The sequence below is a fragment of the Xyrauchen texanus genome, chromosome 2 (genome assembly GCF_025860055.1).
Source record: "Xyrauchen texanus isolate HMW12.3.18 chromosome 2, RBS_HiC_50CHRs, whole genome shotgun sequence".
NCBI lineage: Eukaryota > Metazoa > Chordata > Actinopteri > Cypriniformes > Catostomidae > Xyrauchen > Xyrauchen texanus.
Genome location: NC_068277.1, coordinates 44,766,128 through 44,910,306, shown reverse-complemented (window position 1 = coordinate 44,910,306; position 144,179 = coordinate 44,766,128).

The following is a 144,179-nucleotide window of genomic DNA, read 5'->3' as shown; positions in this document are numbered from 1 at the left end:
AGATCGCTCAGTGCTGCGAGTGGCTGAATCTGCAGGTGTGGGCCTTTCATAAAAGCTGAAAAAACGGTTACGGAGCCATGGATGCATAGACGCTTGGCCTGAAAAAAATGCCGCGGTTGAAGCACGTGTACGGTGTGTTGCGCTGCTTCGGAGATGTATTGAGCCAATAGCAGGGGTGCCGCAGTTGCAGTGTCACCAAGCTTGAGTGTACTGCCCGTGGAGAGGATTTGTGGTAAGGTACTGGGGTGGTATGTATGAGTTAGAGGAGAAAGGGACTTGCAGTTGCAAAGTCGGGGCTTGTTACGCTGCAGAGAGTCATAGATGAAAGGGGCATTGGCGGAAGCATAGTAAAATGCTGAGGCTGCAGTTGATTGGTGAATGTGACCAAAGGAACCTGAAGCGGTCAGAGATAGATCGCATCAGTCCGCAGCGAACGTTGCGGCTAGCCAGGGCTAAAGGTTAAGCAGGCATCTGTGTTATGCTGAGATAACGGCCTAGCCCAGCACTCTGATAGTGGGTGTACATTGTTGGAGACATTGGAAACAGGGCTACCACTACTTGCTGCTTCCTAGAGGGCTTGGTTTATGGATAATATAACATTTACAGATAATGTAAACAGTAATGTGTAAAAAATGCATTTGCAGGAACATCTAGCATTAAATGCCACTGGCGATTGGGGTAACAGACTAAAAGTTGAGCCAGGATCGTAAAAGGGGATCCCCTGTAAAAGCACATCTAGGAAGATTTTCGAGCTATAATGTTTTTGTTTTTTTTATTGCGAACATGCTTGTACATATGCTTGTTGAGGGAGACATAATTAAACGTAGAATCTACGGACACCTTAAATGTAATTATTTGCTAGATTAAATATCTGGAACATTTGTGAAGCAATGTCAGGATACATGCTTGCATTTTCACATGTACAATTTTATTTAAAATTGTGATTTGTCATTAAATTAGAAGGCACCTGAAACTAATTACCATGATGAATACCATGGTCTGAATTTTATTTAACTTAAGCATATGGTTTGGAGCTTTGTAGATTGTTCTCCATCATAATGTGAGTAATTAAATTAACTTGTATTATTTGCACGGGGTGACTAGTCTCGTTTTGAGTGCTAGGGGTCGCTCTTGGGAGACCCAAAACACCTTCAAATCTTTGAGAAAAGGCCAATTGGAATTGCCGAGTGGAATTTGCATGCCACTTCCCCAGACATTCTGGTATAAAAGGAGAAGGAATGCCCACTCTCATTTAGATTTTTTCTTTGGAGCAGAGCAGTTGGGTATCAGTGAGTTGAATACTACTGCTGTTACATTCAACTCTGAATGAAGCATATGCTGTTGGATATATGGCGCATTCCAGTGGCTTTCTCTCCTTCTGCACGATTAGTGCAGATTACGCCCCTGCGTGCTTCGACAGTGCTACAAAAAGAGTATATATTTTTGAAAAGAGTATATTTTCCTCTATTAGAGCAACACATTGACATTTACATATTTTTAAATATGCGTCTTTTTAAAGATGCCTTTCCGTCTTTGTGTGATTCCTGGATGTGGTCGTTATCTCTCTGCCTCCAACGGCCATGGGCGCCGCCTCACATGTCTGGGCCGCAAACACACTGAGACAGTGTTCGTAGATGGTTCGTGTTCTCATTGCGATGACATGTCCATGGCAACGTTGTGATTGTGGCTTTCCTTCCGGGGGGTTCCTGGACAGGACCATGGTTTTTGGCTCACCAACTGCCTAGAGTTGCTGACTGTACTGCTCTCCCTGCGGAGGCTATTGCCGTTGATCCGGGGCACACATGTTTTGTTCTGGTCCGACAACACTGCGACAGTGGCGTACATTCACCTCCCATGTCGCAACTTGCCTGCCAAATCCTCCTCTGAAATCAGCAGCAGCTGAGTTCACTGCGGGCCACTCACATCCTGGGCAGCCTCAACGCCACAGCTCAGCGGAGAGTGGAGACTCCACCCCCAGGTGGTCTAGCTGATTTGGAGTCAATTTGGCAAAGCACAGGTAGCCCTGTTTGCTTCCCGGGAATCCTCCCATTGTCCACTCTGGTATGCAATAATGGGAGCCCCCCTCAGCACAGATGTGCTAGCACACAGCTGGCCCTGGTGGCTGCACAAATACGCATTCCCCCAGTGAGCCTACTTGTACAGACCAACGTCAGGGAGGACGAGGAACAAGTCGTATTGGACCATTCAGGCTTGGTTCTCGGACCTCATGCTCCTCGCGACAGCACCTCCCTGACAAATTCCTCTGAGGAAGGACCTTCTCTCTCGGGGATGGGGCACCATCTAGCACCCATGCCCAGACCTCTGGAACCTCCATGACTCCAAGACTTAAGTGGTCTACTGCCCACAGTGGTAAACACGATCACTCAGGCCAGGGCTCTTTCTAAAAGGCAGCTGCATTCTCTGAAGTGGCGTGTGTTCGCTAAGTGTTCACTAACATGGCCTGTTTCCATGCTAGTTACGTCGCTTCCCCGCCTCAGGGATGTGGGGAACTACATGACGTCTTTTGGGGCATTGGGGGAGGTTACGTGCAGTCTGATGCTCCTATTATTACGCACGCAGCAGCTTGCTTGTAACACAGTTCAGCTTTTGTGCTGTTTTTCTATAGGGACCCCTAGTGTCACTATTCCGAAACAACGTTGAGTGAGTGACAGAAGGGGAATGTCTCAGTTACTGTCGTAACCTCCGTTCCCTGAAGGAGGGAATGAGATGTTGTGTCCCTCCTGCCACAACGCTGTACTAACCGCTGAAATGGCCGGGACCTTGTCTCGGCTCCTTAGCACAAAACCTGAACGAGAGTGGGCATTCCATTTATACCGTATGTCTGGGAGAGTGGCATGCAAATTCCACTCGCCAATTCCCATTAGCCTTTTCTCAAAGATTTGAAGGTGTTTTGGGGCTCCCAAGAGTGACCCCTAGTGTCACTACATCGACACAAAATCTTGTTCCCTCCATCAGGGAACGGAGGTTACAAAAGTAAACGAGATGTTCTACGGTCACGTTTGTTAAGAGTTTATAATCCAATGATTTGGGTGAAAGTAGAGAAGACTTGTCTGTAAAATGAAAACAATGGACGGATTTCACCTGCGTGAAACATTTGTCCTGAGCGGGAGGAGAGAAAGTAATGTCATAGTCTAGAGATTGGTTGAAGCTTATACTGCTGAACATTGGGTAGCCTATACCAGACAAACCTTTCCTGTTATTTTTAATATTCTGATGCTTTGCTAGACATTTATGAGGCACAGCTTTGCGGTTTAAGAGACGCAGGCAAGGGAGACAAGCAGGCATACTGGTCAAGCTCTGTCAGCGTGGCTTTCTAACAGCGCTGCCGAGCATTAATCTAGCTAATCCCCGCTCTCTTCCTAACAAAATTGACAAACTACATCTCCTCACCCATACAAACAAGTACTTTTCAACCTCTGCTGCCTTGTGCTGCACAGAAACCTGGCTGAGTGAAGCCATTCCGGACAGCATGTTACATCTGCCGGGCTTTCAGCTGTTCAGAGCGGATCGCATCGCGGATTTAACAAGAAAAACGAGGAGCGGTGGAACATGCTTTTACATCAATGAAAGTTGGTGTACAGATGTAACCATGTTAAAAGAGACCGGTCCTAATTTGGAAACGCTCTATTAACTGTAAGCCTTTCTACACGCCGTGGGAGTTTTCTTCGTTTATCAGTCTTTGTGACGTCACGCATAGTAAACACATGTGACTGACAGAGGCGCCATTTTGAAGGTATCGGCTCTACAGAGAAGTGAAGACATTGCATTACCTGCCAGAGAAGGCAGTTGGATCTGTTCTCATTGTTCCACCTAAGCCCAAGCAGCTGCCTAGCATGTTAGATGTTTCCATTCTAGTAATAACTATTGTTATTTTAACTTGTTGATTCTGCTCATGTTACACAAACATGTATCAGCTTATCTTATGGCCTTATGTGCCCACACAGCCTGAGGGCAAGAATTGCACATTGTTTTCTGTTGTCCAAGTTGTACATTTGTAATGTTTACTTTTGTCCAATTTGTACATTTCATAAACATGTTTGTTCTAAAACATGGGATGTGATGTTATTGTCTCTACTTTGTTCTTTGTCAGTATTTACTTACATGTACAAATACTTGACAAATACTTATAGTTACAAGTACTATAAGTAAATTACTAACATTTACTTATAGTACTTGATTACATGTTCTGTTTTTGTCTACCACTGATTATTATTATTAAATGTATTATTACACATATTAATATTATAAATATTATATAATAATTATTATTGCAGTTATTATTATTATTATGACTTATGTAGATGTCAACATGTCTAGCATTAAACTATCCTGTGTGTACAACATTTGGTTTCCATAATTAATTTGGCTATCAAAGTGTTGATAACAAGGAGACAATCAAGAACACCATTTTTGAAAAATGCCATAGTACACACTTAATTGTGCATGTAAGACTGGGTGAAAAAAACAGCTTTAAAATGTGGCACGCAGGATAAAGCATCAGCACAAAATGCATTCTTAAACTGTAGGTGTAGGCAGTGGAAGTAGTAGAAACTATATAAATTGAAAACCATTTTTATACATCAGATAGATCAAAATACATCCAAAAATTTGATGTCCTCACATTCACATTCAAGTATCATGTTGATGGGTATGGTTCCTGTTAAGATTTTATACTTCTGACAAAAATTTCCAATGAGCTTTTCAACATGAATTCTTAGAGGTGTTATTTTTCTGGTCTCCTCTACATCTTTTGCAGCTAGCTGACACCTGCCTTTTATAAAGGCTGGGAGTTTGACCTCTGCACACAACATGCCAACACTTTCCTGTATGTCAAAACCTCTATCAGCCAAGACAATGTCCCCTGGCAACAAACTGTCAAGAAAACCGCTGTTCTGTGTTATATGTTTGTCACTTGTACGGCCACCCCACACTTTGATATGAAACAGATAGATCCCTTGGGTGTAATACCGATCAAATACTTCATAGCATGATTGTGCTTGCAGCTGGAAAACATTTTGGCATGCACTTTCAGATTGGATGGTTTCACTGTGATAATCTCAAAATAATCAATAATCACAGATACTCTGTGTCCAAAGGACTCCACAAACTGGTGAGGCATAATTTTGTGCAAAGTGTCTCTGTCTGGCCATACAATCGAACGCCTGTTTGCATATAAAAATGACACTATTTCATAAAAAGTACTGTACACTGTCTTTGGGGAAACACGAAAGAGATGGGCCAGGTGTTGTGCAGGCAGATCCAATCTGAGGAACATAAAGGTTAACAGAAGCATTTGAAATGGAGTGAGCATTTTCTTTTGGTCTGACATGAGAGGCACCAATAAGGCCATAAATGTTCCCAGATTTGGCAGACACGTATAGTACTTTATCATAATCATCTCCAAAAAGACATGCTGTACTAATCAAGTTCACGCCACAGCTGTCTGTTTTCTTCAAACAGGCGGTTTACTTCTGCACATCTGCGCATACACAAGTTACATTCAGTCTGTGCCACTGCCACCTCCTGAGTGGTATCGTGTGTCCCCTTATCAGTGTGTAGCTGCCCATCTCCTCCAGCCTGGTGAGCCATTGTATCTGCTGATTGTAGTGTGTGTTTCCTTAATTGTTTCTGCTTTCTTCGTCTGGCAGAGCATAGAGTGTCTGTGTGTGTAATGTTTGTGTGGCCCAGATGTAGGGATGATGCCCAGTATGGGTCAATCTCCATCATCTCGTATGCAGGTTGACCTGCAATGACATGAAATGCTTTTTTGTTCACATGGATATAACTTTAGAAAATAGAAAACAAGCACATCTGTAAATGTTACTTAAAAAAATAAAAATAAATTTTACTTACATTTATGAATGCTATGTTTTTGCATCTCACCGCTGCAACACAGGCCATCCAACGCCTCATTGTTATCTGCGCTACCTGCCTTCCATAGCCCTTTTTCCAGGAAGGAAACTTAAAACATCTTGCCTCGTTTTCAAGTTTTCAAGTTTTTTACCTTTTCTATTGTGTGACTTATTAGTGCAGCTTTTCACACAACATGAGCATACTATTTCAGCAATGAAAGAAAAGACAATGCTCCAACCACAGAATACCTCCAAATGGCGATTATCGCAAGTTTGACGTCATCTGTCAAAGACCAATTCTGGCCAAACACGTGCGTGAGTGCTGCGCTGCAACAGCTGGCTGATCAGATCACAGACACGTAACAACAATACTCGGACTCCCTACACCATCATCCCAGCTATACACCAGACTAAAATACACCAGCTCTCTGTTACCATGTCTATCTGTCAATGGATTACCAGCTTTCTGACAGACAGGCAAAGCTTGTGAGAAAGGAGAAATTAACTTCCAGCACCTGTACAATCAGCACTTGTGTCCCCAGGGATGTGTGCCCTCCCCACTGCTCTTCTACCTGTACACAAATGACTGCATCGCCAAGAACCCCTCTGTTAAGCTTCTGAAATTTGCAGACGACACCACTGTCATCGGCCTCATCCGAGATGATGATGAGTCTGCATAAAAGGGAGGTTATACAGCTGGCTGTCTGGTGCAGTCAAAACAACCTGGAGCTGAACATGCATGGAGATGATTGTGGACTTTAGGAGGAACACCCCAACACTGCCCCCCACCCATTCTAAACAGCACTGTGGCAACAGTGGAGGCATTTAGGTTCCTGGGCACTACCATCTCACAGGACCTGAAGTGGGAGACCCACATTGACTCCATTGTGACAAAGGCCCAGCAGAGGTTGTACTTGCTTCACCAGTTAAGGAAGTTCAGCCTGCCACAGGTGCTGCTGATACAGTTCTACTCAGCATTTATTGAGTCTGTCCTCTGTATTTCAATAACTGTCTGATTTGGTTCAGTTATGAAATCGGATATCAGACTACAAAGGACAGTTCAGACTGATGAGATGATTATTGGTTACCTGGCAATAAAGCTGATTCTGATTCTTATTATGCTTAATAGGTCCTACCTCAAGTCTGTATGAGAAGTAATGATTCTTTTTAGCCTGAATATTTTGCCTATATGAGACTGAGAGCTTGAGAGCTGGCTCATACATAAATCCAGCGATGGAAACAGTTCAGCACAGTGTTACAAAGAGATAACATGTAAGATAGGATTTCAATTTTACATTACGTTCTTACTCTTTTTCTCTTTAATTAGGCATGGACAATTATAAAACATTTGCTTTACCACCAAACACAAGATATAACATCTCTAGGCTTGCAGAACCACTATAGGTAGAGTGTTTATGTTTGGAGTTGTGAGGCAATGAAGCACTCTAAGTTACAAGTAAAGCTTGCATATGCAACCAAATTTTGCGCAATGTGACTACATTGTACATAGTCACTGGCTAATAAATGTTCACATTTCACTCAACAGTGATTGAGTTGTAGTGGTGAAGAACTTCAGAACCAAGATGCTTATCATGTTGTGTCACATTAGCGTGCGCTCTGAAGGAAATTTACCTTATTTAGCTGCAGGTCCTGAGTTCTCGTGGATTGTGGTGACACCATTGTTTAAACTGAACCATGATATGCCATAGTTACATAAACACTGCATTTAACGAAGTAAACAGCATGGCTATAGACCAGTATCACGTGCCTGTTGGATGGTTGTTGTAAGGTAAAACTCGACAGCTTGTAGATTTGAATTTGAGAACTTGTACAATGAATATTTGTATATGGAGGTCGATACACATTGAGGAATAATTTGGTTTGACTTGTTCCGTGTAATGTGTGTCCAAAAATGAAACCCACACACTACCTTTTAATTTTATAATGTCTTTTTTAATATTCTTTCTGCTCTTTACAATCAGTTGTTGATCAAAAAGTTAAAAGATACTTTAACTCTTATCACACATTGGGCCTCATTCATGACAAGCAGTACAAATTATTTAAGTAAAAATTTTCGGATTCATGAAAGTTTTCATATTTTCAAAACACTCCCAACCATGTGTAAATTGTGCGTCAGACATCCAAACATGTTGGGTTCTTTCAGACATGACTACATTTTGATAGAAGTAAAATGAAATAATTAATGAAAATAATAATAATAATAATAATAATAACTGAATGACTAAAATTCATCATAAAAATAATAATAATAATAAATAAATAAAAAAGCTTTTATTTAGAAACGTTTCTTTGCTGCTTGCATAATTTTTTAACATAAGTTTTTTTCTCCGAACACTTGCTTATTTCCAGCAAAAGTGCTTGACATGGTGTGGCTGATCTTCCACATCACTGGGCCACATTGACTCGGGTATTACTGATGCTGAAGAGATATACTAAGATGAGTGTCAGCATGTTTTCAATTTAAAAAGTATTCAAAAGCGTGGAGTGCTGATATGGCTGATATCAAACACAACAGAAAGAAAGAACAAACGGGTCATGAGGTATTTTGCAATTACTCAAAGCTTTTCAAGTCATCCCAAGCTGGTATCAAACCAAAAACCTTTTTTCTACACACGAACCATACCATTTGACCACATTGCCACAGGTTTTGCAGTTGCTGGAGGAAAATACCAAGCTGAGAGTCAGCAAGTTTTGAATAAAAAAAAAAGTGTTAAAAATTGTGGAGAACAAATACGGCTGATATAAAGTAATCAAGAGTAATCAAGAATCAAGAATAATCAGACAAAAAAAAAAGAATTGTGTCTCTAGGTGAAACAGTTCAAAAGATACACAAAAAAGAAAAGTTAATTTTTGTCATTACGGTGGTACTGTAGAATACATTATATCCTAGAGACCCCAAATTTGTTATGGAGGCTACTCATGACCACCCCTATCAGTTCTATGGGCTACCACAGACTCCCATTGGGGAGGAATAATAATAATAATTATACTAACGAAAACAATATAGTTTATAGTATATAAACAATATAGTATAATAATAAAAAAATAAGTACACCATGACCACCTCTAGAAAGTTTAACACAATATCATCATTTTTGTTTCAAAAATGGCTTCAACAGCGATTGAAGGGATATCATTTTATGTTCTGTACTTTCAGAATTTGGACGTGAACTTTATAACATCATGCTGGTGAAATATCCAAACTGCAAATGCAGGAACTTAATTTGGACTTTGCGCCGAGTTAAGAAGTGGTATTGAAATGTCTTAGCACAACAACCAAATTCGAAGGAAAATAGCTCATTTCACTTTGCGGCACTTCATTTACATAAAATACACCCAAAGTTTGCATGGCTACACCAACAGTATCGCAAAAACTCCCACCTACGCCCATTTGAGCTTTTTGCTCAAAAAATTGCATTTAGAATTAGCGCTCTCACGATGTTGCTCGCGGCCATAGCACGTTGTGCACTCATGAAAATATAGCCCTTAATGTTAAAGTTGCAACTTATTGAAACAGTTACCAGCTATGTTTTTTCAGCCTTACAAATTGCTTCAAAGAAGGGATCATTGAAGCTCAAACACCAGGCTCTTTCTTTTCTGATTGTTGCAGATTGTCTCCTTACAGAGTCATCTGTTCCCACTGATATTTCCCTTCATTTCCCCTCATTAAGGTGTCGGCGCCATGGGTCTTTCACCATCTGCTGAAGCTAGACTCTAAAGCCCATGGCGGATGGTAGCCACATACCATGTCCCTTTGGAGGCCAGAAAACATTGGACATGTCTGCCCTTTGAGCTGCTCTATGACACAAATATCAAATTTGCCTTAAGATAAATTAAATGAAAAATTCTACCAACACCACTAGAATTTTAAAGTTGCAGTATGATTATAATGCATCCCTCTATCCCCCCCAAAAAAGGGTTACTGTGATATATTAAAACATTTTGAGGATCCCAACCAGCCCAGCATAACAATGTTGGCTTAACATATTGCATCTTTGAGTTTAGGGTGGGACTATCTTTTTGTCTAACCAATGAAAACAGGGAATGTTCTGAAAACTTGCTTGAGAAAAGTCACTATTTTGCTATGCTTTTTGTTTGTACTAGTGGCACAGAAATTACACACTTCATCTACAACTTCTTGGTCAGACTTTTAACATGCTTACCCTTGACTGATCTCCTTTAGTCACATTCGGACCCATATTGTGCTTTATAAAGGGGAAATCCTGAAGTATATTTAATTTTGTCATATAGGCAACCAATGCATTTTTATAGCTTTGCCTGGTATGTGTGTGCAAGCTGTGTGTGTTTGTGTTAGTGAGTACATTTACGTGGGCAGTTATAATCTAACTAACGTGGGTTTTTGCATTGTCGAGCTACAGTCTTCATCTCTCTGCGCAACATGACACCATGCACAATCGAATAGGTGAAGAAAGGATGTCCACTCGGAAAGTGAGGCAGACGTTTTCCAGTAGACTGTTTGTATCATTCAGATCAGTTTCAGTTTATTTATCCCTTAGCAAATTACATTTACACAGGTGACATGAAACTCCATAACAACAGATCACACAAACAGTACCATACAAGTCCAGAGCATCAGAGTATCAGGTCAAAGCATAAAAAATGACTTTTTATACACGTTAAAATACCATTGTTACAAATGTTTCAGATACAAATATTAAAAAGGGTGTAATGTTTAACGTTTCTCTAATTAATACAACATGCCTACAGCTCCGGGGATAAATTAGTTCCTGTATATCCTAGTTCTACCACCAGGCACTCTTTATCTGAGGGAAGGAGTTCACATTTTCTGTTCAAAGGATGCTCAAGACAACTAAGTATTGAATAGGCTTTCTTTAAAACACAGTCCTCCACCACAGGACCGTGAGATACCTCATCATAAGCTAAAAGACATACAATGACTGTATCATTGGCAAACTTAAAAACATACCTGTTTTCAAACCTACTCCTGCAATCATTGGTATATAAAATAAAAAGTAAGGGAGAGAGAACACACCCCTGAGGATAGCCTGTAGATGAGTATAACTGGGAAGAAAGCACCCCATCAGCTCTCACAGACTGGATCCAATTTGATAAAAAGTTAACTATCCACCCAACCATGTTGGAATTTAGGTTAAAAAGATTGACAAGCTTCTCAGCTAACACATTTGGCTGTATTGTATTGAATGCAGACGAAAAATCAATAAAAGCAAGCCTTGCATGTGATTTTGTGGCCTCAAGATGTTGAACAACAAGATTCAAAAGTGTGATTATGGCATCTTCAACACCCCTCCCTGCTCTGTATGCAAACTGAAGTAACATATTTTCTACATGCTTCAGTATCTCTTGTCTAACTAGTTTCTCAAAAGTTTTCATTACCAGAGAGGTAAGGGCTACTAGCCTAATCTCATTTAAAACTTTAGGATTCCTGCATTTAGCCACTAGAACAATTGTAGCATGTTTCCAGATTTGTGGGACAGTTTATATCTGAAGTGAAATGTTGAAAATATAACTACATATATCACTACATTGACACAACATCTCGTTCCCTCCATCAGGGAACGGAGGTTACAAAAGTAACCATTTACCTTTAATCCAAGGCTTGTTATTCAAATGACAGATGACCACCTTAGTAGCAATTACATTATCAGCACAAAGAAATATAACTACACACAACTTCAGTAAGTTCATCTAAATTGTCAGAGGACTCCTGAAAAACAGAACAATTGGTGGAACACTGTAAGGTCATTATATTGTCCTCATTCCACTCCTGGAACTTTTGTATCTCTGCACCTCTTCTGTGCAATACAGTCTTGTAGGTTAGCAGCGAGTGCACAACACTGTGATCAGAGTAAACCAGCAGAGGGTCAGCAACAGGTCTATAGGCCCCATTGATAGACCTGTAATAGATCAAGAGTTTTATTCCACCATCTATGACAAGTAATGTACTGATGAAAGTAACTTTGTGCTTTTTTTTAAATAAAATTTGCCGATTAAAAGGCATGGAGCATCAGGTGGAATGGACTGGAGTCTCTGCAACATGGAAAAAATCACTTAATTTGCAGTTTTGCCTTGGGATGAATGTACAGAACCGTCAGGAAAACCTGGGCAAGTAAAACTGTCTCACCGATACCGAAAGTAATTCAGTATCCGGTAGGGAAATCCTCTCCAGTACAGTCACATTATTGCACCACTGAGGGTTAATATAAAAAACATACTCCACCTCCATGTTGCTTTCCAGTCATTTCTGGATCATGGTCCAAACGTACTGGTAAACCAAATCCATCAATATTGAGGATAGAATTTGTATTGTTGTCCATCAGCCAAGTCTCCACGAAAGCCATCACACACACGTCCCTAAACTCTTGAGTATGAGAAACATGGGCCTTAAGTTCACCATTCTTGTTTTTAAGAGATTGGACATTAGCGAGACTATAGAAGGCAGAGGCGGGCATTTTTTCCCATTCAGCTTTCTCATGCGCTGTCTCACACCGCCCTTCTTACCCTGTTTTCTAGTTTTGCTTCCTAACATGCAGTTTCTTCCAGAGATGTTATCAGAAAACTGACTGTTGTTAGAGGGACTGATATCACATGAAGGAGAGTTTATAAGATGGCCCAATACCTGATTATTCCTGTTAAGTCCCAGGAGAAACTCTTAAGTATACTGGATCCTGTTCGATAATGTTCTAGCCACAATGTTAAATCATAGTAGTGCATCAAAGAAATCAGCTACAGCAAGACCCAAATAACAGTCACAACCACATGGAAAACTTTACAGCCATGTGCATTTCTTACAATCTTAACAGTTTGATTTTGGTGCATATCAGATGAATATTATCCGTTATGTTTGTGGTGATGTCTGAAGATGATGTAATTAGCTTCTGGATTGTTCTAACTATACAAACTGTGTTTTGTTGAACTTTTTATCCATATAAGCTCATTGTAAAGTGTTATAATAACATTTAGTCTAAGGAGAGATGTCGTGAATAAATAGAAGATTAAGAAAATATATGGCTTGTCTATATTTTCCTAGTGGTTGCTGGTATTTATTGTCTCTTTATCCTTAAACAGTTCTGTATCTGTAACTGTTATTTGCTTCAGGCTGCATGTTCAATAAATATCAGGCTTTCTACCTCATTCTATGAATGGAATCCACGTGACATAAGTATAAGAAGCTGTTATAACAACTCAATGATAATTTAAAGTAACATATATGCAGTAGACAATGTGTGTAATGTTTAAGGTGTGTGTTCATGTATTTCATGTCTTTTGTTTTGGAAAGTCTAGTTCCTGTTTCATGTCATGTGTTTCCCTTGTAATGTGATTTCATGTTTCCCTCCATGTTCATGTGTCTTGTTTTCATTGGTTTATTGATTTATTATGTTGTTATCAGTTCTAATTTGGCATTGGTTTTAGTTTATTAGTCTTGTTATCTTGTTTATAGTTCTGTCTGTTCATTGGTTTACTTGTTATTGTTTTACCCAATGTCTGTGTATTTAAGCACTCATGTTTGCCATTGTCTCTTGTCATTATTGTATGTGAATGTTTTTATGTGACTTTGTTTTGCCAAGCCATGCTCATGTTTTGTTTTGTTTTGTTTTGTTTTGTTTTGTTTAATTCTCAAGTCTAGTTTGTTTTTATGTTATTGGTTTCACATGCACTTGGATTTATCACGTTTCAAAATAAACTGCACTTGGGTTCATCTTCACGTCTTTGTCATTGTCCTCGCCAGCATAACATTACAATGTGTGATTTGTTATGTTTACTTCCTGTATTCATGGCGCTAATGCTAGCATGCTAACTTTGGCAATAGTTTGCCTTTGTTACCCTATTTAATTTAATTTTATTATAAATGGTGTGAAAATCGTCCACGTAAGATCATCACATAAGATAATACTTGTTTTATTAAAGAAACACATTTATTGCTACTGCAAAAATGGATGTTGGGTGATATACTTTTAAATGTATGAAATAACTGTTACTGTTGCAGACAGATAGGAGGGTTAGCCAATGGACAAAAGAATAGTTATTAGAGCCACATCAATGTATCACACGTGTAAATGGTTTAAAGACTGCTGATCTGTCCAAAAATGACAATTTCTTATGTTTAAATTTGTACCTGATTAACTTATTAGATAACTCTACGGAAGAGGATTAGGGCCAAGCAATAATAAAAAATAAAACCATCTCGAGATTAAAGTCATTATAATGCGAGATTAAACTCGATTAAATTTCGAGAAAAAGTTGAAATACAATCTTGAGAATAAACTCATTAAATATCGAGATTAAAGTCATTATAATGCGAGATTAAACTCGTTAAATTTCGAGAAAAAGTTGAAATACAATCTTGAGAATAAACTCATTAAATATCGAGATTAAAGTCATTATAATGCGAGATTAAACTCGTTAAATTTCGAGAAAAAAGTCGAAATACAATCTTGAGAATAAACTCATTAAATATCGAGAATAAAGTCATTATGATGCGAGATTAAACTTAACGAGTTTTTTCTCGAAACACAACGACTTTTTTTTATTATTGCTTGGCCGTAATCCTCTTCCGTATAAATCAGCCTCCGAAGGACATTTTGAAGGGAAAACAATAATAATAGCAATGCTGTAATATTGCTTCAAACTGAATTTCCAATAAAAATTAATTAAAAGAGAAATTGTAATCAAAAATTATTTTGAGCCCCACACCTGGATGGTAAAGTCTTAAATAGAGTTGATCACTTCTGAATGAAACACACCCTGTTGATGTTGTTGTAGTTACTCTTATTCTTCTCTGCTTTGTGTTGTGTTTGACCTCTGGATTAAATACACTTGACAAGGTACCTCTGTTTATCGCAGCATGCGCATAACACTGAGGCATATTGCGGTCTGATTGACGTGTATACATGCTGGATGGAATCAATCTGCAATTGCTATATCTAGGTATGTTAATTTGATTTTGCAAAAACCAGACTAACATGTTTACATGACTTTTTAGAAAGACAAAGTATTGCTTCAGTCCAGTCAGGCTGAAATCAGACTTTTAAAGTGCTTGAAAACACACTCATTGTCAGTGCATTGTAGGGCAAGATGTTTTTTCTGGGCATGGAACAGTGTCGTGCTACAGTAGAACTGTCCTGCAACCAGTCAAGAGAGAGGATAGAGAAACATGTAGGAGTAATGTAAGCAGTACTAAAATACTCAGTTTGCCAGCTTCTTCTGAAAGATTCTTTTAATTGTAATTTGTAAGTTGATACAAATTCTACACTCAAATAAATCTGTAGCTTGTTCAAATAATTAATTAGAATGAGCTAATGCAACACAATTCTTGAACATTTTGTCAAAACATAATTTAACTGTGTACGCACATGGTATTGGTTTATCAATTCCACTTATCTCTTCGGTCCTCAGTGTATCTATGATAGACATCTAAAATTATTTGACAGCTTATTAAAAGTGGAAGTGCAAACACTGTGCTGAGAAGCTAGAATGTGTGTGCCTACATTAATTAGCATTTCAGTGTGGCAACCAGCCCTCTGCTAACCTTCATTGTGGTCTTAACCAAGTCCACTCTCTCCTTATCTTGAGCCAGAGTATGCTGAGTGGAATGAACACAGGTCTGACACTTTGAAAAACGAGACATAATCATCATTATGGACATGTGGTTACCTCTTCAGATATGTGTATCTGCCAATAAAGAGACCTCTTCTGGCATGTGCAGTCTCTGCCATTAGAAATGTCAAGCATCAGGTGTTCCACACAGTGACACTACAATGCTCCTTCTACTACATTTTTGCTTGTTCCAAATGTTTCCGTGCTGCTGGCTAACTGTGCCAATGTCCTTTAATTCAGGTCAGAAATGTAAAAACAGGTTGGGGGGCTTTGCTGTGGCAGTTGTATTGTCCATGTATGACAAACTTCTTGTGACAGGTCTAATAATAAACAGAGAGATGTCAGATAGATCAGTGGTTCTCAAAGTTCTTGACTCCAAGGACCCCATTGTCCTAGACAATATTTAAAGGCCCCTGTTACAACATAAACTAGGAATGTCAAAATTACATTAAAATAATTCAAACAATAAATGTAAGTTAAATTGTGATTCCAGAAGTTTCAAGAACTGTATGTTCTTCAATGAAAATAGTTGTTGAAGGGAGTTGTTGAATTAAGATAAGAAATATGATGTCAGTTTACATGTTCATCTCGATTTTAGTAACACTTTACAATAAGGTTCCTGTAACAAGTTCGAGGTGAAGGTGTAAGGAGAAAGCGGGAGACAGCAAAATCTAACTCAAAAAGGTACAAAAAGGTAAAAAAAAAAGAAAAAAAAAAAAAACTCGCTTTTCAGCTTCATAAACACACGCAGTCAGCTTTGTGTCTCTCTCTCCCCACTGGCATCTAGCTCAATCTTAAATCTGTCTCCAACTCTCACTACAATGTTAGAGACAAACATTGACAGATGATGATCCTTACCATTCTCATCTCATCCGGCCTGCCCAGTACCCCCCCATTTCTGGAGAGGAAGTCCACAACAGCCATCTGCGCTGTTGCATGTGGAACACCTCAAACTTAAATGGCTGAAGAGCCAGATACCAACGGGTGATCCAGGCATTGGGATCCTTCATGCGATGGAGACACTGGAGCGGGAATGGTCCAAACAGAGGGTGAAAGCCATCCCAGGAGGTAGTGCTGAAGGGTGAAGACTGCCCACTTGTTGGTCAGACACTCCTTCTCAATGGTGCTTCTTCTCAACTGGGATCTGCCAACAATCCTCTGTCAAATCCAGTGTCAATTAAAAGCAAGCCATGCCCAACCAATCGAGCAGTTCATCAATACTAGGCACTGGATATGTGTCAAATTTAGACACCGCTTTGACTTTCCTATAATCCACACAGAACCGGACCGAGCCATCTCTCTTTGGCACTAGAACGGCCGGGCTGGCCCAATCACTGTGGGATAATTCTATTACTCCCATATCGAGCGTGGCCATTAATTCTTCCTGTACAACCAGTTTTTTGTGTTCTGGTAAGTGGTAGGGATGACTGTGAATCACTACCCCTGGGTGAGAGGTGGTCTCCACAAGTGAACAGGGCAATTTTATTGACCTCCGGTCTAAGCTTCTCCCTCTCTGGAGCCACCATCGCCAATATCATGGGGACTGCCTCTCTCCATCAGTTTTGGGAGGTTGAGGTGGTATATCTGATATAGAAGTAGTTTCACTGGTTGGCATTAAATGATTTTGGTCACCAACAAAGTAATGAGGGAGGATAAGACACACTAAGGCAACAAAGGGTCTTCCGGTAATTGATTGATCAAATTTGAGAAAAAATTAAAACATGCATTATAACATTATATGTAATGTAACAAAAATACAATCTGAAGTTACCTCCAAGTTTAGAAGCTAAAGTTCAGCTAAATGTTTAATTCTCCTTCCAACTTGGAATTATTAAAAATGAATTAAATTAAATTAATTAAAGGGATAGTTCACACAAAAAATGAAAATTCTGTCATCATTCAATCACCCTCATGTTGTTCCAAACCCATATGACTTTGTTGCTTCTGTGGAACTCAAATCGAGGTGTGTAGAAGAATGTATAGCCTCAGTCACCATTCGCTTTCATTGTATGGGAAAAAAGGAGCAATGTAAGTGAATGGTGACTAAGGCCAAAATTCTGCCAAATATCTCTTGCGTTCACGGATGTCATACATATTTGGAACAACATGATGGTTAGTGAATGATGACAGAATCTTCATTTTAGGGTGAACTATCCTTTAAGTAAAAGTAAAATGTAATGTGCTAGTACTGAACATCTGTCAGGGATCAATCAGGCTCATTTCAACCCACCACTCAAAGATCACTCTCCCCAGAATACTAAACACACACACCTGATCATCATTAATTACTCCATCAACCAGCTCATAAAAACACTCACCGCGATTCCAGTCGTTGTCAAGCCTCCAACAGGAACAGACCGTTTCCTCCCGTATCCTGTGAACCCTGTGAAACCTGAACACCTGAGTATTCCGCTTCCTTACCTGACTCAATACTAACCCTTTGCATTGTTGTTCTGCCATCTCCAGATCTCCCGTCCGATTCCTGAAAGCCCATGTTTGATATCTGTCCAAGTTGCTCCGACCAGTCCTAGAAGAAAGAATGGACTAACGAACTGAGACTGAGTATTATGCCACGATTGAAGTTATCTGGATTACCTGTTGTTCTCCGTTCATCCAGCGATCTTCACCAAACCTGCACCTGAAAACTCACCTTATACCCACCTTGCACGAGTGACACTTTAATAAAACAGTATTTGAATCACTTACCTCCGATCTCCTGGTCTCTATCCTGACAACATCACTGTACATCAGTAATTATTACTTTAAAGGCTTTGCCATGTAACCAACTTTACAATGTAAAAACATCAGTATGGTACAACAGTAACACACAATTTATTATAGGCCAGGCTTAAAATGCAACACTTACTCTCTATCCACCAAAGGAGTTTTTGGCCCGAAATACGTTGCACTAAGGTTCTTTTGTGGTAAATGCAACACTCCTTGCCTCAGAGATATGGGGGACGATCTGAATTGGTCTCTGTACATCTATCCTCCGAGTGCTAAACCATGTGCGTCTGCAGCCCAAACAAACTGGTGCTGGGGCACAGTTTATAACAACAACATTCTTCCTTTTCTCTCTGCCTCTCTCTTTCCCGCATTCTCTCTCTCTCCCCCTCTCTCTCTCTCTAACTGAAGCTCAGGGAGCCTGCGGTGGTGTTTGCCATTTGATGTGGCTCCTCTGTTGTGGTGGTAGAGAGGAGAAATCTCTTTCCCTGCAGGATCATCAGGCTCTCTATGCATGGAGGAAAGCTCCAACTGAGATGCCAGCTCTTTGTAAAGAAAGTTGGGGAAGAAACATTTGCAAGAGGAATAAGAGGAGAGAGAGAGGTTTTAGTTTCAGAGAGGGATGCAAATGCAGACAGAGTGTTTGTGTTGGAGAGAGTGAAATGGACTTTTGAAGGAAGTATGAAATATAGTATCATTCTTTTAATCAACATAAATGCCATTCTGAAGTAACAAAGAAATATGTTTAGAAATGGTCATGGCACTCCAAAACAGCTGGATAGTGGAAGCATGAGAGTGAAAGCCATTATCCAATCCTTCCACTTTAATTTACCTAAAAAATAACATAAACACTTTTGCTTGTAGTTAAAATAGCAGATGGCTAAGAGCAAGCTGATTTAAAACAGAAACAGCCCATTCTCTTTCCCTCCATTATCTTGTTAACCAAGACAACAAAAATAGATGTTATTGCCTCTTTTGTAGCAGCAGGAGGCTACAATAATTTAATTCAGATCAGCTCCTTAAATCATGATCATGTACAGATTTTTTGGCTAAAACTGAAATGGTGAGAGATTTGTCTGTAAGTATGGTTGTGGAAAAGATTCTTATTACTGCAAAATAGTGATTGACTGATAGTGGATTTTGCTGATACCGATTTGTAGAATGTTTAAAAAATCTCTAAAAAGTCTTTCTTTACTATGAAGGGAACAGACATGGGAGCTACAAGTGTCCAAAATGAAAAGAATTCCAGATGCAGTTTATTGTTCAAATAAAATCCCAATAATAACTAGAAGAGGATTTGGTGCATATCTCAAATTTTAACTACAAACTAGCCCAAAATACACTGGGGACTCGTCACTCTGTTACAATATACAAGTTTCTACAAAAATAATTTTTTTGTAGGCCATTCATTCACCATATAGAGGATTTTGTATTTACACTGTTGAGCCACAACATTATGACCACTCACAGGTGAAGTGAATAACATTGATCATCTCCTAACAAGGCCACATCAAGGTCTGGGTAGATTAGATCACGAACAATCGAACAATCACTTGTCATTTTCAACATGTTGAATGCAGGAGAAATGGGCAGGAGCAAACACCTGAGCGACTTTGACAAGGGCCAAATTGTTATGGCCAGATGGCTGGGTCAGAGCATCTCTGAAATGACAAGGCTTGTGGGGGACTCCCGGTCAGCAGTGGTGAGTACCTACCGACAGTGGTCCGTGGAGGGACAAACCATGATCCGACGACAGGGTTGATGCGTGAGGGCAACGGTCAGGTCTGAACCGACTGAAGATCTACTGTGGCTCAAGTCACAGAAAATGTTAATGATGGTTAAAGGAGGAATGTGTCACAACATACAGTGCATCACACCCTGCTGCGTATTGGGGCTGCATAGCTGCAGACAGTTCAGATTGTCCATGAAGACCCCTGTGCACCATCAATAATGCCTACAAGTGTTAGACTGGGACCCTGGAGCAGTGGAAGAAGGTCGTCTGGTCCGATGAGTCCAGTTTTATTTTACATCACTAGGGCGGCCATGCACGTGTGCGCCATTTACCTGGGGAAGTGATGGCACCAGGATGCACTGTGGGAAGACAACAAGCGTGTGGAGGTAGTGTGATGCTCTTGGCAATGTTTTGCTGGGAAACACTGGGTCCGACCATTCATGTGGACATCAATTTGACAATTGCCACCTACCTAAACATCGTTGCAGACCAGGTACGTGGCAGTGACCTCATTCAGCAGGACAACGCGCCCTGCCATACTGCACACATTGATCAGGAATTGTTTGAGGAACATGATGAAGAGTTCAAGGTGTTGCCCTGGCCCTAAATTCCCCAGATCTCAATCTGATTGAGCATCTGTGGAATGTGCTTGACCAACAAGTCTGATCCACGGTGGCTCCATCTCGCAACTTACAGGACTTGAAGGATCTGCTGCAAAAGTCTTGGTGCCAGATACCACAGGACACCTTCAGCAGGTCTTGTTGAGTTCATGCCTCAGTGGGTCAGTGATGTTTTGGTGGCACACGGTGGACCAACAGCATCATAATGTTGGTCATAATGTTTTGGCTCATCGATGTATATTATTATTCACAAAATATGAAGTTGAAGGCACAATGCATGTGCTGTCGTGGCAAGTTTCCATATAATCACATTTTTCTTTGTATGCTCTTGCTTCAATTTAGAACACTTGATTATCTAATCAAAATATGCATTTAGAAGATAAAGCTATGGATGAATATTGTCAATGAATAAAGATTTAGATACAACAAATACCCACGAGGTGTCAGTGATTGTTTTTATTTCACCTCTAGAGGACACTGTTATACCTTAGCACCAATGCATTATAACAATACAATCATGCAGCACTGGCCACAGAGGAACTCATTGGAATAAAATAATAATAACAATAAAACTGAAGGGGTGGGTTCACCCCTGTCTCTTCTGCCTATTGATGAGTTAAATACATTCACTAACAATCATTATAATGAAAAATTATTTAAAGCATTTTTAATCATGTGCATTTATTCAGGTTGTGTTATAATTTATCAGTGGTACAGGTAATTTGTGTATTTGTCCCCTGAGGTGTGACTGAAGGTTTGAGTTATATCATGAATGAAGGAAATTTTGTTTACTAATTTAGGCCGGCTCCCAGAGAACAGATATAAATGTGAGTTGTAATGAATTCAATTGATCATTGATCATATTTAAGCATTTATTATGTTTAATGTAGCACTTATATAGAGGTTATAATGTTAATCTGTGGACCAGCGTCTCAGAAGAATAGATTTGCTGCTGAGAAAGATACCACAACAACAGTGAACTGATTCAAAGAACATTTGTTTGAACACTCAACATGTACTGTATTTATAATATAACACTATTTACAATATAAGTTGCATCACTTACTATGAAACACTTTTTTCACAACTGAAATTATCATTTCCAAATCTTGTTATCACTTTTGTTTTTAGTAGGTCTCATGAAACTTTTCCCTTGGTTTTCAACAAGGTAAGTTCTCTTTGTTCGTTTACTTTATCTCAGTGTTTGATTCACTCTAATGAAGTTAAAAATGCACACTTACATCGCCTTTGATAACTTTTTTTTCTTTAAATCAATCAGTGTTCAAGTATCAAAAACACAATAAATATATCCCAATGGTAAACAAAACAGAAAATTAACACTGACAATCAAATTAGAAAACCATACATTTTTCAGTCTCTCTCAAAAAAAAATATATTCTTTGAATAGTCCGTAAAGATGTTTAAATGCCCTTTATTGGTTGACGAGGGGGAAAAAATATCTCCATCCAAGAGAAAAAAAAGAGAAAAGTTATTCGATTTCCTACCATTCGCAGAGTTCAGAAAACTTGTTTTTTCAAACAGAAAATCCAAGAACAGTCTCAAGGGGGCTCGCCAGTCCAAACCCGCCTCAGAATCACTGAAAGGCTGGGACAGATCCAGAATAGAAGCACCAGAACATCGTCACATCAGACAGAGGACAACAATCGAACTTGGAAAGGGACAAAACAACAACAATAAAAAAACCTGACCTTGAACAGACAACGTCACAAAAATATCATGAATATCTTCATTGTAACAACATACAATAAAGTTTTTCACTCAGGAAAGTATCAATCATCATACATCATACATTTGACATAGAACTTGAATATCTTGAATATATGTACATGCATTTTTTCAAATAAAGAATATTTCCTTTATATAAGCAATGTTTGTGATTATGTTTCAAAAATAACACACTCGTTAATATACGACTGACCAATTCTCGTCACATAAATGATCACATAGTTAGCTGTTATTTACCAAATACAGCATTACACTCTTTTATACATAAATCACTCTCAAAGATTTAATTTTTCTTGCTTTTCCTCTTATACAATAATAGTTTCATTTTTAACAACAAATCAACATTGGTCACATTTATACCCACGTGAAAATATACGTTTTTATAAAAGTAGTATTTCCTTTCATAAATGTACTTCTTTTAAATAGTTTTCACATTATTATATTATTATAATAATAACAATATTTTTTTCCATGTTACTCCCTGGTAACCTTGGTTACATTAAGTTTTTGGAAAAGAATAAACCTCTTGTACCCTTTCACCTTGAAATTCTCAGGCCCTAAAAGTGTGTAAGTGCAAGCTGTGAGTCTTATCAATGATTTGTTCTAGAAGAAAAAGAAAACCTTCAGGATTCTGATGAGTTTAATCATACAGATATTTTCAGAAACTATCCAAACATGATAAACTGCTGATCTAAACAAAAGTTGTTATTTAGAAACATAACACTGATTAGGTGGAACCAAGTAGTCTCTGTTGATACACAGGTGAGGATCACTGGTAATCGTAAACCTGGGGCCAGAGGGTGACTGATCAATTCACCCGGTCAACAATCCAACAATTCCTGTAATCGATTTAGATAAAACTAGAGGAGAGAATATACTATAGGGGAGATTGAGAAATTCCAAGAAGCAAAAAAGAAAATACTGCACATTAACCCTTTCATATGTACCATCACACATATGTGATGGTTAATAACTAGGCCCTGCAGAGTAGCATCACACATATGTGTATCTGCAAAAACCAGTGACGTTACAAGATGCCAGATTCAAATCGGCTTTTGCGCCAACACAGGCTGCGCTAGTCAAGAGTCTGTAATTTATATTTGCTTGAACAGTTACTCAAACTGTCTTTTAAACCACAGAATAAGTTTATTTTATATACATACATCCAACTCGTCACCAAAGTACCATGATAAAAAGTTTACAGCTCTTATAACCACAGTCAATACATAAACATGATCTTCCTCTGATGCGTGCTGCCAATTGTTTACATTAGTAGCGGTTGTCATTCATAAAAAAAATAAACACATTCTAAGAAACAAACTAATTGTCACCAAAGTACCACAATAAAAGTTCACAGCTTGTACTGTATATGCACAGCCATCATATCTAAATGTGATCTTCCAATGCACGCAGCCACGTCTTCTTATTAGGCGCAGATGTGGTTTTCATTCACACACATAGCAACTCTAAACAGTCTATTCAGACAGCCAAACTATCACAAAAGCACAACAATATCAGTTTACATTTACATTTACATTTACTCATTTGGCAGACGCTTTTATCCAAATCTACTTAGAGTGCACTTATTACAGACACAATCCCCATGGAGCAACCTGGAATTAAGTGTCTTGCTCAAGGACACAATGGTGTTAGCTGTGGGGATTGAACCAGCGACATTCTGATAAACGGTTGTGCTTTAGTCCACTACACCTCCACCACTCCTTACAAGTGAAATATTGTGAGTATACAAGTTTAAAACTTGTATACTCACAATGAAAACATGTTGATCTAGCTGAGAAGTCAAACAGTGCATATAGGCAAACCTGACTGCTGATATCAAATCAAATCAATCAAATCAAATCAAAGTGCAACAGTAGGTGAAAGTCGTGTGTGCAGTTCGGAATAACATAGCAGTACCAATTACAATAAACAACATATTTACACAACACAATTTACATAACAAATGTACACATACTTATACAACACAATATACAATGTACAGTAAACAATACACACAATATAGAATACACATACAATAAAAATAAAAAATATGGGTAAGGGTATATAAAAATAAATATACAGTCAGTCGTTGAATTGGGGAGAATATATTTGACAGTCCATTGTGTGGTTCAAGATGATGATTAATAAAGTGCAGTGCTGATTGTTGATCGTGAGAGATCAAGTGTTCAAAAGTCTGATTGCTTGGGGGAAGAAACTGTCATTTAGTCGGCTGGTGCGGGTCCTGATGCTGCGATACCGCCTGAATGATGGTAGCAGTGAGAGCAGCCCATGACTCGGGTGGCTGGAGTCTCTGATGATCCTCCGAGCTTTTTTCACACACCGCCTGTTATAGATGTCCTGGAGGGAGGGAAGCTCACCTCCGATGATGTTTCTGGCAGTTATTTGTTCATTGTTTTTTACATTGTCGTGGGGTTGAGAATGAGGCACAGACAACTGTGGATTTGTAGGGTGCCTGGAGGGGCACTTTTTAAAGTGAAGTGGTAGATAACGAAACCGAGATGTGAGGTGCTCGTAGGGTTCCCGTATTCCGCTGTATGTGTGCTTGAGCCATCGTGGGTGACTGCGGGAAGTGGAGTTTATTGATCTGCTGCACGGTGGCTTTTAGTCCGATTCTGAAAGGGGAGACATAGAGAAATATTAGTAGAAGAATTATCGTCGTTGTCACCATATGTGTTCTGTGAGAGGTTATATGGTGCTCCACTGATGTGGATGATGGGCGTCAGCTGTTTCTTCCCCTGTTGTTTCATCCATTTCCAGGTGCATTTGATTGAGGTTGCCAGAGGAGATGCTGACTTTGGCATGGGAGGCTTCCCACACTCAACCCCCTAAGAGTTGTGTTGGTCCTGTAGTGTGTATGAGAAAGCAGGGAGAATGAAGAAGGAGGTTGGGGAGGAGGTTACTCACCACAACTGACCCACCATGGAACATTCTTGAGAGACCATCGGCAATGCCATTCTTCAGGCCGTTCCGATGTTTTATGTTGAAGTGGTAGTCCTGGAGGGCTAGAAACCACAGTGCCACAATGTCATTGGTTCCCTTTGCTTTCGCCATCCATTGAAGAGGGGCATATTCAGTAATCAAGGTGAACAAACGTCCGAGGAGGTAATAGCGCAGCTCCGGTACCATCCACTTGATGACCAAGGCCTCTCGTTCCATGGCTGCATATCGAGTTTCCGTCGGTGAGAGTTTTCAGCTTAAGAACAGAATGGGGTGTTTCTTGCCAGCCCCAAGACCAGATTCCGATGTGTCCATCTGTAACACAAAAGGTAGAAAGAAATCTGGTGCGTGAAGAATGGGTTTGGAACTTGTGGCTTTCTACAAGCACCCAAATGCTTGTTTTGCAACTGACGTCCATTCTACCTTCTCGGGCTGTCCCTTCCTGGTCAGGTCTTTGAGGGGACAGGCTAGAGAGAAGTGAGGTATAAAGCAGTGGTAATATCCAGCCAATCCCAGGAAAACACATACCTGGGTCTTGGTGGTCAGTTGGGGGTAGTAGCGCACCACTGTTACCTTTTCTTCTTGGGGCTTAATGAGTCACCTTCGAATTTGATAGCCCAGGTACCGTGCTGCGCTGAAGCCAAGATGACACTTCTTGGGGTTGGCTGTAAGTTCAGCCCACCTTAGTTCGGACAACTCCTTCCGCAGGCAGAGGAGATGTTCTTACCAGCTCTCAGCATGGATGACAAGGTCAACTAGGTAGTCTACGCCGTAGTTCCCACGGGGCCGGAGGAGGATATCCATCATTCTTTTGAACATGGCGGGGGCCCCATGTAAAACGAAGGGAAGGACCCGATACTTCCAGTGCCCACTAGGGATGCTGAAGGCCAATTTTTCTTTAGTAAAGGCGGAGACTTGCCAGTAGCCTTTTTTGAGGTCTAGTATGGAAACAAAACTGGCCCTTACCAGCCACTTGATGAGTTCATCTACGCAATGCATAGGGTATCTGTCAAATGCAGACTTCATTCTGATTCCTGAAGTCGTTGCAGAACCAGAAGGTGCCGTCAGGCTGGGGAACCATTATGATAGGGCTGGATAAGGGGCTGTGAGATTCCTCTATGATATCGAGATTGAGAATTCGCTGGACTTCTCCCTCAATAGCCTGCCTCCGGACCTCAGGCACCTGGTAGGGCCGCTGCCTTATAGTGTTGTAAATTGGGTTTGGCTTAACCCTCTGGGGTCGACGGACGCGCTGGTGTGTCCTGCTGGATTTTTTTCATCATTATAGCGGAAACAACATAAAATTCTCCATCATTTTGGGGCATACAGATAAGTGTAAGACATCATTAGAGACTATAAAGGGTCTACTTTTATTTGTGTAGACTCACCATAACAACAAAACCTTGTTCTTTTGTAAAATAAAGAAAATAAAAAGGGTGAGCTTTCAGCAGTCTCTGTGTTTGTGAGCATATATCTGAAACACGTCACAAAAATGAACTGAAACTCCGTGAGTACTTATCACACAAACATGAAACATATGTCTATAGAAAGCTTAAAATGTCTACTTTTAAATAAAACAATATATGAAAAAAAATATTCTCCTGCAATATAATCGGTATGAAACAAAGTGATGTACAATTTCTCCTGGCTCAGCTAATTATTCCTAATGTGATCACACCCATGGGCAAAGGGCGCTATTCATACAGTAATGTGCTGAGACGATCAATGCAAATGGTAAACGCCCCCGACTGTGCCTTAAAAACAAAGTACATTCACTTTTCTGCACATTTTGAAGATCGCAGGATACACAGGTTATTATATTCACAAACTCCTGGATAGTGACGAAGAGTTAACATTTTCCTCAGAAGAAGAGCGGGACTCCGATGAACATTTGCATTTTGAAGAGAGACTTGATCCAATTTCTGATGAGAAAGTAATTTAGTTTTACTTAAATATTAGTTGACATGCTATTTTATATAAAGATATACATATTTTACTAGTGGGACTGTTTCCAGACTTGCCAGCCGGGATTCATGGTATTGAAATTTGAAATATTTGAATAGGCAAGTTTTAGTTAAATGCTGTTTTGGCTAAAGCAGGCATTTAAATTGTATGCTGTATGATATAATTATGATATGTAATATGGTATAAAAATAATATGAATGTTTAGATTATAGTTTAATTAGAGTTTATGCTGCCTCATTATTATCAACAAAGCTTGTGCTAGCAAATATGTGTTCAGGTTAAATGAGTAAAATGCTATTTAAATATGCCTATATTAGAAAATCTGCATATTATAATGATTTCTGAAGGATCATGTGACACTGAAGACTGCAGTAATGATGCTGAAAATTCAGCATTGATCACAAATTGCATTTTACAGTATATTCAAATAGAAAACTGTTCTTTTAAATTGTAAAAAGAGTTCACAATATCACAGTTTTTACTGTATGTTGGATCAAATAAATGCAGTCTTGGTGACCAGAAGAGACTTCTTTTAAATGGCAGTGTAGGTCTAAAATGAAGTAAAGTCTGTATGTATAGAAAATGTATAGTCAGATTATAGTAATTTAACTTAAAACTTGATTTTAATCATTAAGTCTCCTCACATTCATTCTCTTTCCGTCACATTCCTCATTGATAGGCCCAGGGGAGGGATCTTTGTCTCCTCAGATGTGAATTACAATGAATATTCATGATCATTCACGCCTCCTCGCATATTACCTATCAACACTAAAATTGTCTTACAAAAGTTAAAGTACTATATTGTTTTGTATGAATGAGTTATCAGGATGGTTTTCACATCATTTTGTAGCAAAAACTCAGGGCTATAAGATCCAGTTCTCAAGAGGCTTGTGGACAAATGTTTGCATGCATAAACATTATTTTCTCAAAAATACAAACATGTACACACATGTTGCTCACATATTATTGTAGCCCAGTTTGTGCTGAATACAGTGTTATCAGACTTAATGTGTTTTTATGCAACTGAAAAAATCACAAATGTCAAGGCATGTCAAAACTTCTCCAGGTCCCAAAACACCCTCAGACCCCAGAGGGTTAAAATCTCAGAGAACATATCCGCAAACTATTGGAGGAGGTGTTTGAGGTCATTCTTCTGGTCCGCGGCCAGGTGTCCCCCCCAACGAAACCATGGAAAGAGTTCCACCAGCCAGAGCAGTGAGTTGGTGGGGTACTGGATCAATCCACTTCTTCAAGAGGTTTATATGGTGGATCTGTTTGGTACTTTGGCAGCCTGGCTGGTGGAATCTGTAGTTCACTGGTCCCACTTGATCAACCACCTTACGGACCCTGTTAGGTGGTCAGAAACTTGGAATTGGTACAAGGGATAAGGACAACACCTGTGTGGAACTCCAGGGGCTGGGTCACTCAGTTGTAAATTTGCTGCTGGGCGCATTGGTCTACCTCTATGTGTTCCTTCACCAAGGGCATAACTTTTTTGATCCACTTCCTCATGTCTTGTACATGCTCGTTGACTGTGCAGTGTGGTGAAGGTTGTTGCTCCTTGGCTTCTCGGGCCACATCCAGGAGTCCACGAGGCTGCCTACCAAATAACAGCTCATGGTTAGAATGATCATTTAGAGTTCATGGATCTTATACTGTCTAGCGTTTTACTAGCAGAGCCCTATCTCCTTAATAAATTCATTAGATACTGCTGGTTGAGGTGATATCTCAGAAGGCTCAGTGAGACACTCCAGTCTCCATATCCTCCAACACATGACTGCACAAGTCTGTGTGTGTGTGTGTGTGACTGTGCGTGGGCTTATTTGTTTTCTTGTCACTGCTGAAGATAACATATCACTGTACTGCTCAGATAATTACTCTTCCATGAGTGTGAGGGGGAATAAAGATGTTTAATCTTCTAAGACTCATTACTCACTGCAATGTTAATGGGAATTACAGGGAAAAATCAAATGGAGGCGAGGGACTTAAAAGATCAACCGCTGCATGTCAAGTTCAAATCTGGTTTGGGATATGTGTATGTGTGCTGTTGTGGTGAGTCTCTTGTTATTTCCAAAATAGCATTACATTTCTCAGATGCATTTTGACTTCTAACAACCATATTCATTCTGGACCCCATGGTGTGGTCTCTTTGAAGCTTCCATACATTACATCTGTTAGCACAGAGAAGCTGAGGCTATAGATTTGATATTTTTCCCTTTTAAAAAGCAAGTGTAATGTATTTACTTTAAGAATGCTTGTGTCAGCTCGTGGACATGAAACATGCAGCAACACAGGGAATATTCAAACTAAAGTCGCCAGTCTTCTTGAAACCTAACCTAGTAGATAATGAGATATATTTCTGAGTCAGCAGGAAAAGGACTTTGGCTGCTTCTCACATGTTTGAGGCCTAACAACTGGAAGTGAGACAAATTGTCCTTGTGAATAGATGGTGACTGGGGTGGCTGTTGTTTCATTGTAGTTACAGATTGTTATTTCTCGATCTGTCTATTTTTAGCAAAGTCACTTATTCATGCTATTCGGGGGGAGATGGGCAGAGATGGATGAGACTGTGGCATGATGAATATGCCATACACATTATGTGTCACTCTCTATCTTTTCACCTATCAGTCTGCATGTCTCCCAAGGCCCACAGTGGTGTTTGAACGTGGTTAAGCAACACTGGAGCCTGTGAGCTGCCTGAAAGCCACATTCAGAGCCACTATTTGTTTTGTCACCCACTGAGTCCTGACCATCATTTTGACATTCTTAAATTGTCAAGGACATTTGTATAAATCTTAACAAACTGTTCTCACTCAAGGTGCTGTCATTGCAACAGTTGTGACTGAAGGTCTTACTTTTGCATGTCTACCTAATGTTTTGTCACCACTGACAATCATTGCATGTTTTTTGCTCATATACAGAAAGTAAATGGTGACTGGGGCTATAATTCTGTGTTCCATGGACAAAGGAAATACATTTGTGTTTAGGACAACAAGTAAATAATGACAGAGTGGTAATTTTTTTGTGAAATTATGAAGACTTATAAAGAGTTGTTTCTTCAAGATCTGACCCGAACAAAATACTGTAATTCAAAATAGTCAGGTTGATTCAGAGGATTTTGTTTATTTGATGTGAATAAAACTTATTTAGATTTACCACATGAAGCACTTTATTATAGCATTATATAACATTTTTGACTGGGTATGTTAATGAAATATGCAGATGTAAAAGAGTTTTCGTTAATCATCTTATGTGGGTGAGAGCTGCAAATAAAAATCCCTGACAAGCAGGGATGAACTTTGCTTTATTTTTTTCATGAACAGGTGGGATGATATAGTCTGGATGTGAAATACAAATTCACACTGTGGTTTAATTTTTTGCATTTCAATATTTTTTCAGTAGATTTATGAGTTGTCTCGCTCTTTAGCTTGGAATGGCTGAATTTATTTTGATAGACCATAGAGGGGTCCCTGCTTGCACATATCCCAGTGACCATACTCCAATACTTTGGTAAACACATGGAGTAAGCAGTGACAGATGTTTACCGCTTCAATCTGCTCTCTACTCCTTTCTGTCTTGCTCCAGAGGGAAACCATGTTTAGCAGTCTGGAGTCTCGTTGTGAAGTGACACTCAGCTGTCTGTGTGACAGTACAGCTCAGAGAATGACTAGATATCTTTTTCCAGAGGGAGGGGTGTGTCCCTGTTCAACACCTGTTGGCCAGGTTGCAAATACACAACAGAAGTCTGTAAGAATCCCTGATGTCCTGTGCATTAATGAATGTTAGGTACAGCTGGTTAACCAGTCAATCAAGCCTCTTAGTGTCTGGAACTTCAGCCATTCTCCAGACTCTTTATGGGCTTGGAATTAATTCCAGTTGTCATCCAGCATATTGGGTTTGTTTTCCTTGAAAGCTCTTTTTTTTTGTCTCCTCCACTTTTGCCTATTCATATCAGTTACATTCCTGGTGCATCACTGGTATGCAAGGCTTTACAGATGGATGGTTCCTACATTGACATGAAAAAAGGTGTCTGAAAAAACAATAACCTTCCACTGGAAATTTAATTTGCACTAGGGAATTTAAGAGAGTAAATAAACACTTGCCTCTATGCAGGGGAGTCTGTTTTAATGATGTGTTCAAACCTTTTATGCAGTGGGTGAGAGTAGGAGCTTATTTCAAATTCCATTAAAAAAATTGACTCACATAAACCAGAAACCATCTGTAGAAAATTGTCCTAGTTGCATTTTGCTGGATGGGCAGGAATAACTTGGCCTAAGGGTCACCACATATATCATTCCTTCAGCATTACATTTTCACATAGGTATAGATTTAGGTTCAGTAGGTGGCAGGTGGGGCAGGGGGACATCCCTGTTCCTAATTGTTAACATTAGGTATCGTGATCTAACAATGAACAATGTTTTTTACAGCATTTATACATATTGTTGAATGTTCATTCATGAAAATACAATTGTTCAGTGTTCATGTTAGTTTATAATTTATAAAGTATTGCTAACGTAAACTATTTTAATATTATAAAAAAATATATTATTATATCCCTTCCCAAGCAGGCATCGCAGGTGGCCTCGAGATTTATATTGTTTACATTAACTGCATATTATTGCCATGCAATTCTTATTTAATCATGACAAATTGATCATCATTAGAAAGGTTTAATACTCTTGCTTTGATAGTATTGATAGAATCCACTGCATTTTCATCTCTCAAAGAAATTTTACAAATGGAACTGGATGTTTTACCATATGACATGTCTTACTGATTGGGCAACATAATCACACGGGAAGATGACATGTTGCTATCAAATGTTCCAGTACCCTGACATCAACCCTATTCTAGTTACTCACAAGTGACATCTACCATCTGGCATTTTATCATCAATTCAAATGTGTTTTCCTTTTCCTGTGGCTCTACTGATAGCACATTGTCAGCAACCTTAGAAACACGGAATTCATAGCATTTACATAATGATAAGCATGATTGGGAGGTTGCATTTTCCCTCTTAGATTACATTTTTAGTCCACTGATGGTTAAGTTTAGAGTTGGGGTTTGGGTTGGAGGGTAGAGTTAATCAAATGCACATTCCTGTTGACTGTATTACATATTTTACCACTAAAAATAACTGATAACACTTTACTATAAGGTACTGTTTTTTTACCATACAGTGTATTCAGAATGTATTCAGACACTTTTTTCACATTTTATGTTGCAGCCTTATACTCAAATGCTTTAAATTATCATTTTTCCCCACATCAGTCTATACTACACTGACAAAGTAAAAAAACAGGTTTTTGATAGCTTTGCAAATGTATTAAAAAGAAAAACTGAAATATCACATTGACATATGTATTCAGATCCTTTGCTATGACACTTGAAATTTAGCCCATTTCTCTGGATCATCTTTGAGATGTCCCTAAACTTTGATTGGAGTACACCTGTGGCAAATGTAATTTACCGGACATGATTTGGAAAGGCACACATCTAAGGTCTCACAGCTGAAAATGCATCTCAGTGCAAAAAACAATCCATGAGGTCAAAGGAACTGCCTGCAGAGCTCAGAGACAGGATTGTGTCGAGACACAGATCTGGGGAAGGCTACAAAAACATTTTGGCTGGATTGAAGGTTCCCAAGAGCACAGTGACCTCCATAATTCTTTAATGGAAGAAGTTTGGAACAACCAGGAATCTTCCTAGAGCTGGCCTCCTGGCCAAACTGAGCAATCGGGTTAGAAGGGCCTTGGTAAGAGAGGTGCCCAAGAACCCAATGGTCACACTGGTTGAGCTCCAGAGATCATGTGTGGAGATGGGAGTAATTTGCAGAAGGACAAACATCAATGCAACACTCCACCAATCTGAGCTTTATGGCAGAGTGGCCAGACAGAAGCTGCTCCTCAGTGCAAGACATATGAAAGCCAGCTTAAAATTAGCAAAAAAGCACCTTAAGGACTCAAGACTGTGAGAAACTAGATTCTCTGGTCTGATGAAACAAAGATTGAACTGTTTGGCCTCCATTTCAAACATCATGTCTGGAGGAAACCAGGCACCGCTCATCCCCTGTGCAATACCATCCCAACGGTGAAGCATGGTGGTGACAGCATCATGCTGTAAGGGTCTTTTTCAGCAGCAGGGACTGGGGGACTGGTCAGGGTTAAAGGAAAACTGAATGCAGAAAAATACAGAGATATCCTTAATGAAAACCTGGTCCAGAGTGCTCAGGACCTCAGACTAGGCCAAAGGTTTATCTTCCAACAGGAAAATGACCCTAAGCACACAGCCAAGACCACACAAGTGTGGCTTAGGGACAACTATGTGAATGTCCTTGAGTGGCCCAGCCAGAGCCCGGACTTGAACCCAATCGAACATCTCTGGAGAGACCTGAATATGGATGTCCACTGAGGGTCCCCATTCAACCTGACAGAGCTTGACAGGATCTGCAGAGAAGAATGGCAGAAAATTCCCAAATCCAGGTGTGAAAAGCTTGTCGTATCATACCCAAAAATACTTGAGGCTGTAATTGCTGCCAAATGTTCTTCAACTAACTTATGTCAATATGATATTTCAGTTTTTCCTTTTTAATAATTTTTTTTGCTTTGTCATTATGGAGTATAGAGTGTAGATTGATGTGGAAAAAATAATTTTAAGTATTTTAGCATAAGGCTGCAACAACAAAATGTAAAAAGAATGAAGGGGTCTGAATACATTCTGAATGCACTGTACGTTAACAACATTTGTTAACATGAATGTTCATTTCAACGTAACATTTTTTTAAAATCAGAAGTTTTTGATAATTTGTACAAAAGCTGAGCATTGGAGGATGCCATATCACACTAAATGTCCTGAGGCACACTCTTTCTTTGATGCAGTCCATTTTGTACTATTAAGTTGAAAGCTCACGTCAAACTTTTATATCTACCTTTAAGGTAGTTGATTTAATCTGAAGTTTGTCTTGTTTATATTCTTCCTGGTGTCCTTTTTGTTTAGTCTAATTTGAACATCCATCGTATCTCTAACTTGCAATGTTTCAAAGTTGTTGCAACATATTTGTCTTTGGGAGACCATTGTATCATTATGGGCCTTGACAAGCACTTCAGGGCATGACTTGGTAGTTCATACCTTGTGTTCTTAAATTCTACAGCTTGCTTTTATTCTGTCTAGTTTATCTGTTCATCATATCTGTACAGGCTAGGGTTGTGGTTCTAATATAAAAATTTGTTTTTGTTAATATTAGTTAACACAATATTAACTATCACGGACAAACAAAAACAATTGTATTTTGATTAACTAACATTAACAAATATTAATAAATTATGTAAATAATATATTTTTGATTGTTTTGTATGAAACCTAATGCATTAACTAATGTTAACGAATGGAATCTTATTGTAAAGTGTTACCAAATAACTAGCTGTTGTTGCCTCTCTGTGGACATTTCACTTTTCACATGTAAACCGGGGCTCACAAGTCGCCATATGTTTAACAGCAATTTAAGCTTCGGCCAGTGGGGGCAGTGATTTGAATTTCGGTAAGAACAGACCATTTTACAGCATGTATTCTGTAATCTGTAGTGGAATACATTTAAAAAGTAATCATCCCAACCCTGGCTACCAATCAGAACGTTTGTTTCAGATGTGATTGTATATTGGGTGGTATACTAAGCATCTACAGTGAAATGCTGATGCGCCAGCTGTGCTATTCACCATCATTTGTGCTGTATATTTAATTCACTGCTAAAAGTTAAAATATTAATGCATTTAAATGCTATTAAACTTTCAGAAAATATTGAGTGTCACTGCACCCGTACTAGTTTGTATGCTCTTCGCAGATTACAGTTTATCCTGTGATTGTTACAAATCTCAATTTTTAATCCTCAATAAATTCACAGTATGCCCACCTCTACAGTCACTACTACTGCCTATTACTTCCTTTTCTCTGCTCTCCCTTGCAATACTCATTCTAAGTGCTATGACTTAAGCTGTTTTGTTATTGGTTTTGAGTCATTGTAATGTATCTTTGAGAAGAAGTTCCTGACAAATAGCTGTAGTTTTATTTTTATGAAGACCAAGTGCTTCTTGTCATTGACACTATATTATCTCAATAAGATGAGACAGAACAACATACACTGAAGGACCTTTCTCCTTTTTCTTTTCTTAACTTTATTATCAAATTGCCTCTCTGAAAGAGAAGAGATTATTTACAATAGTTTATTGATGTTGCAATAGGAGGGATATGATCCATTATGAACTTTTTGATATAGCCTGTATATTTCAACTCTACTGGCTCATTTCTTATGGGGCCAATATTGAATATTTCTAGACCTATTTGTGAAAACAGTTTGTCTCTAAATGTAACTACTGAATGAAGCATAGATCACAGTGGCCTATCTTTTATAATGCTTCTCTCTTCCTGGCATTTGCCCTGATCCTGCAACTGAACCTCATCCTCACAGTAAGAAATGAGTGCCAAAAAACATGTCCACATCACTGATGTTATCATAAAAGTCCATCCTTGCCAAACAGACACTGAGACGTGTCTCTCTTTCTATCATTAAAAGTCACCAGTCCACCTGGGCTCATTGCTAGAAAGATAACATTTCGAGAGTCTGAAAGAGATGAGGGAATATGCTACAGCTGCAGTGCGTCAGACGCTCTAATGCGATACTTTCATTGTGCCACTGTCATCTCAGTGAGTGGGAGTCAAGCAGAGAGACGGACGTAAATATACAGACGTAAACAAGGGGCATCATACATGGTGTTACGGAGAGTTGTCATATCAGCTCTGTGGTGAGCCAGCACAGATTCAACTCACAGTTTGCTTTTGTGTGTCAAACTGACAAAGAAGTTTATATGCTTTTTTTTTACTCAGTGAAGAACCTCTTTCATTCAACCTTTCATAGGGAAGGGGGAACATGAAAAAGTAGCCACCTATCCACATTATTTCATGCTTATTTGAAAAGCTTATAATGGTCTGTGCATGATGTGCATACATTTCATCAAAGGCAAAGAGACACTGGAGAAAGATTCGTGTCATTGCAACAGTACTCACAAAAACACAGTGCAGCCTTAGTGAGGGTGGTTTTTATATTTTGAAATGTTAATAGATGGTCCCTATTTGGTCTTAAACAGCCTAGAGGTATTGAAAATCAGGGGCTCTGAAAGCTTTTAGATTTAAAGGTGTTAGAAATCAAGAAGAATTTCTACTTTTTTCCCTGTAGCTGCACTTTCCAATTCTGTCTAAACTTATTGTACTGAGTTGTATTTAACCTTTTTGTATTTTATATATCAAGTAAAGAAAAATCTATTCAAATATATTTCTTACATAATCCCCCATCAAACCTCTTACTAATATCTCTTTCATGACACAGCATAGACTTTCATCACTGAAGAAAACATGACATGATACAGTTTGTTTCTGCAGCAGTGCATACAAAAGAAATTTGAGCAAACTAGAGCAAATCACAACAAAAAGTAAATAAAAGAGTCCCCCAGCATAGTACAAAAGCTGAGCATTGGAGGATGCCATATCACACTAAATGTCCTGAGGCGCACTCTTTCTTTGATGCAGTCCATTTTGTACTATTTAGTTGAAAGCCCACGTCAAACTTTTATATCTACCTTTAAGGTAGTTGATTTAATCTGAAGTTTGTCTTGTTTATATTCTTCCTGGTGTCCTTTTTGTTTAGTCTAATTTGAACATCCATCGTATCTCTACCTTTCAATGTTTCAAAGTTGTTGCAACATATTTGTCTTTGGGAGACCATTGTATCATTATGGGCCTTGACAAGCACTTCAGGGCATGACTTGGTAGTTCATACCTTGTGTTCTTAAATTCTACAGTTTGCTTTTATTCTGTCTAGTTTATCTGTTCATCATATCTGTACAGGCTAGGGTTGTGGTTCTAATATAATTGTTGAACCATACATTCAACACATGCATGTTAGTCACTACTTTAAACTTTATTTTGTGAGATCAGTACTGTCTAATTTTATTTCATTCTTTGAAAACAATGCAATCTTATTTGGGTAAAGAATGCATCGTCTGCCTTTTCTTTCTCAAAGCTAGCAGGGCAACTGAACACAGAGAATTAGCATGAAACAATGTTTATTTATTTATTTATTTATTTTTGACAACCAAGCTATTCAAATGAAGAACTTTGGAAAACAACCCCTAACTCCACAGGTAACACTTGACTTAAAAGATTGAAAAATGTTTAAAATGACTAAAGGCGTGTGTGAAAGCCCCAAGATAGCAGGCATCCCATCTCATCACTCCCTAAAGGGATAGTCCACCAAAAATGAAAATTCTCTCATCAATTACTCAACCTTATGCCATCCCATATGTGCAAGACTTTCTCTCTTCTGCTGAACACAAACAAAGTTTTTTTAAAAGAATATCTACTCACAATACAAGTGAATGGGTACCAACATTTTTAAGCTCCAAAATCAGGTAAAGGCACCACAGAAGCAATCCATACGACTCCAGTGGTTAAATCCATATCTCCAAAAGAGATAAGATAAGTGTGGGTGAGAAACATCAATATTTACGTCCCTTTTACTATTAATCTTCACTTTCACATTCTGCTTCTTTTGTTTTTGGCGATTATTTTTAGTTGTGCATGTCGCAACCTACTTGGCAGGGAGGAGATTTTATAGTGAAAAAGGATTAAATATTGATCTGTTTCTCACCCACACCTATCATATTACTTCTGAAGATACAGATTTAACCACTGGAGTCTTATGGATTACTTTTATGGTGCCTTTATGTGCTTTTTGGAGCTTAAAAATTTTGGTGCCCATTCATTTGTATTGTGAAGAGCTACATAGCTGAGATATTCTTCTAAAAATCTTTGTTTGTATTCAGGAGAAGAAAGAAAGACATACACATATGGAATGGTATGAGAATGAATAAATTATGAAAGAATTTGAATTTTTGGTGAACTATCCCTTTAACCTAGTATCTCTCTTTTTTCAATTGCACAGCTTTTTATCAAAGCTGGTAGCAACGAAATGCAATACACATAAATTAAAGTCAATGAGAGGAAGCGGCATGTAAAGTAAGCAGTTAAGGAGGTGAAATTAGACATATTTGAACAGCAGTCTATCCCTGGGGCTCTATTCTTGCTGTGGGGGTACCTTCAGCCTTGTTCATTTAACAAGTGCTAATCTGTCTCCATGGTGGTGTTAAAGAAGCCCTTTAATGAAAACCCTCTCCTGCATCCCACAACATACACAATGCGATCTATGTGAATAGTAATAATAAAATATTTGAAATGCCTGTAGGTGAGGACAGGGCCAGTAATTATTTCTCTGTCAGGCAAAGCAAAGCAAATCAACAATATTAGGCATGGAATTTTTCCTACTTATTCATGAGTCCATTTGTGTGTTAAAATTGCTTTAATTGCGCTGTTAGGAGGGTCAGGCACGATGCGTGGGTCATGTTTGGCAATATTGCTCTTGTAAGAGCCATTATGCCAGGGTAGTGGGGGCATTGTGGGATGTGGGTTGAATATCTGGCTCTGCCCGCATGCCTGTTGAACTCTTAATGGCAGGCAAAGTGAGGTGTTGTTCCAGCTTGCTAATAGAGAGAACACTTTTGAAGCCTTGCTCCATCTGATTGTATCTGATCTGATTTTCACCAAGGACATATAGGTTGTGCACAAACAGGTTGTGCATTCCATCATGACAAAAAAACAAAAGAATAACAAAAGCATGACTTTTGGACCCCACTGCACATGTACATACTCATCCCTCACTTTGAATATTAATTCAGCATTAATAACACCCTGGTAGTGTTTTACTGGTGGATAACACATAATATGTATATGAGAACTGACAGTGTATATAGCCAAATTTACTTTTGTGAGGTAATACATTAATAGGACTGCATTATTATTATTACCCTTGACATTGTAATCATGATTATTAATAATTCTAATGAACAGAATTCACATAAAAAATGTTGTTTAGGTGAACTGCATATCATATTCTTTATTTAGGCTACAGATCCAAACAGTTTTTATGTGAAACATAAAACTTGCATCAGACTGTGCTAAACCAAAGTCCCTTTAAAGGCAAGTCAGTCACTCAGCGGCCATTTTGGAATGTTCCCGGGCAGACTGGGAAGTTATTTACAATGTTAACAAGCAGTATAAAAGTACAGCGCCAATATACTTGAATGGTTAACGACCGAAATCTCCAAACGGTTGGTCAAGATTACGATCAAAGAACATATTTAAAATCAGCAGTAAAATCTGACAACAATAGTACCATAAATTGTGCTTCTTTAGCTCAGTTCACGGAAAAAATGGCTGTTTTTCAGGCTGGTTCAGCTAATGCACATGCATGTTCTTGAGTTGATAGACAAGCAAGCTCTGAATCTAAAAGTGATTGGCTCACTAACATGTACGGCAGTACTTCCTTTGCCTCATCCATTGGTCTTTGGGCGTTCCAATTTCTCCCATTCATTTTAATACCAGTAGTCCATCTCTGCTAAACTGTTTCTGGATAAACAAAATTTTTTGAAATCTGGTAAATCAGTACTCATTCTTATTATTATTCTATTTCAGTTGATTTTGCATGAGCTGTGTCAAATGATAGCTTAAAGAAACATTAAAAAATGTTTAATGGTAAAGTAAGAAAAGCAGGCTATGGGGAAAAAGGACTGCAGTCCTTTTTGGAGGATGTTTGGCCTATGAAATACTCCAGTTTCCTTTCGACTCAGTGCCTGCCTGTAGTTTAATCTCCATAAACAAATTAGCTAAGACAAGTTCACTTGTTCTCTATGCTTGTGTATTTAAATGCTTTGATTACCTCCTTGTTTTGTGGATGTATTGCAGGCACAGGGAGGCGACATTGTCATGTCCATTGTAACTGGCTTCAAGCTGTCTGTTTTGCATTTGAAATTAGTGCAGGGAAAAGACAAATTGTTTAAAAACCTGGGAGAATTGCAAAAGGTTAGTGAAATGAAAGAATTCTGCTGCCTTTTGAGAGGAAGGGAAAGAACAACAAGGCAGAAAAATATGTTTCTATCAGACAGATGACGATAAGCATTAAGTGTGGCTGATCTGATTGCAATGAAGAGGTAAGGTGATAGAGTCCCTCACATTTCTATATTTGGGTTAAAGAGTAAATGGAAGGAAATTGAACCTTTTTTCTCAAGCATTTTAGAATAGCTTTCTCCACTTATCCTAGGCAAACTGTCTCCTTCACCCCTCCTTCCATGGATTAATGTGTGTATGCATATCTGTCAGAGAGATCGAGAGGAGAGCAATTTGGTGCGTATTTACGTCTCAGGGCGTGTGTAACTGTCTGCTTCAGCGTGTGTCTGTACAGGCATAAAGCTGTCGAGCATGTGTACGTGAGCGTGTGTTTGAAAGTGCAGTCAGCTTTCATTATCAGAGACTCATTGCACTGGTGGTAAGCGTGTGCGAAAGAGCCACAGCAGCTACACACACATGCTCTCTCCCCTGGTTTGTGTCTGGGGGCTGGACCTGCATACTAATGGCTCTGTTTCAGGCTTGATCAATGAACTGAGATCAGACACTGGCTACCAATCTCACTGTGGCAGTGCAGAAAGATGGAGAGGCTCCAAATACCTTTAACTGGACTGATGCTACTGATCTAGCAGGGAACAGGGAATGGAACATTTCAAAATCAAATTCAGAGCATCTTGCACACACACTTACACACAAACATCCAAAATGAATAAGAACTTACAATGTAATTGTCTCTCAAACCTTACAATGCATTTACTACATATTTGACATGATTATTAAAATAACTATTGCTGATAATTACATCATGTAAAATAACTGGTATTTGCTTTTGTGGGTTTGTAGTGTATTGAACAGTAGGAAACATTTCTGACAGGCACACTATGCTCCCAGAATTAAGCTGAGAATAAAAGGGCAGTGCTCGCAGTCTGAGACACTGCAGTGCCTGCTTTTGCCTTAAAAAAATGTAATCTAATGCAAAGAGGATACAATCGTTTTCACTCTTGCCGTCTCTCACTTCTCGCTCTCTCTCCTTCTGGCTTTCGCTTAGCTCCCATTTGAACACACTTCCTCTTTGTTTGGTTACCACTTTCCTTTACAAGTTTTAACGAGGATCCGTATCCACATATTGTCAGAAGCCCCCTGCTGTCTGACCTCTATCTTGTCCACTTGTTTCTGCCTAAGTTCCATCTCGCTGAGCTCACTACCCCTTGCTTATAAACCCATAGTGTGCTAAAGGCTCCTTGCAATGACTCAATGCCTGTTGCACTATTAAGTGCTTATTTTCTTAAGATGCTGCCCAAGTACCTTTACACTTCATCAGGCTCACTCAAATATTCTTCCCTCTTTGTCCTCCGAAGGTTCGCAGGGCAGCTTTTAACCTTTTGCCTTCTCCATTGAGCATCAAGCCTCAAATTGAATCAAATTCTCAATAAATTGCCATTGACATTATTATCTTTGTGGGTTAGAAGCGTGGTGCAGAGCTCAAGGACATACATTGATGTGTGAGAACAACAGGTGAGGCTCTTTTTGTTGCCACTAGGGGCAGTAGAGCACCTGTGTTTTTCCACAGACAACCATTTGTGGTGATGAGGTTGAGTCTGGCTGTTGTATAGTATATAGTTACACTATAACAACAGAAGAATTTCAGAACTACTGATATAAACCTTTATGTTATGCATTGTATTCTAATGTTGGAATATTTTGTCCTATTTAATTTTCTGACATAAAATTGCTTTAATAAAAAAAAAGAGAGAAAAAAAGGTAAAATTTTGCCATATGGCAACTCTGTACAACAATGGAATATGGTCCAAAAACTAGATTTTCTTAAAACAAAAATAATTTATACTTTAAATAAATATTTTTTTCTGTAATTAACTGACACATTTATACACTTGGAACTCATTCTGTACAAATTAAAACTGAGTAAATCATTATCATGCTTTTCAGCTTATCCTTACTGTTGTCAATCGGATAAACTAACTGCACATTTTTGTCTTTTCCATAAAACATTGCCATGTTCATTTTTGACTGAAAAGAATAATTATAAATTATGATTGTTATTTATGCATGAATGCAATTATGTTATGGTAAACATTTCCAAATAAATGAATAAATGCAATAATATAATAGATGCCAGAATTATCTATAACATTCCCAAAGACAAAATGCTTTAATGCAATTCCTTTGTATTACTGAGTTGCTATTTGGCAACATAGCAATTACGTCATTGTGGTAAAAAGAACGATGTAGGGGAAAAAAAACATACCAAATTGTGTTTAACAAAGCAATTTGTGTAGCACTTCAGCAGGTGTTTCCCCTGTAAGGTTCAGCCCAGGAAAAGCAGCCTTAGAAACTAAATCAAATGATCATGTGCTTTAAAAAAAAAAAGCATTATATTGGTCACTTAAAAGATTGCCTTTTTAGATACAACAATGCATTATATTTTAGATTTTGCTAAAAGAATATAATTTTTGTGCCATGTATACCATAGAGGGATCATTGCCACATTCAAACTATATGTACAGTATGTGTATGTTTGTTTTTCTATTGGAAATTGCCATTTACTGCTATTGTTTTTATACTGAGCTAAATACATTTTCATTCCCCTGACACTACCCCTAAACCTAACCCTCACACAAACCTTTCTGCATTTTACATCAAACACATGCACAAACGCACATAAACACACATTATAGGCATGAAACTACGCTCTTATTGCACGCACCATTAGCATTGAGGATTGTGGATCTGTTGTTACAGAATATCTCCACAATGCAGTATGTCACGCATTGTATATTCTGGCACACACGATCCCCCTCTCTCCTCTCACTGAGTGTTTCTTTTTCAGAGACAGACATGTTTGCCTTACCCTGCTGCATCCCTCATGGCTTATTCATGAGCTGGTGTTGTGCTGGTGGTTAGCTGTGTGGGTTCAGAGCCATCCACACTCCTGCCACACTAAACAATGGCAGAGATCTCCCCATGTTTATTTATCAGTAGTCAGTGCACTCAGTGCTATGGGTCTCACATCATTTATCTCTGCTATCGGTTTGGTCGCTGTCTGCTGTAATGGGGCCTGCCTGGCCTGACTTCAGAGAGACAGCTCCTCCAGACTCTTCAAAGGCACCTTGTGGCTACTTAATGAGCCCCCGGATCAGTCTGCTTTGGTTCTTAATTGGCACGTCCAAGTAGCTTGGGGTCAGTGTCGGACCCTCGTGCTGGTATGAACTCTGGAAGCAGTGATGGAGGAGGCAGACAAAATGTCTAATCCCAGGGTTCCTGCTGGAGCTGTACTTATACACAAATAAGAAAAGGAGACAGTCATTCAGTTCTTAATTAGACTGTGGCTTCAAAAGCAAACATGGTTGTCAAAGTAATGTTTCATTTATCTAAAGTATATTCAGCTCTTGCTTGTCACATTGGACAGTGCACTCTTTATGCAGTTGGGACAGTTTCCCCTACATCAACATAAACTGAAATGATGGAGGACAAATACATGTTGGATATAGTCCCTAAAGCCTCTTCTATTCAATTTTACTGACCAAACACTGGGCGCCGCTATGATGAATTTGATTGCTACCAATACAAGTGTTCCAGACAGAGAACAACCATTTTAAGTGTTTATTGTAGCAAAAAATAGCTCAGCCTCAACATGTGCAGTTGTTAACTGTCAAAACAACTTGATGTAGTTAATGATATCATTATAACCAACCTCGGACCAGCACTTCATGTCATCTACTCCACAAATGGTCATAGTCACTCTCTAAAGTATCAGCACTATAGAGCCACATTTTATTCTTGGACAATTTCACATTATCACACTATAAACTGAAAACACAGGAGACTGGAAATTGAAAACAGGCTTCCGTTGTGAATCAAGGAACACTTCAGCGTTTATGAAAAGTAAGACATTAAGATTGGTTCCTGTTTCTGATTTTACACTTCTGATTCCGGTATTATACTCCTGATTCTCTTATCATTATCAAATTAAATGTAACAATTTGAGCAGTGGTGGCTACTGCTGAACATCTTTACGCACCGTGCGTACAGTATCAGGAATATTCCGAATGAACTGAGAAACATTTAGAAATGCTTTGTAGCCAGTTGTTACATTAATGCTACACATACATATAAAGATGTATAAACGGTTCTCTCAAAGTCACAAGAATTGAATGCTTTGGTGTTGTTTTAGCAAAAATATTGTCATGGGGAAGCATGCCCTCAGAACCTCTCTGTGCGTACTCCGAGATGAAATCCTGCAGATGCCTTTGAGTTTGAGTTTCAAATGCAACGATTCGTTCTGAGTGAGTTAAGATTCGTTCAGTTTAGTTAAGAGTGAACTGATGGTGCCTATTTTTGAAAAACCAAATGAAACATAAGATGATATTGAGAGAGTTCCATCCTTGTTGGTAAAAGAAATTGCAGCTTGTATCAGTTTTTGATGAGGGCTGAAATATGTGGTGATAACGATAGGGAAGATCAGGGGGGCTCTGCTTTAAGCAGTCCCTGCGGAGAGACCGCTCTTCTCACTCTCCTTACTGCCAGAAGAGTTTTGTAATTTCTCTCAGTCTCCAGAGAGCAGTGCCGCCCCTGAGAGAGTGACTAGCAGCGTCACGGTGTCTGAATGGAAAGAGACATAAAAAATGTTTGAGTCCCGCTGAGGCCAGCATCTTCAAGTTCTTCAAACCGACATGCATCTATCTTGTGGCTCAGAGCTTTATTGAAAAACATGAATGCTGCATATTAAATGTAATGACTGTCTTGAGGTGCTGTGTTGTGCTGTGTGGCTAGTCACATGGACAAATATTTTGAATGTACAAGCTCGAGGGAGAGAAATGAAATAAAAATGGATCTATAATGGTATGGGGAGAGCAGTGAAACTTTCCTAACACACTAGCTTCTCAATAGCTCCTCACTGCCTCTTGCCTGGTTGTTCATAGTGGCTTAGATGAACAGAGACTTCCTCTGTCATATTGTGGCAAAATACTCTAAAGAAGATTGTGTTTGCCTTTGCTGAGAAGACTTTAAAGTGGCTAACACCAGGCTTACTGACTTAAGAAAGTCTGACCACAATCCTCCACACTCTACAACTTATCCTATTATTTGTCTGCCCTCACTTCCAGAAAGTGCCATTTGACATGGGTAATCTAAAGTTAAGTTTTAGAAGCAAGACCTGTTATGCCTAGCATTGTTTGCAACCTTTTTGCACATGAGTTTCTCCTGTACTTATGGACACCCCCAGCATGAGTTCTTTAATGCACGCTGTAATAAAAAAAAAAAATGAGTCTGCACTGAGGGACATATTATACCACATATATTATCAAACATATAGGGATTGCACTTGCTGGCTATGTGCACCGCCATATTTTTTTACATGCAATGCAACATGGGATTCTGAGTTCGTAATAGAAGCATAGAAGTTTGTAAAAACTGAGCCATTGCACTTTCCCAGGACTGAAAGTGGTAGGAATGAGTGATGGACGGAATGGGAGAAGGATCAAGTGGATTGACTAGTTTATATATTCTTTGTTTGATGTCATAAAACATGGCCACATCGCTGCTTCAAAACAGTGCACTCAGACCGTAACAGCTTGATCCTACACATCTAAGCCCAGCCAAGTGTAATCATACCGCTTTGATCGTACGTGCAAAATGGATAATGACCTTATTAATTCCCAAGGTACAAGCAGCTGGTTTTATTTGGATCCCCATCCAATATTAGATCATCATTTATCAGCCATTTTACTGCAGATATGTTGTTGCAAAGAGCAAAGTATTAAACTTGATGTATTTGATCATTCCTGTTGGAAATGCTTATATCATGTGGCATGTATTGCCTTTAGGACAGAGACAGAATGTACACAATTCAATTAAGTTAGTCATTACGTTCTTTAACATTCAGAATGTTGATGTAACTATAGACATTTCTGGTGTTTTTCATTGAATAGAAAAAGATTGTGCCACCACTAGGCGGCAATGTTGAAATTCAGAAATGATGTATACATTTGTTTAGATTCAAATAGGTACAGAGTGGATTTATACTTTGTTTGTATGCAAATAGTTACCGAGTTAAATAAATAAAGGAAAAATGAGAGAAAGTGAGTAGAGGAGGGTGAGATGGTAGAAGTGAGTATCCTGCAGTTTGTTGGCTCATAGATAAGAGCTCTTGGCTGATTGGAATTTACTGTTACACACAATGCAAGCAGTACTTGCAGCCTCTTAATATGCAGGATGATGTTCAGAGTCACAATCTGAAATAGTGCAAATAATGAAAATTGAGAATGAGAGAGAAATGTGTGACATGCTTTGAATAACTGTTCTACTCATGTGCATAAGAAAATGACAAGCAGTAGAAAAGCTCACTACTCATTTGACTCTGCAAGAGAAAATTGGATAAAAGGAAATTGCATGACATTTTGGAATAATGTGTCTCATCTGATAAACTTGAGACAGAAGCAATATATAACTTTAATATGCATGGATGTAAGGGCTTACTTATTACTCACACAGACCATTTAATAGTGCACCAGTGTGATTTGTCCTCAAATCTGTTTTGTGGGAATACCATGTAAGCAAAAATTAGACATGGGGCACAGTCACATTACTGAGCTGTGGAAGGTTAGTTGCCTAAATCATAGTTCTACAGTAAATAATGCCTGATGTGTGCTAAGATACATTGCGCATACCAGATGCCAATAAAACAGAGTTTAACATTAAGCACTGCAGAATTACACTGTCAAAGAGTGTCTAAGACACTGGCATTTGTTGTTTGTTCTGTGTGTCTGCTTTTGTAGCTGGCAGAGGTAACTGAAAGGATAGTTACTCTGGTGTGTGACTGGGCATGATTCTGCAGTAATGCAGTTATTTTGTCTTTGGGATTCTGTCACTGATGTCATAGGACACACTGTTAAAAGTTTGTTGAGTTGTTGCCAATTGAATGAATTCTTGAATTCCTCATTCTGAAATATTTCCTTTCAGTCATATACTACAAATTGGAATATAAACATAATTTAAGAGAATACTTTCACCCTTAATATCATCAGAGTATTAGATCATATTTATAAGACAACCGATTGTTAGTTAAAAAGGGTTAGTTCACCCAAAAATGAAAATCCTCTAATGATTTACTCACATTTAAGCCATCCAAGTTGTGTAAGACGTTCCAGTCTTCATTTCGGTTCTGAAGAAGAAGGAAAGTCATAACACATCTGGGAAGGTAGTTTAATTGTATCCTCTTTTCTCCCCAATTTGGCATGCCCAATTCCCATTGCTTACTAGGTCCTTGTGATGGCATGGTTGCTCACCTCAATCCAGGTGGCGGAGGACAAGTACCATATCATGGACATGCATATCTTACCATAGATCTGAGGCACTATTCTCTTTTCTGTATGTATTTATGTTCTATTTTGTCCATGTTTGATATCTCACCAATGATGTTTTTTATACCACTCTTGAAATCTCTCTCTCTCTCTCTCTCTCTACACACACACACACACACACACACTGTTGAAATTCACTTCATTATGAACCTTCCTGTCATTGAACATATCCAGAGCCTTTGTATCATCAGCAGACTGAGCTCTTTGTTACAGAGTTAAAAGATTGTTCTTTAGGTATGTGCCAAAAAATGTATTAACACCACAACATTTGAAGACTTAACAGAGTTTTTTTCCCTTACAACCAAACATTTTAAATCTCTCCTCTGAGTAATGTCAGTGTGGCAGATAAATCGAAGCACAAAAAGAACACAATAGAGAAATGGAGAGAAGTTGCAGCATAACAACTAAATAAATTAGGTGCAATACCACTGTGTTCATTTGAGATAACAGGCCTGAATCATATCTTTAGGAGAGCGAAGGTTTGTTGGTTTGTATGTGCTTGCTTGTCTGTGACATAAACTAAGCCTGCTTTTGGAAAGTTAACCTTTTTTAAACAGCATTTTGTTAATTCCTTTTTATAAAACAGAGAGCTCCAACCATTAATTCTGATTGGATGAGCTGCATTCATAGCTGTGGTAAAATGACTAAACACACAAATGACATTGCACATTCTGTGTTAATGAGGCAGGATTAGGGTTAGTGGCATGACGATACAATTTGCCCACAAAATCGCTGCTGAGTCAAATAAATTCTGAGCGCTATGTAGGGAATGATGCAGCAGATCACCGTTATCTGACACACTTTGAGAAGACTGATCAGCATCACTGACTACTGTGATCCTGACACCTGAATCATCTCTTTAATATGCCGAATGTGCGCTTGACTACACCATGCCACCATAACACTCGTCTCCATCATTTGATCAGTATTGATGAATAACTGCTGATATGATTGATAGAAAATATACACAATCTCTTTTGGATAAAATCAATTTGAACAAGCTTAAAATAGATTGCGGGTGGTTAGTGAATAAGACTGAAATACCATGCGCAAAAGTGGCACAACTGTTTTAATTGTTAACAATTTTGTTATGGCCTCACATTAACTGACAAATATATATATATATTGATTATACATTATTTATACTTAAAGGAATATTCCAGGTTCAATACAAGTTAAGCTCAATTGACAGCATTTGTGGCATTATGTTGATTACTACAATAATGTATTTCGACTTGTACGTTTCTTAAAAAAATCAAACATCGAGGTTACAGGGAGGCACTTACAATGGAAGTGAATGGGGTCAGTTCTGTAGGGATTAAATGCAGAAATGTGCAATTTATAATTTTATGAAAGCCCTTACATTAATTCTTCTGTTGAAAATCATGTATTGTGTGAGCTGTAAAGTTGTTTAAATTGTAATATTTACAATCGCTTCAGGGTTTTAGGGTTTGTTGACAAAGAAGTTGCAAAAATGGATAGAACTTTTCACACTAAAATCATATAAAACACACATGCTGTTTGTGTCTTATGGCTAAACCTTTGAAATAGCAAGTATTGTAACATTTACGGATTGGCCCCATTCACTTACAGTATTTTGTAAGTATCTCACTGTAACCCAGATTTTTGCTTTTTCTAAATACATTTTTGTGGTGATCAATATTATGCCACAGATGCTGTCGATTGACGTTAACTTATTTCAAACCTGGACTATTCCTTTAAAATTAACCTTAAATCTTAATGTTGATTGAATAATCACCCCTGTATCAAAGTGATGAACACACAATTACTGTACAAGTCTATATTTAACAGATAAAAACGTGTATGTGCTGATAATTTAAGTCTGTCTACTAACTATGAGCCTTAGACTTATCCACTGACCTGTGCACCATTTCACCTACCTCTCCACAAGGCTTCTACATCTGAACATCATAAATCAGCATGAGAGGTCCATCTTCTGTCTTCCTGCTCGGCTCAGAGCTGCTGTCCATGCTGCTCGCTGGTCCGTCAATGCGTTCCTCCCCGCTGCTACCAATGAATCACATTAGGAGGATAATGAACCATTTAATGACCTGTGTGTTGATTTATCAGACGCTCTGGAGAGGGCAATTTAAAAATATACCGCTGTAAGTCACGGAGTCAGCGGCCGACATGTCTCTCTAAGTATCACGCGGCCTCCCGTTGTCCGAACGTTAATCAGCACGTGTTTAGGGGACGTGGAGCAGAGCAATAGAGGAGCAATGGCTCACTTCTCACGCAGGAGAACGGGAAGCTTTACAGCCCCTGCACATGCTCTCTCCTCCTTTTCATGGTGACATATTAAGCTCTGGCATGGTGAGACAGGGATATTTCAGGCTTCTGCTCAGAGCACTCCTCAATGGACTGCTCATCATTAGCACGAGGGATCTGATGCAGCATGCAGCTGCAATAGAAGATTTCTTATGCTCTTCAGGACAAATCTTACTAAATTGCCTCTGTCTGCAGCATTGGTGCTACAGGAGGGCCTATGAGGGCCATGCCTCATAGATGACTTGTGTTTAAAATTATATAAATAAATATTGCGGAAACTTTTACTAAAGTGCATCATTTGTGATTGAGTAGGGTAGAATGAGTGCAGTTGTAACAGAGTACATTTCTAACATTGTGATTATTTCCCTTCTCATACAAGTTTAAACTATTGTTATCAGTTTACACATTCATATTAGCATCTTCTCTCTGCGTGGACAATTTGAAGGAGGTTGTAAAAATTATTGCAACATTATTACATATTTGTTTCTGTAATAGCACTACTCTTTCATTGTAAATAAATAATTATTCATAATTGACCATGAATAGAAACTTTCCTTTTTGTATTTATTGATTTGTCTACAAAAATTAACATATTTTACACTGAAAACCCTAATAAGTTAACTCCACTCGATTGAGTAAACTTGTTTCCTCAATTGAATTGAGTAATGGCATCTCCAAAACTTGCGTAATTAAGCATTAACGTGGTGTTGATATAAAATGAACATAAATATTTAAATTAAAGTGACTAAGTGCAAGTAGACACGACTCAGATTTGCTATTTAATTGCTATTTAATTGAATACACTTAAATTTAGGTCACACAATAATACAGCAAAAAACAAAACAAGTTTAGAACTGATTTGAACTCAAACATTAAATAAACCCATTTCTCCACGGAAATGCATAGACACCTGTACTTCAGTTGCACATGCACAAGGTGAACTGAGATTGTGTTAACAGGGTCCAACTTCACCAAAGGGGACACAGATCACCCTAATGGTGACGTCACACCAAACAACTATTTCTATTTAACTATTTAATTCATAGAGCTAAAACCTCTATGAATTAATCCCAACTATTTTAATGCCTCTATAAGTTCCTTTTGACTAATAATTCAAGTGCAAGGCATTGTGGGTATACCACATAACCTCAAGTTTGTACTCAATAGTTTGATTTATGGATTTTAAAGAAAAATAAGTTCAAGGAACTTTGAAATGAGTTATGAGCCCAACATCTTGACATTTCAAATAATGTTTAATTTTGAAAATTTTATTTGTCCAGTAATGCTGACCTTATAGGGTTTACAGTTTGTGACATGCTAGAATGAAGGTTCACTAAGAAAATTCAGGCAAGCATGCAAGGTGGTCAGCGGTAACACTGTGTTACAACTGTACCCATTCAAATGCTTTTTCTAAAGTTTTGTTATTCAGACGGAAAGCTAACATACACAAGCAAGAGAAATGGATCGGTAGAAATGCATTGGTAGAAAGCCAGACAGACAGATATTATACTAATAGATATTAGACAGACAGATAGAGTGTGTGTTGAGTAAGTATAGAGATGTTACTTTTGTATCTACAGTTCTGATTGTGATTTAGAGCTTATTCAGCTACTGAGGGGTGAGGAGAGATGGACCTTGACATGTGGGATCCTTTCATGCGAAGAGAATAGGGGAAATGGATGGCTGGATTCTGCAGTCTGCAGGGGGAGGGGGGTATATTGAATATTTTTTCATGGAGTGGCATGCAGAATATGAGGGGTGGCAACACCAAAGCAAAAGCACTTAACCGGTCACTTAAAAAAATAAAAAATAAATAATAATATTTACATTTCTTGTTGCAATTACATCTGTTATGTATACTATTCTGATGATAGTGAAACTTTGTAATATGGCACTTTTCGTACCACTGTCTCCTTAAGATGATCCGCTTATGTTTTCCTCTTTTGTAAGTCGCTTTGGATAAAAGCATCTGCCAAATGAATAAATGTAAATGTAAATGTAAGTGCCAATGCATAGATCTTATGGATTAAGTCACCAAGCTTCATTGCAACAAATACTAGTTAATTAAATAGAGTCGCAATCAAATGACAAATGTCCATGAATTTGTGATTTAACTGTACCACAGTAACCACTTTGCTACTGTTTTGCAAACATAATAAAATACTAATAATTTTCATAATAAAAAATAAGTAACAAAATGTATATCACCTGAGCACCAAGACATTGTCATCTAAACATAAACAAATGCTTTACATACAGAACCAGCAATCTAGAATAAACGTCACCACTTTATGCAGGCCATATTTTATGTGTACCCATATAATGGAAAATGCATGCATATCCCATGTCTGCTAACAAAGTCCTGTAGGCCTATCACGTTTGTAATAGCAGGAGTAAGCCATTACAAAGCATAGATTAACACAAAGTAAGCTCTAAATAAAAATGAGCTGTACAGAAAATTGTACTGTGGGGGTGGGGGGCAGTGATGCAAAACCTATGAATATTAATTATGTTATGCACAATAAAATATTATTTTAAATGACCTGATTTGAACAACAGTCATTCTTAATGACCGATTCAAGCACCCAAATATTTCACATAATATGGTTATTTCATCTTTATCTGCCACTGTAAGACTTGTGATTATGTCAATAGTCAGTAGATGAATACATAGCTCAGCACTTTGCTTAAGAACATGACTGATCTAGTGGTAACTTTTTGCCATTAGTTTTCAGAGGTTTTGGATTCTATTTCACCCAAATATAACTTTATTTTAATAAAACAAGATTGCATCTGTACGTCAGTGGATGGGTGTTACACTTTAAAAATAAAATGCAATAACAGTTGCGGGGAGAGGAGAGTAGCAGAAACACAGACATTTATTGACAGTTCTGTACATGAAAAACAGCGAACTCCAAAATTCAAACAGCGACAACCACAAACTCTTCGCACCAGCAGCGGAAACCCGGGAAAAAATGTTAATATGTGCCTGAGCTCCCGTGAACAAAATGACAGTTCACGAACAATCGTTTCCCATCACACAACCCAGCCATGCAAGATTTATGTTTATATAGGGAGGAAACACACTGCGCACTAGTACGCCCCGTCAGCAATCAGTTCACCTGGTTACCGCACACCTGAGTGCAATTAATAAAAGAGGAACAGCAAGAGAAAGACAACAAACACTAACACTCTACAGTACACACACACACAAACAGCTAAGAAAGCAATCACAATGGGGGACACGGAAAAGACTGCAGACACTAAACGACATTGATAACAGCCGCAACAAACACTTACAACATTCAAAATAACACATTCCATTGGCGGATCCCCAGTCAAAACACACACAGATGAAATTGAAACTACTCAAGAACTGGAGATGTTTCATCTGGATTATACACATACCTGATGAAAGCTATGACAGAATGTGCTGATGACACGTCTCACCTATCTCAACCCATAACTGACAGCCATGTATTTAATAAGCATTCAGTGAATGCTTGGAAACAACTGAGAAATGTATCTTTCACATCTTTTTCTCCACATATTTGTCCATGTGTCATCGTTGTTGAGGGAATAAGCTCATCAACCAGCAAGAGCCCAAACACTGTAAACGCACTGCAATAGTAGGTAGGCGATTGGTAAATGTTGTGATTGGCCGCTGCTGTATTCAATCACGCTATGGGTCTGTAGTAATTTGTACGTTCAGTAAGAGTTTAAGCAGTTTGACATGAATAAACTCCTACACAATGTCTACATCAACTATAATATACTGAAATGCTTTTTCTTAGGGTGGCAAGATCCGCCCCTGAGTGAATAGTTTGATCATGTCTTATTCTGTAGCAGGGAGTATTGTAGGGTTGCCAACCATCTTGTATAATTTCACGAAATGAATGTTCCTCCTGAGAATTGTGCATCGACCTTTGTATTTTCCAAAGACACAGAGACAATTATTTTTCCTAAAGTGGTAATTGACACTTCTATTTTTCACAATGATAAAAAACTGCAACTAGAAAATCTCTATTTTAAAGCAACTCGTCTTGGCATACATGGGACCATTTTAAGTGAATACTGGAGAAATACAATTCCTTTGGGCCTCAGAATACAGAGAACACCTAAATTGTGCAAGACGAATGATAACTTCGTTAAACAATTGGGAAATATTATTAACAAGTGCTCCCTAGATCTTATTCTTTTAATTATTAATTGTCAACTGATGTTAATGTAATACATGGTCATTAAAGTCTATAAAGTCCTATGTTGAAAAGTATCAGACAAATCTGCAGTTGGTAACATTGAAGAAATAAATACAACACTGAGGATTTCCTGAGAAGTGTACCCATGGGACAAAGTTAATGCATCGACTTCTCACGCTGGAACAAGTAGACCCAACATTAATGCCGTGATCCAGAAATGAACAATATTGGTATGGTCCATTGCAAGAAGCAGGATCTCGTAGTCGACAGATCAAATGAGAGGAATCAATTGAAAGTGATTTCACCCTGGAAAGTGACTTGAGTGTATATTCTACATATGAGCCTTTTTTAAGATGACAGTTGGCAAAACATCAGGCAAGAAGAAATGCTGAAGAGGGTCCCAGGGATCCAAGAGGTCAACCGTTCCCATGGACACACAGTTTCTCAAAGAAATGGTAATTAATATCTCCTCAAAAGAACTGATGTTCGGATTTCTGTTTTGTCAAAAGGACTATCATTTGTGCCAATATGTGATGTCAATGTGTTTGGCTTACAGGTTAACTTATTTCAATGTTTAAATATCACTGCCTATTGGCATACCCCCCTCCCCAAAAAAAGCCCTCTTCTGATGAGAAAAGAGCTTTGTCAGAATAAAAACAATTATTTAAATTAATAAAAATATCTGATAATTAAACCTACTGATAAAGGTTGTGCAATTGTGGTGCAGGATGCAAAAAACACTTGGTTAGAGACTGGTCAATTGTGACAATCAACTTATCTTATGACCCCACACATTTCAAAGTGAGTGTAACACTCTCAATGTTCTTGGATGAGGAGACGAGAGCAGTGATCCAGTCAGATAAGGCTCTTTAATTCTTTGCCTCTCTGTAGGAGCATGTGCACTCTTCTCAGGAGCTTTCACTCACTTCAACAACTTAACACTCTCAAAATAAACATAAACTTCTTAGTAAAACTCAAATAGATCAAACACTCAATGGTTAACCAATAGTCTCTTTCCACCATCACTGTAATGAGAAACATGTTGGAAAATATGCCAACCAGTTTGATGAGCCACGCCAATCACTCTCTCCCACAAACAGACACACGACCACGCCCCATCCCCACAGTGAGATATTGTCTTTTCTAAACAATGCAAAGGAACAAGGTTGGATTTCACAGAATGAATTTGACTTTTTCTATTGTCAACATCCAATTAGACCAGTGTTTTACACTTTACCAAAAATTCACAAGAGATTGACTGATCCCCCTGGTTGCCCAATTGTGGCCCAGACTAATTCTGTTTTATCTCTGTTGTCACAGTGTGTTGATTACTTTATAAAACCATTTGTTCACTCGTTACGGCATACAGTATAACCACGATTCAACTGATTTTATCAACAACATTTCTGATTTACAGCACTTGACTTGACGTGATTTCCCTGATAATTGTTCCTTACTTCCACTTGACATCACTAGTTTATATACCAACATTTCGCATGAAAGTAGTCTTTGTACTTTGAAGCAAATCCTCCATCTGAATTTATAGTTGATATGGCAACACATGTACTTAAGTATAATAACTTTGAGAGTGATTTTTATCTTCAGAAGAGTGGAACAGCAATGGAGTTGATTTTTGCTCCAAATTATGCCAATCTTTTTGTTGTATCTTTGGAGAAATGTTATGTTTTATACAACAATGCCAATTAGTATTGTGCAAAAATCTTAAAGCGGTATAGGTATATTTTTTTTTTGCATTTTTACAGGCCATTTAAATGAAATGCATGAGTTTGTCAATCTTTTATATGGTTTTGAGAATAATTAGGAGTTCAGTGTGTCCATTTTTTCGATATGTCGGTCCAAAAGAGTGAGGGTAATCTCATTACTACTCTGTATACTAAGGAGACTGATAGAAAATCACTCCTCCTTGCCTCGAGTTTTCACCCCACATGGGTTTACCAAAAGGTTTTAAATTAAGGCGATTGTGTCACTCTGATAGTGATTTTATAGAGAAGGGTGGAGATAATGTGAAAAGATTTTCTCAACACGGTTATCCACAGTTTTGGATTGATAATGTACAATGTGGCGTTTCAAAAAACATGTACTGAATTATTAGAAACAAGTAAAAGAAAAGAGAAAAATGTGGTTACCACTACTCATTCCCCTCTTTCTAATTATATCAGGACTACTTTTAAAAAACATTGGTATTTACTATCATCCAACTTTTCAGTTTGTGTTTAAAAGAGCTGGTAATTTGAGTGACTATCTAGTGGTTCATGCTCAGTTTCAAAATAAGTAGCCTACTAGTAAACTAGGGGCAGCTGTGGCTCAGGTGGTAGAGTGGGTTTGCCATTAATCGCAGGGTTGGTGGTTTGACTCCACATGTCGAAGTGTCCTTGCGCAAGACACTGAACCCCAATTTGCTCCCAATGACAGGCTAGTGTCTTGCATGGCAGCTCAGCTGTCATTGGTGTGTGAGTGTGTGTGTGTGAATGGGACACTGTGTAAAGCGCTTTGGTAACTGCTAAGGTTATAAAAGGCACTATATAAGTGCATTTACTAGTAATCAGACCGTACTGAGCCCGATTCCCAATGACAATTATAAATGTGGCAATTGTGCACAGTCTAAACATTTTTGTCATCCCCGCACTGGGAAACAATTTCCTGTATCTAGTGTCATCACTTGTACCTCGACACATGTGATTGATTTGATGTGTTGCCCTTGTGGTCTTGGGTATGTGGGAAAACTATTTAGACAACTCAAACAACATATTAATGAACATAAAAGATAAAGTAGACGAAATGACATGAATTCTCCAGTAGCGGTACATTTTAATTATTTTATCATGATGTGTCAACAATTGTTTTTGGTATTGAAAGGGTAAAGGTGCCACCTAGATGTAGTAAAATTGAACTTATTCTACAGAGACATGAGGTGTTTTGGATTTACACTTTTCCAAACACTAGCTTCTATGAGTCTATAGGTAATTTACATTTAATTTATTCATTCTTGACATAACTTGATTGTATTTTGTATCTGAGACAAGAAACCATGTTGTGAATTTGATGCTGTCAGAAACTGGAAACAAAAGTAGAGACTTCCCTCACTCGTAGATATTTTTCATGTAACACTGAATAATGAATGATTACAACAATACAAAAAGTCTAAAGAATTATAGTGGGTACATATGGAAAAATAAAGAAAACTTAATCTACTCAGCTTTTAAATTGCTTTAAACATTCCAATTAAATACTCTAGTTAATTCAAAATCATAATTTAAACTAATATTTTTACCCCCTCATCATATACATTTTGCTTTGATGATAGTGATTTGTCTGCTCCATGTGGTAAAGATCTCACATAGACTGCCCCATCATGTATGCACAGTGTGTAATTCCTTAACACTCATTCATAATTGTTTTCTGGTTTATCTTCAGGTGGATTTTAAAGTGTACGATTACATATGAAAAGATTGACCCAGAAAATACATTAACTTGTGCTAATTCTCAAAATCAATTTATTTAGTTTATATGAAATGTGTTGTCTATTCTATCTTGTGTTCTGCCTCACTAAGCAATGGCATAATGAGCGCCCTGGTAATGCTTTGTCATTGTCTTTTAATAATCAGGGGCTTCAATGCTATTAAGTCTTTCCAAATGATTCATTTTCAGGTTCACGGCCTGGTTATGGGGTCTCAACTAAATGCACTGAGGAAAGAAGGATTTGCTTGTAATCCTCACGCATGCATATAACTATACCATCCTCTGGACCAAAAACAAATGGGATTTTCAAATTTGCTTGTAAATCCATTAGGGAAATAGAAGAGTATTCAACCTGATCTTGAAGGTTAGACTCCTACATCTTTGTCCTCATGTTATAGGTGTCTCAATTTCTGCGTCTGTAGTCTTAAATCTGATCTGAGTTCAGATAAGGTAACCTGGCCCGTTACACTCTTCACCATAATGCAATATTCCCAGCTCAGCACTCTGCACATTTAATATAATATGCTTTGTTCTCCCTGAGAGATACTTTTAGGATTTGGGGTTTGCCTATTGCGTGGAAAATGAGGTGATCTTTCACATTTTTTTCTTTTTGCCAGTGTACTACTGAGAATGCCATCTTGGGCAGGAGGAAAGACCACCATTCCAGAAAATAAGTGTTTGGAAGGCTAAACTGTGAAGGACATGGCTTAGGACGCAAAATATAATAAGACATTTTGGCCAAAGTTTGTGTCCAATGTGACACCGCAGAAATGTTCTGTCACTTGTTGCTTTATTGCGTCGCTTCTGATTACGACACAGTGTGAGAGTGACTCTAAGTCACCTATTTGACCATATAAATTACCAATAATATCATGTGTGTAATAATAAATAAAAATAAAAGTGAAATGGTTGAAATAAACAGGTATACATGTATATATAAGTCATTTTTAGTGTACAATGTTAAAACACCTGATATGCTTGTTCACCTCAGCAACCTACGGGGACATAGAGTGCAGCTCACTCTGCCTGGATCGATGTCCTGAAACATCACCTGAAAATCGATGACCTTTTTCCGAGTGTTTCTGTCTTGAGTTAATGTCTCTTGTCACCTCTCAGGTCAAAGGCCTATTGACCTGAGAGGTGACAAGAGACAGCATGCTCTAGAGATGTCTGCTTCACTGAATGTGGAAAATTACACTGCAAAGACCTCCAAGTATTGCTTCTCTCATGTACTTTTAACTTCTCGCACTTCTTATCTCAGTCAAACCTTGAAGTCTTATTTTCAGCAGGCAAGTATGAGATAAGCTGTGTGTATTGTGTAATGGTATATATACACTCACTTAGCACTTTATAAGGAACATGTGTAAACCTACATATTTATGCAGCCAATCCTGTGGCAGTAGTGCAATACATAAAATCATGCATATATGGGTCAGGAGCTTCTCTTAATGTTAAATTCAATCATCAGAATGGGGCAAAATGTGGTATCAGTGATTTTGACCGTGGCATGATTATTGGTGCCAGATGGGCTGGTTTGAGTATTCCTGTAACTTCTGATCTCTTGGGATTTTCAAGCACAACAGTCTCTAGAGTTCACTCAGAATGGTGCCAAAAACAAAACAAAAATCCAGGGAGCGGCAGTTCTGCAGACGGAAACGTCTTGTTGATGAGAGAGGCCAATGGAGAATGGCCAGACTGGTTCGAGATGAATGAAAGTCTACGGTAATCGCTCTGTACAATTGTATTGAGCAGGATAGTAACTCAGAATGCACAACATGTCGAACCTTGAAGCAGATGGGCTACAACAGCAGAAGACAATGTCATTTTCCTAATAAAGTGTTAAGTGAGTTTATACCTTGTGTACAACTCTTGAAGTGAAAATTCAAGAGTTGGAGCAGGTATGGAGCAGAGTTTGTGAAGGGATGCAAAAGTGCAGTCAATAGAATGTCATTAGACAATGTTGGCAGGGGTTCAGAGAGTGCTGTACTAAATCCCACAACTACTGTCTCCAATGGGAGGTTGATGACTGAGTGTTATAGGCACAGGGATCAGACAGGTGTGTATCTGTGTATGAGCATGGAGGTGGGAAAAGTATAGGAGAAGGTGGGCCCCTTTGGCATGAGTTATTTGCCATCAGCTCTCATAGAGACATTGCAGAGTTTAACTACTGAGAAAATGCTGTGCTGTAGAACACACTGTGTGGAATTAGATTGTCCAAGAAGTGTAAGAGGTCTAACGCATCCTTACATCCACCCAAACATACTACAGTACAGTATCAGTTTGTGAGGGCATCTTCCATGTGTAAATTAATATTGATCAAACCTGCTCGTTTTAAATGATTATTTTAATTAATAATTATTAATAAATAAATTATTGTAGTAGATTTAGCATTATATCAGGTAGATAAAATTATGTTCCCATACAAAAAAAAAAACTCTCCCTAATATCTTAAAATTGTCTTAACAGCAGGTTATAGACAGGTTATAAATCTTTCCGATTTCTAATGCAAAACTTGTGAATATAGGAATCACACAATGATCTAGAGACAATGACTTATATACTGTAAATATTTCTAAATAAGAAACATCTCGCTTATGTGTAGAGGAACACAATCCTTGGCTCCCTCATTATGGCAAATGAACAGAGGGCTCCATGATACAGTTGTTCATTTGTTTTGAAATCCTTCAATAAATGTATCCATCAATATTTTATTTTGTATCCACAAATGCTTTTCTTACTTTAATTAGAGTGTCCCTTGATACTGGCTAGATTTGAAGTGATACTGAAAGCTAATTGGTTTGAAAGGTTAGCTTTGATAATGAGTGTTTATTGTTACAAGAGGAGGCAAATTTAATATCCTCTCTCTCTCTCTCTCTCTCTCTCTCTCTCTCTCTCTCTCTCTCTCTCTCTCTCTCTCTCTCTCTCGCTCGTTGTGCTGGAAATAAATTGTCACATAATTTTGTGTGATTGGTAAATTTACACATCAGATTGGCATTTAGATGGTCTGCCTCTGGCATTTTTTAAGAAATTTCACTCAACTAGGCCAGAGTACATGAAAGGAACATTTTAATAAATGACAAATTTATTATAAATGCATGTGAGTTATGCACATTAGTGACAAATTGATTAAACAACAATTAACAATTGCTGTAATGGATAGGTTTATTTACATATTTGAAGAGGTTTTGCCAACATTGCCTCCTCTGACAGACCGTTGTCACTGCTATAGTCACCTGGGTCTGATGACTCACCAGAAGCCATTTACTCTACAGATAAAAACCATTGCCCTCGTCCTATCTAGACAGATGCCAATCTGTGCTTCTGAATATGATAACAGAATGTCTGAGAGTGACATTTGGGCCCAACAAACCATATGGTGTGTGGTTTAGAACAGTTCAATCATTCTTTTCATCCCACTAATCCTAACATGAATCAATTAAAGTCATTATGCAAATGGTGTGTGCCAGTCACATTGCAAAGTAGGTGCATGCACAAGATACCTACATTTTATTATCATATGTCTAATAAATGCAAATGCAGTGCAGCTGTGCTGCCTGTGAGCCAGAATTTAGCTGTGTCTCTCAACACAAAAACAGCACCCAGAATATCCTCAGGGGAGGTAGTTTTGTGAATGTGTTTGGGGTTTGTGAGGGTTTGGAGTGGTGCCAGTGTTTCTAGAGCACACATAATACTCACATCTCATGTCATAACATAAAAATGGCTGTTCATCAAATGGCACATCAACGCCTAAAAAGGCAAACATGGAGAGGGAATGATAAACACAGAGAAACAAGAAAAATAAAATCTTTTCTGTAAACAACAGCTCTATGAATACTGAGACAGCCAAAAAGACAAGGGACTGCTTAAGAGTGACTGCAGCCTTTGGTTAAGGGTGGATGAGAGAATAATTAGCCTTTTGAATAATACGATCATGTGCTTTGAAACATCAGGAACCTGACTTTTCCTGTCTCTTGTTCTTTATTTAATAATAATATTAATAATAATAATAATTAGATAAATAAATGCAGTTGCCATTTTTTCTGTTATTAAAGAAATAGTGGTTAAATGCACACGTTCAGAAGCAATGTGATAGGTATGGGAACAGATCAATATTTACAACATTTTTCACAATAAATTCTCCTCCCTGCCCAGTACGTGGCGAAATGCAGAAAGAATGTGAATCAGCAAAAACAAAAGAAGAAGAATGTAAAAGTGGAGATGTATAGTAAATAATTATTTTAATATTTATCTGTTCTCACCAGCTTTTACTAGCATCATGAATGCTTATTTAACTTATCAGATTTGGATTTTTAATATGATTAATAAGACATCTAATACTTTCATTACCTTTCAAAACTGTAGAGAATTATGTTTGCTATTTGAGTGGTCCAAATGGGATATTACCAATGTCCAGTGAATTATCAGTAAAAACCCCACTGGCCTGGCCCTATCGAAATTAACCAATGTTTTACTATTTGGTGCATTAGATTGAAACTGTTATATAATGTGGCCATATTGTTTAGATAAATGAATCTCCTCTAGATTTCAGTGGTGTTTTTTTTCTTTCCTTGTCAATTTTTCTCCTCTGTCAATGTCAGATTGCAGGCACCAATTCAAGAGCACAATTAGAATAGCTGGTAGAATAGCTTGAATAGCTTATTTGAATTCAATGATTTTGAAAGGTTTAGTTGTTTATGTCTATTTTTTATGACAGTAACCAAATGTTCTTTATGTTGTTATTTTGATATAATAATTGTTATCATAATTAAATATTCTATTTGCCACCTAATTGTGTACACATTTATAAAAAAGAAATTTCAGTATACTCAGTCAGCAGTGCAATGATAAAGTGTTGCTACTGAAAAACCATTAATGCCTCTGCCCTGCAGATTTACTTTTCTTTCCAGCCTAAATATACAGCTATGCATTATTCACAGCATGATGTGTCTAAAGGGTTGCAGAAATTGAACAGCAGGGCACTTTGAAAAAGTATGTGAATTCCTAGGCCAATGACTTCACCAGCTACTTCAGGAGACACATTCATGAACTAAAGCTTTCAATGAATTTTCAAGGAAATTCATATAAGTGTATGCTCAAATACTGATTAATATCAGTTTGTTGGCCTATTGTGGGCTTTTGGTAGTGCTTAGTGCATACCAGATTGTAGGGCATGCTTAATTATACTGCACATTCGAAGTTACCTCCCACATAGGGCTTTCTACCGAGTGCATACTCTCACCTAAAAACAATGGCTAATCATAGTGTGTAGTGTATCTATGTAGTATTTCTGTATGTGCAGTTGCTGTCATTCACACAATGAATAAATAATATTCAGAAAAGCATTCCACTTATATAGTATTTCTGCAGTTATACTGTGTGCAGTATGCAAGTTATCTCTCTTGGTTCCTGGTTGGTTTCAGAACCAGAGGTATAAAATGTGGTCATACTTTCCCATCTTTTCATTTAATGTTTAAATCTATGGTCCATATGTCTTAGATGCACAATAATGAAATATACATACAAAAAGTATAAAACAAATATCATGTTTATGTTATTTTACATCTCAGATATGCTGCAATATTTAAGAAGCACAGAGCTTTATAATTAAAAGGCATAATTGCAATGGCACTGTAGAGAAACTATGGCTGGCCAAAACATGAGAGGATAATTGACCCAGAAGAGGATCTGCTGACAGAAAGCAGCATTTACAGCAGCATTTTTTTCAGAGGCCAAACCCTTCAGCTGGATCCACATTAAGATTAGCTGAGTGTATAAAACAAAAATATAGCTGTTAAAAAAAAAATATTCTCAAACACAGTTGAAAAATGTAATGAAAACACTCTTTTATTGTACATTACTTTCCTTGAGATTATGCAATAACTGGAAACAGGAAACAAACATTTTAAGTATGGTGTAATGCTAATTCACTCCAATTTATATATTTTTAATCCAAACTAGTTAGTTTTAATTGCACTTGCCTCAGCTGTCATGATACAGAGAATAATGAGACTCAGGACCCTATTGCAGAGTTGAAAATCAAAAGTATTTATTTATACAAAAAAACAAAAACAAACATAAAGAACTTTGTAGGGGAAAAAAAACATGAAAGGAAGTAATCCAGGCTGGGGAAGAAGGAAACAGGGAAACAGGGCACCAGGACCAATCAGACCGAAACAGGAACAAGAACTAACATAAAAGGGTAACAACCAACAGACAAGACTGACTGGATCACACAAGCCTGACTGAATACACAAGACAAACTGGCACTGGAAAGCACAAACGATGAGACTAAAATAGGGAGATAAATCAAACAGGTTAACAGGGTACGGTGAGGTAAATAAACTAATGATCAAACAAGGAGGTGAGGTATGACACAAGACAGAGAGACACGAGGCAAAGCAATATACACTAATTTTAACCGATAGATAAGACGAGAAAATGCGTAGCAACAGCAAACAAAGCGACGCCACGCATTCCAACACTAAACAAATCCTGAGCGTACATCTCGAGGCAAATGCCATGTGATGCACGCAAGAGGCAACAAAAACAAGAGAGCTCAGCCACACACAAACCTCAGACCGAAGTGACCGAACTTCAGCACAATTTGAAGAAAGCTTTCAGTCCAAGCATGCAGTGCAAAGCTAGCGCATCGCGTGTCCACAGTCACAAGAGACACACACCGGATCCCGACACCAAAACTAAGCCAGACAGAAGGGTCAGGATCCAGCCACCATGCTCCAGACATGAGACACAAGACCAACCGAAGAGCGCATGGCAGGAAAATATAAACCTGAAGCTATGCGTTCAAACAAAGACAGACAGAAAATGGAGCATGAGTATTCAGATCCTGACATAGACCGAAACCGAACCAGACAGGGAAAGTCAAGATTTGGACACCATGCTCTGGACATGAAACAAGACAGACCGAAGAGTGAATGGTGGGAACTCATAACCGCACACATGCTCTCACACAAAGACAGAACATGAAACCCAAGACAGACATGGAACAAATCTACATGAATGATAAAAAGGTATTAAACTGATGCCATGGTCCTGTCACACAAAAACCCAGACTGACAGAGTGACAGGCCATGGCATCAGTTTAATACCTTTTTATCATTCATGTAGATTTTTGCAAGCAGTTTTAACATTATTCTCTTATGAAAACCATTAAGGTTATAAAGCTACATCTCACTATTTACACATATATTCAGAATGTTTTGTAAGAACTTGCTGAACAGATATGTGGGAATCTTAGGAGTTTGGTACCATACACTCCTTTCTCTCTGTCTTGGAGTGACAGGATAAAAATCATTTTGACTGGGCAGCAAAGCTAGCTGGCAAAGTTTGTAGCAAAGTAAGAGTTTAGCCTTTTTTACCTGTTTTTACTGGCCTTGTCTAAATTGCATCTCCACAGCCATCCTATGTGGCTGGTTAGCACAGGAAATAACTGGTTGGATAGGTTGGGTTCATTGGTTGGGGTGCAAGGAATTTAGCTCAAGAAAGGAATTGTAACAAATTAAGGGAATATTCAAATAATTAATTTTTTGAATCTGATCAACCCATTTGGCTAGTAATGAGTTGATATAAATGTACTTGTTCATTCTAAGAGCAATACAGCTCTCATAGCCATTTAAAAAATAATATAACAAATATATTGAAACACTGTTTAGAAGCGTAGGTAACTTAAGGATCAACAGATTTTAAGTTAAAATAAATCACATACCACAGTCAACTTCTCTTTGAATACAAACAAAACTTTATTGACTAATCTACAACATAAAACTAAACTAACACTCACAGATGCACATAAACACATGTAAGTGAATGTGCTTTGACAGAAAATGAATGGAAATGATCTGTAACAGGAAAATGAACCATAGAGTCTACAGACCCTGCCTTGGATGAATCAGCAGAACCTCATTTAATACGCCTGAATTTGAGATCAGATTACTCAAATGATATGATAAAATACCAGATTTAACTGCCTGGAGGTAATTGTGCTTGGCCGTTGTGTTCCGTTGAAATCATTTGCTTGGTTCAGGGTCTTTGTTGGTGCTGGGTCGATGGTCTGGAGTTCAATTGAAGACTGTGGAGTCACACATACTGGATGGATGACGGAATTGAGCTGCAGTTGAAAGCTTGTAACTTGTAAAGTTTAGAAACTTTGAGGACTCCCACGAGGGGAGCCCTGTTGGTCTCTTGAGAGTTTGCAAAACTGCATGAAACTGCTCAGAACTGCTAACTGAAATGCACTGCTTCGTTCATTCAAAGCATTGAGATGTTGAAGTTGGTATGGCCACTCCCCAAAAAGGCTTTAAGCTAATCAGAAGTAACACTGACAATATCATGTGATCAACTCTCCTCCCTTCAAGGTAATTACCATATTGTTTCTTTGTCATATGTTTCCTAGTCCCTCGAAAAAGGGAATATTTTAACTTTATCTCATTAATATGATACAAATGGCATGGGACTACTCATCATAAAAATTCTGGACATGAATTATTGACCCCAGGCACCAGATATCATATACTTTGGAACTTGTTAGTAAAAGAGTGATTACAAGTCATAACATCCTTTTAAGTGTTATCGTTTGTGTCAGGTGAACTTGGTCCAGTTTTGGTATAAAACAAATAGACTGTGCTCTCTTCATCTCTTTAAATGCACAGTTCTGTATCCATAGCAGAGTTCAAAGAGGATTCAAATGGCTCTTTTGCAGTCTGTTTATAGCAGTAGTGACTCTGTCTAATAACTGTTCCTTTGTTCTGAGTGAGTTTATGTGTGATGGTCTCATGATCTCATTTGGTATAATTTTGATGTGTATAATTTTTCTGACTGAATGAAAGAAACAAGGAATTCTCAGTCTTGAGTGGGGCGAGTTCTGATTTGTCTCTCACTTTGGGACTATGTTTGCGAGTTGAGAGGAATCCAGTACCAGTCTGTGATAGACATTTGGTTGGGGCATGTTTTTGTTATTATATTTGTATTTCTCCAACAAATCTACCTGTGTCTATTGTGGTGCATTTTTTCAATGACAGTTTTAGAGGTCCAGACGTAGATTAGTAAGAGTTTAACTCAGACCCGGAGATTCCTATCACTGAATTCCTCGCTGATTTAGCTGTCAGTATAAAGTCCTAGACCTTAGAGACTTATTTAAATTTTTGTTCGTTTTTGCTTTTCACAAAAGGTGTATGAACTTAAAATTGCATCTGTATCTAATCTACAGTGCATTACTAATGACCCTTGGTCTTAATAGCAGTAAAAGAGCACACTTCAAGGTTTAGTTCAACCAAAATTGTCAATGCAGTCATTTTTATTCACCCTCATGTTATTCCAAACTCAGATGACTTTCCCTCTTCCCTGAAACACAAAAGTCACCATTAACTTCAATTTCCTTTTATGCTCCACTGAAGAAGTTTTGGAAAAGCATGAAAATGCATTGGAAAAAAATGCTGTGAGATATAACATTAAGGTGTATAACATATCTGTAGATGATATTTGAAATATCCAGCTTCTCCAATGTCTCACTGTGCTGTACTGTACATTACATTACTTCTGGATCAGTGTTCTTTTTTAACCACAGGCACTGCAAAGGGTCAACTGTGGGGGTTTGTGACACTATCATATGTGATAAAATGAATAGCTTCTTTATAATTTGAAACGCTTTCATGCTTTTTCTCCTCACATTTAAAACTGAGAATTAAAGGAATAATTTGCAGTCTGATTTTGTGAGTGCCTGGCAGAATTGCCCATCTGAAGAGTGTTCTTCTAAAATTGAAGAATGACATTTACAGGGGCTTGTTAAAAGGTGAGCACTGTCTTCATGGACTTGGAAGTAATGAAGAGCTCGTCCATTGTACAGATGAAATGGAAAAGGGGAAAATCTACCTCTACTTCCTTCCAGGTAGGAGAGCTGCTTTATATGTTCCCCCAAATCAGCAGATTGACATTCATTGCCAGACACAGTAGTGGAGCAGAGATAATCATATTTAGATGACCAGGCAAAAACCACATTATTTTATTAGCCAAAAGTGTTTTCATTAATTTTCAATTCAGACTGCTTGAAGATGTACTGTAAAAGGAGGGGAAAAGTGACCCTAAACTGACTATAGCATAATCAGGAGCGATGTTACGATTTCTGAGGCCCCAAGCAACTGTCCAACAAATGCGGCCTGTGTAAACTGGCCGCATTATACAGTGTAAGTAGCAACAAATTTACAGCGTACCTCTTTGTAATATTAGTGTACCTATAAATTACTTATGTGTAGGTATAAGGGAACAATGTGCAGCGTTTGGGGAATAAAGGGTAACAACCTGAGAAATAACAAATAATTTAGAATGTAAGTATTTTATAACTAAGGGGTATCTATTCTATTATTATGTGGTATGTATGACCTACTATGCTATACAACAATCTGACCTTTGCGAGCAAATTAGCAGGTACATACACTGTGTATCTTTTTGTAATAATACATATCTATCTATCTATCTATCTATCTATCTATCTATCTATCTATCTATCTATCTATCTATCTATCTATCTATCTATCTATCTATCTATATTATAAAACCTATGTATTATTACAAAAAGGTTAACAGTGTATGTTCTTCGTAAATTAATCTCAAACGATTGTTGTTTAGCATAGTAGGTCATATACCATGTAATATTGCCATTATGTTAAGTCAAATCACATTTATTTATATAGCGCTTTATACTATAGGCTACAGATTGTTTAAAAGCAGCTTCACAGTAATAAACAGAAAAATATCAGTAATTTTTCAAAATGCATTAATTATGAAAAACACTTCAATTTCAACTATAAAGCAGCTCAAGACGGTAATGTAATTATTCAGATCATTTCAGTTCAGGTTTTGTGTTCTCATCCGATAGTATCAATACAGTTAGTTTGATAATATTTTCTGAATATTAATAGTCATTTAAGCCCCCAATGAGCAAGCTAAATGTGACAATGACAAGGAACCAAAACTCCATCATATGACAGTAGTGAAGAAAACAAATCTCATGTATCCTGTAATAATAGAGTATGTACCCCATAATTAAAAAATACATACAGTAGCCTATATGTGTAGGTACACTATTATTACAAAAAGGTATGCTGTGTATGCTTACTTGCTCTCAAAGTAAGATTGTTGTTTAGCATAGTATAAGGTCATATAACACGTAGTATTACAATAGTTACCCCTTAGTAATAAAATACTTGTATCAAATATTTGTAATTTCCCCAAACTTTGCACATTGTTCCCTTATACCTACAAGTACGTACTGTGTAGTTACACTATTAATACAAAAATGTTACGCTGTAAATTCTGTGTACTTACACTGTAAATTGTGGGCTGTAATCTAAAGCGTTACCAGTTTTCCAAACAACAACAGTAGCTACTGTCTGCAGCAAGGAGTACCTTTTCACTATAACAATAAAATAAAAAAATAAAAATAAGATATCAAAAGCATTCTGGTCAGGAAATTAGCCCTCTACTTGCGATATGCTATTACACGGAGATCCAAACTAGAGAGATCGCCAAGATCAAGGAGAAACTGCAATAAATGATGCATGTCAGTTTCAATTGGACGATCAACCAAATCATGAACAAATTAAACATTTTAAAGAGAGTACATGGAGCATAAGACAAACACAAGCAAATGTGGTAGTGGAGCAACACTATTTTGGACTAACCAGGCATTGAATTCAGTCAGTCACGCTCGAGACAAACACAGAATAAATGATGTCATCTGCAGCTGATCTGGGAAAGTTATTTCATTTGCCAACTTTGTTAGCTTTCCGTACACTCTTGTATCTTATTTTGTGCATTGTTTTGTTCAGTAAGGGGACTACTCACTAAATTAAAGATCACTGCTATCTGTTAAATTAACCGATGGAATTCTCAGACATAAACATAATATTATATGCTATGGCAAAAATCCAATGATTCAGAAGAGCACAGGCTCCGGAATGGGAACCATCGCCATTTAGGTGGAAAAGGACTATATGTGAATGTAGTCCTCTTACACATATTGACATAGTGAATTTAACACATTTAACACTCCTGTGCACCCTGTACAGGAGTCACAGCCTGTGCACTGGGAGATGATGACCCTCCTGCCATGCTCCCGATGAGATAAAAGAGAAGGTTCTAATAACATCTGTAATCTGTGCTCTCTCATGCCCAGCGTGAAAGGAGTTCAATCCCAGGCCGAAGCTCCCTGGTTACTGATACAATGTTCATGCTTCCCTTTCTACAGCACCATTTACAGTCAGGACAGTAAAGCTCTGTGGGACTCCTGTCACTCAGCACTGGGCCTAAGGTGTAACATATTTCTAACTAAAGGTGTTATGTTGTCTTTCTCCTTGCACTGTTGGTTAAATTGGCAATAGACGAAAAAAAAGCGACATAGATCAATTATTAATTAGTTTTATAATTAAATCGATGATTTATTTGCTTTGCCATGAGAAGCACTTCCATGTAATTTTTTTTTGATAAGTGAAAAAAGGTCCATTCATTCAAAGGTCCTGCTATTGTTCAAAAACACCCACATCCTTTAAATACATTATCATTTGTTTTGTTCAGTCATGTTTCTGGAGAAAATTGGAGAACCTCAACCCACCTTTAAACAAAGTAGATAGAACAATTCCTCTGTCTCACATCAGCAGTTTAAAAGCTTCACTGAAAATTGAGTTTCTGTTACTCCCTGGTTGATTGAGTCAACCTGACAATATCCATAGCCAAACACTAACATTAAATAACTTTGACACAACCTTGAGATTTTAGAGCCAATTTCTGGGGATAGTTTTTATTTGCTAACCGTTAGAGGAGATCAAAAGTAGTTATTTAAAGCATTAAACACAAGCTGCTTTATGAACCCTTTAACTCAAATATAAATTGAAATAGTTCACCTCATGCCACACAGTTTTATGCTACATTCAGTCACAACAATTTGCAGATCATTGGTAGCCCACAATAAGAAAACTGAATAAAAGTTAAATTCATATTAATTCTGCTCGGATGTAACCACCAAGCACCATTCTTGCCCCTTTATTCTATAGAATATACTTTGAAAAAATAAATACAAAATTAAAATTATTTTCAAATAAACTTTAGAAAGGGGTAAGCGGACTCTGCATTTTATATGCTTCAGATAAAATCTCACCCATCTGGGCCTACAAATTGTTAGAACCTACAAAATAAAAATAGAAATTAATAATCACTTTGGAAAATGACAGCCAAATCCAGTCATTTGGATGTATGTTATTGATACTGCTACACACCAACAAATATGAGAAAAAGTCATTTCAGGTTATGCTGTTATTTCCTCTGACTTTACATCAGTTATTTCAGTATATATCTAAAATATAAATAAATTAATAAATTAATAAATATAACAACACTAAATAAATCCAAATAAATCCAGGCTAATATTTACGTAAATAAAAATAATACATACATATAATATTATTATGCAAATCTGACATACAGTTTTTTGTTCTTATCACATTGTAAATAAGCAACACAATCTCATTAAACAAAGATACCACTGACAACCAGTCATTCCATTTGCTCTTCCTATAGTGAGATCTGTTCTTTTGTGTCTCTGACTTTCATGCTTTTCTTTCTCCCTTCAGCAAAATTATATGTCCAGCATTGGGCTGGGCTACAGTGATAAAGAAAAAGGTATTGGTCAGTGCTGGAGGTCGTCTAAGAACTCTAGGTAATGATGGGCTCATCAGCACAGCTCAAACAGCTGGCCAATGATAGATTACAGTGCGACATAAACTGCAGAAAATGACTGAGCTCCCGGCACCATGCCCCTACATTTGTAGTCACAAGGGTCATTTAGATGCAGAACATAGAGACCAGGGCAAACCATGTTTCACCCTCTACATATTAGAATTGGTGAACCTCTCTTTCCTGCAGTGTTTCCGATTGTGTTTTACAACAAAGTTGCAAGGATGATGAGATGAGTGTTGCGGGCTATAATGCAAAAATACACGTAGACACTGAGCATTTCTGAGTGAAATCCATTTATCATACATCAAAAGTAGAAAAAGAGCCTTTGGCCTGTGAGTTGCAATGCATTTTTCAAAATGCCAGTGTAGCATGAAGGGTTAGACCTCAATCCAGCCCAGTTTTCAGCAAAATGAGAGCCTTTGACTTATCTTTTTGATATTGTCGGCTTATGCATTCACAGCGATCTGCTTTAGAGAAGTTTTCACACATGAATTTTTTAATTCACTTCTTCAGAGGGCAAACGAAAGCCTGAGTTAGGAAGGCAAGAGGTTAGGATATTTGGAAGAACTGTGTTTTTTTCCCCTCTTTTTGGGAATTGCTGGCTGCATCCATTAAGCATGTCAAAAAGTGTCCGATAAAAAAGGACGAGAGAAGTGAGAGAACACAGTGTTAGTAAATCTCTCAAATGTCAAACCTGTAACTTGAGAAACGGAAAGTATTCGGTCGTGCCTGCTCCAAGAAATCTTCCCATCATCAAATTGCATCTGGGTTTGCTCAGCTCTGAACAGAAATTGGTTTCTTCCAACAGGAAGATAGTGTCACTGCAGGGGCTCAACTCTGATGCTCACGTGATCTTGCTGAATCGTAAGGGATTGATGAGGAGCAGGCTTGCACAACACATTCTGTTTATCTCTCTGCCATTTTTCTTTTAGATTTTTAGCTTGTGCAGTTCTACGTGTAAATGTGAATACAAACCCATAAATGTGAGGTTGGAATTATTATTTTTTTCCACAAGTTTGAAAAATGATAGACATTGCACACACTATATTACTACATTACATTAACAACTAGATGAACAAGCAGCAGCTTATCAACAGTGTCAATGTTAAATAACGGAAGCCTGTTGTTGTTTTCCAGGTATTTTCACTTGCTTTTTTTTAATTTGTGGATCCATAGTGCCGATATTTAACAATCGTGATGACCACTCGTCGAAGTTTAAGGAGTGTGTGGATGATGTAAAGCTATGGGTGAGTAACGTTGATATCATAAACTACTTTGAGTTGTTATGACAGCCAACAACTTCAAAGGATGAGTCTGAACTCAGTTTTGTCTACAACTCGACTCGACTCGCTCACTTTTTAGGGGTTTTCCACTGTGGATAGTACCTGGTACTTTTTTTTAGTACCACCTCAGTCGAGGTTCCAAGCGAGCCGAGCCGATTCTAAATGTGACGTCAAAACCCTGTAGATCACTAATTGGTCAGAGAAAATCGTCACTACCAGTGTCACTGGATTTGCGACACGGGACATCAACCTGCTAGTTTTAAAGTTAGCTACAGCGATAGCAGTATCATTTGTTCACGCGACTTTCAAATTGTAAAAAGAAATGGTGTGCGCAAAAACATGGCGTGGTCAAGAAACAAGGTGCAGACGTTCCTCTCATTAGCGACAAACAAAATGAAAAAGTCTTTCAGGAAGCATCTCAGCTGTTGGCCGCAATGGGAGGGGGAGTGCCCTGGACTCCTAGACTCTTATGTTGACTCTATACTCTGCTTGAAAGCTTCACTTTATTTAGTTGACCAGCTACTGGAAAGCTTGCTTCTAAAACAACCAGGCAATTTAACTGTTACACTTGTGTAAAAATCACCATGCAACAACTGCTTTATGCAGCAGAATGAGCTAGTAGCTAACAGCTAGCGGTCGAGTTATTGTTTATTGTTTTGTGTCGCGTTTAAGATGATGTTACGGCAGTAGAGGCGACGCAACTATGACGATCAGCCTATAATCCCACCCACGTTGAAGCGGCACTAAATTGCAATGGAACGCAAACTCAGAAATGTAAAGGGAGTAGAGTCGAGTCGAACTGTAACTTGCAGTGGAAAAGTGCAATAACTTACTACAACACTTAGTTGTTGTTTTTACATTGCTACTTGTGGAGACTGGCATCATAAAACAGTCCAGTGGCAATTACAGTAGAATCATCATGGTGGCCCCCTGTTATTAGTCAGAAAAATCTGAATAACTGCAATAGTAATGCAACTAGAGTTTTACATTCCCCTTCTGTTGCTCTCTCCACGTTGTGTCGGAGAAGCGACACTAGGGGTCTCTCTTGAGCGCCGATATTCACCTCTGATCTTATTGAAAAGGGCCAATGGGAGTTGGCAGTCAGTATTTGCATACCCCGCCCCCGGACATACGGGTATTTAAGCGGGGCAAATACGGGAGTTCATTCAGAAAATTTCTTCGGAGCCGATGGTCTGTCTGCAGTTTGCTGCGAGTTACACGCCAATTAAACGTTCCTATTTTCCTCTGACGATCTGCATGCTGTTGGATCTTGACGGCGCACAACAGCGGCTTTCTCCTTTTCAGTACACGGTGTGCATTGTTGCCCCTGAGCGCTTCGACAGCGCAGACACGTACACACACACACTGTGTATTAAAAGAGTTTTTACTAAAAGAGTAATTTTCTCTAAAAGAGCAAACACAGCGGCGTTGAACGTCCTTTTAAGGACGCGTCTTTTTCAAGATGCCTTTCCGCCCCTGTGTCGTTCCTGGATAGAGTGCTCTCCGCTTCAGACGGCCACAGGCGCTGTCTCGTGTGTTTGGGCCGCGATCACACCGAGGTGGCGTTTGTGGATGGTTCATGTTCTCACTGCGAGAACATGACCATGACCACGGTGCGGTCGCGGCTTGCTTTCAACAGAAAGCAAGCCACCCCAGCTGCACCCCGCATTGCTCCTTCTTCCCACGGGATTAAGGACGGTGCGGTTGGCGCTGGGGGCGATTTGGGGGCGGCAGCAGGTGCAGTTTCGCTGGGTAACCCCCCTCGAACCTCCCGTTCCCCGACACGCTCGCTGGTCTCCGCCAGAAAGGCGGCGGCTTACGACCAATCCCGGACTTGCGAGTTTTCAATCGGGCCTTGTTAAAAGTCCCGTTCAAAATGCTTACGCAGAGAAATATTGTGGCTGGCGTTCAGCATCTAGATTGGTTCGCAGCGGTGGACCTGAAGGACGAGTACTTCCACGTCTCAATTCTGCCACGACACCGACCCTTCTTACGGTTCGCGTTCGACGGCCAGGCGTTTCAGTACAAAGTCCTCCCCTTCGGCCTGTCTCTGTCCCCTCGCATCTTCATGAAAGCCGTTGTCCCGCTACGAGTAGCCGGCATCCGCATTCTCAACTACCTCGACGACTGGCTCATCCTAGCACACTCTCAAGAGTTACTATGCACACACAGAGACCAGGTGCTCCGGCACCTCAGCCGCTTGGGGCTTCAGGTCAACTGGGAAAAGAGAAAGCTCACTCTGGTTCAGAGCATCTCTTTTCTCGGGTTGGAGTTAGACTCAGTCTCAATGACAGCACGTCTCACGAGCGAGTGTGCTCAGTCGGTGCTGGACTGCCTTGCTTCCTTCAAGCCAGGCACAGTGGTCCCTCTAAAACTTTTCCAGAGGCTCCTGGGGCATATGGCATCCTCCGTGGCGGTCGCGCCGCTGGGGTTGATGCATATGAGACCACTCCAGCACTGGCTCCAGACTCGAGTCCCGAGACAAGCATGGCACCACGGCACGCATCGGGTAAGGATCACCCCCGCCTGCCTCAAAACACTCCGACCCTGGAGTCAAGTCGCTGCGTGCCACTCACATCCCCGGCAAGTTCAACATCGTAGCGGACGCGCTATCATGACAACGCCTGCCCGGCGGGGAGTGGAGGCTTCACCCCCAGTCGGTCCAGCTGATTTGGGAACGGTTTGGCAAGGCCCAGGTAGACCTGTTCGCCGCCCAGGAAACCTCCCACTGCCCGCTCTGGTACGCCCTAACAGAGGCTCCCCTCTGGACAGACGCGCTGACACACAGCTGGCCCTCGGGGCTGCGCAAGTACGCATTTCCCCCAGTGAGCCTTCTTGCACCGGTGCCACCAACGTGACAGGAAGTCATGTTGGTGGCCCCCTACTGGCCTACTCGGACTTGGTTCTCGGAACTCAGGCTCCTCGTGACAGCTCCTCCCTGGCGAATTCCCCTGAGAAAGGACCTCCTCTCTCAGGGACGGGGCACGCTCTGGCACCCGCGCCCAGACCTCTGGAACCTCCACGTCTGGTCCCTGGACGGGACGCGGAAGAGCTAGCCGGCTTACCGGCGACCGTTGTGAATACCATCAACCAAGCCAGAGCCCCCTCTACCAGGAACCTTTACACCCTAAAGTGGCGCTTGTTCGCAGATTGGTGTTCTTCCCGAGCCGAAGACCCTCAGAGATGCGCGATTAGGTCAGTGCTTCTGTTCCTACAGGAGAGGCTGGACAGGAGGCTGTCCCCGTCCACCCTCAAGGTGTATGTTGCCGCTATCGCCGCCCACCACGATCCTGTAGACGGCAAGTCTTTGGGTAAGCACGACCTGATCCTCAGGTTCCTGAGAGGCGCCGGAGGTTGAATCCCTCCCGGCCAGGCCTAGTTCCCTCCTGGGATCTCTCGGTAGTCTTGGCAGGACTCCAGAGACCTCCCTTCGAGCCGCTCGAATCAGTTGGACTCAGGGCCCTCTCTCTTAAGACGGCCCTGCTGATCGCTTCGCCTCCATTAAGAGGGTCGGGGACCTGCAAGCGTTCTCTGTCAGCGACACTTGCCTGGAGTTCGGTCCGGCAGATACGTCTGTGATCCTAAGACCGCGACCGGGCTATGTGCCCAAGGTTCCTACCACACCATTTCGAGATCAGGTAGTGAACCTGCAAGCGCTGCCCTGGGAGGAGGCAGACCCAGCCCTTTCGTTGCTGTCTCCAGTGCGCGCCCTGCACATTTACCTGGACCGCACACAGAGCACCAGACGCTCCGAGCAGCTCTTTGTCTGCTTTGGGGGATGGCAGAAAGGGAATGCCGTCTCCAAGCAGAGGCTCACCCACTGGGTTGTCGACGCCATCACACTGGCTTATCACACCCAGGCCGTGCCCCTACCCTTGCGGGTCCGAGCTCACTCAACAAGGGGTGTTGCGTCCTCGTGGGCACTGGCCAAGGGCACCTCCCTAGCAGACATCTGTAGAGCCGCGGGTTGGGCAACACCCAACACCTTCGAGGTTTTGCAACCTCCGTGTTGAGTCGGTTGCGTCTCATGTTTTCTCAGGTCCGAGCCCGTAGAACTCGGTAACACGTAGATCGACTGGCCAGGTGGATCGCTTGCGCCCAGCGCCCTTTTCCTGACGTCAAGGTAAAGTAGTGCGCCTTCTTCCCAGGGCGCCCCACTCCGAGTCGGGCCCCTGGTCGATTCCTCCCCAGCCCTCCGGGTCCGCGGTTCAGCGGAGGAACTCGCCGACCCAAGCCACTGCGGGTACCCTGAAGGCTACCCTGTACTGGTATAGGTGCTCCACAGGTAAGGCCTCCTGCTCGGACTCCCCCTGTGTGTAATTCCACGGTTCTGTCCCCTTACGAGCGGACCCCCGTGTCTCCCTTAGGCAGTTACAGCTGCCTCGATCGCCGTGCTGTAGCAACTCCCCCCCTTTCGAGGCTGGATCTACCACCGCACCATACTTTCCACATAAGCCCTAAGACGGCCGTGTGACGTGTCTACCACTTTTCCTCCCCAAGAAAAAGGGCAGGTGTGGTCTCCGCAGGGTCTGGGTAAGACCCCTTCCCTATATGCATGTAAGGGCCCCGGCCGTGATTGCTCTATGCGAGAAACATAGAGAGAAAAGAGGCCCAGCCAGGCTGGCCCGTTCCCATGTTGGCAAACATCGCCTTGTTCCCCTCCCAGGGTAACTAGAAGGACTCTGATGTTCTTATGGGGCATTGGGGAAGGGTACGTGCAGCCAGGTACAGACGATGCGTGGCACTGGATGAAATCCCTGCCCGCCTCTGTATCGGCGGTCCACGTACAAGGTTCAGCGCATGGCAAGATTGGAATGGGTCCCCTAGTGTTGCTTCTCCAACACAACGTGGAGAGAGCGACAGAAGGGGAACGTTTGGTTACGTATGTAACCTCCGTTCCCCGAGGGAGGGAACGACACGTTGTGTCTTTCCTCCGCCATGTCGCTGAACCGAGCCACTGTTGTGGCCGGACCATTTCCGGCTCCTCTGAAAAATCCTGAATGAACTCCCATATTTGCCCCCCTTAAATACCCGTATGTCCGGGGGCGGGGTATGCAAATACTGACTGCCAACTCCCATTGGCCCTTTTCAATAAGATCAGAGGTGAATATCGGCGCTCAAGAGAGACCCCTAGTGTCGCTTCTCCGACACAACGTGTCGTTCCCTCCCTCGGGGAACGGAGGTTACATACGTAACCAAACGTTTTCTGAAGAAAACGTGAGTGGTGCTTGACACTATGCTATGGTGTTGGTGTTGGTTACCAGGGTATTGCTATGTGGTTGCTAAGGTGTTATGAGTCTTTTGTAGTGCATTGCAATGTGGTTGCTAGATCATTGCCAGGTATTTGCTAATGTGTTCTGGGTGGTTTCCTATTGGTCCAAATCAAGTCTCCATAGCTAAATTTGGAATTGCATACTACCATACAACTAATTATTTAGTGTATATATACAGCAGAAATATTAAGATTAGTTTGGTTTTATGGTATTCTGAAGCCTGCCTATGATATTCTGTCCCTAGAACTATAATTGATTCTTGTGCCCATTTTATCATCCACCATGTGAAAATTGCTAGTGTGATTGCTTAGAAATGTTATAGCACACCTCTCCATAACAAGCCACATGATTCATGTACATTTCTTTATTCATGTCTGTTGCACAAACAGTATGGTATGATCTATGTGACCAAAAATAAAAAAACCCTAATTACATTTTGACAGCTGTAATGTGTTTGGTATAACACTGTTCCACTTTTGATATTGCTTATTTCTTGTTAATTATGGAAGAGGGAACTTACCAGAAAAACTGTCTGAGTAATTCCTCAAGAAACAGTGTTTATTTGTTTTGCACAAAGTCTCTTGTTTTGAGTCTGTCAGCACACCAAGTAATCACGCATTATTTGCTCATCAGGCTCCCACAAGATTCATGATCAGAACACTGTCACTTTCAATACAGTGCCATTCCCATAAAATCTGGCCAAATAACATTTTATCTTTTTTGTACATTTGATGATGTGTTACATCCCAGATGCAAAATTAATGTTTGATGTTGTTAAATGCTCACTTGCGACAACGTGCTGCCACGAAGTCAGATACAGTAAATTTTTTCCCCCTCACATTTCACTTATTACTAACACTAACACCTTAATAATCCATTATTCAATGGTCCTTTGTTTATGTAAATATATAAATTCTTTTATGAATAAGCTTAATATGGTCTACATCACACAGAACTCAAGGTTAATTGTGATGACTGTCCCTTGGTTGCACTGGTTTCCAGCGAGGGTATTTTAGATAACAGTTTCATAACAGTTGGATGTCTCTGCTCCCATACTGTTCTTTATGTGTTTTTGGCAGGGCGGAGGGATCCTACACACCCGGTCCCGTATTAGGCTAATTAAGCCTCCGTGAGTGATAAAGGTCGACTGCAGAGGATCGGTGTGGGAGAGAGAGATAGTTTACGGACATGTCCGTCCGTGTGTGTTTGTGTCTTCTGTTTTAGTTTATCATTAAACTATTATTTATATTGAAAAGTGGGTTCTCGCCTCCTCCTTTCCATTGATCACTTTACATTGTTGTTTTTGTGTTTTGATATCTGATGCATTTTAAGCAGACATGTTTACCAATATAGAGACGATACAAGTAATACAATAAATTCTTTATGGTTTTTTAAACTGTACAAGAACAAACCAAATTTATTTTATATGACAGGAATAACAAGCTTGTTTAATCATCTTTAATTTATTTTTTCATCATTATTTAAAAAAAGGAAGAATGCTTCAAAAGAAAGCTTATTTATCTGTAGTCCACATTAATTAGGTTCCAGGCTTTTTTTCCAGGCTTGGTTACCAAAGTGGAGTTATGTTTTTATGCTTAGCTCTTACTCACCTTTCACTTTTTCTCTCATTTTCCATCCAGAAATGAATCAGAAGTGTTTATCAGTAGCTCAGGGAATGGCTTTCATCACTAGCACAGATCGCAAGGGACAATGAATGACCTTCTGTTTAGGGCAGCTAAATGGGGGGATTTCACAGCATGCTGCTCAGGAGTAAATGGTCAAGAAATGTGTTAGAGCCATTAAGTCTTAGCATTGCCTGAGTGTGATTACCCAGGAGTGTGGGTTGATGTTGAAATACATTAATGAAACATAATGTACATGCATGTACAGACATACACCTCAATCACACATACATACATACATACATACACACACAAAATTAAGTTTTATAAACAAAGTTTGAGAGGAGCATTTTATCTGACCAATCCCAACACTAGAGTAAACATATATAAATCGCTGTTTGCTACAATTCTTCTGGCATCCCTCCTCCACACCAACTCCACCTTCTGTCACACCTGGGGGGTGTTCAGAGTTTGAGTTGAGTCTTGAGCTTCTACTATGGACAGAGAGCCAAATCTGTTTGCCTTCACCTCAATTCAAGAATTACATTAACATACAAACTACTGACTAATAAAACCGACCAATGGATCTTGACTCAAGTTGGTATAAATGCAAGTTGGTTTACATTTTTCATTCTTTTTAAATGGCTACTTTAAGGTTTGGGTAAGGGCTTAAATGTTATGCTTAGGTAAATGTCTGAGGTTTGGGTTAGGGGTAAATTCAGGAAAAATCGTAATAACGTCATTCATTGGTTAATTTATTTTTCTTAAAATTTTACTCATTCTATAATAATAACTTCTCATGAGGCTGTGTTGGATTGTAGTGTTTACTTTTTAGTAGTGCTCAGTCGATTATTTTTTTATAGCAATTAATTGCATAATTTTCGTTGTTAATCGTGATTAATCACAGATTTGGAAAGTGCTGCAATTTGTCTCAATATATTGTAAACTAATTTTCTTGTCATAATGGATTTATTTCCTTTTTAGAAAAGAAACCTAAACAATACGTAACAATATAATGCTTTATTAAATTAGTTTTCAAACAAAGCCATCCACAGTATAACTATAGAAATACACCTAATTAGAATCATTTTAAAAGTCACAATTCACATTTCCCAAAGTCTAATTGGAAGGTTGACTAATTGAAAGAACTAGTCCCCCCATAGGCTCCATTTTCATTTCAATTGGCATTAAATCTCTTAAACTCTCATCCTCCACAATATTAATCACCCGGCAGACTGTGTTTATCTGCTTTCCTACAGCAATCGTGGAGTCATGTTCATGACTCGCGTCAGAGTGTCAGTGCCAAGCGGCACTTTGATCTCCACATGAAAAGTCTCATTTCGCGTTTTTGTGATAGTTAAGACTTGATACGCTTCTGTGGAAATTAAAATGTGCCTTACAGAGGCTGCAAAGTACTTGATTTCTGTCACAAGTCCCATCTGTGCTTGTTTGTACAAACATACAAACATTAAGAGGTCCTTTCCCATTGTTGTTGTGTATGTGTGTTAGTGTAATGACTCGAAAAATGTTCCAACCTAGTTTCAACAGTGTTTTTGCTGGTTTATGCTTTATTATGCTATATTATGTTTTAATCACAATTAAGAAAAAAATAATGCGTTTGACATTTTAAATTAATCGCATGCGCAAACACATTCATTTTTACAGCTCTACTTATTTTACTTTTTGTCATACATTAACTAGGTAGTTTAAAAGCAAGTCTAAATAAACTATTAGAAAGATTTACTCTTGTGATGATGTTTTGCACAAAATCAATTATTGTTTCAAGCAGACAAAATAAAATGCTTGTTTAAACTTACACTAAATCCTATTACCTGAAAGCAACTTCTTTAATGTTAAGAATAAATCAGGCAAGAGTCTTTTCAGGAGATTAGATAAACCTTTCCTCATATACATTTCCTCATCTTTATCTGACAGTCATCGATCAATACACTGTGTGCTGAGTGCTTTATTCTCAAGGGCTCCCTTAAGTGTATATGAGGATGTGTCTTTGTTTGGTGGAAAAGAGGAGGATAGATCTAAAGACAGGTCTGAATATCAAAAGTGGCATGGTGATCACTCAGAGAAGTTGAGTGAGGTGATGCCACGGCAGCTCTCATTGTTCTGTAGCTCAGAGAAAAAGATGAGAGGGAGCTCCTGGGGCTCTTTGGGAGCTTTCGTGGCCATTGAGTCTAAACAGCCCTGACTCTACGGATCAGCCTCTAGCAAGCTGACAGTAATGTGCCCTGAAGGGATCAGTACATCTCAGAGCTTTTGCACTTCCTGAATATCGCTCTTTCAGCAGACGCTTTCTGCTGCTTTTGGTCATTAACATCCGGTCTCTCTCTCTCCACTCTCCTGCTCCATCACTCAGGCCATCAGCACTGATGATGGGTTAAATGATTATGGAATTAGTATGCAAGCTAGTGTACTTAAAGTGATAGTTCCCCCAAAATGTGCACACTGCTCTGAGATTGAGAAAATGAAACTTGAAAATGAAACAAAAGACCCATTTTAGCTTTATGCACTGATCTGAATATGCACCAGTTAAGAGCTTGTTGGCACAAAAAGCGTAAAAGACCAAAGGTGAAATATAGAATGATCCTATTGAAATCAAAAGGTACCACAACAATATCTGCAAGTTTAATGAACTCTACATTTGACATTGTGATTATTATTCAGCAGGCAGATTAGAGCTGCGGATCAGAGGCCAGATGTAGGTGAGGCCTACTCTGGTTAAATGTTTAGGAGATGATAGCGTGGGGTAAAAGGGGCACCAGTGGGGTTATAAAATAATGTGTCTCCTCTAATGTGATGGCAGAGGGGTGGGCAAGAAGCAGCACAGAGGGCAGGAAAGTGCTAGCAATTTATCTCCCTGCCTGTCTTGTCCATAGGCTCAGCATGCTGCTTATTGGTCTATACAATGTGGGGTGGTGCCAAAGGTCCTGTGTAATATGCAAAGGTGTGATGGTGTTGCAATTAATTTGCTGAGGGACATATTCTTTCAACCGATCTGGTGCTGCTCTCACTGTTATAGTGCACCTGTGTCTCTACAGAAGAAATGTGTATATAACCAAGACACTGCACAGTCTGTTTGGTTAATAATAGGAAGGTATCTGTTCAGTGATTCTGTGGAAGAATAGACGGCATCATCATTTCAAGTGCTCTTAAGTGTTTCAGAGATATTTGGCCTCATTTATTTGTAACACTTTTCACCTTGGCTCACGACAAAGGTGTCTTGATTTGACCGTGGATGAGTGTCATTAATGTGTAATGAGTACCACTACAGTAGAGAAATGATTTAATTTACAATACTCAGAATCACACATAAATTCAAACGCCAAAGAGGTTTTGTGCACTTTTCAGAAATGGAGACTAGCTAAATCACCTTAAACCAGCAAACTACCTTAGGCTTGTTTAAACTGTATTTTTTCTATTTGTTTGACATTATAATTTATGCAATACATGATCACCATTTAAGGAAGGGCACTCACTGCTAAGGTTTACACAAAATTAAAAACTGAACTTACCCAACAATATCAACATAGGAAAAATATTACATTAATGTAAAGCTTTTGAAAATATGAAATAGTAGTAGATTTACCCTACAAGTGGAATGTACTGCATATGCTTATCAAAGTAGGCTTTATATATTTTTTTTATTTTGTCACAGCATCTCTCTCTCTCTCTCTCTCTCTCTCTCTCTCTCTCTCTCTCTCATAAATGCACAAACAAATGCGCCTAATGTGTCTTGGTGTGCTATAGTCATCTGGCCTGAAAATATATGACACTTCTCTCTCTCTCTCTCTCTCTCTCTCTCTCTCTCTCTCTCTCACTCTCTCTGGACACTACAAATTGGTTTATTTAGGCATTCTGCCTTGCTTAAACAGGCTTCTAATTAAGCACTCTGTCATGACTATCTTCTCCTCCTTTCAACCCTCTTCCCTTGTCTATATCTCAGCCTGCACCTTGTGCTGTAGTTCTTGTTCTGCCTCCGACTTGCTGACACATATTTGCCTGTCCCACTGCACTCCATGTCACGCTCTGCTTCTTGTTTACTAATTAATTTTAAATCAGTCTAATTAGAGGCCAGCATTTAATGGCTTCTTTATTTGGAGAAATGGATAGTAGCTTGTAAATTCACTTGACCTCTTTTAAATTGCTTTGTAAACCAAGCTATGGTTTCAGAGTGACATCAGAATGAAGCAAAAGTATTGTTGTGTTAAACTGAACCGTGATTTTTTAAATAAAATTATAAATACATTTTCTAAATAAATAAACAATTTTTTGTCTTTAAATTTACCACATTTAATATTATTTTGTATAATGCAGCTCGAGATTGGCTTGCATTTCTATGTCTTTTACAATTATTTTAATATATATTAAGGTTTGTGATTATCAATTACACACACACACGGTGGAAGGATGGAAAACAAACTTAAAATAGAGAGTGTTATGAATGATTAATGCTAAATGTTGATGTTGATTTTAAAATCTATGGAAATACAATGGTTAAAATATTAGATCCTAACAGAGTGCTTACAATGGTACATTGAACAACATCTGAGCAGCTCTGTAGCACCTAAAAAAAATGCTCTCTGTTACTGCAGTGCTGTGGGAGCAGCAAAAAAGGAAAAGGACAAATCCATTAAGATAAATACATTTTCAAAACAATAAAATGATGACAGAGTCCTTGCACCACTGTGCTTGAAAATATGAAAAAAGAATTGAGAATAATTTTCAGAAATATTTTCAGCTCCATCAGATGATTTATATTCTTTCTACCAGGCCAAACATTTGGGTTACTGTTGTAACCTCCATTTCCTGATGGAGGTAATGAGACGTTATGTCGATGTAGTGACAATAGGGGTCGCACTTGTTCCCTCCATCAGGGAACGGAGGTTACAACAGTAACCAAGACGTTCCCTATCTGTTACTCACTCGACTTTGTGTCAATGTAGTGACACTAGGGGTCCTTATACAAAATGCCGGACCAAACTCTAGGCAATTATCACTGACAGAGAACGCCTGCAGGTCCACAACACTCTTGATGGAAGTGGGCGCAGTCAGGAGGGCCGTCTTCAATGAGAGGGCCTTTAGCTCAACTGACTCAAGGGGCTCAAACGGGGTTCTCTGTAGGCCAAGTCTGGGTGGGCACGTACGGTGCTACCAACACGACTTGTTCTTCGTCCTTCCTGACCTTGCACAAAGTCTTTGCAAGCAGGCTCACTGGGGGAAGCGCATACTTGCGCAGACACCGGGGACAGCTGTTTGTCAGCATTTCCATGCTGAGGGGGGCTTCGGCCAGGGAGAACAACAGCGGCAATGGGAGGATTCCCGGGAAGCAAGAAGGTCTACTTGCACTTTGCCGAATTGACTCCAAACCAGCTGAACCACCTTGGGGTGGAGTCTCCACTATCCCCTGAGCGTCACTTTCCATGAGTTCACATTTGAGTGGCCAGCCACAACTTGAAACTCAAAAGAAGGAGATAGTGAGTGAATTGCGACATGCGATGTGAGCAAAAACCGCCTTTGCAATTCATATACGGTACTGTCGCCGTGTAATCCATTCGTACTAACATATGCTTGCCCTGGATCAATGGCCGAAGCCTCCGCAGAGCCAGCAATACCACCAGCAACTCGCGGCAGTTGATATGCCAACACAGTCGAGGTCCTGTCCAGGAGCCCGAGGCTGCATGCCCGTTGCGACTTGGACATGTCTGTAGTGATGACATACCTGGGCACTTGTACTGGGGTAACCCCTGCCCGTAAAAATGTAAGGTCCATCCAATGGCTGACCGTGCAATGACAGTGGCGCCATGCCCATCTCGGGACTCAAGTCTGAAGCCAGTGCTGAAGCAGACTCATATGCATCAACCAGAGCGGCGTAACTGCCGCAGAGGACGCCATATGCCCCAGGAGCCTCTGAAATGTAGTTCAACTCCATCCAGAGAAAAGAGATGCTCTGCACTAGGGAGAGCTTGTTCATTCCCAGTTGACCTTAAACCCCAATCGGCTGAGGTGTCTGAGCACCAGGTCCCTGTGCACACACAATAGATCTCGAGAGTGAGCTAGAATCAGGCAGTCATTGAGATAATTGAGGATAAGGATGCCCACTACCCTTAGCAGGGCAAGGGCTGACTCTACGACTTTCGTAAAGATGTGAGGCGACAGGGACAGACCGAAGGGGAGGACCTTGTACTGATATGCCCAGCCTTCGAATACAAACTGAAGGAATGGTCTGTGCTGAGGCAAAACCAAGACAAGAAAGTACACATTCTTCAGGTCTGAAGGGACAGAGGGTGTTAACTTCCTGCAAGAGGCTCTATGCTGAGGCTGAATTGTCGGCTCGGGCTGTGGCGGAGCCGGTGCTACCGCAGGCGGACGCCCTGGGCGACTAGCAGACTAGTACTGGATCTCGACTGGAGGTGCCACTGTCTGCTTCTTGACTGCCGAGATTTGCTGTGGCAGTGTCGCCGAACAGGCCATCTTGAGAGATGGGGGCATCAAAAAGGCACTGTAGCCCATCTCCACTGGTGGTGCTCCTGGACCACCATAATGGACATCGTCTGCCTGAAAGCCCGTGCCATGACCTTCTTCACCCGTAGAGCGAGATTGGTCGCAGAGCGCAGCTCCTGCATCACTCCCGGGCCAGGACTGCCCTTGTGCAGCTCTTTCAGTGCCTTGGCCTGGTGAACTTGAAGGAGGGCCATGGCATGAAAGGTGGAGGCAGTCTGTCCAGCAGCACTGCAAGCCTTGGCCGTCAGGGACCGCGTGGACTTACAGGCCTTGGACAGCAGCAAGGTGGTGACATTTTGCAGGCACAGTTGCACCGCAATTGCTGGCTCCACCGGAGGAACCTCCATGTACCCCCTGGCCACCCCACCGCCGAGGGTAGAGAGAGTGGAGGAACTCAGAAGCACGGCTCCAAAGAACAAATCTGAATGAGTGGTTGCAAGCCAGCTCCTATTATACTCGTATGTCTGGGGGAGTGGCATGCAAATTCCACTCTCCAATTCTCATTGGCCTTTTCACAAATATCAGAGGTGTTTGGGGCTCCCAAGCATGACCCCTTGTGTCACTACATTGACACAACGTCGAGTGAGTGACAGATAGTGAACCATACTTTTACAGGTTTATAAAAAGATTGTAGAAAATCATTATTCATAGTCATGGATGTACTGTTACATTGTTGGATTTACTGTTACTGTCATGGGACATGGGCAAATAATGCAACGGTCCTGTCAGACCAAAACCTAGACTGACAGAGTGACAGGACCGTGGCATTATTCGGCCATGTCTGTTTTTGTGTGAGTGTGCGGTTTCAGCTGTATTTCCTGCCATGCACTCTTCAGTCTTTTGTGTTTCATGTCTGGAGCGTGGTTCTTGGGTCCTGACTTCCTGTCTAGTTTGGTTTTGGTATGCGTTGGGACTCTCCTTGTCTCTCCATGTAATTCTCCAATCTGTTATTGACGTGGGTGCATTGTGCTTGTGTCATCTTGGCTGCATGCACTCGCATCAATAAACTATGTTGGCCTTTGTGTCTGTCTCTCGCGACCACACATTTGCTCATTATTGTTTCATTAGTAACACCTGCCCTACATTAACCCTCTTGATTTCTCTCCCTATTTTAATCTCCTCATGTGAGCTGTGCTGTGCTGTCCAGTGCCAGTTCGACTTGTTATCTTGTCGGTCCTATTTGTGTCTCCTAGTGTTCTTGTTGGTCCTGATTACCTTCCTGGTTCCAGTTTGGTCCAGTTGGTCCTGTTTCCCATTTCACCTCTGCCCCAGCCTAGATTCCTTTTCTCCTTATGGGGTGATTTTTGTTGTTTTCACCCTTGTGGGAGTTTGAGTTTGTAATAAAGTATTTTTGTTTACTGCATTTGGGCCCTCACCTCTGCATAGACGTGACAGTTATGTTGTCTTCTACAGTGAAGAACTTTATATTTGTTATTTGAACTTGTGTTATATTTGATACCAATCTGTCCTTTGACATTCAGATTTCCAATGTTAGTAGAACAGCATTCTTCCTCCTAAGAAATATTGCTAAGGTACGGCACATGCTCTCTGTTGTAAAACTAATTCATGTGTTCATGACCTCAAGACTAGATTAGTGTAATGCCTTACTGGGAGGATGTACTGCAAGTTCAATAAATAAACTTCAATTGGTTAAAAATGCAGCTGACAAGAGTACTGACTAGAACCAAGAAATATGATCATATTAACCCCATTCTATCGTCATTACACAGGGTACCTGTTAAATTTTGTATTCATTTTAAAATTCTGTTAGCTACATACAAAGCTGTGCATGGTCTAACTCCACAGTATTTAAATGACCTTCTGTCATGCTATATTCCATCACATTCATTATGTAGGATATTAAGTGCAGAAGAGCAAACAATTGCTGACATTTTGACTTGAATCTAGAAAACCCAACCTTTAAATCTTGGATAAAAAAGGCTTCCGGTGACATCATGGTTGGAACAACAGGTTAGAGACGAAGCTCCGTCAGAAAAAAAGATAGAAAACAGTGACAACTGTATATATATATATATATATAAAGCTTTCAGGGTGGAAAATAGCCCGTGAACAAGATGACTACTACATTGAAAACGAGAGGACAAGGTAAGACAGGACAGTTGAAAGAATCCGACACTAAACCACCGAACACGAACAGCGCTAGCTTAGATGCTACTAGCCGTGAGGAGCAGGTAGCACGTGAGGGCGAAATGTCTTTGATTCAAGAAATGAGAAAACTTCGCAAAGAAAACAGTCAGGGACATAAACAAACAACAAAGACCCTTGAGCGCTTGGAAAAGACTGTGACAGATATTAAGGAGCAGCTCGGTGACCATCAGCAGAAGATTGGTGAGCTGGAGGGGAGAGTGAGCGAGATGGAAGATGCAGGTGCAGGGCAACACCGTGTGATACGGTACCTGTTTCAACGTGAAAAACAACTCACAGCTGTTTGTGATGATTTACAAAACAGGTTGAGGAGAAATAACCTTAGAATATTTCAAATACCAGAGGAAAGTGAACAGAGAGATGCGGTGGAGTTTGTGAAAGCCCTGCTTCCCAAAGTACTGACATTACCACCTAATTTGGACATTGAAATCGAAAGAGCGCACCGCTCACTTCAGTCCAAACCGTTAGATCCAGCGGCTCCCCCCAGATCAATCATTGTGAGATTCCTTGACGCAGCAGTGAAAGATATTGTTTTGCAGCAAGCATGGAGCCAAGGAAAGGTGATGTTTCAAGACAAGATGATTTTCTTCGATCAAGATTACTCTCCTGAGCTACAAAAGAAGCGAGCTAAGATTCACGCAGTCGTCAAACAGCTAAAGCAGAGGGGCATTCAGGCAAAGTGCCTGTATCCAGCACAACTGAAAGTCAAGATGGACTCGGGAGAAAAAACTTTCCCCTCGCTGACAAACGCCGCGGAAACTTTGGGAGAGATGGGTGTAGATGTGCAGTGCGGGGAGAAAGAGCGCATCGAAGAGAAACTAACTGGAGGATGGAACATCAGCGCGAAGAGGAGAACCAACATGTTGGCGACAGCGGATTTAAAGGCTATGATTCAGGAGGAAGATGAGGATGAGTGAGTAGTCGGAGGTATATAACACCTACAATTTATTTCAGCGTTAAAGTGCTGCTAAAGGTACACACAACGTTGAGTGCATATGAACAATGCATAGACTGAAAGCAATAACAGCATAATACAAAAAAAAAAAAAAAAAAAAGTTGTCACAAAAGGAAAACGTTCTGATGGACTCTTGATGTCTACATGAGTGGTTCACACTCACTAAGACCTTTTTTACATGTTAGTGTAATACTGGTCATTATTGCACACTGGGTGCTTTTCACCACAGAGGGATTAGGTCACCACTCTCTGTCCCATTATTATCGGGGGTCAGACATGGCTATAGTTTATTCTCTGTGTCTGACTGGAAATGTGGAAGTTCTGTTCTTTGTTCATAATGTTATTGTTTTGTTTTATCTGAGGCAGGTTGCACTTTTTTTTTTGTTTAACTTTGTAAATTTGGAGTTAAATTATTTTATTTGTTTTTGTCTAACAGATGCTTATGAGAGGTTTGGGATGTGTTACATGAATCACTATAAATACAATGATGGCATTACTTAACTTAATTACCTACAACATAAAAGGAATAAACAACCCAATTAAAAGAAAAAAGATACTAGGACAGTTGAAGAAAATGCAGTGCTCTATAGCCTTACTTCAAGAAACCCACCTCACAGAAACAGAACACCAAAAATTAAAAAGAGAATGGGTGGATCAGGTTTACAGTAGCTCTTATGGGAAACGGAAAAAGAGAGGGGTAGCTATATTATTTAGTAGGTCTGTGTACTTTCATTGTGAAAAAGTTTTCCAGGATTCAGAGGGTCGATATGTTATGGTCATAGGAAGGATTGCTGGTTTTAAATTAACTATTTTGAATGCTTATGCACCAAATGAAGATTGTCCAAAATTTTTCAAAAAGCTTGCACATTTGGTAGCAGATCATGGGGAAGGTTTTTTTTTAATGGGGGGACTTAAATTGCGTACTGAATAATAGAATGGATAAATTACCATCATCCTCAAAACCTCAAAGCAGAATGTCGAAAAGGCTAATGAATATTATGAAGGAATTAGGGTTGATAGATGCTTGGCGCTACCTTCATCCAAAAGAGAGAGACTTCACCTTTATGTCACAAGTGCATGGAAGCTACTCACGGCTGGATCACTTTTTGGTGTCCAAAAAAGACACATACCGAGTTACAAATTGTGTTATTGAGCCAATAACCATTTCAGATCATAGCCCAGTACAAATGACACTTGATTTGGGATTAGAGCCATGTATGAAGTATTGGAGAATTAATGTTTCATTATTGACAGATGTTAATATAAGAGAAGAAATAAGGTCAGCAATAATGGAATATTTTGCTTTGAACGACAATGGAATGGTCTCACCTACGGTTTTATGGGAAGCAGGAAAAGCCACAATAAGGGGAAAAATAATATCTATAGGATCAAAGTTAAAGAAAGACAGACTTAAAAAACAAGTAGAATTAGAAACTGAAATTAAGAGATTGGAAAATGAACATAAGCAAAGGGGAAAACAAGAAGTATTTAATAAACTTAAAGACAATAGAGCCAAGCTAGATGAGATTCTGACCTATAAGGCAGAGGGTGCCCTTAGGTTTATCGATAGAAAATATTATGAATCGGGAAATAAGGCTAGCAGGTTATTATCATTTCAACTACAGAAAGCACAAGCTAGTCGAACAATTTCAAAAATTAAACAACCCCATTCCAACGATGTCGAAACTAGTCCAAAAGCAGTAGCAAATACCTTTGCCAAATATTATGAACAATTATATAAGGGTCAACATCAGGAATTGAAAGAAGAAAAAATACATGATTTCTTAAAAAATCTTAAATTAGACAAGCTGACGGCAGATGAAGCCTCTGCGTTAGTAGAGCCAATTAGAGAAAAGGAGGTGAAAGAAACAATTATTAAATTAAAAAATAACAAAACGCCAGGAATAGACGGGTTTTCAGGAGAATATTATAAAGTGTTTGTTGATGACCTCACTCCGGTATTATGTAAGTTATACAATTATGTGTTAAATTCAGGGAATCCTCCAGAGTCATGGTCTGAGGCTATCATCACAGTCCTGCATAAGGAAGGAAAAGATCCACTGCAGTGTTCTAGTTATCGTCCTATTAGCCTCCTGTGTGTGGACTATAAAATATTAACATCTATTTTAGCAACTAGAGCACAAAAATACATCAGGAAACTAGTAAATCCAGATCAGACGGGGTTCATTTCAGGTCGCCAAGGGACAAATAATATAAGGAGAGCACTAAACCTGCAGTCACTCATGGCAAAGGATACTCAAACGTCAATGCTTCTCAGCTTAGATGCTGAGGAAGCATTTGATAGGGTAGACTGGCAATTTTTAGAACAAACATTAATTGTGATGGGCTTCAGTGAAAAATTTACCTTTTGGTTTCGGCAGTTGTATAAGAATCCCAAATCAAAAATTAGAGTTAACGGACATTGCTCTGACTTTTTTGATATAGAGAGAGGCGTAAGACAGGGTGATTCTCTCTCACCCATTCTCTTTGCTCTCAGTATCGAGCCTCTAGCGGAGGCAATAAGACAGGATATCCAGATTGGGGGGGGTGGAGGATGGTGGGGGGAAAGTTCATAAAATTTCTCTTTTTGCTGACGATACAAGGATTTAGGTATTTGGGGATTATTATCACACCTGAAACTACAAGACTTTTTGTCTTATACAAGACCTATAGTTTTGAAACTATAATAAGCTAATTAATCAAATAAGGAGTGATCTAGTTCGTTGGGAAGTTCTTCCTTTATCTCTGTTTGGAAGAGTTGAGACCGTAAGGATGAACCTGCTCCCACGTTTCCTATTTCTATTCCAGTCGTTGCCCATAAGAGTTCCAATTTCCACTTTTAATATGTTAGATAAATTAATTTCTCAATTTATATGGCAACACAAAAGACCCAGAATTAAATTTAAAACACTTCATTTGGCTAAAAATAAAGGAGGTTTGACTTTGCCAAATATAAAATTGTATTACTGGGCAGCTCAACTAGCAGCAATTGTGACTTGGATCAGGGGAGATGAGGAAGCAAAGTGGACCCAAATAGAGCAAGGGGAAGTTAAGATCTATAACGTAAGATCTATAAGATCTTTATAGATCTAAAACATGTCAACAAAATGAAAATTGAAAATGAATGGATAAAACATACAATAAAGGTATGGGCAGAGGTAAAGAAAATGCTTAAGGATGTTGGAACAATTTCTCGAGCTATGCCCATAGTGGGTAATATAGATTTTCCACCTTCAATGTGTGACCATGGTTTTAGGAGATGGGCAATTAATGGTCTCTATTCTTAATCAGCTCTTTGAAGATACACACTTAAAGTCCTTCACACAACTTCAGGAACAATTTGATCTTCCCCCAAGTGATTTTTATAGATATTTGCAAATTAGGCATTAGATTACAAACCATAAGGAAAAAGAAAGAATTGGCAAAATCTCAAATGGTATAGAACAATATTTTATCACAATTTAAGAAAAATGCCTCCCTGTTGGTAAACATGTCTCTCATCTTTATAAAAGATTATTAATAGACAGGGTTGGAAACACTTATAATATTAAGGAAAAGTGGGAAATAGAAGCCAATATAGTAATAGAGGAGAAGTTATGGGATAAACTCAGTTATAGGTGTCATAAGGGAATTAATAGTCAACAGTGGAAGGAATTTGACTGGAAAATTAGACCATACACATATATTTTGGGACTGTCTAGTAATCCTTGCGTATTGGAAAAATATTAAAGAAGAGATGGAGAAAATTGTAAAAAGAGAAGTTCCCTCAAATGTACGGTTTTTCTTACTGGGTGTTATATCAGTTGATGTGTTCAATGCTGACCAAAGATATATTTTACAGGTACTACTACTAATTGCCAAAAAAAACATTACTGCTAATTGGAAGTCTGTGAAATCACCAACTATAAATGAGTGGAAACAGAGACTAAAACAGATTTATATGATGGAAAAAATGACTGCATCATTACAATTGAAAACTGACCTCTTTAATCAAAGGTGGCACATGGTTAAAGAATATTTAAATCTGTAATTTTTTTTTATTTATTATTATTATTTATTATTATTATTTTATTTATTTTTATTTTTTATATCATTTATATGGCTGTATAGTATTGTATCATGTTTGTTGAGATGTGAAGCTATATATATATATATATATGTATATATATATATATACAGAATATTTTTATTTATTACAATTATGATTTTTCTCTGTATTGCTCTTGTTATTCTATCACTTGTCTCAGATAATGTCTCTTTTGTTATGTTTTGTGAAAAATATATAAAAAAAATCTTGGATAAAACTATTTAAAAGTTCACTAGGCGCCAAGAAGCCTAGCTGAAGCTCACATCAGGCCTATAAAATTAACAAACGAGGCCATTGGCCAGTGGCCTCTCAACCCATGGGGTGGTAGCATGGAGCAGACTCAGCATGACATTCGGAACTTCCACACAGAGCTAGAGCAGGCTTTCTTTGTTAAAGCCCCTCGTGTTTGCACAATCCTAATATGAAGACTTAATGAAGATTAAGATCTCATCTTAATCCATGAACATCTCACACAAAGTCACTGTACTTCACTGAGTTAACCCTCTAAAATATACAGATTGCATTTGGACACAAAATTGACACAATACCTAGACTTGCTAGATAATTCAGAAAATTACTTTGACCTGTGATTACTTTTATAACTGACAAATTAATTATTATAGTCTGATGTACCTTTTCAAATATGTGTAGTGATTTGTAATCACTTATAACTGACAAATTGATGATTATAATCTTTAATCTTAGTAACTATTCAAGGATTAACCTGATAATATAATCTGACAATCAGACTTCTTATAACGTGTAATGTATTATCCATGTTTTAAAACTAATGAATTAACCAGTATGATTTGTAATAATGGATTTTCATGTTTTGTTACTTACACGTATAATATTCATAAAATTATGTCATATTTAGTATATAAATGATTGCTTGTTTACATCAAGAATGTTGATGCCAACGAATGTCATGTCTCTTTCACCATTTTCAATTCATGATTAAACATTTACCAGTATGAGCGGGAAGTTTGTAGGAATCCTCCACACAAAGGATTGTAACTCAACTTTGAAAATGACAGACCAGTTGACCATGTGCCACTGAAAAGCCACTTCTGATCGGCTCAGGACACCCTTTGGGGTGCAGCCAATTTCAGCTCAAAGGTTTCCAAACAAGGAAGAACTACTCTTGGTCTCCTCTTCTCTCTCAGTCTTCTCTCTACTTCAGCTCTCTTGCTCTTCACTTCCTCTGCAGCTCCTCATGCACAGCCTCCATGCCATGTAGAGTTCAAGGAAACTTGGGACCAAGGAAGCCTCTTAATCTCTGCTCTATGGTTCACACACACATAACGAGAGTCGTGAGTTCTTTGTGCGGAAGGCCTCGCTTCAAAGCCCACCTCATCATCCATCAACACAACAGATATACCGATCTAACAGAGGTCAAAGACATCGATGGAATTAACTTTCTACAAAGAGCCAAAGAACCAAACCATAGCAAGGAAACACGAAAGTACATACAGACTTTTGCTCAAAGTGCTGGTGTATTAGTTAAATACTTTGAGTCTAAATCGATTTGCAATCAGATTACACAAAGCAGGAGAAATGGTTCTTAAGGCATTGTCTACTCCATAAAATTAATTTTCTCTGTATTGATCATTTATTTCACATTCTGTCACTTTACTCACCAATGTATGTGTTAGATTAGTATATGTTTAGAATGGCAATAAAGTTTGTCTCTATTCAAAGATAATTTGACTGTGGTAAAGTTTGATAAATAACTTCATCCCTGTTTTTAAAAGTTTTCGCTTCAAAGCTATACCTAAATATGTGTAATATTATGTTCAATAAGCCATGAGAATAATATTACTCCAATAAGTGAATTAATCCATCAACTCACAATTAGGCTGCTTTAGTTAGGTCTGCCGGAACCAGAAACATTTCTCAGAAACATTTCTCATAATCTATTACTCTGCAATAAATTGACTGGCATCTATGCTAATATTATTCTATTTGTTTCCCTGTCTCAACCCCCAATTAATATCCCAAGTTTACCAGAGCCATCCAGATCCAGCTCCATCCCTGCAAGTGTGTCGGACTCCACTGCTATGTGTCGCTGAGTGACGATGACATACTACAGCCGGTGCTAGCCAGACATCACTTCAGTCTTTTACGATGGACTTCAGAGGATGAACTGATGCCAACTCCAACTGTAAGACATCGGATACTTCATATGCCACTGCCTGAAACTTAGATTTAGGATGAACCCCACCAAACCTCACCGAAATGACCTGCCGGTTGAACTGAGATGCACCTCATTGATCTCTGCCTGCATCACCTTTGTCTATTGATGGACTACACTCTTGAAATGGAATACATTGACTATCAATTAATGGCCAAAAAAAGCCTTCATCAGCCAACTAACAAATAATAATGTATATATGTGAACTTCTGCTATTCATCCAGGATGGACTTCAAAGAAATTAGCCATTAATCTGACAGTTCATACAAAATCTTTATTTAAACACTGGACCTTAACACTTACTTAGTTTAGAAATTTTAAACCATGACTTGCATTGCACACAAACAACTAAACCAGAGGGGAACTGGCCCCCACAGTGAGCCTGGTTTATCCAATGGTTATTTTACTCCATTGGAGTTTTGTGTTACTTGCTATAGTCGCCTTCGACTTGCTCACTGGTTTTCTAAATAATTTATTAATATTAATGAATATTTTATCCACAATTTGCAATCATATTGAATACAATTTCACAATGATTACTCTAAGACTTTATAGATATTACAGTTTTCATTGTCTGTTAAAGTGTGATTTTCTGTAAAGCTGCTTTGAAATGATGTGTGTTCTGAAAAGCGCTATACAAATAAAAACGACTTGACTTGGCTTGACTTGACAGTCAGACATTAACAATTTAATCCTGAAAGTGTCGAAAAAGATCAAGAGTGATTACTGATATTACAGTCATAATTTAGTAATATATGATAATTTTCCACCCTGCCTCTGGCTCTCTGTCTGAAACGCTCGGTTTTGGCAAAAGCACCCCCTTTAAACTTTAATGTAAACACCTACTATTCTGATTGATTATATCATTGATTATATAATTATGATTCATTATAATGGGAGCACACATCATATTGTCTATGAGTGAACTTGTTTTGATTTATTAGATTAATCCACTGTGTTTATCAACATATTTTTTTCAAGATATGTGGAAATTGTAACAAACCCTAGTTATATTACTTTGTTTTTCTTTATTGTTTACATGCATCATTTGGATGCATCTAATCATACATCATGATTGCACATGTTAATCTTGAGTTTTGTGCTACTAAGCGATTTGTAAGAACAAAGTTCTCTTAAGACAATGGCAAGTTTTGTGTCTTGTCCTCTGATGTTAAACTATCAACATAATCCATCAAATTTTAGCTGGTGGAACACTTTGCTAATGATAATTAATATAGCCTTCAGTTCAGTCTGATGGGATAGTTTTTCCACACTCTGAACCACACCCCCAATAAATGACACATTGCTGACTGTATGGTGAGCACTCTCCACCTGAAGTGCTCAGCCACTTTTATATAAGTTTGAGGCATAATCTAACAGCTGATGATCAAGTGCTGTCTGTCATAGTGGATAAAATGAGGGAAACCCTGCAAAAATAAACTCAAACAATGCTGCTGAACCAGATTCTGAAGGTATCCATAGCAGTGTGTTGATGTTCCCAATATTCTACTTCATGAAATCTTGTCATACCATATTGCAAGTCATAGTGAACAAAAAACAATAATACAAAGACCACACTTGAGCCCAACCATAATTTCTCAACCACACAGAAACAGAAAGAAAAATAGAATAGACTAGATAATAAATATGAGCCTTCCCTCAGTTTATTTTTACATTTTGACATATATTTTGTCTTTATTTTTGGATAATGATAGCCACTAACCACATCCACTTTCCCTCTTATGTGTTATTCCATGCATATTGAGCATCAATAATAATACAGAGACTGAAAATGATGTATCAAATTCCAATCTGGATTTAACTAATAAATAAATGGTTCGTATTTAAATTAACCATAATTTAATTATAAAGTCTTGGTATAGGATTGTTGTGCTTGTGTGTGTTGAACACAGACACCACTTCCTCTTTCATAGGCTACATCTTTTATTTCTGCAAGGTCTTTGCATATCTAGCAGAAGGAAGGGATATCAGAGCACATCTGTTAGATTGTGTTAGGGTAAGTAATCTGCAGCACATTATGTTCTTCAGTTTCACACTAGCTGCTCAGAGTGGGAGGCATGGATAGACTCCACAAACTGTAATCAAAAAGAGTTGAACCAAGTTCTACAGGCAGAAATACCTTGCAAAGATAACTCTGTGTTTAGGTTTCTGTGTTCTGTTTACGTTTATCGTGGCAATAAATTGGTCGTCAAGCCAAATGTTTGTCTCTTCCATTTTTACAGAAACTATTTAAGGGTTAATTTCCTTTAATATCCGTTAACTTTTCCTACAACTGTCATGTTACAATGTCTCATATTTTTTTTCATTACTTTCCAACCACAAGATCATGTTTACCAAGAGTACTGTCCACAAAGTTGTGGCACGCCAACAATGACTAAGTTTACATGGACCGTATAAGCGGTTTACTTTTTACTCCCATATACATACAACTTGGTCAGTAAGCAGCCTTCTCCACAGCAGCAGAATTTTCAAAACGTCACTTTCTGCAAAAACCCTGGAATAAACCGTTCCCTTAAGTGCATTAAGTTTTCAATGCTGGGATTTCCAGGAATCCATGCTGAATTCATGATAATCAATACTAGATGTGTCAGGCAGTCATAGAATGGACTGCATGCATTCTGTGGTGTTAGAAGCTTTTTGAGACATGTCTATGTAACAATAGCCAGCTGGTGCGTGATAGCTGTGCAGTGTGTAAACCTCACTCTCCTGGCCTTAAGAGACACACTAGCGACCAAGGCTAGAGGCTGCGTCTGACTCCCATGCCAGGGATCGCTGGTTCAAATCACGCTTGAGGCGGGTTGAGTAGGACTGGTATCATCTACATTATAAACATTTGTTGTTGTTCTTAATGCTGAAGTATTTGGTGTTAAAATAGGTACTTTATCCTGTTCCTGCTTATTATGCAGAGACAATTATAAGTAACCCATTCATAGATCCATTTTGCTTGAAAACTGTTGACACTGTGTCTCTGTGGTACTATAAAAATTCCTGTTTGTTTTGAGTAACCCGTCCAGCTCGACACAAGAACATTGACTCCACCAATGGCATGAGTTGGGTGCAGGACTATCTGTTCAATCAACAGCAGGCAGGGCGTATTAAGTAGGCTTTTTTAAAACAATGTTCTTTGCAAATCCATTCAGTGGCGCAGAAATTACACAGTTCAGATTTAATGTAAATTCAAACATTGAAAACCAATTTTACTGAAAGTGGAAAAAGCACTCTCTTTTACCTAACCAAAATCAGGCAATTAAAAATGTTAAGATGTGATATTAGCCATCAATGCACTACTCTAATTGCAATTAGAGGCCTTAGAAAAAAATAAAGGTCAACCTTCTGATGTAACCTTTCTTCTTTCTCTGGTGCATTCAGGATTCTGAGTGGGCTAGGTTTTTCTGAAATTAGCAAAGCCATGCAGGGGGTAGCTTCGGTAATGTGCGGAATATTGCTTTCAACATGGCCTAATTGGCTAAATGAATAATGGGCCTGCTCTCCCTTTCACTGTCAAAGGAACAAATTAATTTGAGTCGCTCTCTAAAGAATTGAATCACTGACCGGCCATCTTGGAGAGCACTTATTATTTTGCATTCATTTTTTAAATTACAAAGTGACAAGGTCACCTCTGCACATGCACTACCGAGTGGAGTCCTGTGCTGTTCACAACACCACCATCTAATCAATACAGGCGGGACAAATCTGCCCACTTCATTTTCCTAAGCAGTTTTTATCCATCCTAAGGTCAGTAGGTCACAATACATTACAATGTTATGGCTTTTACCTAATCTAAGCAGAGGAAACAGCAAAGCTTTGATTGTAATGCAAATAATATCATTCTGTCTGATTGCATCTGCAAATGCCACAGACACGCTTCAGTTATGCTCTTTTGTTTGTGTGTTGGCTGTAAAATAGTTTATGTACTGAACAGCTGCACCAATTTCCCTCCACAAATCCATTTTGACATCCCGAATAACGAACGAACAGATACAAGATTTGAAAAATTTGACAAGTGATCATAAAAATGTTGGCACTGTTTATTGGCAGTGTAAAATTTTAGGAGGGGTAAAATCCATGGGCATTTGCTTAGTACCTCAATATAAATTACAATACCCCCCACACACACTCACGCACACAGTTTTGCATTACTCTAAGTAACAGCAGAGTGAGGAAGGGATAAAAAAGATGCAGAACCTTTGTGAGGTGTGAGCAATGTGCAATTAAATAGATTCCTAACCTGGAACAGTACAGAGCATGATGAGTTGAGTTAATCCATCAGATTTCCTTTAATTGCTACACTGCTGTTTTTATAATGAGGGCCCATTAAATTGTCACCCAGTGATAACATGTATGACCCTGGAGCAAGAAAAGGTATTAAGCTCCTCTGGCATCTCACACTCTCTCACCTCCTGTCCTTCTTTCAGATTCTTACAGCGAGTGATAGAGGAGCATGCTGACAAATGAGGACAGGTGTCTTTAAGCTAAGAAAAGATGCTTGGTGTGATAGCAGTTCACTTCACATTGTTTTCAAGGACAACAGCTTCACTTCCAGGGTTCCTCAATTTTTATGGTTTAAATGTCACAATGCCAATTTTTATAACAGCAATAGCTTTTGGCTAATTGGAGATGAATCTTAATTGTGCTATTCACCTTGACTTCAGAATTCATCAAACAAGCCTTATTTCCTTGCTCATATGCACCCATAAATTATAATGCACTGTTTAAATGGTTTATTCAAGTACTCTGGTGTTGCATTGATTTTTTTGGAGACATTGCAGTGGTGGCTTGCGTGTGCTTGTAAACTCTGAAGAATTATGAATTTGATCTAAAAGTGACAAGCCAAGGAGAAAAAAATGATGTCCAAAAGGTTTATTAACTTTCATTGTCTTATTAAGCTTGCTGTCTGGTCAGCTTTTACTGTGTATGGTTTAAATTACCTGTGTTTACTGACTTTGAAACATTCACCATAAAAATATTGTCTGCTTTGTAATAAATTTTGACCTGTCCATTTAGATAATGAAAAAGAAGTGGCAGTTAATCTAAATCCATAAATATGGATCTTAATTTGGCACAGCCATGTAGATATCTAGCCATTGGACTGAAACTTGCTTGCCATGTTATTGCAATTTTGTCTTTATGAGATAAAACACACACGCATGCACGCACACACAAACGCAAATGTATACTATACAGTGTTATATTTAGATATATTGTGGGAAAACACTACACCTATAAAGGAGGCTCTGCACATTTGCTTCTCTTATTTTGGAAATCCAGTATGTATATTAACAAAGTAGAAAACTTTTTCTGAGTATATAAAGTTTATTTTCTTAGGCAGTCTGCAACAAGTGATTATTTACTTTGGAGAGCGATTTTGATGTATTGTTTTAGCAGAACTGCTAAGGGTGCTGAAGTATGATTGTGATGACTAGCTTGAATGTTAAAGAGCATCTTCTCAAAGCTGCCCATAATGCTTTAGAGACTGTGGATAGCTTGCTGTAGTCACATTACTCTGATTACTATCTTCCTCTTCCTGTTTTATCATAAGAAAGGCTGTTGTCAGATGAGCATTAGTGCAGTTTCAATACGTTCATATTGAACTGCATTTCTCAGTTTAGCTAGTCACGAATGCACAGACATTTTGAGGGGCAGGGGCTTCAAAATATTGTACTATATGTTTCAACTGCAATTTCTTTTTTGCAATAATTTCTTTTATAGTTTTAGTGCTTTACTAAACAAATTAATGATTGAGTAAATGTATCAACATATCAGGCTAAATAATTGGACCACACACACACACAAAACACCTGGGTTTATGTTACATTCACTGGTTAGAAAGCATATTTGTGGATAAAAATAAATGCACAATGCATTATGTTTAACAGAAGAATGCATACCATTAAGGTGATTCAAATTCTTTCCAAACAGCTTTTGTATTTATGGAGTACAGGGAGGTTTTGTTCAGAATAATAGGAAAATATCATGTCTGACATTATGCAAACGAACACAAACAGGTTGTAAGCAGGGGCGAAAATGTTATCAAAATGTTGGGGGGGACAATAAACAACAATTCTCAAGAACAATTTTTGAAGGGGACACCAAGGTTTTTTTTGTTGTTGCCCCATTTGCATTTGTATTATTTTATTTCTTAAACAATTATTTTAAGAATTTATCATTATATTATTTACAATACACATATTTTAATGATATTTTAGGTGATAACTCTCAGATAGAAGTCCTGACACCCAGCGGTACGGTTTCATACTTAATAGGTAACTATGCAGGAATCAATGCAGGACAAATGAGTAGTACTGTATTTACACTTCAGTCACTACTATTAACTAATATAGAAACACAATTAGCTAATCATTAAGTAATGCGATCTGATAACTGTGGTAGTTCATTGTTAGTTAATCAATATTCACTGAATTGTATTTGCCTCACTGAGAACTAACTATCAGTAAATAATAATAATTACTCATTAAATACTCATCACAACATTAACTCCTCAATATCCAGTGTCTAAAATGTGAACAATTATACTTTTATTGACAACATGAATTTGTATAATCAGAGATGCTTATGTATTCTTTAACCGAAAATCAGTTATGAACGTAACACCACTCTAAATCACTGGTCTATAGCACCTGGTAGAGTATCATAACTAGTCAGCTTACCTGAAATAAAGGGATGTTGTACTGTATGTGTCCAAACTCTGTGTCATTTGGGGTATCTTTTGTAATCATTAATGAATAGTATGTGCATTTTACATAGTACATAATGAGTTCTTCTCAATAATTACTTAGAATAAAACAGTGGAAATCTTGGTTAACTCTTAGTAATGAGTCAAGTGTTACCACATCCATATGAAGGAATTACTACTGATCTGGAACAGTATTCTAAAGTGAGAAACATGGTAACTCACTATTAGTCAATGAAATCAATGAAAGTCCTTCCTTATGAGTTATTTGTTATCTTGAACAGTATTATAAAGTAAAAACACATTATAAACCATTAATAGTATCTGTAGTGTTACTGGTCAGTTAATAATGAATACTCAAGTATTTTATTCAACATTTTATTAATGTAATCTGACACATACATACAATTCAGTTACATAAGCATTCACGCAGATTCAAAACATATTCATTTGACATTAAATTAATTGACCATACACTGCATAATAAACTTTTTACTGATGTATAATAATCTTTTATCAAACCTAGAGCAGGATATAATGCTTTTAATGGATTGTGCTTACAGTTGCAGTCCTGAACGAGTGCCGGTGGACTTACATAAGTTTAATACACAGCGATTAGTATAAATACAATTTCCACAACTGACTTTAAAAGCATAACATTACAAAGTAAAAAAAAAAAGCAACCAATTAAGATAAATATCAATATAAATTGTCAGCAAACAGGTGCACTGGTCCTTTACTGGAAAAAAACTTTACTGGAAAACTGCACTGCTCCGAGGCCGATTCCACCTGTCTGTGTACTTCCGCCCTGAACAGTTAGTCCACTCAATACTGTTTCAGAAATACTTTTGAGTACTCTTAAAATTATGTTTTATATGCTCACATGTGTTTATGTGCTCACTGAGAAGCGCAGGAGCGGTGCAAGCAGAACTGCGCTCTTTGTCTTCATCAGGTTTTAGCCCGTCCTCAGCTCATATTTAGCCCACATCCCGAGCTCCAACATTAAATATCACGAAGCCTGATTGGATTAGATGCTTGATGGATGTGTAGTTTTACAGTTTAGATTATACTGTTTGATTACATTCAGAAAAGCTACACTATGTAAAGCTTTTTTAATAACAAAATGTTATTAATGAGAGAGTGCAACAAAAATCCCTGAATAGAGCAGAGTCTACAAGCAAAAAGTAAAAGTGAGTCCATAATAACACCTGAATCAACATCGGCTTGGCTTTTCAGAGAAGCCAACAACTTCGAGATCTGAAAGGATTGAAAAGCGACCCAGAGATGGCTTTATTCTTACTCAACAGGTAAGATATTTTATTGATATGGTTTATGTACAGTTGTGTAATCACACACACACACACAAACACACACACACACACACACACACACACACACACGTCTGTGTGTGTAGTGAAATACAATAATTATACTGTAATCGGTTATGAACTTTTCACTTGCTAGCACACATGTGTATTTTTCTTTATATCCGCAATAATCTATATAAATAAATCCTTTTGTCATGTTCACTGTTTTCTTTTGTTTTTGTGCTTTTATGTTGAAGTTTAGTTTAGTTCCTGTTTCCTGTTTGGTTTTTGTAGTCCTTTGTAGTTTCATTTTATAATTGATTTTCTCCTGATTGTTTCTCCTTCCCTGATTGTCTCCCCAGGTGTTCCTCATTCCCTTGTTTGTTCCTTTGTGCATTTAAGCCCTGTGCTAGGTTTCCTTTGTTTTTCTTTGTCCTGAGTTTTCCCTGTTTTTATTAATAAAAGCTGCATTTAGATCCACATTCTCTGCCTGCCTTCATCACAGAAGAACTAACCTCAGATGGATCTAGCAGCAATCTTCCTCCAGTTGAGCCGGGCGAACCTCCCTTTAATTGAATACTCATGTATGTTTTGCACCATTGCCAGATGCACTGGATATGCGGACCGACACCTCAAGTCCATCTACCAGATCGGCCTCCTTGCCCAAGGATGGGAGGAGTTGCCGGAGACTGGTGAGTACACCTGGATGGCGTACGTGGATATGATTTTGGAGAGGTTTGCTCCTGAGGGTACTCTCTACGAGCCAACGCCCACGCCTGCCATGGCCAATGAGCTGGAAGTCTCGTCCGTCCCAGAGTCAGCGTTGCCAGCTTCGTCCGCCTGGAGGAGGAACAGAAGAGGAAAGGCTTCTGCTCCCCAGTCTCCGCCTGCCACGGTCAGCGAGCCAGAGCCCACGCCTGCCACAGTCAGCGAGCCAGTGCCTGTAGCCTCGACCATCCCAGAGCCAGCGCCTGTAGCCTCGACCGTCCAAGAGTCAGCACCTCCCGAGCCTCCCAGGACTCCGCCTCCCAGGACTCCGCCTCCCAGGGCTCTGTCTCCCAGGGCTCTGTCTCCCAGGGCTCTGTCTCCCAGGGCTCAGCCTCCCAGGGCTCCGCCTCCCAAGCCTCCCAGGGCTCTGCCTCCCAAGCCTCCCAGGGCTCTGCCTCCCAAGCCTCCACCTCCCGAGCCTCCCAGGGCTCCGCCTCCCGGGTGTCCCAGGGCTCCGCCTCCCGAGCCTCCCAGGGCTCTGCCTTCCACGGCTCTGCCTTCCATGGCTCCGCCCCCTGAGCTTTCCACAGCTCTGCCCTCCATGGCTCCGTCTCCCGGGCCTCCCAGGCCTTCTGACCCTGTTCCTGTCCTGTGGCCTCCTCCCAGGCCTCCTTACCCTGTTCCTGTCCTGTGGCCTCCTCCCAGGCCTCCTGACCCAGTCCCTATCCTGTGGCCTCCTCCCAGGCCCCCTGACCCAGTCCCTGTCTTGTGGCCTCCTCCCTGGCCTCCTGACCTGGCCCCTGTCCTGTGGCCTCCTCCCAGGCCCCCTGACCCAGTCCCTGTCCTGTGGCCTCCTCCCTGGCCCCCTGACCAAGTCCCCGTCTTGTGGCCTCCTCCGAGGCCTCCTGACCCGGTCCCTGTCCTGTGGCCTCCTCCCAGGCCCCCTGACCCAGTCCCTGTCCTGTGGTCTCCTCCCAGGCCCACTGACCCTGTTCCTGTCCTGTGGCCTCCTCCCAGGCCCCCCGTCCTGTGGACTGCTCTGTTTGCCCCTTGTGCCCACTTGGACTGCCTGTTTGCCCCTTGTGCCCCCTTGGACAATTTTTGTTTTTCTTTTTTTTGGAGCGTGAACATGTTCACTGTTGTCTTTTTTTTTGTGCTTTTATGTTGAAGTTTAGTTTAGTTCCTATTTCCTGTTTGGTTTTTGTAGTCCTTTTGTAGTTTCATTTTATAATTGGTTTTCTCCCTATTGCTTCTCCTTCCCTGATTGTCTCCCCAGGTGTTCCTCATTCCCTTGTTTGTTCCTTTGTGCATTTAAGCCCTTAGTTGCCCTGTATCCTTTGTTAGTTCTTGCATGTGTTACCATGCCCTGTGCTAGGTTTCCTTTGTCCTGAGTTTTCCCTGTTTTTATTAATAAAAGCTGCATTTAGATCCACATTCTCTGCCTGCCTTTGTCACACCTTTAGTCCTTGGCTTTCCAAGGACTTGTGATTCTTGAAACCATGTTGACCACTGGTTGGTAACAAAGACAATCTATAAATTAGTTACTACTGTGGTCTATTTGGCCAGAACATCCTTCAGTTATAAAAACGTTACAACGTTTGACCTTATCAGACTAGCAATCATTATGTCGAATGATAACAAATGCTGATAACAAAACTTTTGTAACATAAACATCAATGTTTCCAGTAAGTCAAAACAACAGCATAAGATATAGCACTTACCTGCTCAAATTACATTTTTGTTTTGTATTCCGTCTTTTCCATTCTTTCGTTATTTATTTTTCCATTCGCTCTGTTAATACACATCTAATATACACATAATTACACACAACACAATATACAAATAAACAATGTACAGTATACAACGCGCACAATATAGAATACACAGTATACAATAAAAATTATATATATAAATATGCAGTAAGGTTTTATAGTGTTGTATTGACTTTCAGGCTGTCGGTTGATAGTCAGTTTCCATTGTGTTGTTTGGAGAAATATAATTTATGACAGTCCAGAGTGAGATTAATAAAGTGCAGTGCTGATGTTTGTTGATCGTGAGAGATCAAGAGTTCAAAAGTCTGATTGCTTGGGGGAAGAAGCTGTCATGAAGTCGGCTGGTGCGGGTCCTGATGCTGCGATACCGTCTTCATGATGGTAGCAGTGAGAGCAACCCATGGCTCGGGTGGCTGGAGTCTCTGATGATCCTCTGAGATTTGCGGTTGAGGGCGGTGCAGTTGCCATAACAGGCAGTGATGCAGCCAGTCAGGATGCCCTCTACAGTGCTGGTGTAGAACTGGGTGGATCATTTTCAATACTTCCTAGGTTTTTGAAATACAGAAAAAATGCAATTCATATGAAAATGACATAAATACAGCTCTACTGTGAAACATATTTATGATTAAAAAATGAATTGTATTTAAATATTAAATGGTATATAATAAAATTATTTCATAACACCATGAAAAGTGTACACTGAATCATTATTCTCAAAAAAATAATTTTTTATCATTTATATATAATTTTTGAAACAGAAATATGTTTATGACATGATATAGTCACTTTCATATGAATTAAATTTTTTTGTATTTCAATTACTTTGTGATATTCAATGCTGGAGCAGAGGATGTGGGCATGGCTAAAAACTGACGAAGATGAAGAGCCCGGTTCTGCTTACATCACTCCTGAGCTTCTCGATGAGCAAATAAACACATGTAAGCATTTAATACATAATTTTAAGAGTACTCGAAACTATTTCTTATAATATTGATGCATTGTTACACCCCTACATACCTTTATTAGGCTTAAAAAAATTATTGAATGCTTTCAATTTTGGTGGCATTGTACACCCTGGAACAACTTGGAGTGGGACCCCAGCAAAAGTGCAAGGGCTCGAGGAAATAGAGCAACCCCCTCTGTACATGCCTGTAGCCAATATGCCTCATGTGGGGTTTGAGGCCAGTATTACACCCAGCTTTGTCACATCTGATGATAATCTCCTTTATGGACAATGTTTATCCAAAAATATTATACTTTTCGTCCTGTAGTTGTGCAATGCTTGACTGAAGGGGAAAGCATCTTATTTGTGCCATTAAATAGCTCTGAATGTCTTAATTTTGTGTATGTATCATACATAGTCATTGTCTTTGATTGGTGAGTCATTGACCTTGTAGCATGAGAGAGAAGAGTAAAATAACTTTATGGCAATTGTTTGACAGTCACGCCTCAGTGCCTGATCTCATCAATAGCAGTGCAATGACACTGTGTTTCTGGGCCACAGCACTGCCACACCTCCATATGTCCTCTCTCACAAATGATAACTTGCCCCAATGCAAAAGACTATTTTTCTAAATTAACTCAATTATTTTGGACAGCTCATTACCATACATGTTAGCACCCCCCATATCAAAAGAGGTGAATCACATTTAAGCCAATTATTCAGCACATTTTCAGAGACAGGCTTTTATGAAGTAGGATTAAGTTTTCTTTGTTAGTATATATATTTTTATTACATTTAGTCCATATTATTACATTTGCATTTTTCTCACCTTTTTTTTTTTTACCTGTTATTAATGATCCTGTTCAGTATACACACAGAGAGCAACAAAACTTCCTCAAAACTTGGGAGTTGTGGTCCAAAGTTTGTACTTTCATGTGCATCGGTGACCCATTTGCTGAGGGAAGCAGCATGAGGTGTAATTAATTTGAATGCCTTGACCTAAAGAATTACCTCTCATGATTAAGAGCCCTGCTTCTTATAAACCCCATGCCCGGCCTTGGTAAGCTCAAAGGCACAGAGCATTTTCATCAGGGTTTTTCGATTCCATGTTACGAAAGATATTTCTCCCTTTATCCGAGGGACCTCTGAAGCATATACTAATCCAGATAATTTTGTGGCTAATTTTGGTTTAGAAATCTCACTTCTGCTTACAGGCACATTCAAAAAAAATAATAGCATTGTATATTACATGGAGGAAAACAGGTACTTGTCTTTGCATTTTATATCAATCAGCATCTCTTCTACAACTGCCTGAGCCCAAAATGATAACAAATACATCAGCTTTACGAAGCTGTGCGCTAAAAAAGCAATTTTTCATTGTGTCTCTGTTGTGAAAAGACACATGCATTTGGCAATAGGAGGTACACTATTTTAAATGTGTTTACCATGCCCATGTGAACTAAACAATTTCATAACCACCATATGTTCACAGCCATTCTCTTGAATGTCTAAACAGGCTCTCCAGTTGACTGACGAGCTTGGGATAGTTAGTAGATAAAGTACAAGGGGTTTAAATTCACATATACACATTCCATTATGCTGTTGAAAATGAGGTACGTTGGTTTTAGCCATCTTTAATGCTATAATGAGTAGGAGATAGTCAAGATGACACATCGCTAAATGCGGTATATTCTGCTAAGAAACATTTTTTGGGGGAAATAATACTTTGGATATATCTACATGTGTATCTGGCATGAGTGGAATTAATAGTTACTCCCTAGTGCATGTTAAACTTACTTTGCTTGCATAATTTAATCATTTCATCTGGAGACAGAGACACATTTTTTAATTAAACATTCCTCCTTTTGAATCATCTTTTGACTGAAGTGTACAACTTTGATATGGTAGCACTTCATGTTTATTACAAAGTCACACATTAATCGAACAGTGGTGTGTGGTGTATTTATGAAATGAAGATACAGAGTGCCATTTCAGGTTTTTCTTTTTTAAGTTTTTCCATTTCATTTGACATAAAAAATGTTAAGGTTAAATCCAGGGCTGTCACAATCAAGAAATTTTGCTGAATTTTGCAAACAAATAATTGCGATTATGACGATTAACTGTCTGGTTTAGGGCTTTCACGATTATGACGATTAATTCTCTGTTTTCATGCCTTCACGATTATGATGATTAACTGTCACTCAAACTGTCATACTACTTAAGGTGTATGTGTGCTTCATAGAACTTAAGAAGTCATTTTTTTCATAATTAACTTCGAATCATACTGTATAATTGAAAAGACATATATGATTTAATTTAAGGCTTTAAAAATTTAGGAATGACATGGAAAATAATAATTGAATTATAAAAAAATTCCAAATACTTGAAATAGGTCTCTTTTTTTTAATCAACATTAGTCTTGGCCTATTTTTATATATTATATTATGCAATATGAAAATATTTATTTGAAATATATACAGTATATTTACATTTACATTTATGCATTTGGCAGACGCTTTTATCCAAAACGACTTACAGTGCACTAATTACAGGGACAATCCCCCCGGAGCAACCTGGAGTTAAGTGCCTTGCTCAAGGGCCCAACAGTGGCATCTTGGTGGTGCTGGGGCTTGAACCCCCAACCTTCTGGTCAGTAACCCTGAGCCTCAACCACTGAGCCACCACTGCCACTTTTTTAGCAATATCACACAGCAAGAGTGCGATATGGCCCTATATCAGCACTGCTGTGATTCGGGCGCAGGTAATAACAGCAGTGCTGATGTAGGGCCATATAGCACGATTGCGAGTGTGATATTGCTTATATACAACAGTTCAATGAACAAGTACATTTAAAATAATTAGCAAAAACCGAGTACTGTCATAAAAAACACATTTGTGCTTGGAACTACTTTCTTACGTGACAAATCAGAATCTGCTGTTGCTGTTTCAAAACAAATGATGCGTGCAAGCCTCCGTTAGTAATAAAAAAAAAAATCACTTCAGAAATAGTATCACGGCTTGTGCTGTTTCTAACAAGTTATTGGATAAACAAGGATAGATGGCTGGATGTGTGTGTGTGTGTGTGTGTGTGTGTGTGTGTGTGTGTGTCGTGTGTGTGTGTGTGTGTGAGAGAGAGAGAGAGAGAGAGAGAGAGAGAGAGAGAGAGAGAGAGATGGAACGTGTGCAATCACCTGTTGCTACACCCAATAAGAGATGCTGTCAGCATTCTCAGTGGAAAATAGACGTCCAAGCGGGGGTATTCCTCTCTATTTCGCGGTAGCCGGTGCACAAGAGTCGTTCACAATAAAAATAGCGATGTCCTCCGCCATTTTAAACAGTATGTATCCAATGTGGAAACTCCGACAAAAGGTAAGAACTTCAGTTCTGTAATAAATCAGTCTCTCAGCATTAGCCTTTATATCCTGAAGTTGTCCGTTTAAAGCCGTTTAAAGCTATTTCCTAGCTTTGGTAATGTATTAGTAATACGAGCGATCACAGAGCACTGTTCTATGTAAACAATGACTAACAGATTCACTTTACATCACCAACTGGCTCATTTTACACCCCAAAAATTTATTTTGCCACCACCTGCTGGCTAACATGTGTCATTTCAAAAATAAAGCCAGTAACTCCTTACAGATACACTTTAGCATGAACAGCATGAACGTGGAGTGATACACACCATCAGTGCTCATGGACTGTCACACCATCAGTGCTCATGGAACGTCTCTCATCCAATCAGATTTGAGGACCGGAACTAACTGTGGTATATATATATATATATATATATATATATATATATATATATATAATTTATAATACATATTTATATAATATTTACATCCATAGATTTACCCGCTTATATTGTTGCAGGGAATGAACTTGGCAACATGAACTTTCTTCATATAAAGTGCAAGTTTTTCCCTTTAATCTTATGTGCTTCTGCGTCTGTTTCGAGGAGGCTCATGTAATCTGAGGGCCTAGTTACACTTTGTGGAAAAAGCTCATTCCATTTACACTTGGCCACATCAGTGTGTCTCCGCCAAACGGATATAAATTCGATCGTCAATTTCCGTACTATATGCAAATAAAACAGAGTTCACTTCCGTGATTATGCTAATTCCGGGCAGTGAATTTAAAAGATGGGCTTTATTGTTTGATTCCAACTGAATTTGCCCAGCTCGCGAGTGTTTGTGTATGGGTCTGTGTCTGTCTGTTTTACACCTTGGGGCTTCTATTAGGTGAGACGTGTCAAGCTGTGCTCAAGTGAGTGTTTAGTTTCAGATTCATCAGTGATCTGCATCAAATAAATGAGGAAAAAAAGTTCTGTCTCTCCTACAAAATGTATTTGTCTCTTGTTTATTATTTACTGCGCGACGCAAGCCCTATGCAAATATTCGGTGACAGCTGTTATTTTACTTTTTTCTATGCTGACGTAATGCTGTTTGGGTGCGATAAAGTTTACATACGTGACTTGAACAGCCAGATTAATTTAGACTTGACCCGTTTTATATAGAATGCATCTCAAACCACCTCCTGAAGTGGTCTGAGCGATCGGATTGCGATCAGTCTCAAATGCATTTAAGAGGGCATTTACACCTTGTTTTTTCATGATCATATAGTTATCTGATCAGAGAAAAAGCATGACATGGCCAGGTGTAAACAGGCCCTGAGATCTGTATCATATTCTATAGTAATCTAGTAATGATAATCGATTCTGAAATTCCATTATTGATTTATTATTATTGATTGACAGATTCAACATTATCACATTGACAGATTGCCAGGGTATTTTGAATCAATCAGTGCTATGTAACTGGATTCTGGACTTCCTAACCATCAGACCTCAGTCTGTTAGGTTAGATAATCACACCTCCTCAACCATCACCCTGAACACCAGCGTACCACAGGGATGTGTGCAGAGCCCTCTCCTTTACTCCCTCTTCACCTACGACTGCACACCTGTACATGGCTCTAACACCACTGTCAAGTTTGCAGACGACACTAAAGTGATTGGTCTCATTAGCAACAACGATGAGACGGCCTACAGGGAGGAGGTCCAGCACCTATCATCGTGGTGCACTGACAACAACCTGGCTCTCAACACTAAGAAGACCAAAGAGCTCATTGTGGACTTCAGGAAGTCTAAAGCTGGCACACACACACGCCCATTCTCATCAACGGGACTGAGGTGGAGTGTGTCAACCCCCGGGAGGAGGCAGACCCAGCCCTTTCGTGGCTTAGTCCGGTACACGCTTTGCGTATCTATTTGGATTGCATGCAGAGCTTTAGATGTTCTGAGAAGCTCTTTGTCTGCTTCGGCGGACAGCGGAAAGGGAACGCCGTCTCCAAACAGAGGTTAGCTCACTGGGTCGTTGATGCTATTTCTTTAGCTTATCACACCCAGGCCGTTCCCGCCCCTTGTGGGTTTGAGCACACTCTATGAGAAGTGTGGCATCCTCGTGGGCACTGGCCCATGGCACCTCCTTAGCGGACATCTGCAGAGCAGTGGGCTGGGCAACACCCAATACCTTTGCCAGATGTTACAATCTCAGGGTTGAGTCAGTCTCGTCCCGTGTTATGTCATGTCCGAGCCGGTAGAACTCGGTAATGAGGCACAACCAACCAGGTGTTCCGCTTGCACACAGCGCCCATCACCAAGTTGATCCAGTGCGCCTTCTATCCCAGGTTAGCCACTCAGCGTCGCTCCCTGGATGTTCTCCTCCCTAGCCTTCTGGCCTGCAAATTCATTGGAGCAATTTGCGTCCAGACCCACTACGAGTCACAGGTCCTCTGTACCAGGGTCGGGCTCCACAGGCTTAGTTCCCTTTTCAGGCAAACTCCCTGTGATGTATTTCCCACAGTATGGTCCCCCTGTCGGCGGACCCGCGTTTCCCTTGGGCAGCCCCGCTACCCCCTCATTAGGCTGGACCTACCACCGCGTCATTTCCCACGTACAGCTTCACAACTCTCGTGGTGGCAATTTGCCACATGTTACCTCCCCCTAGACTGGGCAGGATGTGGCCTCCGCAGGGACTTTTCCCCCTGAAAGGATAGGACCGGGAAAGACCGCCTTCCCCGGTGCATTTCATAGCGTTAAGCGGCCCCAGCTGCTTCACGTCCTATGTGAGAGACATAGTGAGAGGATGCTCCCATGCTAGTCATTTAGCACCTGTTCCTCCACTCAGGGGTGCGGGGAACCTATGTGACGTCTCTTTGGGGGCGTTGGGGAGGGCTATGTATAGCCATCACAGATGCCTCTAGCACGCAGTGGCCTACTTGCACCTGTCTCGACAATTCACGTAACACGGTCAGTGCATGCCGTTTTTATATGGGACACCTTGTGTCCCTTCATTCGATACAATGTCGAGTGAGTGACAGAAGGGGAACGTCATGGTTACTGTTGTAACCTCCGTTCCCCGAGGAAAGGACAAGACGTTGTGTCCCTCCTGCCACAGCACTAGACCTACCACTTTAAACGTCCGTAACTTATTTTCGGCTCCTCATTGCAAAATCCTGACTGGCACTCGTTGCCCCGCTTCCCTTTATACCCGTATGTCCGGGGCGGGGCATGCAAATTCTGTCTGCCAACTTGAAATTGGTATTTTCTCAGGTTCAGAGGTACGTTTGGGGTTCCAGGAAGACCCCTTGTGTCACTTCACTGTGTCTCGTTCCTTCCCTCGGGGAAAAGAGGTTACAACAGTAACCATGACGTTTCTCTGTATTGATCATTTATTTCACATTCCATCACTTTACTCACCAACCTGTTTCATGTCGAATGTGTTAGATTAGTTTATGTTTAGAATAGCAATACATTTTGTCTGTTCAAAGATAATCTGACTGTGCTATATTTTGATAATCTTATTCCAGTTTTTAAACGATTTAGCTTCAAAGCTATACCTAAATATGTGTAATATTATTTTCAATAAGCCATGAGAATAATATTACTCCAGTAAGTGAATTAATAATAATTTCTGTATTAAAGCCAATTCCTTACAATAGAAATTGTGAGCGGATACAGCGAGACATTGTATTTTGATTTTAATGGTGGAGAATTGTATTCAGACAAATAATCTAGTTATATGTCATTTATCTTTCTTATAATGTTTGTGACTAGTGATATAACGTGACTAATTCCATTATAAATTTCCTTACATAATAATGATGTAGAATACATTTAATTCCTAGCTTACGTACAGTTCCTATATTTGAGTTATTTAGAAAAAATTCTTCTCTCCATTCTTTTGTCAGAGGGAAGCCCTAAGCATTTACTCCTAACCTAGCCTGCGGTTTACATACAATTATTCCAAATGGTCTATTTCCCTGGCTGTCTGTAAACCTCAAAGAACAGCTTCACATTGGGTGATCATTTACCCAAAGAGAGTAATGAATTGGTGAACTGTGTAATTACCTCATGCACAATACAGGTCACTTTAATTAGCAACCCCTGAGATATGTGTGCTGTTATGATGGCCCAGAGCGACGGATGAATGCTGCAAGATGTAATTTATGAGATAATGTGGCATGATCGCTTCTTTATGGTTCCTGGAGCTCAGGTTTTGACTCGACTTCATTACTTGGGAAATGTGTCTTTTATGTCAAGTAACAGTTAGCAATAAGCTTGCACATTTAGTTAAATGAAAATTACCACATTAGGGATTTTCCAACTCCGTTTAGCTAATGATAAGTATAAATAGACCTGGCCATGTTTATATTTTAATGACACACATTGTCTTGTTGTTCTGCTGAACATCGTTAAGGTCATCCCAATGTTATGCTGCCATTACCAAAGAGATCCCTTTCTTCATTATGACCTGATAATTATGAAGAGATCTGTACAGTGGTGGAGCAATTATTGTTTCGCTTCTTTATCTCACATTGGTGGAGGTTATTGCCATTGCATGCTATTGCCTTCTCCTTTTATGCTCTGTTTGTGGTATTTACAGTTGGGTCCATAAACAAAACTACCTTCGAGTAGTTTCGAACGCTTGATCTCTCAGTGATTATCAACAGCTATCTGTTGCATTGTTGCGACACTAAACAAACTAAATTACAGCCCCATTTTATTTGTAGTTCAATTATTATTGCCTGACATGCCCATCTAAATGGGGGTGGGAGAAAAAAATGTATTCACAGATGCATCGCAATTCTTTCTCCAACAATTCTGAATCTCAAAAACAGCAGTGAAGTTACTAAGGTTTGCATTTGCACAGCAGAATAATCTATAAGAAAACATGTACAGGTAGATGTATCAGGATTTGTTTTGGAATCGAATTGTGACTCCCAGAATCAGAATCGAATTGACTAAAGATTTCAACCCCTATTTTTGGAGCAAGAAAATAGAAAAAATGTTTTTCCAGAAGCTATCAAAACATTACTTAGCCAATGTGCTTTCCTAGCTCCCCCTCTTGCTGAAGCCAAGGCCTGTCATCATGACCAGCTGGCCTATACACTTGATTTATGACTGAATGTGTTTGGTTTCTGTTATGCAGCTTACCAAGGGCCACTTCTGCCAAGCAACAACATGCATGCAGGTTGTTTGACCATAGCAGATGAAACAGAGAAAAACTAGAGAGCAAGACGTGTTCTATAAACTCATACACAAAGAAAGAAATGTATTGTTGGTCACTGATACATTAATTTGGTGCCTGGTTAAGTTTACCACACTGTTGTTCTTTTTCGTCTTACAATGTCTGGTGTCTAAGTGAATGAGCGAATGGTGACTAAGGCTAACATTCTGCCTAGCAGCAACTTCTGTATTCCATAAAAGAAAGAACATCATACCGGTTTGGAATGTCCTGAGTGTGAGTAAATGATAGATGACAGAAAGAATTGTCTCTTTAAGCATTAGTTCATGTGTGCTGATAAACAGGACACCACTTTATAGTGCCTGGATGTAAAACATTTATACATTATAGCTTACTAATCAATTCAGTCCACAATTAATTTGTCATTACATGTTCCATGTGCATTTATTGTGGAAGCTACAGGAAGCTAGAAATGGTGCTGGTCGTGTGTACGTGTGTGCATGCGTGCATGCGTTTATCATATGCCGCAGGGCTGTTTTACAGGTCCAACAGCATCTGTGAATCAATGGTCAGTGTCATAATTGTTGCTCATGAGAGGTGACATTGCCAATGCAGGATTCTCTTTTTCAATCTGTCCTAAGGTGGAGTTTCATGCCCCGACGTGTCAAACACAGAGTGAGGAAAATTTATGGCAGATGACAGTTTGGACAGTGGATTTTAAAACAGTAATAGAGGAAACTGTTGTCATATTACCAAACGCATGGGTCATTGGAGACTTCTAACCCATTTAGCTTGCAGTGATAGAATTGTCTGTCTCATGAGAAAACACCACCAATAGAAAACTGAGTCACATATTGAAATACGTAGAGGGGAATTAGAAAAAAATATGTGCAATGACAGTAATTCCATCATATGTAAAAAATTGGAATTGAAAATATATATTATTTTTCTCTCACCTGTTTTTGTAATTACCTAGTAGACCATGAGTAAAATAAATAAATAAATAATCATAATTGTAGCTTTAAAGCTTGTAATTTCCATTATTCCATGTATGACTATCTGTCCCAAAATAATGAGACATATTTGTTGCCAGTAATTTCATTAAGTAAACAAGCAAACATTTTTATGACAGAACAAAAATATTGTAATGAAAAGCACATACATTTTTCCAGTGTTTTTTTATTTAATTGTTTATTTATTTATGAATGTTTATAGTTGTATTTTTTATTAGGTATTCATATATTCATGAAAGTTTTGTTCTTGGTAATTTACTCACTAGTAAGACAAAAAATGTCATCGCCCACCCGAGTGCCTGTGCTGTGACCTTCGTGGATCTGAGAGCGAGGTCAGTGGCAGAGCGCAGTTCCTGCAGCACGTCGGGGTCGGAACTACCCAGGTGCAGATCTTTGAGTGCCTTGGTTTGTTGAACTTGCAGGAGAGCCTTAGCATGCAGGGCGGAGGCGGCCTGTCCGGTGGCGCTGTAGACTTTCGAGGTCAGTGATGACGTCATTCTAAAGGCTCTGGAGGGAAGTACCGGGCGGTCCCGCCAGGTGGCGTCATTCTCTGGACACTGCTCTGTCCACCTGGGGGACCTCCGTGTACCCGTGGACCGGCCCCGCCATCAAGGGTAGTGAGAGCGGACGAGCGGAGGGGTCGGTTCCGGGCAGTAAAAGGTGCCCTCCACGACCGCATCAGCTCGTCATGCACTTCCAGCAAGAACGGAACTGGGGGTGCGTGCACTCGCTTCCCCGCTTCCCTTTATACCCGTATGTCCGGGCCGGGGCATGCAAATTCTGTCTGCAAACTTGACATTGGCCTTTTCTCAAGTTCAGAGTTGCGTTTGGCGTTCCAGGAAGACCCCTTGTCTCACTTCATTCGACACAACGTCGAGTGAGTGACAGAAGGGGAATGCACGATAGTGTCATTTATACAGTGGTGTTATTTCTGATTTATACGTGCTGTGTTTAAAAGTGCAAGCTTGTAATCATGTCACAGATAATTGAGTCATAAGTGTCATCAGTGGATCAGTACCCTTGCCAGTGCTGAATTTGTGTTCACGATCTACTGATTCACAGCCTAGGAAGCTAGGCAGCTGAGTGAGACGAATTACAACACTATCTGCAATTTGACTTATATCAAATCTTCACTTTCATTTTCCAGGGGAAAATTGCAAATCTAGGCCTGAATTATAAAGGCTAATGACAGACATATTATATTTTATTTATTATTATTATTATTTTTTTTGAAAGACACACACACAAACCCAGCAACATGATTTTAGTTTTGCTCTCTCTAAAAAGATCAAAGGTTTAATTGCGATTTTGGCTCATGGATTTCTGTAGCGCCAAACTAAATAATTACAATGTTGTCATATTTTAAAATGTATAAATCTTTTTAGCCATTTAATCTCTCAATGTTATATTATTTTTATTACCTCAGCTCATTTGCTAATCTCAAAAGAAAAAACTGATCACAAAGTCCATTATTTATTTTCTCCCTTTTTTTCCATTCTATGAAGGTTTTGCATTTTAGCTCTGTCTCTCTCTCTCTCTCTCTCTCTCTCTCATATCCTCCTACACAGTTTTTCTTATAAAAACTCTACATTTATTTTCCTGCAGCCACCCTTAAAATAACAACTAATGGACTAAGTGCACAATTTCTTCCGCGTTCTAAGTAGTGCGGTATTTATTTATTTATTTATAGTATTTATTTATAAATACATTAGCTGTTATCTTACTCTTACTATGCTTTAAAGATCACTCAGAACAGAATGAAGCAGTTGTATTATCACATTAAATAAATAACTGTGCTAAAATATATTTAACCACACTACAAACAATATAACTCATTATCTTGAGCAGGGCTTCCTTATGCATTTGCATTTCAAAATGTATCGATATACAGTGCTTATCAGTGAAACAGTGGCACAAAATAAGGATTAAAACATACATTTAATAAAAACAGGTTGATACATATGTTCATCGCATCTGTCTCCTCCCTCTCACATGGAACATGGCTGTGACTGAAGAACGTAGTTGTTCAATTTAAAGAGTGCCGCTGGTGCTGACACCCTTTGTCTTATTCCACCTTTTCTCATTTGCATTTCAAGCTGATATGTGGTTAAATGTCTGATGCAGACGTCCCTGTTTGGAGAACCGGTGAAATACATTTCGTGAACTAAGCAACTATGGCGCAGATGAACAGATTTAACCGGAAACTAGCAGGAAAGTATATTTCAAAGTGCACTTTCCCGGACTTTCAGTTTCATCATACCACGGTGGTGGAATGACCTTCCCAACTCAATCCGGGAAGCTAACTCACTCTCTATCTTCAAAAAACGGCTAAAAACACATCTTTTCCAAAAGCACTTAACCGGTCACAAAAAAATTAATAATATTATTTACATTTCTTGTTGCACTTAAATCTGTTTTGTATACTATTCTGATGATAGTGAAACTTTGTAATATGGCACTTTTTGTACCACTGTCTCCCAAAGATGATTCGCTGATGTTTTTCCTCTTTTGGATAAAAGCGTCTGCCAAATGAATAAATGTAAATGTAAGTACATCATGAGGCTCAGTGCAAGTAGTTGTGTAATTTACAAATCATACTGTAAAAAAACAGCAACATTGGACGGATAAAGACATGTGCAGCTGAAGAGTGGAAGTGAGATCTATCAGTTCCATGGGCCTGTGGAATGTTATCTGTAAATGTCACCTCATGATTGGCAGCTGGTCCTGTGATCCTCCATACAGTTATATGGATTTTTCGATAATCGGACACAATTTAGTCAGGTGTTTACTGCTGACGAGTATGGATTTCTTTTCTAGACTGCCATGCTGCACTCTAAGATTGCTTAAACTCAATGCTATTGAATTGAGAACACTGGCCATACTAATCAGTAAAAGCATATGCACCTTTTGTAAGACATTCAAAAAGGTCACCTGAAGGATTATGGTAGTCTCATAATAATCTTTCCGGCCCTTAATTGATTGGGCGTACAGTGAGTTCCAGTTTTTACCCCTGGTGCTTAACAAAATTGACCTTTGAATCAATAAAATATTTTTTAAAGAAACCCACTTAAGAGAATCCAAGCCATAATGACATTCCCTTTGACTTGCAGTAGTCATATGTCAGACTTATTAATAGCCTGGAAATGCCTCTGCAGTGCTAGCTGCTCTTTAATAATCTCCACCATCAGCACAGAAACAACCAGGGCCTGACTTCATAACATCCTATATCTGACATAGTGCTGGAGATTTTCTCTTTTTCTCGCTTATCTGCCTCAGCCTTATGCAAAATTATAGGGTTTTAAAACGGGTTGAGAGATTACAGGAGAACCTAAAAATGCTTCTTGTGTTACTAACTGAACAGGTTTCATTATGGTGAGCCCCTCTATAAATAAAAGCCAATAATCCACTCAAGCCGAAAGATAAATTAATTTGCATAATTATTTAAGCTTTTTTATTTATTTTTGTACTATTTTTCTCCTAAATTGCTAATTACCCACACAATGCAAAGACTAGTCATAGATTCTAAGACTATTGTCAGGGTCCTCCAGCTAGCATGAAAAACAGTATAAAATATAAATACAATACCTCAGATATCTGGGAGGGCTATTTTCCAATATTCAATCTTTGTCTTTTGGCATGAGAAAATTATACTGTGATGGGAAGTGGGTTTTATTCAATGTCAGACCACTTGCGTTTGGTATCCACTCACTCTTTCAAGTGCCAATCATACTAGCATTGAGATTCTCCATTTCTTGTGCATGCCCTTGAAAGTTGCCATTATTCAGTCCAGTTTAGAGTTATTATGGTGAGGGATGTGGATCCTCTATGGCACCATTTGCATGTCAAATTAGCAGGTTTAGAAAGGTTTATAAATCGGTACCATCTTAAGTTCAGTATCTATGCGACAAAACAATTTTTCACTTCACGCACTCACACTTCTGACACTGCTGACAGCTGCACGAGAGGGAAAGAGGGAGAGACAGAGCAGATTTTGTTGCGCAGCTTCAGGAATTACAGTTTGATACAAAAACAAGTTTATTGATTTGATTTGTTCTTCTGTATCTATTGGTTTACTAATATAGAGACTAATTTGCAGCTGCACTGTTAAGTGAATAAAAGTGTGCAGGAACTTTCCGCATTATGAACATGGAAATTTCCGGAATAATTAAAAGTATGCACAATAGCCGCAATCCCATGGCAAATTTCAGGCTCTACAAACTGTTTTATATTCAAATAATAAAGTTGACCTGGTTCCCCTGTTTTATAATTTCATTATACAAAAAAAAAAAAAAAAAAACATTACTCTGCAATCTGCTAAATTAATGCAATAAATTCTGCATCAATAGCATTTTTTTTTCACTCGTCATATACTTTAGCATCTCTGCTTTTAACTTTAATAAATGGCACAAAGTAGCTTTATCTTTGTACATTATATGAGTCCCTGAAGACTAAGGAAGAAACCAATAATACGTCTATCTCCAGGCCTGCTTCAATGAAAACATCTTGGGAATACAATGGATAGTTAATTAACCAAGAATCTGTAAACAGCATTCTAAATATCCTTTCACCTTTGCATTTTTAATGACTTCTAGCGATGTTGTCCATGGAGGTAACACTGTTGCACTCACTTATTGTTGACACAGGTGAAGTTGCGGTGAAATTAGAACCTTGGAGATTCAACGAGAAAAAAACAAGTTGTCAGAGAAAAGAGGACATAGAATCCATATTTAGCTGCAAAGAAATCTATTAGCTGTGGGTAGCAGACTTAGTTTTGAAACAGCCAGCTTGCCTGCTTCAACAAAGAAAATTGTGCTTAAGATGACGATAAATAAACAAAACTAAGTGATTCTCTCGCCCACTTCTTTGTTGATTTTTAACAATATTCTTTGAACAACAGTGCTTTTAAAAAAAATAAAAAATCTTCCACTCTAGTCTATGGTGGAATGCAAAGGCAATGTTTGCTTTTGATCAGTTTTTTGTTTGGTATGTGCACCATTTCGAAGTGGGAGGGGAGGTTTGCAGATTGCAGGGGCCAGAAGACATCCTGTGCTATGTAACAATCTAGTAGAATAACCTGATGGTGCCCTGCAAAGAAAGTTAAAAATTCAGCCCCATGAAGTTCATCCAAGGGGAGCAGAGAGGAGCACACAGGTCTTATTGTGTTGGGAATTGAGTGAGAGCTTGAGCGCCTCTATAGCACATACGGAGTTATCATGGCAGACATCCCTTAACTAAAGCTGAGAGGAGAGGCGCTCGTTGTGGCAGTGAGGTTGTCATCCCACAGATAGGTTTGTAATACTCAGGAGAGCACAGAGAGAAGAGTATGTGTGTTTTGTGTGTGTGTTTTCTGTGTGTGTGTTTGTGTTTGTGGAGGGAGTGTGAATTAGACTGAAGTAGTTCTGCAACATCGCTTGTAGTAATTTCATTTTTTTATTTCTTTTCTAACCAGATTTGAAAGGTACGAGAAGAACATCATGTTGATGACCACTGAAATGTGGAAACTGTGGCCACAAGAATATTCATTCCACTTCTATAATTTCCAGGAAAAATTACTTTTCTCCCCAGATGCTGCTTCTATTTATCTTTCTCTTGCAACATACCGTATGTAGGAAGAAAAATGCCACAGAGAGGAAGGAAGCAAATCCCACATCTAGTTAACTGATGAATGGTGTTTAGAGTTCCATAAACACATTTGAACTTTCACAATTAATGTGCAGTAATGGACATCTGACTCATCTGTGGTTTGTTTACTATGTTGTTAACAAAGAAATTGTGGTAAGTGTCCCCACACTGATTGTGTTGCTCCAAATATACTTTATTGACTTACACTCTTCATCTGGCGAAAGGGGTGCCAATGAGGAGGCCCAGCGCCAGAGTCCCCAACTTTTTTTTTTGACATTATTATTGTTTTGTTTTTTAATTTTTTTTATTTCAGTATTCAAACATTAAAATGTCTATTCGTCCATTTTCTGTTTAAAGTATCATCCTGTTCAGTGTGGATAAAATTAGTCCTTTAAATATTGTGAATTTGCACACTATAGCCAGGTCAGGAGCCAGATGTTTGTGCAGATAATCATTGGCAAAAAAAGAGCAAACTGAGTTGATGCTGCTCGTGACTGAGAGGGCTGACTCAAAGCTGTATAGAACCAAATATAATCAGGATATTTGCAGGTTCAGTATCATAAAATGTTTTTTTTTTTTTTTACAAGCCCTACAGACCCTGAACAGATGAGACACACCCATTTGACACTTCCAGAATAGTGAATAAATGCAAAATTTTCAGCACATTTTCGAACGTTCAGTTTTCATAATCAATTGCTATAGTTGCCTAATGTGCATATGTGTTGACACCAATTCTGTCACAATCTGTAGATTTGACCGCACTCCTCAGCAATTTTATGTACATACATTTGATTGAAAAAGATGCTATCAAATCCTCACCTAAATGGTGTGATCCATGTTTAGCAAAGCAGTGGAACTAAACTATCACCAGAAAAGCTTAAACGCGCACTCTGATCTAGACAACTGATAGGCTGAATGATTTTGCACATGCCAATGTAAATTTTTAAACTCACTGCTGATTGCTGAGGCTCATGTCTATGAATGCTGAGTTTTGCACAGAGAGCGCTGTGGTATTTCAGATGGTGAGACAATTTGATAAAAAATCAGTCGGAGGGCCAAACAAAGATGATTGGCAGGCTGGATTTGTCCCAAGGGCTGCCAGTTGACTAGCCCTGCCCTAGGCTATGTTCAGACTGGCAGCACAAATATATATTTTTTGTCTATTAAACTAAAATCGGTTACATATTTTGTAGTTAGAACAGGAAAAATAAAACATGAAATCTGATTTTCAATCCAAACAACATTCGTATGTCATCATTTGTTGGATGATGAGGTGGTGAAGTATGTCAGATGTTGCGACAAGGTTTCATCCCATTAATGACAACAACCGCTACTGATAGCACTCCATCATTTTACCACATATTTTACATATAAACAAGCTAATGTAAGTGTTTGAATAAAGCACGTTGAAGCTTTTCTATTTTAAGTATTGTGTATTTATTTTTAATTTAATGCATGTTGTGCCTAGAGATTGGTATTCGCCTATTTCAAAACACAGACATAATTTTAGAGTGGAGCTATAATTGTGTGCATATTTTGCCAAGGAGTGAACATGGAGCAGGGTTTTTCTTATTAATGAGCAGGTTTTAAAAAAAGAATTATTTGAAAATCACAATCGCACTGAGGACAGGCAATCCTAAAAATGTAATGTAGGACCTGTCATCTGAGTCCAAAGCAGAGTGTTGATTGCTCATTCAGCCCTTCTCACCCAATGGAGAGATAAACCGTGTCTTGTTTCCTTTCTAGCTCCCATGTGGAATGCTAAACTGCAGACTCAACAAGAAATGTAACATAGCTCTTCTGAAGTAAGGACATCTGATACAAGGAGAGCAATAAGGAATAGCAAATCAGGGAGAAAAACTCTAAACAATTGAAAGTGGAAGAGAAATTAAGTGCTCTGTGCACTCCAAGGGAAAAAGATATATTATCAAATACTTACATGCAAAGTCAGGGTTAAATTTTTCAGTGACAAGTGCAATATAATCACAATTTAAAGGAATTATTCACCCCAAAATATATGTCAAAATTTGCTTATCCTCATGTCATTCAAAACCTGTAAGACTTTTTTTCTTATGGGGAACATGAAAAGAGATTTCGAAATGAATATCTTGGTCTGCTTTTTCAATACAATGGCAGTTAATAGTGCCTCACTTTAAAGCTTAAAAAGGACCCAAAAATAAAATTAGGCCATGCGACTTGTGGATCATATTCCAAGTTTTCTGAAGGCATTTGATATTGATTAGATGAGAAATAATTTTTCTATGAAAATCTTAATGTCCTTTGGGCATTCATAAGCACTATGAGAGACGCTCATTCACAGTAGCACGCATGTTAACGCTATAACTATTCCTTTAACATTACTAACTAAACAAGAAAAATCTTTTTATAGTATTTTTTTGGCTCTCTTTATCATAGTCGCCATTGAAATTCTTGATGTTTCTTTTTGTTGTACTTCAACAAAACAATTCCCTTATGACCCTCATGGAATAAAAAAGTTAATTCATGCTCTCATTCATGCTCTGGCTGTCCATACAATACTTCACTTGTAGTGTACACACATACCAACACCTTCCCCTTATAAAACCTCAAAACGGGCAAGAGTGAACATACACGGGCACAAACCCACACAGCAGCAGAATTCAATCAAATCATCTTTGATTGTTTGGTTTTCTGCTCCAACTCTTTCAACTCATACAGACCACTGTAAAAAAAAGTTCAGTTAAATGATTCAAAGTCGAATTTTCCACAGTTAGTGTTACTTCTCTAAATGTCAGTCAAGCTCACAATTCTCATTTCACCTCATTTCAACTCAGTTCAGATACCTATCTCTGTACAGTGATGAGGAAGCACAGATTCTGATAGATTCTGAAGATGAGATATAGGGGATGCCTGAAACATTTTGGGAGAGGCGGGACTGTGAACTGATGTAGTTTAATTTTGGCTTGGAAAGCTGCGATGACAGCTTTGTGAGTTTCCTGTGGAGTGCCAGAAAAGCTTTGATCTTCTCAAGCTATGGCCTGAAAGTTAATCAGATGAATAAATACCCCAGTTAAATTTAAAAATAATTATGCTTTTGTAGCCGGTTCGGACTCGCTATTACGACTCATCTACCCCTCTGTGTTGTGTTGTGATGAATAAAGACTACAGTCAGATGACTGGTTCAGAGGTTTTTTTTATCTGCATGAGTTGAAAAATGCAGTAATTATTTGTTGCATTCAATGTAGTGTGTTTAATCAGCCTTCCCAAAGTTCAAACATTTGAACTTTGAAAAGATATCAGCAGACATGCTTCACAGGCCTACTTTCACACTAACATGCAACACAACGTGATAATGCATTCACTTGATTAAACTTTCACTTATGCAGGAAAACCAGCTTTAAGAGGGGAAATCACATACTTGTGCATACTCATTTACATTTTAACAAAATCGATCATTTAATTAGTGATTATTTTCACTTATAACACTCTTTTGAACAGGAGTGCACACAATACCTACCTCGCTCCACTCAGACCTCCCGTGGACTGAAGCGAGAGCGCGCGCAACGCGACAATGACGTCACAACTGCGACGAACACAAAACTCATAAAAATATATATATATAAAAAAAATAAATTATTTTCTTTTCTTACATACATATATAACAGAAAAATTTTGGATTTTGTGTGAATTTAAAATTAAAACACAAATTATAATTAATACCCGTTACATTCACCCCTTTCTGAATTCACCAAAATCCCAAAGACTCAACCAACTTCACTCATACACTGGGGTCTCCAAATTGTCTCTACCCATTTCAGCCTGAAAATGCTACCTTCTTAAAAAAAGGTTGAGAGAAATTCAAGGGTGATCAGGCCTTAAAAATCTCCCAGAATAAAATGATGCCTTTTACACCATAACAGGTTTTAAACCACAAATCTTCAAGTCAAATGTATAACATTTATGTCACATCAAATTAATTACTTTACAACCACAGGGATAATGCTCAAGTGTATCAGAAAATATGAACTTAGACTATGGAATAGCTCTTAAAACAAGGTAAGTAGTGACTGGGACTTTCTACCCAATGTGTTTGTAAGTGATTTAATCTTTAACTGTTTTTGTGCCATAGATTCAATAAGACGATTGACCTTCTTAACCACTCTTCCAGCACGTGTAACTTGTTCTTGAGGATTCTCTACACCCTGAGAGTCTCGGACTCTAGTCTTTGAACTAGGCTGTTCTGTATTGGGCGTGTCTCTTTCCTCCACTATGGGATTAGCTCTTTCCTCCACTATGGGATTAGCTCTGTTACAGTCAAGACTAAAACAGTCCATCTGCTCGTTAAAAGGCTCTGTAATATGACTGTCAGCATCACAGGACTTCTTAGAACAATCACCATATTCACTCTGCTGTTCTCCCTCAGCATGGAACTGCACAGATCCAGTTTCACTTTGTGAGCTTTGACCCAGAGAATGTTCTGTTTCGTCTAACACCCAGAGGCTTGTTCGTCTCTCTGAACTTTCACTTTCCAACCAATCTGCAAAATCCTGGGGCTGCTGATGAGAGCTTGACCTTCCATCATCACAGTCATCGAGATATGGATTACTGGCTCCTCCAAGTTCTGTCTGAACAGGTAAGAAACTGATGTTCAACAAGAGATTACGATGTACAACTCTCTTAGATCCTTTTTCATCCTGCACTACATAGGTATGCGTCTGGGGATTCCGATTGATGACAACATAGATGGTCGACTCCCACTTGTCGGCAGGTTTTCTCCTCCCTCTCTCTCCCTTATTAGCAATCAGCACACAATCTCCAAGGCTTAGGTGAGTACCTTTAACTCTTTTGTCATATCCACAAGCCTGGTTTTTCTGTTCTTTGACAGCATGCTGCTGCTCGATAGTTGCTGCTTCATGGAGATGAGAGAGTAGCGTCTTGGCATGACTACCATAATCAACCACCACAGGATCTCGGAGTACCTGTTTGAACATCACATCTACTGGAAGTCTTGGCACATGGCCAAACATGAGGTAAAATGGTGGGAAGCCTGTTGTTTCATGCACAGTGGCATTATAAGCAAATGTAAGAGTCTGAATTTGTTGAGGCCACTGATGTTTAGCTTTGAGGGGCAAAGAACGCAACATACCTCCTAAAGTCCTGTTAAATCGTTCAGTTCCTCCATTGCCCATTGGATGATAGGCTGTGGTATGTGACTTAGCAACTCCTGACAATTTAAGTAGCTCGGCGATCAAACCACTCTCAAAATTAGCGCCCTGATCGGTGTGTATACGCTCAGGAAAGCCATAGACACAAAAAACGTGATCCCACAACTTTCTGGCCACTTGCTTAGCCGTCTGATTTACACATGGGAATGCGTGAGCTAATTTTGTAAAATGGCCTGTGACCACCAACACATCAACAGAGTTCTGCCTAGAGTCTTCTGCACTCCAGAAATCCAAACATACCAATTCCATGGGTGCTGAAGTTCTGATACTCTCCAACGGGGCTCTAGCGGATGGCTCAGGCATTTTAGCGAGGATGCATCTTTGACAACATTTAACATAAGACTTGATGTCTTGCTCCATCTTAGGCCAGTAAAATCGTTGTCTCGCTAAATGAAGCATTCTTGCCTGCCCTTGATGTCCAGCGAGGTCATGAATGCCACTCAATGCTTTGCCTCTAAGACTCTGAGGGAGCACAAATTGATGTCTTCTATGCTTACTCAACGGGTCCTTGCTCACTCGATAGAGTATGCCATCCAGGAAGGTAAGTCTCTCCCATTGTTTGCTGAGAGAAAGTGCACTTGGGTTGAGATTTGCTTTCTCACGTCTGGAAGGTCTACTCCCGTGAGCCACAAAAGGAACAACCACAGATATATTAGGATCCTGTTCCTGTCTTTGTTGAAGTTCTAGTAGCGAGAGTTCAGGCAATGTGTCCAGACTTGATGGTACAATCTGCTGAATAGACTGAATCAACTGCACTGCCCTAGACTCCACTGCCAGCTCCCAGTTGTCATGAGCTTCACAAATGGCATGAACGTCTCCAACACTGCAAGTACCCAAGCTAGCCACTGGAAAGATCTCTCCTGTGTCAGTCTCCAACCCCTGCTGCTGACATTGAACTTTCAATCGGAAAGTATCCTGGATCCCTTCCGCACTAAATCCCTCAGCTTCAGACATCAACCTCTCATACTGTTCATTTAGTAGCCTATGACCGATTGTCTTTGGAAAAGGGTCTCGACTAAGAGCATCAGCCACAATGTTCTTGCTGCCCGGTATGTGACGTATCTCAAAGGTATAAGGGGCTAACTTCGCGACCCAGTGTTTTTCGCAAGCATCAAGCTTCGGTTTAGTCATTATATACGTTAGAGGATTATTATCCGTCCAGTCGGAGAACGTGTGTCCTTTAAGCCAATGACTAAACTTCTCGCAGACACTCCACTTTAGGGCCAAGAATTCTAGACGGTGAGCTGGATATCGCCTCTGTGAAGCACTAAGTGTTTTACTCACAAGAGCGATGTGCCTTGCTTTGTCCTCGCCCAGGGGTATTTGAGACAACACCGCCCCTAAACCATCTAGAGAAGCATCTATGGACAGGATCAAGGGTCTTGAAAAATCAGGATGCGCCAGGACTGCGCAGTTCAACAGCTTCTCCTTTAGAGCACTGAAACTTGCATCACACTCCACTGTCCAGTCGGAGGGCCTTAGTTTTCTGTAAGTACCAGCTTTTCTTGTGACATTTCCTCTTCCCTTCCTCTTCTGACCAGCAGTGAGGGCAAATAATGGTCTGGCAATGGCGGAACAACACGATATGAAATGTTGATAATAAAAGATCATCCCCAGAAAAGATTTAACTCTTTTAACTGAAGGAGTAACTCCGTCATCCTCCATAAGATCATCTTTGGTCATGCGGGAAATCACACCCACCTTTTCTGGGTCCACAGCAACCCCACCCCCTTCGATGATATGTCCCAAAAATCTCACAGAAGTGCGCATAAGGTGACACTTTTTCGGGCTCAGCTTCAAATTATGTTGGCGGAGTCTCTGGAATACCACGTTGAGCCTACTCAAGGCTTCCTTCTCAGTGGCTGCAAATACCAGCAAATCATCCAAGTAACACCATAGCTGGGTGAAATTCATGTCACCAAATATACTCAGCATCATTTGCATAAATTCATTGTAATGTAAATTCATATGATTGTATTCATGTAATCCAAGTGGGGTGGTGAATGCTGTGTATTTTTTATCCTCCTCATGCATGGGAATGTTATAGAAGCCGGAGGTCAAGTCCATAGTACTAAAATAGACATTTCCGCCCAGAGCTGCCAGACAATCTGATTGATGCGGGCGTGGGTGTGCGTCTTTTAGAGTCCTGGCATTGAGCAACCTAAAGTCGGTGCAAATTCTCAGACTGCCATCCTTTTTCCATACCATTACCAATGGTGATGCAAATTCACTGATGGATTTCCTTATTATGCCTTGATTCTCCATCTCCGTCAAAACCTGCCTCAGCTTTGGTAATGAGCTGGTGGAACTCTCCGGTAAGGAAGGCGGAATGGTCGTTCATCCATCAGGCGGATACGATGATAGAAGTCCTTCGCCTCACCACAATCTAATGCATGTTTTGAAAAAATGTCATTATAGCTAACTAAAAGCTGAACTAACTCTCTTTTGGTAGAATGACTGATTTGGCACGAATTGAGGTCTATATCTTTCAAGCCAACTTCTGCAAGCTGCTTCCCATAATCTTCACTGTCTGCGTCTAGATAACTCATTACTTGTTCACTAGCCTCAACATGACTGGAGTTCTGGAAAACTGTAAAATCTTCAGCAGCGATACAGGGCGACACATCAGCTAACTTGCAATTCCTTTTCAAAGTCACAGGGCGATCAGAAAGATTCACGATTTTCATGGGGACGTATCTGTCACCCCACATGGGTGTAACCACCCGACCAACCAGAATATTTCGCGGCACGGATCTTGAAGATGTAGGTTCAACAATCACTGTGCTTCCGGGGGACATAGGGGTGTTGGACGGCAGTCTGCCCCATACAAGATGTTCATGTCTAGCCAAGAGTGTTATAGCTTGTGTCAATTTCACAGTCCCGATCTTATTAGGAGTATCGACACCTTGCCATCTTGTCAACCCTGCCAGCATATCAAGAAATTGAGAAGCGTCAGGAAACAACGACATATCACAGGCCTGAGTGGTCACCTTCCAGTAGTCGTCACTGCTCTTCATTTCATGCATGAGATACTTTATGACGTTAGATCCGAGAATGAGGTCATCTTTCTGCCCTGAGACCACAAGAATGGGAACGAAACACTGTACACCGTACACTTCTATCTCCACCTCATACACACATTTAGGGTGAGTCTGATGACCCCCACAGCCAATCAGAATGACTTGTTCCTTTAACTGCTTGCCTGTAGTGATTACATTTTCTTCAATCATCCTAGATGCTGTTGTTTCATTTACTGTACAAGCCATGGAGCCGGAGTCTAATATTCCCTTGATTCTGAATGTCTTATTCACGATCACTGGAGCATAGAATAATTCACTAAATAGTTCAATTCTTTGTGAATTCTGCAGAACTACTTGAGCACCTTTTGATTGGGATTTGTGCTCATACCATTGCTCCCAATCATTATCATTTTTCTGTTCGAGGGTTTGATTTTGTCCACCCACACATCCCCTCTCCATATGCAGGCTTGTTAGTTTAACGGTGGTTGTTCCTGGATTGAATGCATACCAGGACCACTGGCTCCAGATCCTGCCTTACGACACTCTCTCTTCCAATGTCCTGCTTTGCAGCAATACAAACACAACCCATCTCGCCTGCAATGCATGGTAGTAGAGTGGTCAGTCTTTTTGCAAACTTTGCATGGCTTTCGGAAAGACTGGAATCCGCTTAACATGTACGGTGCCTGAACTGCTGCTTGATGGTTCTGCTTTAACACACGATCAAGTTGAGCTATGAGACTCTGAAGGCTGATATCATCAGATGAGGTGCCAACATCACTCACAGCATCCATTTGCCTTTGTGGTCTCACTGAAGCACCCACCAAAGTTGTTTCATCAATTGCAGCAGCCTGCACGTTTGCAGAAGCATATCTCTCAGCACCTGAACGTTTCGATCTGGCTCGCTGCTGCTGAATCTTCAGTTGTGTCTGGTGATCATCGAGGCGTTCCTGAATTTCACTAGCTTTCCACTTGTCAGCAGTTTTAAATTTCAAGACTGCAGAAAGAGCTGGGTCTGGGCAGTGCTTAATGAACATCATGGTTACCTCTTTACTTGGATCTTCAAGGTTGCGTCCCTGCCTCTTCAAGCACTCCTCTGCCACGTCAACAGCTTTATTCAAGCGAATCCAGTAATCCATCGTGTTTTCTCCCACTGTGGGTAGGGTGTTGTAGAAGTCAGCGAGAGGCATTGAAGAATATGTCAGTTCACTAAAGTGTTGCTTTAGTATATCAATAATAACTCTTGGGTCTTCACCAGATTTTAATGATGGGTTACTGCGTAATGTGATTTTGATTATGTCTCTCGCTCTCCCTCCAAGTCTTGACATAATTTCCTGAGCCTGTTCTCCTGTCGGCACACCTCTCTTTCTTAAATAGAGTTCAATCTGTTCTTCCCACTCGTGGATAGAAAGTTTATCTGTGCTATCTCCACGAAAGCATGGTGGCTCTTTCACATCAGATTGCATCACCAATTTTACACCAGTCATGGTTAGTGAATGGGGGTCAGCAGAAAGTGGTTCTAAACCTACATTTTGGCTGCTAGTCATTCTTTCCTCATTCTCACTTCCCTTCTTTAACTGTGCTGAAATAGACTGTCCTATTTCATGGGCTAACTGTGTAATGAGGTTGCTTAATTCAGCGGAAGTTGTTTCTGACTTGGGAACCTGTCTATCAGTTTGTATGCGTGTGGAGCAAAACACTGAAGAGTCAGCGATACCTGTGGCTCCAGGAGTGTGAGCCATATCCCTAAAGAACTGCCCTCTCCCCCCACCAATGTGTGCTTCATCTTGCGTATCTTCCACAACATAAGTATATGACATTGTCACAAAAAAAAAAAAAATTACAACAATGACAGAAGTTCTTTTTTTCTTTTTTTTCTGTATTATAATACTCAGTCCTTGTACCTTTCTCTCCAGCAGATTAGACCGGAAAAGAAGGATTCAACCCAGTCCATAGAACAAACTATGCGGTACCCAGCAACATCCGGCGGTCAATCTGATGTCGATCCTTCTGGGGATCCGGGTCACGGCACCAATGTAGCCGGTTCGGACTCGTGTGTCTCTGCTATTACGACTCGGCTACCCCTCTGCGTTGTGTTATGATGAATAAAGACTAGAGTCAGATGACTGGTTCAGAGGTTTTTTTTATCTGCATGAGTTGGAAAATGCAGTAATTATTTGTTGCATTCAATGTAGTGTGTTTAATCAGCCTTCTCCTCGCTCCGCTCAGACCTCTCGCGGACTGAAGCGAGCTCACAATGCACATTTACAGTAATAAAGAATATAAAGAAAATAGTAATAATTAACATCACATCAAGTGTATCAACGGTCAATAAAATAATACAATATATATATTTATATATATATATATTTCTCTAAATATACATTGACATTAACCAAACTCATAAAATATACATCTGTAAATCACCCACATTCCAGCATTTTATATAACCAATTCAGTTGAACACATATAACAAAGAAATCACAAAAACAATTTATAACCATACCTGCATGAGTTGAAAAATGCAGTAATTATTTGTTGCATTCAATGTAGTGTGTTTAATCAGCCTTCTCCTGTCAAACATTTGAACTTTGAAAAGATATCAGCAGACACGCTTCACAGGCCTACTTTCACACTAACATGCAACACAAAGTGATAATGCATTCACTCGATTAAACTTTCACTTATGCAGGAAAACCAGCTTTAAGAGGGGAAATCACATACTTGTGCATACTCATTTACATTTTAACAAAATCGATCACTTAATTAGTGATTATTTTCACTTATAACACTCTTTTGAACAGGAGTGCACACAATACCTACCTCGCTCCGCTCAGACCTCCCGCGGACTGAAGCGAGAGCGCGCCAGTGTTGCCAGATTGGGATGGTGATTTCCAGCCCAAAAGCTCACCAAAACCCGCCCACTCCAATAAAAACCGCCCAAAATTTTACTGCCAAAATAATGTGATATAATTGTATTGCCATGTCATTCAAGGTTGATAAGCACCATTTAGATCTCCTTAAAACAAAATAAAATATAAAATAAATAAATTTCCCAGGTAAACGGATCAAAACAGGGCAATAATTAAGGAAAATTAGCAAATATGACTAAAATGCGACCACACACACAATGCACTTTCACAGTGTAGATTTAAAATGTTTTGCGATAATTTAAATACCCAATGTTTATTTTGTTATATTTAATAAATTATATAGGCTATGTATTTAAATTATATTATATATTTAAATTATTATTATTAGTAGTACTACTACATTTTACTCCTGATAAACGGGTGTATGTGTGTGTGAAAGAGAGAGCTGAGATATCTTACCTTTAAATGCAGAACAGTAACAGGCTGTCGGTTGTAACTTGACAGGATGCGGAAGAACACAGCTGATCTGAATGCAACGTTTTAGAACTATTTACAGTCTGGCTGAGCTGTCTAGTACATGGATGCGTCAAACTTCCCCAACAACTGTTGGGGAGGACGGAATGTAGCCGATGTCCATCCATTCCGTGCCAGCCCTGAGTGCACATCCATTAAACCAGAAAGGAGCGGCAATCCCATTCTATTTCTAGTGTCATCTTTGAGCAGCATGACTTGCGAAAATGCTCTTTCAACCGGAGCGTTGGATATGGGGAGAGTGAGGATTTTAATTGCACCTAGTGCTAAATCATGAAAGCAGTGGTTTCCTCCAGCATCTTGAAAAGAGTCTACCTCTAACCAAAACGCATCAATGGTTAAATTAGGTGAGAACCCTGCTGAGGCAACATTTCTCCACTGAGTGTCAAGTAAATCTGGTGAGCCTGAAAATAATTCCTTTGGCAGATCTCGGAAGGATGATTTGTTTGACACAACAGAAGCGGGACACAGGAGTTCCAGCTTCCACAGCAACTCCAAGGATGCAGGCAAACGCATTTGATACTGGGCAATGAGTTCTTTTAAGAGGTCTACACAGTGTGTTAAGACCACCTGCTTTTTCTCGGGTGACAGAGTGCTCGCCTCCAACTTCTGACTGAATGTGGTCCCCAGGTCAGCATCTTTAGGTGAGAGGTATATACTGGAAGATTTTAGGTCCAAGTCCATGAGTTGTTGTTCGTTATTCATACGGAAAACGCTCGGCTTGATTATACGTCTCAGTGTTGACATGTACAGCCGGTTGAGGTCCCGGAAAACTACAAGGCTATCAGCGGTCTCTAACTGAAAACACTTGTTGACAGCTTTGATTTCCAGCAGTAAGGGATGGAGAAAATGCAGGTAAATGCTGTTGGTCTTGTCTTTGTACATTTCACTCAGAAGCCGCGCTGCATAGCAGTGTTCAGAGCTTGCTGCTACACTGAAATGTAAAGTAAGTGCATCTTCTTGATCAAGGATTCTGTCAATGTAATTTGCTGTCACTAACCAGTGGGTGGAACTTGGAGAAAGCATTTTCAAAGGACATCCTCCACTGTTAACCGTCTCATAAAGAGTTCGGTAGTCATTCTGACGCTTAGATGAATGTGCAAACCAGTTGTAAGTCTCCCTGATCATGTTGTCAATATTGCTAGGGAGCTGCTGCATTGCCTTGTGAGCTACAATGTCCAGGGAATGGCATACACATTTGATTAGTTGTAAGTTAGGCTGTTTCTGTTTGAGCAGCGTATACACGGAATGATGTCTCCCCACCATTACGCTTGCTCCATCTGTTGCTATGCCAACCATGTTTGCTACATCCAGCGTGTTAGCTTGCAGAAAGCAGATGATAGCATCCACAATCCCATTAGCATCAGCGTCCAAAAGTTCGACAAGTCCCAAGTAAGTGCTCACAAAGCGATTGAGTATCTTAGAATGATATTTTACACATATGCAAAGTAACTTGTTTACGGTAATGTCGGTTGTTTCGTCCAAGTAAAGAGAGTAAGGCGAGTCACCAATGTCCTGTCGAAGTTGTTGTCTAAAATATGGTGCAAGAACTGACTTAATGACAGCCGTACATTTGGTTCTGTGCATCTGGAATGCTCCGATCTCATCCTTCAGTATGTCCGAAAAGTCGTCCACGGCATTAACTGACGTGTGGCAAGCAACGTATGTTGCTATCCGCAGTTAACGGCGCTTCTGGTCATCACAGATGGCCGCCGAGTTACTTAAACTAGCTTTACTCACTGTGAAAGCCTTAATTGTGGGCAGGCACCGCATCTTGTGCTTCTTGGTTTCGGCATGGTCCTTCAAATCCTTAAAGTGAGCCCTTATGTCGGTGTTGCAGAATTTGCAGTGAGCTTTGCTATCATCTGATTTAGACTGCGTTATCCATGGCTTTAGGTCCGAATCACTCTCCCACTCCTTTCGGTACGTTTTTTTATATTTTGCCCACTTCGACATCTTTTTAATTTGTATTTCCCGCTGAGTGCTGCTGACTGAGTCCTGACGCAGCTTCTGCTATCATTCGATTGGCTCTTGAGTTGTGACTTGTAACGTTGGCGCTCGTCAACTGTCAGCATCTCCAACACAGCCGAGTATGCAGTGGGTGTGTTTAGTTACATTACAATGACTGATTGGATGGAGTACATGCACACTTGGGTTGTGTTAGTTGTGTTAAATAATTAGCCTATCATTTTTTTGAAAACCGCCAAACTGATTCCAAACCCGCCCAAATTTTGTCCACCGGCCCAAACCAATTTTTACCCGCAAAACCGCCCAGTTGGGCGGGAAACCACCCAATCTGGCAACACTGGAGCACGCGCAACGTGACAATGACGTCACAACTGCGACGAACACAAAACTCATAAAAATATATATATATAAAAAATAAATTCTTTTCTTTTCTTACATACATATATAACAGAAAAATGTTGGATTTTGTGTGAATTTAAAATTAAAACACAAATTATAATTAATACCTGTTACACTTTGAATCAGATTGTTCATGATTTTGTAACATTAGTCGACATTGTGTGCAGTTTTCAAATGTCTTACATGCAGTTTAAATTCCCATAGCCCTGTTTTGAATGTCACAGTTTAGCTCCTTTGAACTACATATTCTTTATGACAAAACAGTATTTAGCAGTATTGAATGGATTGGAATGTTCTGATGTTGTACTCCACCAAACTTGAGAACACCAGACAGGAACCTTGAAAGGAAACAATGATACACACATCTACAAACACATCTCTTGCTCTCATTTGCTTTTTCTCTCCTTTCCTTTTGGAGGTGAATCTCCCTTGACCATCTTTCCTTTCAGTTTAGTTTAGGAGTCTAAAAGCCTCACTGGGGTTATAGAGTGAACAGGAGGAAAGCTCTGAGCAGACTCAATGGGAATACATTTCCAGGCTCAGCACGAGAACTCCAGTGTAATCCTTCCTCCACCTGCCGATACCTAGGTGGAGTCACTACACTGCCACATTATTGAGCCAACCTCTTGAAATTGGGTCAATGGACAGTCTATATTGCTTGAATGCTCATGTCATTTAGAGGTCTAAGATGGGCTCATTCTCATTCCTTATTGTCTGGTGAATCTTCCTTCTCCATTGTGCCTCCCATTTTGACTGGGCTAAGGCGATGTAGTGTGGCTTCAGCAGGGGTGTAAAGTAACGAATTGCAAATACTCAAGTTACTGTAATTAAATAGTTCTTCCCAGGAATTGTACTTTTTTAAGTAGTTTAAAAATTGTATACTTTTACTTTTACTTGAGTTCATTTCAAGTGCTGTAACTGTATGTTAACTGCGCTATTTGCCCTCCATCTTTGTTCGCTATTTCCCCGTCCTGATTTTATTTTTATATATCAACATGATTGGCTAGAGATAGTCTCGTGACTCCCGTCAAATCACCGTAGATCTGCATTGGCGGTTTATGTAGGCTACTGTCTGTCCTGACTAGGACGTGTTTGTTCCGAGTTAACGGGAGAAACTTCTGCAGGGCCAGAAAAACAGCCAGCAGCTCTAGGCAGTTGATGTGCCAGCGCAGCGGGCCTTGGTTCTACCTTGGTTCTACAGCCTCCCGTACTGCCTGTCCATCGTTGCGTTTCTGGACCATGGAGTGGCCATCGCCTGTTCGAGTGCAGTTCCTGCAGCACGTCAAGAACAGGACTACCCAAGTGCAGATTTTGAAGTGCCCTGGCCCGGTGGACTTGCAGGAGGGGGCCATGGCGTGCAGGGGGAGCAGTCTGGGACCGTTCTACCACCGAGGGTAGCGAGAGCGGAGGAGCGAGGAAGCTGGGCTTGCTCAGCTCGTCATGCACGTCCGGGAAGGAATCCAGGGGGGGCGGGCGCGGCTGTGAGCGGCGCACATGCCCGCGGAACCAATTAAGCCTGGGGAAGCATAGCGGACCTTCTTGCGTCAGGCTCAGACTGGGTGGAGACCCGAAGGTGGTGGCCCAGGCGAGTTATCCGCATCCGATGCCGCTGTTACGCTCTCCGATGCAGCGGTGATGTCATCATCCAATGCTGGGGAGCTCAAGGGACCGGACGGTAGGCCATTAAGCTGACCGCACTAATCCCGAGCTCGAGGGAAGCAGGCAAGCGTGCCGGGGAGGCGGGAGGTTTTCGGGGGGATTTACCCAGCGAAAGCGTCCCTTTATTCTCCCCAGATCGTTCTCCATCGCCCGCGGTGCCTGCCTCAATCCCGCAGGAAGGAGGCGAGGCGCGGGGGGCGGCTGAGATGGCTCTCTCTCACTACAAGAGAAAGCAGAGATCGCAACGCTGCCGCGGCTATGTTCTCACACTGAAAACATAACCCATTGGAGAGAATGCTCATCCCGAGCTCGGACAGAAACAAGCAAGCGTGCCGGGAGGCGGGGGTTTCGAGGGGTTCACCCGGCGAAACGGAGCCCGTCATTGTCCCCAGATCGTTTTTATCGCCCACGGCGCCTGCCTCAATCCCGTGGGAAGGAGGCGAGGCGCGGGGGGGCGGCTGAAGCGGCTTTCTCTCACTACAAGAGAAAGCCTACGACCGCAATGCTGTCATGGCTATGTTCTCGCACTGAAAACATAGACCATTCATAAAAACGCTGCCTGCGTGTGATCGCAACCCAGGAATGCAAGGCAGTTTTTATGACTCAGAGGTGGGGAGACATCAACCACATCCAGAAACTACACGGGCGGAAATATCGTCTTTAAAAAGACGCGTCCTGAGACGGACGTTCAACACCGCTGTGTTTTGCTCTTTAGAGCGAAATTACTCTTTTAGAATATTTCTTTCGAGTTGTCTGCGCTGTCGAAGCGCCCAGGGGCAAGAATGCACAGCTGTGCACGAAGGAGAAAGCCGCTGTTATGCGCCGTCAGATCCAACAGCATGCAGAGCATCAGAGGATTAACCAGGAACTTGTTGTGTAACTCGCAGCAGAGTTCATGCACGACCATCGGCTCCGAAGAAATTTTCTGAATGAACTCCCGTATTTGCGCCGCTTAAATACCCGTATGTCCGGGGGCGGGACATGCAAATACTGGTTGCCAACTCTCATTGGCCTTTTTTCATAGTCCAGAGGTGAATATCGGCGCTCAAGAGAGACCCCTAGTGTCGCTTCTCTGACACAACGTGGAGAGAGCGACAGAAGGGGAACTACTGATCTATCCCCTCTAATGTGCGGGACATCACGCACCGAGTGACCTTGCTTTTTAGTGGGTTTTGTTTGTCGGCATTAAGGAAAATGTAGAGCCTACACATAAACTGATTTTAATGTAATTGTTTCATACATTATGTTATTGAACATAACTTTCAAATTTTCATTTCTGTAATCATGTTGCCCTTTTATTTATTTTTAAAATCAGATTCATGTAATATTTACAGTATCATAGATAAGTGATGTATTTTAAAAGTTGTAAATCACAAACACCTATAAAATACCTATTTTATATATGTAAATATGTAAATTACGTATGTGTGCTACATTTTTTAATTGAAGCATATAGTTCCCCTTCTGTCACTCACTCGACGTTGTGTCGAATTAAGTGACACAAGGGGTCTTCCTGGGATGCCAAACGTACCTCTGAACCTGAGAAAAGGCCAATGTCAAGTTGGCAGACAGAATTTGCATCCCCCACCCCGGACATACGGGGTATAAAGGGAAGCGGGGAAGCAAGTGCCAGTCAGAATTTTTCTTCGGAGCCAAACGGTTGTGCAACAAGCAAGCTGAAGTTCACTACTGTTTCACTTACCTCTGTCAGCGAGAAGCATTTCTGTTGGATCTATGGCGCGTTTCCAGCTGGTGTTCTCTCTCTTTCTCTGCATGCTGTGCAGTCTACGCCCCTGGGCGGTTCGACAGCGTTTACACTTTTAAAAGAGTGTTCTCCTCCTAAAAGAGTTTGAGTTCTCTAAAAGAGTTTGCGTTTTCCACTCACAAAAGAGCAATACACAGCAGCATTGAACGTCCTTTTAAGGACACGTCTTTTTCAAGATGCCTTTCCGCTGCTGTGTTGTTCATGGATGAGGTTGATTTCTCTCCAAGACCAACGGCCACAGACGCTGCCTCATGTGCCTGGGCAGCGATCACACTGAGGTGGCGTTCATGGATGGCTCATGTACTCATTGCGAGAACATGACCATGGTGGTCGCGGCTCTCCTTCCTTAAGGTGAATGCCACTTCAGCTGCCCCCCGCGTCGCTTCTCCTTCCCAAGGGATTGAGGATGACCCGGCTGGTGACGTAGGCGATATGGGGATGACGACGGGCTCGGTTTCGCCGGGTAAATCCCCACGAACCTCCCGCCCCCGACATGCTCGCTCGCTTCCGTCCGAGCTCGGGATGAGTGCGGCTCGCCTTACAGCCAGCCGGCATTCTCCCTTGAGCCCCTGGACTTGGATGATGACATCGCCGCTGCATCGGAGAGCGTCCAGACGTCAGACGTGGAAGACCCGACGGTGGACACGCAGATGACCGACATGCTTGCCCGGGCTGCCTTGGGCATAGGCTTGGACTGGAACCTTCCGTCCTCCTCACAGCCTTTGCGGCTTGACGACTGGTACCTCGGCTCTGGGCGCCACTCACAGCCATGCACCCCCCGGTACCATTCTTCCCGGAAGTGCATGACGAGCTGACGCGGTCGTGGAGGGCGCCTTATTCTGCTCGTAACTGACCCGTCCGCTCTCACTACACTGGATGGCCCACGGGTACACGGAAGTCCCCTAGGTGGATAGGGCGGTTACGATCCACCTGTGTCTCAAGAACGCCGCCCGGTACTCTTCCCAGAGCCTGTAGGATGACGTCATCATTCACCTCCAAAGCCTACAGCGCCACTGGACAGGCCGCCTCTGCCCTGCATGCCATGGCTCTCCTGCAGGTCCATCAAGCCCCTGCGACCAAACAACAGGTAGCTCCGCCTCAACCTGGGCCCAGCTCTCAGCCCCAGCTTCGAGCACCTCGCAGGTGGCATACGCCCCTTGTCTCCAGGACCCCCTTCCAGGACCAGGAAAGCTCCGAAGCGCTCCTGAGACGGGTGACCCAGGCAGTCAGATGTTCGCTCTGGAGCTGGTACCAAGACTACTACGTCCCCCGGTGGAGGGTCGGGAGGAGAATACTTGTTTGCATTACCTTCATTTGCCGTACCCACATTCTCAATAAAAGAGCGATTTTACTTACCGTTCTCACGGCACCCTGGCCCCAAAACAATACAGGGTTTACCCATGACACACATCCAACACATTGCATCCGAATGAAACTGTTTACTCAAGCCCAGCAATGCCTAAAACCATAAAAATACAACAGTCATGACAGATGAAACATTAATGAATAGAATTTATTACATAATGGTGCAAATGGGCACAAGAATGCTTCCAGGACACAATTTCACTCAAAACAGCAAGACACAGTACAGGTGTATTGTCTGATTTGGAATTCTGTGTGGACAAAATTATGTCTTAGGTCTTGATTATCTCCCAAATTTCATCCAAAGTTCCAGAACCAATCCAGGAAATTCTCTGTCAATAATACTTCAAATACACTATTTGGAATGCATAAGCACCAGTAATTTAGTCTTTTCAGGGGATTAATAGTATGGCAACTATGTATGTGTGAGAGACGCAATTCTCTAAAATTACAAACTCCGTTCTCATCTAAATGATTCAAGTAGAATAATTTAAAGCCAAGTAGAGCTATAATACTGGTTCAATCCTAAATGGGTTTCCCCAGGACCCAGGAGGTAGAGAGTTGTGAAATGTCAGAAATAGCTCACAGGATTATAGTGTAAAGACCCAATATGCAGTGCTTTATTGAGTAAAAAAATAGGAAAAAAGGATGAAACTTCAACAGATTAATGATGAAAATACACAAGATACTCACAAAATTAACTATATACATAACAATGCTAGACAAGGACAAGAGGCACACTAAGGCCAAAAACATTATTTACACAATTACATATTCTTGCATTACTGTGGCGGTAACAAATCTCAGAACTGAAGGGTGATGTGTTATCATTCAGAGTGGTATAAATATAATGACTTTAACTTACTAGTAAAGCAATATTCTCTTCAAACTGTCAGTCCGCCATGACAGCTGACTTGAAAGAAAAAAACGTGTAGAAGCGGACTTTTAACTCTACTATGCAATAGCACCCTTTGCGGCAAAAATTACGGATGCATCGCATAGTTGCATTGTGCTACGAATTGTGGTCTGACATATTCTGTAATACAAAAAAATGTGCAAAATCAAACTTGTGTAGGAAGAAGTATCTGCATTTATGTACTTGCTTAGGGTATGTTTTGGTCTTAATAATTAAACTGGATACAAATATTTGACAAGATCATGAAAGACAACAGGAGTAGCAAACTAAAGCGACAAACAAGAACCAAACTAAAAGATCTCCAGTTGTCTGGCACTGGAGTTTGTGCTATGGTAAGTTGGGTGACATAGTGAATAATAATTTGTTTCGGATCCAAACGTATAATCCTAATGGCTAGTAATGATGTAACCATACTGTAGCTCTCTAATTTCTGCTAAAAATCTCTACCATGACACTTTCTCATTTCCCCCCAAAATTCCCGATTGCCATTAGACACTCGGACTCAACTTTGGACTGAATCAGATCCACATAGCTTCAAAGAACAGAGTAGACAGAAGGATGACTTGTTTCACCACGTTTATGGTTAAGTTCCATTTTCCTTTGAAAACATTGTGAGTATTCCTGTTTGCCTAAGTGTATTATAAACAATTAAATGGTCAGAGAGAGAGAGAGAGAGAGAGAGAGAGAGAGAGAGAGAGAGAGAGAGAGAAAAAAGGCCAGCAGAGGGCACTGTGACTCCTAACAGCACTGTTGAGGAGGTTTTAGGGTATCTTGGACCTACACTTAAAGCATGTATGTGTATATGAAACTCTTCCTGCTATTCAGGATGGTACCTTTGTGATTGACATTGCAATTATAGGTTTAGCATCAGTGAGGCTTTCACTCTGTGTATGTGCAACTTTAGAGGACACCCAGCATGGCTATATGTGATTACTACACCTTTTCCTTTACCCTCTCAAGTCATAAAGATTTATCCCTCTGTCCTCACATTATTAATTATCCACATAAGACATAATCAACAGTTGGAAATAAAGCAATGTAATTACAATCAATCAGCTATGGATTGGCTCTAACCTTCACATCGGTTTAATGGTAAAAGCAGATGAGACAAGAGATTGCCTTAGAGATTCTCTGTAAAAAGAATACAGAATGCTGTTTTCACTCATGGGGAGGGGCTGCAATTCCATAAAGGAGCACCTTCATTTAAATTTCTACCAAGGATGCATCCCTACCTCTCATGAAACAATGTGACACCCAATTGTCACCTCTCAACAAATCACACATATATTCTCTTCTTCTCTCTTGATGATTCATTTCAATCTAGTCTGACTAGTGCCCTAGAAAAGCCTTACTATGAAGGTAATCCACTTTACATGTGGGCTAATAACCAAAGCCTTTCTTTCACTGCGATGATAAGCAGTTTTGTTCTGATATTAGCAATGCGCAATCCTCAAGTCTTTATCATGCTTTTTCCAACAATGGTTGTTTTTTTCTTCTTCATATTTGCATTTAGAAATTTGTGGATTTCACATTCTGTCAAATGCTTAATTGCCTTCAAACATGACTTTGTAATGCCCAAGCTATCCATTAATCAGTTCATCTTGTGGAGAGAAGAGATTGACTGATGGCTATAATTCCCTTTAATGATTATTTGGTCATCTTCAAACTTATGTTATGTATCTCTTTGCAGGTGTGTTATTATTATTATTATTATATCCTAACCAGCAGAACCTAAATGCACCAATGAAAGATACTTCCAGGCCTCCGTTGTGGGGACATTAAAGGACTGTGAAACCTGAAATCACATTTGTTGTTAGGAAAAGCCAACAGTCCTCTCAAGGACAATGGACTAAGAAACATTCTGAATAATATTTAAATGAAAATCTAAAAATGCAAAAAAATTTATAAAAAAATGTCAGGGTTAGGTTTAAAATTAGGGTATAAAATTATAATTAGCTCAGATTAAAAACAATAGAATAGAAAATCCCTTCCATGATAGAAAACATAGGAAAGGACAGTTGGTTACTTAAAAAATATATTTTTTTCCTCTCTGATAATTGAATAATGGATGGTCAGGGTATAAAAAACTAAACAGACTATACCAATCTTGTGTTAAAGATAGTCATTTTAGGGCCCAGAATCAACTGAAATGTACAATTATGTGATTGATCAGAATTGCATGTGGAACAGGCAATTGCGTGAAGCACTGGGGGAAATGTCAATGTTGATTTGGTGTTCTATCAAGCCTGCAAACCAATCTCCTCAATGGAGCACAGCCAACACAGTCCAAATTCTCAAATCACCACAATGCCACATATTAGTGACATTTCACCTAAGACCTGAAGGGATCTTGTATTGACTGTTGAATTAAATACCCTTAAAAGATTATCAGGTGGGCTTGCCTTATTATCGATGTGCACAGTAGCCATTTGATATATTTGGAGAACGCA